This window comes from Lacerta agilis, chromosome 10, assembly GCF_009819535.1.
Source record: "Lacerta agilis isolate rLacAgi1 chromosome 10, rLacAgi1.pri, whole genome shotgun sequence".
NCBI classification, from domain to species: Eukaryota; Metazoa; Chordata; class Lepidosauria; order Squamata; family Lacertidae; genus Lacerta; species Lacerta agilis.
In genome coordinates this window covers 51,958,943-52,103,121 of record NC_046321.1, presented here as the reverse complement: position 1 = coordinate 52,103,121, position 144,179 = coordinate 51,958,943, and the positions used below count along the sequence as shown (strand labels likewise).

The window sequence follows — 144,179 nt, the reverse complement described above, 5'->3', positions numbered from 1 at the left end:
GCACATTACATTTTTGCCATACTGGGATGTGTTTAAGGACAGACAGAATCATTCACAGGAATCACAAATGTGTCATATGAACAGACACTTGGACCCATTATCTTCTAGCGTTCAGTCAGGGAATGTACATTTCTACCGACAATCATGCTAAGATGAGCTCGGGTGCCTACAGACTTTGGCAAAAGCCACTGTCCAGATGGGAATTTTAACACCCCAGGGAACTATAAGCAAATACTGACAATGTGCTTTGTAAGGCAATTACTTCTTAGATGCTCTACTACACCTAGACCCCATTGACAAATAAATCCAAACCTTTATTTGTTTGTTTGGGGCATAGTGTGGGGAGGTGGAAGAGTGAATGAAAGAATGATAAAAGGAATTTTGAGCCGAACAAATATTTGTATACTGTGCTCTTCCACAAACATGCTTGCAGTGAAGAGCAAATGACAACAGTAGCAGCTACAACAAATCACGTTTCTTTCAAAATAAGAAAAGCAATTACACAAAGTACATAAGAGCCAAACGGAAAGGATCACAAAACAATTCAAATAAAAATTGCAGAAGGAGAAATGCTTTGCTATAATGGTAACTAAAAGCAGAACTGTAACACATCAAAACACATTTATATAGGACCACACAGCTCAGAAAATACACTGTTTAATTCAATTACACAGATTCCCAACAGGTTCAAAACATGCTCCACATCCACACCACATTCCCAAACCTTTGACTTGCTGAGTAAAGATCATATACTATCCCTTATGGAAAAAAACCAACCTGAAATATTTGTGTTATTATCTGATCTTTTTCTACTCATAGGATCATAAGAAGCCACTTTAGACTGACTCAGACCATTAGACTATTGGTCTATCTAGATCCATATTCTCTTCACTGACTGGCAACATCTCTCCAGCGTTTCAGATCAAGTGTCTCTCTCAGTCCCACCTGGAGCGCCAAAAGTAATTCAGTAATGGCAAAGAGTGCTTAGAAATATCTCTCTGCCACATACCTCTGTACCTTACAGTCTAAAGCATTTATACCATAAATCTCCTCATGTGTTGCCCCACAGAAGTCACCTCAGTTTGCTCAGCAGCTGACACCAGCTCTTTGGATCGCCATAACACACAAATAATTCCAAACTGTTCAAAGTACCAAGAACAAACTTAGTTGGTCTCTAAGGTGCTACTGGAAGGATTTTTTTTATTTTTTTATTTTGTTTTGACCATGGCAGACCAACACGGCTACCTACCTGTTACAAGTGTGCAGTTTGCCTTGCTTACCACCAGGTGGCAAAGCCTATATATATGCAGATGAGCAAAAGGGGAAAGGGGTTTGCTGAACAAAAAAGCATTTCTTTTGTTGCTTGCCAAAAGATGGCAAAGGCCACAGAGGCTTTTGGAGCCCCCAGAGGCTGAAGAACGTTTGGATGCAACATTAATGTGCCTTCCTTGTTGCTTGCTGCTGCTGTATGTTGGCAGCGTTACGTGTTGAGCAGTCATCTATGGATTTGGTCTTCCTGTCTTCAAGTTACATCAAGGTGTTGCTCCATTATGTGTCAAGGCTTGCACATTGTTAAGAGTAACAAATGCAAATGTTGTCTGTTTGCCAGCACTGAGTCTTCAGGAGCACGGAGTCTCCGAGGACTTGGCAAACTTTCCACCATGCACAGGATGAGCGAGGAAATAATTTCTCACGAGAAAGTCCTCATGTTTCATCTTTGTAGCACTGATTGGTACAAAGGAAGGTTATGAAAACATAAGAAAATAGGGTCAGAAAACAGAGCCTGCTTTCAGGGAGAGGCTTTTATATTCATCAAACAAGATACATTTCAGAGCTCTGTGCAGAATTATTATAACTTCTATTGTATAAACATACATGGCTCTTAACAGAATATCCTAAGTGAAACAGACAGGCTTACAATCTGCAGTTAAGGGTAACTTATAGGATCCTGCACACCATTTGGCCACTCAACTCTGTTTTAGGGTGGCCCCATGCCCTACTTTAGAGAGGTTAGTCCTCTCTTTGAAGGCACCTTGTGTTTGAACGGCTCTCTGGTCTAAGTCCAGTTTAATGATTTAAAACTACCAGAAGTTGCCCACCAACTGTTAGCACCAGGAAAGCAAACTAAAGCTACCGTATATACACATTAGTGGCTTAAAATGCAGTGGGGTCATGCCCCCTCACCCCAGCATTTGAAGTCACTTCTGCATGTTTCGGTACACACCAGAGATGGCAGAGATGTCTTCACCCCCCCCCCAATCCACCAAACCTGTTTGATTTCCCTGCACCTGCAATCCCCCTAAAACCGAGTATGCACTTTCCTTTGCGCATGTGCAATGGCTGTCTCAAATGTACACAACACACCTCAGCTTAACTACAAAGTGAACATGTCTTACGTTTTCAAATACGATGGAAACTACTTGGAAGGAAAATGCACCAAACAGCAGTATTTCTCAAGGAACTGCAGGACAAATGTGGATTGTGGCTAATGTCATGTGTATATGTTTATGTATATATGTACTAAATTTGTCCCTATACATATGAATTCACAGGTGCACATTTTATGCAAAATCAATGTCCTCTTTTTTGGGGTGCTACATTTATCTCCTCCCCCTCCCTCCACACCAGTGCAGGATTGTAGTCAATATGTGCAAATAGAGGAGGAAGATATATAGGGGACATTTTCATGTTCTGTCAAGGACAAATGGACAAGTTCTATGAAAGGCAGGGATCATCATAATGATGGATTGCTTACAATAATCTTGCAACCTATGTAAAATGTCTGCAACCTAAGCGGTGTCCCTGTGGCTTGATAATAGAATTTCAGTTTATATACAGAGCCTACAAGCAGCAGGCTGAGTCAAAACAAGCCACAAAACATTGCTTTCCATGTGCCACGGAAAGCAATGTTTGAACAATCCACTGCTCTTGGACTGAGCAAAATGTGTTCACAACCATGCTTCACTTATTGAAAAAGCATACAGAGCCAATTAAATGGTGAAAACAATGTCAGGCTGTGTACACACGGAAGTTTGAAGTGGGTTTGATGCATCCCAGACATGCATTTTGTGTGCGTCATCCACGCGATGTTATTCTCATCCAAGTAGCAGCCTCGCCATTTCATTTGGAGTTTCCTGAGCCATAGACGATGCGGTAAAGAAACCGTCCCAGCATAAAATCACATGTCGCTTAACTGTGGGTGTAACTAGATGATGTGTGATGGTGCACATGTGTGGTGATGACATTTTACTGAGTGCCACAAGAAAACCCCATGTGCATTTTCTTGGGAGTAAAAATACAATAAAATATATGGCCTTTTGGACTAGGACTTGGGAGACCAAGGTTCAAATCCCCACTTGGCTGCAAAGCACATTGGGTGACCTTGAACTAGTCACTGCCTCTCCACCTGATCTACATCACAGGGTTGTTGTGATCATTAAATGAGGAACGGGAGAACTATGTGTGCCACCTTGAGCTCCTTGGAGAGAAAAAAGTTGAATATAAATGCAATAAATAAAGTAAATAAAACCAAATAACTAACTAACCATTTGCCGCCCTTGCATGACACATCCAACCAGCTGCCTGGTGTGGCTGCTTCACTCTGTCTAATGGTAGGGCTGGACCTGGGAGTGGTTGTGATCTCTCAGGTCCTTCCTCCTCTTTCCTCCTACTTTCTTAGAGATACTCCCTTCTGCTTTATTTCCACCCTCATTCTTACTATACTTTATGCAACTATGTGCACTCAGTAGACTGGCCCCAACAAAGAAAATGACACAATAGTTACCGATTTGCAAAAAGATGCCCTCGTGGTAACACAACTTTTCCAGAACATTAAATGGGGGGTGCATATTGCAAGGCACCCAGTTCATATGGTGGGACATTGCTTTCATATGATTCACTAATCTAGTGATATAGCTCCATGTGTAGCAGTTGAGAGCAGTTGAGAGCCAGTGTGGTGTAGTGGTTAAGAGCGGTAGACTCGTAATCTGGGGAACCGGGTTCGTTTCTCCACTCCTCCACATGCAGCTGCTGGGTGACCTTGGGCTAGTCACACTTCTTTGAAGTCTCTCAGCCCCACTCACCTCACAGAGTGTTTGTTGTGGGGGAGGAAGGGAAAGGAGAATGTTAGCCACTTTGAGACTCCTTCGGGTAGTGAAAAGCGGGATATCAAATCCAAACTCTTCTTCTTCTTCTTCTTCTTCTTCTTCTTCTTCTTCTTCTTCTTCTTCTTCTTCATCATCTTTTTATGGCAGTCACAATACGTGCATCTACACAAGAGTGTAGTCTCGCCTTCTGTTTTCCACACATACCACACCATTTATACTCCACTGGAGGTCCCATGGCATCCATTGGCTTGTCTGCTGCCAAATACCAGGACCAAAGAAAGAAAATGTGTAGAATTCCTGCTATCACCTTTACACCTTTCTTTCACCCTCTTTTCATTTAGAAAGGAGCCACAAACCAATTCACAAGATACGGAAATGCCACCTTTTTATCAACGCCCCCCTGGGGACTGTATCCTTCTATGAATGGAAAAAGGGAAGAGAAGGTGCACAGCCCCTCAAAGGCTTTTGGAACTGGTCCCACATGACAACCACGAGGAAAATCTGCAATAATCTAAACAAGGAACCACATGGAACTATTTAGGAAAGAAAATACACAGTGTAGTTGGTGAGCTACATAAAGGTACGGGAACCTCGAAAACTTCCGCAGGCACTCAGAAAAAAACTAATCTTTGTGGAAAGGATAATGCAAAAATATTTTTCTTGGCGAGGTAACACGTTTATTGTGTTTCAGAAGACTTAAGGGACTGCACTGTGGGGACTGCCACCTGGCGGCCAATGTACTGTCACAGCAAGATCTTCGCTATGACAAATCATACAAGCATATTAATAGGAATGATGCTTTATCGGCGCGAAATCCATCTCTAGTAGATTTGTAAGTGGTTTTCTGTCCCCACATCTCCCCATTTTACATAAAAATGGAAATGGCCTTATTCTTTTAATGGTCAAGGCCCTCTATTAAAGTTCAGTATGCTAGTAGAATTAGAATAATAGAATAACAGTATAATAGAATTGTGGGATTAGAAATGACCCCAAAAACCATCTAGTCCAACCCCTTGGTATGCAGGAATTACTGCTAAATAATCCCAGACAGATGGCCCTTCAACCTCTTCTTAGAAAATATCCAATCAATGAGAGTCCACCCCCTTCGAGGTTCCACTGTAAGAAAGATCTTCCTAATGGTTAATCAGAATCTTCTTTCTTGTTATAGAGCCAGTGTGGTGTAGTGGTTAGGAGCGGTACACTCATAATCTGGTGAACAGGGTTCGCGTCCCTGCTCCTCCACATGCATCTGCTGCGTGACATTGGGCTAGTCACACTTCTTTGAAGTCTCTCAGCCTCACTCACCTCACAGAGTGTTTGTTGTGGGGGAGGAAGGGAAAAGAGAATGTTAGCCGCTTTGAGACTCCTTCAGGTAGTGATAAAGCGGGATATCAAATCCAAACTCTTCTTCTTGTTGTTATTTGAATCCATTGGATTCAAATAACCCTCTGGAGCAGCAGAAAACAAGCTTGCTCCATCTTCCATGGACAACCCTTCAGATATTTGAAGATGACTATCACATCACTTCTTAGTCTTCTCTTCTCCAAGCTAAACATACCTAACTCCCTTAACCATTCTTCATAAGGCTTGGTTTCCAGACCCTTGGTCACCCTCCTGGGCACACATCGTGTCACGTGAAAATAGTCCCTATTCCTTAAGATTGAATCCTGACAAGGCTTAGTAAAGTGGATGGGACTGGTCTTGAAATATTCAATTCCAAATTGCAGCCTGAAACGCTGATTCTACTTCAATTAAGTGGGACTTTCTCTTCCTCCTCTTCCTTCTTCTGGGGAACCCCCCCCCCCCCACTTTTTGGTTACAGCAGGCAACTTCATTATCCAGTGCTGCTTAGCAGTTGCAGCTAAAGTTACTTTGCTGTAAACTCTCCCAATCCCCACTTGATCTGGCAAGATAATGTCATGGTGTTACACCTCTGCTGAGGATTTGGGTTATAGGATGGAGTGAGAGGGCACATTGTAAAGAGTTTTTTGGCAGATCCATTCCAAGTAAAGTTCCACACTGATTGCTTGATTTTCAGAATATATAAACTTCACAGAATATATGAGTGGTGTTCAGATATATAAAATATAAAACAGTATATATATATATATATATATATATATATATATATATTAAAAAAACCAATAACTTCAAAAAACAGCAAGAATTTAAAAAGCCAAAGATAAGATAGACTAACTTGAGGAGGCTTGGGAGCAAAGGAAGGCTTCCAAACCAACAATGAAACCCCTAACAATGTTGGAGCTTGTTTCATGTCTAAGGAAAGAGAATTCTAGAGAATTGGTTTCACAATGCTGAAAGCACATGACTGAGATATAGTTTGCAACCTTGTGCAACCCATGTGGGGGAAGAGAGAAAGAACTGCTCTACAGCAGTGCTGCTGATTTCCTGCACTAGAACTTGAGTCAGGTAAAAAGAAAAAAAAAACCCCACACACAAAAACCACCTGTTCAAGCCATTCAGGTGTCTTTTGCATAGGGGCCGAATACTGTTCTGATCATTTTACAAAGCGCAGTCAGCAAGTTACATGGTCAAGCTGTAATGAATCTTAAAGACAAGCTTACTATCCTGGGAGCAGACTTCTCAGACTCTATTAACAAGGAAGCATTTGGACCTCTTCCACTGCTGGCTGATTTGTTTCGAAACTTAAGTCTTCAGGGACAAGAAAAGGAACCTTGTCAATTTAAAGGTTGCCCATGGAAGCAGGGGAGAATGGCAGAGACTCTGAGGCTCATAAGAATTGCTTTGCAGTGAGAATAACTCTCCCTGCGCAGTAACAAGGGAAGCATTAATGAAGAATGACAATTGCATCTCTTTGACTACAGAGTATTTCAAGGCATGGGGCTTTGCAAAACTATCTGCTCAGATTATATCTTCAAAAAATATCATTGGCTTGGGTGGTTTTTTTGTTTTTGTTTTTTAGTTTTTTGAGCTACCCAATGACCCAAGGTCTAGCTTGCTACCGTGTTTCCCTGAAAACAAGACAATGTCTTATATTTTTTCCCCTCAAGAAAACACACTATGGCTTATTTTCAGGGGATGTCTTATTTTAACCGCTCTGCGTTGGTACGCTGCATAGCCATACCTATCCAGGCTGTCTTAAGGGAGGCGCCACATCACTATATCTTATTTTCGGGGTATGGCTTATTTTATGGGTATGTCTTATTTTCACGGTATAGAACTCAATTAAGTGGTACCTCGGGTTACAGACTCTTCAGGTTACAGACTCCGCTAACCCAGAAATAGTACCTCGGGTTAAGGACTTTGCTTCAGGGTGAGAACAGAAATCGTGCTCCAGCAGCGCGGCGGCAACGGGAGTCCCCATTAGCTAAAATAGTACCTCAGGTTAAGAACAGTTTCAGGTTAAGAACGGACCTCCAGAACGAATTAAGTTCTTAACCCGAGGTACTACTGTATGCAGTTTTAATCTAAATAACTTGTGGCCTGCCATGTAAAAATGTGCATGTAAGAATTCATTTCTTTTATTGCAGGAATACTAGGCTGTGTACACCCACTATATAAAGCACAGGCTAATCACATTTACCCCCTCAAAGAATTCTTTATAGTGAAGTTTGTTAAGGATTGCTACGAATTGCGGCTCTGTGAGGTGTGAACTACAGTGCCCAGAATTCTTTGAGGGAAAGAAAGTGCTTCAAATGTGCTTTAAAGATATAGTGTGTGTGCAGCCTAACTGTACCAATGTTTTTTTTAAAAAAATTGGTTCAGGGTTGAGCCACAGACGGCAGCCTGAAGTGAGCCAGAAATTAGCAGTTGAGCCGTGGAGTCAGAACAGAGAAACTCACTGGAGCCAGGAAGACCATGTTGCTCAGGCAAACTCCCAGCCCAAACAGGAAGCCCTTTACAAAATTTCCTGTCCAGGAGGGCTCAATGACCAGCTTGGATGGGGGGGGGGTGCCAGTCCAGAACTTGAAAGGACTTCCCTTATGAAAGTTGTTCCAAGTCACTGTTCTGATATATTGGTGGGGGTGGGAGGGGCAACCATGAACATAGCCAAAGGTTCCTAGATTTAGACCTGGCAGCTCCTGGCAATATATAAAGCAAGAGTGAATACTCAAGATCACTTAATGGTTAAGGCATACCTGAATGGTGTTAAGTGAGTGTGAGCATGCACCCTAGTTTAAGAATATAGCATAGCACTTTGTTATATTTGACCAATAAATAGGTCCACTTAATCTAGCTGCTTCAGCCTGAATCTCAGCAACTAGCAGGCACTAGGGAACCACCAGAGACAGGGAAAAAACAAAGGAAGAGGCAAGCCTCAACCTTAAAAGTAACACTGTATTATATAAAAAAAATCCCACTTTTTATAGTAAGGTACTAATACCAGATTAAGACGAGCCCCCCCCCCCCCGTTTTTATTTTGGTATGGTTCTGCCTCTGTCTTTCTCCTTCCTTGAGAAACTGGCCTATGATCCACTGGTGGGTTCTCCTCCTGTCTATCACTATCCTTGAGAACTAACAAAGCTTCCCGAACCCTGCTAATCTATGGTCCAGTTATTTATGCATTGCAACCAACTACTCATGAAAAGAAAGCAACTTGCAGGAATGTGTGTGGTTCCAGCAGCCAACTGTGGACCAAGATAGATATGATTACTCAAAAAAACAACAACATTGGCAATGGGTCCTTATTCCCCCTACTCGGACCTTCCAGATTAGAAGATGTGGCTTAACTCCCCCAAAGTGGCTTCACTCCCCCAAAGACTCATCAGTTTTAGAAGACTCTCTCCCTATGGCCCTTGCATTATAACCAGAAACTTTAATACTCTAGGTAGCTTAACAGTGGAAGCAGAGTCAACCATACTACAGTACAAGGCTGGTCTCAGAAGATCTTTGCACCCTTGCTGAAGCAACAGCTCCCATTGTTATAGGTGAGAAACCTTCAACTGGTGATCTGTCCAAGGTCCTGATCAGTGCTGTACCTCTGCAAAACAGCCTGGGCCTTGTGATCAAGACTTCACTTTGCCCAAGTTTACCTTTGCATTGCCTACGGAAACCTGACTTTGATGAAAGTGACTCTTCTACATTAGCTGCTATGCCTCTTGGCTCAGAGGGATGCAACTATAGCCTGCTTTCCTGGGAGCTCAGAGTCTATTTGGGGCAGGACATGGCAATGCCCTTCTATGGGACAACTAAGCTATTAGACAAGAGGCTCAAATAAGGTAATCCAATCCCACACCACTTGTTTTCTATTTTATTTTCTGACACTCAATATTCTGTGGCTACTAAGCATGCTTAGTCCTCATTCAGATGGTTTTTTGGGGGAGTGCCCCCCTTATCTCCCCCCTACTTTCACAAATCTTGGGGTTCCCCCAAAGCATGCTGATACTTTCCTTTTATTTCTCAGTGGCCCTGTTCTAGATCCATGTCTATCAGCACCCACAACTTGAGTTTGCTACTAGAAGTAGTAGTTGTTCACTGAATAACTATAGTCAAGAAAATTATGCTCCTGCATAGATCTGTGCTTTGAATGCATCACACATGATTCAGCATCCAGCATAAATTTATCAGGTGACAATTGTCCCAACATGGAAATAACCTGCTATATTTCTGTATATCAGGCTGGCTGCTGCTAAATACATGGGAGCAAGACCAATAAAGAGAGAGAGAGAGAGATAGCAACCCTACTTAATAATCTTAGTCAAGAGAAAGACTTAAGAGGTAAAGCAAACTGAGCACTAGAAGACAGTTCTCAGATTATGGTTTAAAAATCCATAAACCCCACTTGTCAGCCCCCTACCCATTTCTGCAAGGTCATGAACCCCTATAGCCTCCTAAGAAGGTGGGCGCCACAAAAAATAAATGGTTGGCCTCCTTCTGGCCTTGTCATAATTTGAGCACTACCAGTACAGTGCAGAGCCAGGTATTCAACCTTTGGAAGTAGGAGTAAGTATAAGAGATAGGGGAAGGTTGAACAGATGGATTGATGGTAAAATGAAAAGCAGATAAGAACATTTAGGAATGGGCAAAGACCATGTTCAGATCTGGTTAGGAGAGTCAGAAATTTATATTGGCACCATCTTGCACTTGTGAGTCAATTGATGCATGACTCAACGGTTCTGTCCTGGTCATTGGATGAACATTTTTATTGGAATGGAAATCTAGCTGTAATGATGCTTTCAGGCTGTGTGGCTCAGTGATGAGACTCTTTTCTTTCCATCTTGAGGCATCATGAAAGTCAGACATGGACTGGAAAAATATTGTTCATTCGATATTCCAGAGCTAATTCACTTACCACAAGTGCCATGTTTGTGTAAACGCATATTTACAATTACATTCTTCAGCTGCTTGAGTTTACTACACGGCAGGTAATTTCAATACAAAAACTGATGTTGAGACAATGCGCTTCTCAAAGACAAAATCTGCTGTATACATTTGCTCATTTACTTCGAGCAATGAAGACTAAGTGTCATACAAAAGTTAATAACAAGAGCTCGTATATCCTTAAAAAAAGGATACAATGTGACCAAAGAAAGTAAATCCAAGCTTTTTCAAAAAGCCTTGGTAGGTCAGAAACACCCAAATAAATAATGCCAGGAGATATGCCATTATAAAATTGTCTATGTCATCCCACCATTGACATAAGCTGCATTATAATTTATATTAAGGCTAGACAGTGATTCATGCTGTTCCGCTTGGCCCAGCATGCGACAAAATGGTCCCTGAGATAATTAACAATTAGAATTAAAGTGCTTTAAATTTCACATCGCCATCAAACATTGCATTGTCTGTAATCCCATCTGCAGCTGTGATGTTGGCTCCTCTGCTCATCCATTGTAACAGTAAGTGATATTTATATGCCAGTTACTTCTGAAGTTTCTCATGCTTCATACTTCCTTCTTCTGTGAGCTTAAACAGTAACTTATTGTTTTTGTTTTTGGCTTACACATTGCTCATACTCCATTATTTTTAAATAATAAAAAGCATTATAACTACTCTTAGGCTGCCCTGAGTCATTCTCTCTGAACCATTTACTTCTCCAGGAATGCTTCATCTTCTGAACTTTTATTTACATCAGATTTAGTTTGAGTGACAGTCTGATCTTCACCTTCCATGATACAAGGGAGGCTCATTCAAATAAATAGTGTCCTGTTAATGGTGTACCTCCCCAAATGGAATCCGGTGGATGTTAATAAATGAATGAACAAATGAACAATAGGAATGAGTCAGTGATTCTGAGATCAGTGAGCAGGAAGAAACATGTGAAAAGAACACAAGACAGTCCCTGCTTGGATCAGGCCAAAGAGTTAAATAAAAAGCAAGGAGCAATTTCTTTGCCCGCAATGATGAAACCAGAGAATAAAGCCCCCATCCTCAAACGGAAGAGGACCATCTGACTAATCAAGGACCAAATTAGGAAAGCTGCAGCTATGGAAGTAACAGGAAACAACTACAGTGGTACCTCTGGTTACGTACTTAATTTGTTCTGGAGGTCCGTTCTTAACCTGAAGCACCACTTTAGCTAATGGGACCTCCCACTGCCGCTGCACCACCAGAGCATGATTTCTGTTCTTATCCTGAAGCGTTATTTCTGGGTTAGTGAAGTATGTAACCTGAAGCGTATGTAACCTGAAGCGTATGTAACCCTAGGTACCACTGTAATTACAGTAGCTGGAACGGACATGGAGGAACCTAGTAATTAAAGGGACAGCGGCTGGGAGAAACACAAAGGTAGATTTTGGCTGTGGGTTCAAGCATTGTTGGATCTTTTTTTTGGGAGGGGTATGGGTTGTATAGTGTAGAACTCCCATTTAATTTTGCTTCCAGTTGATTGCAGAAAAACAGTGCCCTGGCAATGCTAATGAACCTGGTGTGGAAGTTATCTTAAAAAGAAGAAACTTTCAATATGAGTCAGATTATTCTCTTTATGTAACTTGATTACTTTTGAGACAGACCATTTAATATATGGTGGGCACATCCACACCATGCATTTAAAGCTCAAAGAACTGTGGTAACTGTAGTTTCTCAAGGATGCTGGGAGGTGTAGTTCTAGGGGGGGGGAATAAACAACAGTTTCCAGGATGTTTTAAGGGAAGCCATGGTGTGGATGTGACCACTGACTTCGAATGGAGTCCTTGAAATTTGCTGTTCTAAATGCATTGTGAATTCATTTCTTGCTTCTAGGTACCCTTGTATTGCTCTCCCAGGAAGTCAAGTTTGACACAGCTGAAGACCTAGAAAGAGACACAGGTAAGGCTCCAATCCGAGGCATATATACATGGAAGTAAGTCCCATTGAACACAGATGAATTTACTTCTTTGTAAACACGCTTTGTAAACACTTCTTTGAGGCTCCAGTACTTTGGCCACCTCATGAGAAGAGAAGACTCCCTAGAAAAGACCCTGATGTTGGGAAAGATGGAGGGCACAAGGAGAAGGGGACGACAGAGGATGAGATGGTTGGACAGTGTTCTCGAAGCTACTAACATGAGTTTGGCCAAACTGCGAGAGGCAGTGAAGGATTAGCGTGCCTGGCGTGCTCTGGTCCATGGGGTCACGAAGAGTCGGACACGACTGAACGACTGAACAACAACAACAAACACGCACGGGATGGCACTGTCACTAAAGATTTACTGTAGTTTTCAGAGAAACTCTCCAATTCAGTGTTTTTCCATATTCCATGCAATCCTTCAATAAATACAGAACAATGCATCATGATTCTTAGGCCCATAGTTCAGCAACACACCTGGTTGCTAAATTATAGGTTCCATTTTTGCTCCCTGTCCTCTCTCGAAAGGCTTTATAGAATGGGTTATTCAAACATTACAGCTGCCTACCCCTAGGAAATTAGCATCCATAATAAAGGCACATTAAAAAAAAAACTGTCCTCTCTTGCTGATGAATAGAGGATGAAGTTACTGTTGCCCTTTTTTTCTCCCTGCCTGGCAGGACAATAGAATGAGGCATATTCGCTGGCAGGGTAGTGACAGACACTGGCAGTCCAAAAGGCTGAAGCACCAGGAACTTGGCGGACAGTCAGTGGCGAGCTTTGTGTGTTGCAGTTTATATTTTAAAACCTGAGATTAACTGTTTCCTGCCATGTTATTTTCCAGGTTTCGAGTTTCAGCGGCTGGGGGAAGGAGGGTTTCTTGTCAGCGAGATGATCTGTAGATTACAAAGCAAGACAAATGGACACGTTGCAAATGAGAGGCAGAAAGTGGCAGGTTGAGGTTTGGAGGTAAACAGTGGGCCTCTCTCGGTTAAATGATTTCCAGGAGATGCCAACATTATACCTGCCCTCTCCTGAAAGGTGCTAGCTGTGACGAATTTTCGCCTTCCCTCTGCAAACAGGTGTGGCCCAGGCAAGAGAAGCACAAGTTCCTCTAAAATGCCTTGCCTGACCTCTTCATCCATGAGATGAAGGGGGTATTGTGGAGGATGTGGTGTCTGTTCAGTTCCCATGCCCACTCGGCCCATCGTCACTTAGCAGATACCATCTACAAAAGCTCCATTGTGGTGCTGTGTTTTGGTTCCATAGTTACCACAAAAAAGGACAAATGACATTCCCTGGGACCCCCAACTTTCTTGGCAGTGATATCTTGAGGGGCTTTAAACAGGCCAATTTCTCTCTCTTTGTTGACGCCATGTGTTATAATTTGGCAGCAAGCATAAAATTATTCCCCATGACCAAACGTATTCCATTACACAACAAAGGAATTCTGGGGTGGTTCAGCCATACTTCCTTGCTGACCATTAATAGGTCACTGTGTTTTCTGTATAGAAATGTGAGCACCGTCCTGGGGTGATAACATTATTCACACGGTAATTTATCTGAGGATAAAAAGAAGAAGCAAGAACCTTTGATCTTGTCAAATCACAGCCAAGGCCACCTCTGATTTCACTCCTGCGGTGTAAACAGAACAAAACAGAGGCTAAAGTGGATCCAATGGGTTGTTATGCCAGAGTAACTGTTTGTGTGCATAGGTTTAAGACAACAAGGGGCCCTTTCCTCATACCGAGTTAGACAATTGTATTATCTACAGTAGCAGCAGCGCTTCAGGATTTCAGACAGGGGTCTCTCCCACATCAACCTGGAGATACAGTGGTACCTCAGATTACATACGCTTCAGGTTACATATGCTTCAGGTTAAGAACTCTGCTAACCCAGAAATAATGCTTCAGGTTAAGAACTTTGCTTCAGGATAAGAACAGAAATTGTGCTCTGGCGGTGCAGTGACAGCAGGAGGCCCCATTTGCTAAAGTGGTGCTTTAGGTTAAGAACAGTTTCAGGTTAAGAACGGACCTCCGGAATGAATTACGTTCTTAACCCAAGGTACCACTGTATTCGGGACATAATCTGGAACCATTTGCATGCAAAGCAGACTGAGATAATACATTTACCCAAGGACCTCTGAATAAAGAGTACAATGGCACTTGCAGGAGTTATTGCAGGAATGGAGAAACTTTGGTGGCCCTCCAGATGTTGCCAGACTACAACTTGCAACATTCCATGGTGGCTGTGAAGGTTGAGAGTTGGAGCTCAGTGAAGACCGGGAAGAGGATTTGTCAAAAGGCAAAGAGGTAACGGCTAAGTGAGCAGGGAGAGTCTGTAGCAGTAAGTCCAGAATCAGAGGCAGAAGCTGAAGCAAGCGAATGGGATGAGGGAGGGCAAGACGCAAAGATGAGTTCAGCTGCTGCAGTGTCGTGGGTGTCTCTGCCGCCTACCTTTCTCCCAGAACTAGGAGAGGGCTGAAATGGGTGGAGCAATGACAGGCTGCATGCAGGTGTAGTCTCCGATTGCTTGGAAAAAGCCCTGGAGAGAAGGACATTTAGATGGTTGTGGGGAAGTGGGGTCTTTCAGTCTTGGCAACTGATTTCATGGGGTAAGACCTACTGGGGATAAGCTGCCATGCTCATTAGGCCTGATGCTCAGCCAAGTCTGTGAAGATTGTGTTTTTGTTAATTGTGAGCTCCCAACTTTGGACGATGTAATTTGCTGTGGCTGGTTATCTCTGTGACAGGATCGGGCACCTGACTGCACTTAACTCCATGTCTGTCTTTCCCTCAGGATTCTCCACAGGCCACATCCCCTCTTGCCAGACCACACCTCTCACTAGTCCTGCTTCACTCCCTCCTTGAGTGTTTTTGCCTGGCTGGATAATGCCTTTTCCTTGCCTGGATGAAAGACAGAGAGGAGTACATGAATGTAAGCCTACAAAGGCAAATGTCACTTTAATTGCTCAATACGCTTTTGCCTCTGACCCTTGTGCCACATGGCACCACTACCATGTGTTTCTTGAGATGAAAAACGGCAAAATAATAGATTACTTTGAAACATCTGCAAAATAAATAGAACCGAATCTCGTTTTCTCATATCTTCCCTTCTGCAGACTGTATTGTACCTTCCCCACCTGGCTTCCTGTTCTGGATTTCCCCACATGTGGAGATTGTGACTCTTTCAAGGGTGCCCAGAAAATGAAGATTCTGCTTCACATACAACAACATCTATTAGCGCCCAGTAGAGATGGAAACAAGGGTAAATAGCCCTTCCACTTTATTTCCCTGGGCCCAATCCAGGAAGGAATAAAGCCTGCATGAAGACTCATGCCCACTGATAGTTTTGCATGAAAGGAAAAAATAATACTTTTCAAACCGAGGCCCATAATTATTATTTATTTCATCAGCAATTTGCTTTATCACAGTGCCCAGCATTTGTCACCATGGAAACAGGCTCCTTACTTTCAAATGAAAGTAAAAGTCAGGCAAGACCTGAAGTCAATATCAATAACAGAAATTAAAACTAAAAGCCTGGTGAGGCAGCAATCTGGCCCAACTTTACCTTTCTTTAATCACGGGCAGATGCTAAGAGGATGCAACTAGGCAAAGTTGGCTGAGTGAAGGGAAACTCCAGGATGGGTGGCAGTAAAGCTAAACAGAGGCCTTTCTTTTCTGTCCGCTGGTTTGCCATCTTTGAACAAGGCAGCTAAGGGATGGGGAAAGGGGTCCAGAGAGGGAGGCTTCGCAAAATCGAATGCCAAGTTACTCAAGCCAGTAATATTAAATTGAATCACTTCCATTGCTGCCGCCTATACACAGAAGGAACTTTCAAATCCAGGCCTCATTGGTGCAAATTGGTTGAGTGACTAGGGTTAAACTTGCCATGATGGAGCACCCAATGTATGTTAAATATATGTGCCTCCACCTATCGCTTATAAAGTGTGGGTGTGTGAGCAGGGGGTGGGGGCAGTCTTGAAAAGGAGCATGTGGAAATGGGGCATGAGAGTACTACATACTGTCAGTATTTAGCAGGAGTGATTCAAGCATATGCCAGAAATTTAGGATTAAAGAGCTCTAAGTGCAAAAACTTCACTTTAAAAACAACAATGCAGCCTTTCTGCAGTTAGGAAAGTGACAGTGACATGCTATGTAGCTGGAGTTAGTCATTCCATAGATTCTTCTTCTGGAAATTTAACTTCAGCCATTCAAACTTCATGACCCAAGCAAGGAAAAGGCTCAATTTGTTGGGGAAAGTTCATTGAGCCATATCCAGTATTATCCATACTCAGAGTAGACCCATTGAATCAATGGACTTAAGTAACATAAACCAATTTATTTCAGTAAGTCTTCCCTGAGTAGTGCATAGTTGGCTATCACCCATTATTTTAAAATTTAAAATAGGTGTACTCTGTTTCAGCCTATTTTCCAAAGGGTCTCCTTAGGAAGCAGACACCCAAACTGTCAGACACCAAGGATGCAAACCATTTATTAAGATGCTGTTATTTGCACCTTGCTTATTTGCAGGCTTGCTTTTAAAGTGCACTGCTGACAATAAATATCACAATGTTGAGCAATTATTCTTTACCAGTTAGTGACCTCTGAAAAACTCATTTGTCTTTGAGCTTTAGATGGAATATTATGATCTGAGATGCTCCTGTACAAATGAATAATTTACTATGAAAGTAAACCTAAGTGTGATCTGTTAGCTGCTGTGCTTTCTGATTCTCACTGTTTTAGCTTTGGGGATTTTTTTTTAGCTATCTCAGAAGCAAGTCTGTTGAAGGATGAGATCAATAAACTAATCTAAATCAGCACTTCTTAACTCTGAAGCAAGAGCTGTTCGGCAGTGGAGCAGACTCCCACGAGAGGTGGGGAATTCTCCTTCCTTGGAGGCTTTAAAGCACAGGCTGGATGGCTGTCATGTATGACTGATCTAGTTGAGATTCCTTCATTGCAGGGTGTTGGACTAGATAAGCTCTGTGGTCGCTTCCAGATTTTCAATTCTATGAGTCTATGATTCACCACCTCCAAGTGGATCTCTTTAAAATTACTGGGAGTGTTGGTGGACCAGTTAATAAACCTTTTAAGTGTCTCATCATCAATGCAACAGCAGCAGCAGCAGCAGCAGCAGCACCACCACCACCACCACCAGAAGAAGAAGAAGAGTTTGGATTTGATATCCCGCTTTTCACTACCCGAAGGAGTCTCAAAGCGGCTAACATTCTCCTTTCCCTTCCTCCCCCACAACAAACACTCTGTCAGGTGAGTGGGGCTGAGAGACTTCAGAGAAGTGTGACTAGCCCAAGGTCACCCACCAGCTGCATGTGGAGGAGTGGAGACACGAACCCGGTTCCCCAGATAACGAGTCTACCGCTCTTAACCACTACACCACACTGGCTCTCACCACCAATATTATAATTAGTAGTAGTAGTAGTAGTAGTATAGTATTGTGTGGGTGCCAGACTCCTCTGAATTCCTGGATCCAGTAAGTGTTAGAATTTAATCAAGACGTATGCTGTTAAACTGGGTGTCAGTCACTTAATCCCTGGACTCTGCAAGAATTAAGCCTTCAAATTTCCAGAAATAGCCAGACTATGCTCCCAGTGAAATATAAGGAGGGAAAAGGAAGGTGCTCTGTGGGTGACAGCAAATAGGTGGGGCCCCTCCTTCAGCTTGCAGATATTGAGGAGGAATAAAGCCAGAGCTGATAGTTAGGAGTTACGTAAGCCAGAAGCTGGAAGAAAAGCTGCAGGCTGAAAAGGCAGAGCAATTGTTGATTTGTGTTTGAATCCAAGGCTGGGCTACAAGAGAAATAATACCCCTTTGCGGGTGTTAATGCTGTGAACCCTTCCATCGCATGCTCAGATTGTTTATATGTGTAAATAAACCATATATCATAAAGACACCACAATCTCTGCTGTGCCTCATTCCCAAATGGAAACACAAATCCTACGTGAGCACCTGGAACCCCCTGTAATCTCACACTACTTTGAGATTGGGGTGGTGTGTTACAGTATTAGAATCACAAGCCCCAGGTCAAGCCACTGGAAAGCACTCCTTTCAATTGTATAGTTTAAGGAAATATTAGTAACAGCACCATGCTATGAAAATCGCAGACACCAGGCCAGGTTATCTTTAGCCAGTTTACTAAATCAATTCCTGGTCAAAATGGTCTCCTGTTCTGATCTTGACAAGGAACTCATGCATCACATCAAGGCAAGGCAAGCTTCAAGTAAACAACTTGCTGGAAAATGAACTTTTATCCAAAGACTTTTCAGAGAATGATTTGAAAATAGCAACAGTCTTAGTACACAAAATTATTTAACGCATGGGTAAATCTCAGGGGGGAAAAACAGTGTATGCATTTGTGACAACTACCACCAGTGTCCATTTTCTACAAATCCACAGTTGTGATTTATGCACGTTTACATATATCTAAGTTTCTCTGTGTCGCCAATTCACACTTTGCTTACAGAAAGGCAAAACACATTTGCCTCCAAAAAGAGAAAATAGCGTGAGGAACAGCCTGCCTGTTCCATCTTTCTGGCTCAGACTGTATAAACACCTGACCATTTGGACTATTGAAAGAAAGCACAGCACAGCAAACCTGTCAGGACCAAATAAACATTTCATGCAGTGTGGGGATTCTTGTCAGCAAATCGGCATTTGAATTCTTACCCTCTTCCTTCCTCCAGAAGAAAAGTTTCTATACTGCTTTGTTCCAGACTAGATGACCCTTGGTGTTCCTTCCAATTCTACAACCCTATGATTCTATGGTATCTATTGACTATTAGAACTACAGGCAGAAGCTTCTGAGGCTGACCTTAACCAATACTGTCACCCAAGTCCTGAAACCCTGTTTCAGACAATCGGGGTAGTGTCTGAGGTGGCTCCTGAAGACCCACAGAAATGTCTGCATTCATACATGCTGCTAATCAACACATATTGTTCATCATTTGGAGGACATTGTGTCTGCTTCAATGTGTTTGGCTTTTTTTTAATGCCTTGAGAATTATGATTCTCCATAGAATCACAGAGTTGGAAGGGACCCAGAGGATCATCTAGTCTAATGCCCTGCAATGCAGGAATACGTAGCTGGATCGAACCTGCAACCATGGCATTATCAGCACAACACTCTAACCAACTGAGCTATCCAGCTGCAACAATGGTGCAAATTTTTATTAAATGCCAGCTTCATCTGACAACAGGGAATCTCAGAAAAAGTGGAACACAGGAATCTAGAGCCCCATCTAAGATTGTCCAGGAAGACTGAGCCTCCATAGGACCATCAGGTAGAAGAAGAAGAAGAAGAAGAAGAAGAAGAAGACCCCCCCAACCCTAGAAATTAATAAATTGTAGGATTTTGTTTATTTGGGATATGAATTAAGAAGTACAAGCTGCAGAGGAATTCCTGAACCAGCCAGTGCAAAACAACCTACAGCCATTAAGGAACAATACAGAGCCATTGAGAGTCATTGGCAATGCAAGAGAACTATCCTGCCCCTGGCCCCAAGGTATGAACAGAGACTGGCGATTTGGAAGGTTGCCAGGGTAACTGGGTGTGAGGTGACAAGAAAAGAGCATTTTTAGCAGGGTGTTCCGTGAAGAAAAAGGGAGAAGAAAGACTGGAATCCATCTTGGGCAGGTTGGCTGAAGACTGGCTGGGAGAGATGCCTTGGACCTCAGGGCTGCACTGTTGTGGGGGACAAGACCTTCTTGAAATGACCATGCAGACCGAAGGTGTAAGTAGGTGAATAAACCATATATCTTAAAGCTACAGCAGTCTCTGCCATGTCTCAATTCTCCAGAGGAACACAGACTCTTTACTGTACAGCCTCAGCCTGGAAGATACCCTGTACATTAACATAAGCTGCCTTTTAAATATACACCTCAGCCTCATCCTTCCTACCTCTTTGTACCCCTTCTGAAAGATCTGAATTAGAAACACCTCTTCATTTCAGTTAAACTAACGATCCCTTGCAGGCACCTGCGCCTCCAGTTTAAAGATGTGTGACAAGAAAATGTGGAAAAGATTCATACTTTTATTGAAGACTCTGGAGTTTCTTATGTGGCGATTCTTGAAAATCAGAGAGAAATAAGCACGCTTCACAGGACAACAAAGCTCAGCCTTAGAAGGATTTGCCTCAAAGAAATTTCTCTTTGAGCAAAAGAAAATTCTGATTAAATACTTATGAGTTCACATGCCAGCGAGGTAAGCAAGAAGCCAAACACTCAGGTGGCCTATTTTCTGAAGAAAAGCGGGAGAAATCTTTCCTGGAAGAGACTTTCTAGTCATCTATTGGAGCTGAAGTACAAAGAGCTCTTGGGGATTTAATGACTACATTTTTTAAAAAAAAGTCTTTGTAAGTTTTGCTGGTTTTATTCCCCCCCCTCTTTGATAACGTCTCTCTTATTTTACTTTCCTGACTTTTGATTTGATTCCTGGCACATTGTGACATTGAAGAGAGACAACAACAGGCTCTGCTTAACAGAACCTTAGTAAGTCGTTTCATCAAATCATTTTTGTGGACCGGCCCATCGTTTTGTCTGCTTTCTTTGTCGTTTTGCCATATTTAGGATTCCCAAACAGGGAACATATAATTTGCAAAATGGCAATTAATCTAGCCTTTGTTCAAAATGTGACTGGAGGCAGAAGTTAATAGGAGGGGTCTCTTTGCAATCACCCCCTCTAGTGCCACACTTCGTGGCTTCGTGCCAATCAGCTGGCAGCAAAATGAGGCCACCCACAGTCAAGATAGTGATTTTTTTTCCCTATAAAGGGGAGCTCCCCAGATATGCAGAAATGTATTCTGATGAGTGGATGTATAAGGTAGGATGCAAGGAGCGAGTAGGATTCTGGTAACTGGGTGGACTCCTCCTGCCTCACTGCCCATCAAATGTGATAGGCCTACATGTAAACTACATGTAACTCCCCGTTTTCAGTTACAGGTGGGTAGCCGTGTTGGTCTGCCATAGTCAAAACAAAATAAAAATTTCTTTCCAGTAGCACCTTAGAGACCAACTAAGTTTGTTCTTGGTATGAGCTTTCGTGTGCATGCACACTTCTTCAGGTATCTGAAGAAGTGTGCACGCACACGAAAGCTCATACCAAGAACAAACTTAGTTGGTCCCCGTTTTCAGGCATTCGGCACATGCACAACCACTGATGTGTGCAGTGTTTTCAGCCCCAGAAGGGGCAGAACAGGGTGGAATGGGGCAGGTTTACATGCACCCCGCCGACATGTGCAGTGCATCCAAATGCAAGCCCTGTACAAATGGGAGTTGCCTGTACAGTTATGTGGAGTTACATATCTGCTATAAACTACAGAAATTCATTTTCCTTCACAGATGGAAGTTAGGCTGTGCCAGCAGGACCTCAAACATACATTGGATCTGTCAAAATACGTAGATTGTAGATTTGCATTTTTGTATGAAATGTTCCTTTAAAAAAAAGCATGCCATACATTTAAAGCACTCTCATACCACTTTGATAGTCATGGTTTCCCCCCAAAGAAACCATCTCGGGAACTGTAGTTTGTTAAAGGTCCTGTGAATTATAGCTCTGCGAGGGGGTTTCCTAACAGCTCTCTCAGTACCTTTAACAAACTAAAGTTTCTGTGGTTTTTAAAGCGGTAGAAGAGTGCTTTAAATGTAGGGTGTGGATGGAACCAAAGTATCTCTGAAATCCAGGAAATGGGATTTGAGGAGAGAGGAGAGGAAAGAGAATCTAATTTTACATGTCAGGATTTATTTATTTTATAACCAATAAGTCAATGTTCTATGCAAGAAGCAGTCCAATACGAGCAACATTCAGTTGGGCCAGAACCGCCAAATTGTGAGTATATATATCTGTTTAAAAATAAATATTTCCTAAGGCAATTAGCCTTAGGAAAAATGTTCCCATTGGAGACAATGGAGTCCTTATTTTCAAGGTTAATTGCAGACTGGGTGAGATTTTTGAGGGATTTGTGGCTGGGGGGTGGAAGGGTTAAACATCCCAGTGTGTTGCAGTCTGAATAAAAATTCCCTTATGTGATTGCTAACCATGCAATTAAGGTCCAGTTTAGCTCTAAGAAATGGACTCTGCTTGCTCTCTCTCTCTCTCTCTCTCTCTGTCTCTTTCCTCCTTCTCTTTTACAGCAGAATGGTCAACTGGTTGGAGAACGAAATTCAAGTCAAGGGCTGTCCATGCTTCCAACTATTCTGAATCCATACGGGGAGACCAAGAGCTGAGAGGCCAAGCACCTCGAACAAGCAATTAATTCCCCAGAAAGGAGGAACAAACCGTAACTCAAAGCAGTGCTTTCCGACCTGGGAGTTCTGCCTCTTCACCTCAGATATATGGAGGGAGGTAATATAACCACATTTTATAGAAATTTGTGGCCTTATAAATTAGAACGCTTTGCATTTCCATTAGCACTACAGGACAATAGAACCTTCTCCAGCGCTGTGGCTACACACCGGTAACTTTCCCCCATAGGCCAAACTGTCTACGTACTATATTAACCAATATGTCTCAAGCTCAATAAGAGTGATTTCTCTGCGCAGTAAATGACCATACTAGTACATTAACAGTGGATTTATGCTGAAAGCTAAGATATTCCTCTCCCTCTGACATAGGTTTTAGCTTAATTATCTCATTACTTTTTGTGGTCCAGCATAGCAGCTATTGACCTCAACGATAAATCCAGTCAAATCAGCAAGGTTTTAAATCTACGAGGCAGAATGATGGCATTAACTTGCCCCAAGTTTGGATCTCTTCACCATTCAAGGTGGAACCACAAGTGTGTTCGGGAATATGCTGGCACGCACAAGCACTTGGAAGTTTGGATGGGGACAGGGGCATGCATTCAAGCCCCACACCCAACACCCACCCACCCCCCATCCTCAGTGTTGAGTTAGGGGGCTTCTACATGTGTCTTCTTGAACTTGAGTAGGACACCTCATGCGACTGGGGATCCAACTCCGATTGCACAGAAGGTTCTGCAAATGTTGCACAGCCAAGCAAACATGAGCAGAAGCCCCTTGAAGACCTACCTCACTCAGTATGGGGGTGGCCAGGGACTAAGCATGTGGGACAATGCATAGGGTGTGTGTGTGTTACATATTCAGTGGACTGTGTTTGCCTGAGCTTGAGTCTGGACTAAGGATTCTGAGCTCCTGTGTTCTGATTTGATACCTGATATCCAATCACAGAACATTTCAGGATTTGGGCTTCTGCCATTGGCCCTTAAACTCTGAGTCATGATCTGCAGCTTGGAAGTTTAGACGGCCAATCACGTTGGGAGTGGGAGTGGCCCAGACCACCTTCAAAAATGTACATAAGCAGATGCTTTGCCCCTGTTGTCCAGTTCTGTTAGTTCAATAAAGGTTCTTGGTGTTATCACTGTGTCTTGCCTCGTGGGAACCCACCTACACTTCAGGGGGCAATAGGGGGGTGTTGGGCTTGTGGGCACACTCCTGTTCCCATCCACGGACACACATGCAGGCAAATACCTGAATATGTTCCTCCCATACAGTCACCCAGTGACATGGCAGCCTCCATTTATATGGATCAAGCAAATTGGCATTTGGTCCTTTGCAATAATCCAAACAGATACTGAAAACACCTATAAAATGCTTTCTGTACAACTTGAGGCCAGGCCTGCGCTGCCTGTTGATTCCAATGAAGCTAAATGTAAGGCTGTGCAACGGTGAATAAACTCCCTCAAGTGTTAAAGCTTTATCATTCTGGCCGAGAATTCCAAAGGGTGATTTATTCTCCACGCAGAGATTTTATTTTATTTTATTTATTAAACTTGGCTGGGGGCCAAATCCTTTGGCAATTTAAATGTAAACTTAGGCTGGAATATATTGCCTTACGCCGAACATTTGTAACCTCTATTGATCGGCTCAAGTGGAAGTGCAGAATTAAAGGTCTTTATTATTGATGTGGGAAAGATTACTTCTCTGCCGTTCTCAGCCTGAAGATATCCATCACTTCCCCAAGAGCACCTATCTATAACTCTTCCTTTCCTGTGGCTAGGAAACATATACTTATTTATAGTGTTTTCCTATAATTTAATTATGCTCCAGATACAGCCAATCCTTTTTAAAATTCCAGGCAAGGGACTATCTCAGCTTCGCTTTGCCATGGCACAGTGGGCTAGCTGCTATTCATTTCTGGAATGACAGGGAACCTGCAGGGCTTGGAGGCTCTGGGCTATGTTCTGAAGACCTCTGCCAACACATGCCTTGAGTTTAGCTTAGCCCCCAGTGCTGTAGTTTGCTTAGATTAATGGGTATGGAAGGAATCATAGTGTATTTCAGATTTATTGTTTATGCTTTCCAGTTACTGTATAAGGTAGAGATAGATCTCCAGATGTTGCTAGAATCCAACTCCCACTAGTCCTAGCCAGCAGGCCCAATGGTCAGAGATGACAGGAGTTGTTATCCAACAGCATGTGGATGATACCATGTTGGCTATCTCTGATGTAGGGTCTGGGATGGAGAAAACATACCACAGAGGTGGGTTGTTATGCATGTAAAATAAATTTTGATGATATACAAAGTAGCAGAGTAGGTTACAGCTAGGAAGCTAAATAACTCTTCTGGGTGATTAATAGCTTCTTTGTGAAGACTATATTATGTCTAGACTCTTTGTTTACTTTCATCAGTGCTTTTTTCTGGGGGGACGCAGAGGTATGCATACCCCTAAACATTTTGTGAGTCTACGTTTGGCCTCATTGAGGGGCAGTATTTCAATATTAGGAAAATGAGAGTATCCCTAAACATTTTTTAAGAAAAAAAGCACTGACTTTCATAAACATATAACTGAGAAGAATGTATTTACAATCACGTTTGTTCAAATTGGATCACATGTTTCTCACTTGAATTGTAGACTGAAGTCTTCTTACTCAGACTTATAAACCAAGTTGAGAATTGCACTGGAGTCTTACCTTATTCAGGCCTTACAGTTTCTTATGAACGGTTTTTACTTTCACCTCAGCTGTATTCTCTCTGTTCCTTACAGAGAGCTCCTGCGCAGGTTTCTCCCTATTAAAGTTTAGGGATTTTCCTCTGTCTGTTTCACTTCAGACAGATCGCACTGACAAACAGTAGTATCCTGGGAAACCTCTCTCAGCAGCCATTCTCCCTCATACATAGAGAGAAATACTGTAGAAAGACAGTTACAAAACGGCAGTTACTGGAATAACAGTCACAACAGAATGGAATGCCTCTCTCACGTGACTCACACTCAGCCAATCACATGACAGCTGCTGCCTGAGGGGAAAAGAACCACCCATGTTAAAAAGTACACAGTAATTGAACATAAATAAACATTCCCATTTCAGGAAATCAAATCATTATCCTTAGCATGGGATTAGGGCAACTTGACTGGTTCCCCACAGAAGACAGAGGGGACTTCCCTGCCTCCTTCCTAAAGCCTAGTAAGCTCTGGACTATGGGGAGGAGCTGTGAGGGCTCTGATAAGGTCCTACAGTAGAGTTCTCCTTCCCCACTCCCAAAGTATAGTTAGCACTTGCCTAATTTTGGGAAGGAGGAAGGAGGGATGCAGGACCCTGCCAGAGCTCCTCATGACGCCTTCCCAAAGCAGGCGTCTCTCTCTTACCCAACTTTGGGAAGGCAGCATGAGGGTGGGTGGAAAACATCCAGTTTTGGCCTTGCACAGGGTGCCATATTATCAAGGTCTGCCCCTGACATTGGGATGGTTTCAGCGTCACTTCATTCCCTCGACTGTTTTGTCTCGCTCTGCAATGCAAAGTCAGGACTAAACATGGGGTGGGGGGAAATGTAGCAACTGGCAGCCTTTTAAAATTAGGAGGGATCACCTGGACATGACGTCATTTCCACATGCTATGCCTAAAATTATCCATATGTAAGAAATGGGTATATGTTCTACAGCAGGAGTAGGGAAAGTAAGACCTTCTAGCTGCTGTTTGCCTCCAACACACATCAGGACCAGCCAGTATTGCGAATGTTGGGAAGTTGGGACGTGTCATCCAGGTACCTCTGGAGGACCTTGTGCCCCTCCCTTTGAATCACAGAAACACAGAGTTGGAAGGGACCCTGAGGATCATTCTAGTCCAACACTCTGCAATGAAGGAATATGCAGCTGTCCCTCATGGGGATCAAACCTGCAGCCTTGGTGTTATCAGCACCACACTCTAACCAACTGAGCTGTCCAGCTTGAGCTCTAGCTTTCATCTAATAAAATAATTTATCAGTAATACATTAATCACATACTACATAACCTCTTTACTTTTTCTCAAACTCTAGAGGGGTCACCAATATTTTAGGGGACCCATAAGCATAAGCTTAATTTCAGAGTGGGCAGGGGAGGGACCCTGTGGGTTCCAAGGAAGGTCTTTATGGGCACATGGGCACCCATGGGTGCCATGCTGATGCCCCTCTGTGCCTAGACCAACTTGACAAAATCCAAGATCTCTGGTTTGCCGAGTTATCTCTTGGGTAGGTCTGAAGTCTGAGTGCCCCACACTGCAAAAGCTACAAAGAGCACTGCAATTGTCGAAGGAGGTTGGCGCATTTGAAGAAGAACAGCATTCCTCGTAATACAGAAATAATTTCACCCAGGAAATCCATCCGGCTTCCTGGCTTCTCCTCCCGCTCGGAGCAGAGGTCAAGGCACAGGTGCCATTAGGCTGGCATTGATGTGAAATCTGCAGCATAAAAAAAATGTGCTTCCAAAGTTATATGGCTGTTCTAAAGAACAGCTGGAGGAGAAGAGCTGGATTTAGACACACATGTTTCAAGATCTCTGGGTTTCGCATTAATTGTTTCCCTGTGATATCCAAAACCTGATCTCCCTATTTCATAGGGAAGTAATCAACAGATTTCAAACACTGGATAGGGTTTGTTCTTTCTCTTTCTTCCCCTACCCTTTATGCTGTAATCCTACCAACCTTTGTAGCTAAACAATTTATGAGGCAGAACGACATTTCCATCCCTGAATCCCAGCCCCCTCAGTCATTGCATCTCTGTCATGTTTTATCTCAGCAAATAGCCCTTGAATCTGTATCTTGATGCAGCTTTACTTACAATTATCATTATTTTGCTTACTTCTGTTAAGGCCCTATTCTTTCCCCCGCTTGCAGAACTGCAATTCTCAGAATGGTTTAATAGTTAATGCCTCCTCACAGGGAACTCTGGGAAGTGTAATTGTGTGAGGGGATTGGGAGTCTCTTAACCAGGGGTCAGCAACCTTTTATCAGCCATGGGCCGGTCCACCATCCCTCAGACCATGTGGGGGGCCGGACTATAATTTTTTTGGGGGGGGGGATGAACGAATTCCTATGCCCCACAAATAACCCAGAGATGCATTTTAAATAAAACCAGACATTCTACTCATGTAAAAACACGCTGATTCCCGGACTGTCCATGGGCTGGATTGAGAAGGTGATTGGGCCACATCTGGCCCACAGGCCTTAGGTTGCCTACCCCTGCTCTTAACAATGCTCAGCACCGTTAACAAACTACAACTCCCAGAATTATTTTGGGTAAGCCATGGTTTAAAATGGTATCAGGAACTATGTGAAACTATCTAATAGCTTAATCCTAACCATGTCTACAGAGGACGAGATGGTTGGACAGTGTTCTCGAAGCTACCAACATGAGTCTGACCAAACTGCGGGAAGCAGTGGAAGACAGGAGTGCCTGGAGTGCTCTGGTCCACGGGGTCACGAAGAGTCGGACATGACTAAACGACTAAACAACAACAAACCATGTCTACACAGAAGTAAGTTGATGATGATTTCATTTCAACTGATTTCAATTTGACTTACTCCCAGGTTAAGTGGGATTGAGACTGCAGGTTTCAGGTATATTCACAACATATATTGAACAACAACAACAACAACATTCTGCCCATCTGACTGGGCAACTTTCAGCATATTAGAACATCAAACACAATAAAACATTAAAAAAAACTTCCCTATACAGGACTCCCTTCAGATGTCTTCTAAAAGTCAGATAGTTGAAAGCACTATGTTGTAATCAGTGAGATAGCTCAGTTCATAGAGTATGAGTCTCTTAATTTCGGGGTCACGGGTTCAAGTTCCTCGCTGGGGAAAAGATTCCTGCATTGCAAGTGGTTGGACTAGATGATGCTTGTAGCCCCTTCCCACTCTGCAATTCTATGATTCTACTCATGACTTAAGTCCCACTGATGTCAATGGGAACCAAATGCAACTAATTTAGGCTGGATCCATGTGGTAGTTTTTGGATTTTTAAAACGGGAGTGGGTAAGAAGAAGAGGAACAAATTACTGAACAGGCCTCCCAGTCAAAAAAGCATTATCTTTGCCTTGTTGTTGTTTAGTCATTTAGTCATGACCCCATGGACCAGAGCACGCCAGGCACTCCTGTCTTCCACTGCTTCCCACAGTTTGGTCAGACTCATGTTGGTAGCTTTGAGAACACTGTCCAATCATCTCGTCCTCTGTTGTCCCCTTCTTCTTGTGCCCTCCATCTTTCCCAGCATCAGGGTCTTTTCCAGGTAGTCTTCTCTTCTCATGAGGCGGCCAAAGTATTGGAGCCTCAGCTTCAGGATCTGTCCCTCCAGTGAACACTCAGGGCTGATTTCCTTAAGAATGGATAGGTTTGATCTTCTTGCAGTCCATGGGACTCTCAAGAATCTCCTCCAGCACCATAATTCAAAAGCATCAATTCTTCACCGATCAGCCTTCTTTATGGTCCAGCTCTCACTTCCATGCACCACTACTGGGAAAACCATAGCTTTAACTATAAGGACCTTTGTTGGCAAGGTGATGTCTCTGCTTTTTAAGATGCTGTCTAGGTTTGTCATTGCTTTCCTCCGAAGAAGCAGGCATCTTTTGTGACTGCTGTCACCATCTGCAGTGATCATGGAGCCCAAGAAAGTAAAATCTCTCACTGCCTCCATTTCTTCCCCTTCTATTTGCCAGGAGGTGATGGGACCAGTGGCCATGATCTTAGTTTTTTTTTATGTTGAGCTTCAGACCATATTTTTCACTCTCCTCTTTCACCCTCATTAAAAGGTTATTTAATTCCTCCTCACTTTCTGCCATCAAGGTTGTGTCATCAGCATATCTGAGGTTGTTGATACTTCTTCCGGCAATCTTAATCCTTATTCTTAATGCCTTATTCTGTGCATTTTCCCCGTTCTGGGATAATTTTGCAGATGGCCAGTAGATGGCATCATCTGCATTCATATTATGAAGAGTTTAGTGATGTTTCTGTTTTTCAAAGCCAAACTTGCAATGGCAAATTTAAGTTAGCCGTTGGGAAAGTGTTCAGAGTTGGAAAAACGAAGAGCACTGAAAAATAATAATAATGTGGTTTTCTCAATATTTTCTCATATTCATCACTTAATTTTTCCTAAACTTCCACAGCTTATGGAAGACAGAGAACAGATGGGCACAATCCACAGGTGCTTGCCACAATAGCTTTCTACTGAAAACTGTGGAAAGCATTCAAAATAATGGAGAAAGCCTGTATGCACTTATGGCAGGTTCTTCCCCTCAAACCTTACCCAATGCATAAACAGTGTGCGGTGGTGGCCCATCTCTGCTCTTTTGAGCCACATGACTTCGATCACATGATTTAGAATGCACAGATAAGTCGGGCATGGCTAAAGCCCTATTTGGGCATTCCAGAACAGCATTCCCCAACTTGTGGATTGCAAACGCTGAGCAAGCGGGTGACAAGCTTCATAAGTGAACCCCAAATAATTATTGCTTGTAGTGCAATGCTGTGTTGATACTTGTAACCCAAACATCAGAGAGGCAACAGTCGTACGTTCCCATAAAGAAAATGGCGAATAACTTTCTAAGTGCTATTCCGCCAATTCCAGTCTGTTAAGGAAATTTGGATCTGTCAAGTAATGGTTGTGAAAGAGGCAAACTTTCAGTTACAATACACAAAACTCACAGCTACTGAAGATCTGAGGTCCCAAATCCATCTGACATTAAATTGATGGGTCACCCAAAAAATAAAGTTGGATTAGTGGGTCAACATACCCAAAAGGGTGGCAACCACTGTTCTAAATCATTACAATCGTGTGATTACACAACTGTAATCACAATTGTCTGGAGAAGGGGAGCGGAGCTCTGCTCTCACCAGCTCATCCTCTGCCCCATAGCAGTCAACTCCTAGGGGCCAAGGTCCTTTCAGCCCCCCCCTAAAATATTTAAGCCCCCTCCCGGTTGATGGGCATTGCCATTCAAATGGTGCACGTGTGCTGTGTCATGTGATTATGTGGGGTGGGGCATACCTGGCCTCTCAATATTTTATTCAATCTGCCCCCTCGTCCCCGCCCTGTCACCCTTTGTATTGAAAGAAGGTCTGAAGAAGGGAAATCAAGAGCCATTAATTCCAACTGACTTGTTTTCAATAAACTTTTGTTGAATTGTGCTCATAATGTATGTGTGTTACTATTGCTATAAAACGTGATATCTCATTATTACTCCACTCATGCACACATAGTGTGTGTTCATAGAATCATAGAATCATTGGAAGAGACCACAAGGGCCATCCAGTCCAACCCCCTGCCAAGCAGGAAACACCATCAAAGCATTCCTGACAGATGGCTGTCAAGCCTCTGCTTAAAGACCTCCAAAGAAGGAGACTGCACCATACTCCTTGGTAGCAAATTCCACAGCCGAACAGCTCTCAGGAAGTTCTTCCTAATGTTTAGGTGGAATCTTCTTTCTTGTGGTTTGAATCCATTGCTCCGTGTCCGCTTCTCTGGAGCAGCAGAAAACAACCTTTCACCCTCCTCTATATGACATCCTTTTATATATTTGAACATGGCTATCATATCACCCCTTAACCTTCTCTTCTCCAGGCTAAACATACCCAGCTCCCTAAGCTGTTCCTCATAAGGCATTGTTTCCAGGCCTTTGACCATTTTGGTTGCCCACTTCTGGACATGTTCCAGCTTGTCAGTATCCTTCTTGAACTGTGGTGCCCAGAACTGGACACAGTATTCCAGGTGAGGTCTGACCAGAGCAGAATATAGTGGTACTATTACTTCCCTTGATCTAGACGCTATACTCCTATTGATGCAGCCCAGAATTGTTCATGTGTGTTCATGTTTCTATCTATATCTATCTATCTATCTATCTATCTATCTATCTATCTATCTATCATCTCTATATCTATCTATCATCTCTATATCTATCTATCTATCTATCTATCTATCTATCTATCTAATCTATCTATCTATCTATATCTATATCTATATCTATATCTATCTAATCATCTATCTATCTATATCTATCTATTGTTAAATGATAGCACTTCTTTTTCTCTTGGATATCTGTCATAATTAGCTCCTAAAAATACTGCAGCTGAATGTGCTATATTCTGCACCTTTATCTACCTTTCTGTCACCACTAGCGAAGAGCTTGGTAATTATAAAAAATTATATCCTCTTACACTTCCTCTTTCATAAAGGAATCTATTTACCTCAACTTGCAAAGTCAATTAATAAAACCCCTTAGATAAGATTCCTCTGCACTTGAACAGATACAATTGAAGAATATATCACTGAAAGGTAAAAGAGCGAAAACTGTGTTATAATTACAATTAAATAAGAAGATGTATCCTCCATAATATGATGGGGGGGAAAGATAACTCTCTTTAATGAAACAACCTACGTGCCAGAAATAAGTTTGGTCCTGATCCAACTAAAGTTAGCAGAAAAAAAATCTGTGGGACTTATATTAGTCACCACTAATATGTGTGCTCACAATATAATTCCATTGACTTCAATGGGATTTTCTCCCAAGCAAAGTGTCTATAGGAATCTAACTTTGATTAGAGCATTTTAATATTTTTAATACATCTGCAAATGTTGGAGTCCCCTGAGCATACTGATACCACCACCACCCCGTCTTGTATGTTGGTAGTATCGTTTTAGATACATAAAGATTGGCACTCAACCCTGATCATCACTAACAGAGGGAATAATTCCATTGATGCATTTCAGGCTGTCATTACACAACTATGAAGGAATAATATTTTTTTTAAAGGCGGGTGGAATGGACATCAATGGTTTCCCCACTCCTGCGTAAAATTTGCATTAGTGACTTTAAAGGAGCCAAGGTAAATGCTACATCAACATTTATTACATTGCACCAGAGCAGGATTGCTAACTTGGCCCCATGGCCGTTATTAACTAACTACCGGTAACTAACAAATTAATATAAATTTATTATTTATACCCCACCCATCTGGCTGGGTTTCCCCAGCCACTGAGGGCAGCTCCCAACAGAATATTAAAAACACGCTAAAACATCAAACGTTAAAAACTTCTCTAAATAGGGCTGCCTTCAGATGTCTTCTGAAAGTTTTATTGCCTTGACATCTGATGGGAGGGCGTTCCACAGGGCAGGCGCCACTACTGAGAAGGCTGTCTAGTTCCCTGTAACCTCACTTCTCGCAGGGAGGGAACTTCCAGAAGGCCCTTGGAGCTGGACCTCAGATTCTGGGCTGAACGATGGGGGTGGAGACGCGCCTTCAGGTATACTGGGCCGAGGCCATTTAGGGCTTTAAAGGTCAGAACCAACACTTTGAATTCATAGAATCATAGAATCATAGAGTTGGAAGAGACCACAAGGGCCATCCAGTCCAACCCCCTGCCAAGCAGGAAACACCATCAAAGCATTCCTGACAGATGGCTGTCAATTGTGCCCGGAAACATACTGGGAGCCAATGTAGGTCTTTCAGGACCGGTGTTATGTGGTCTTGGTGGCCGTTCCCAGTCACCAGTCTAGGTGCTGCATTCTGGATAAGTTGTAGTTTCTGGGTCACCTTCAAAGGTAGCCCCATGTAGACTGCATTGCAGTAGTGGAAAAACATCGTGGAAGGGAAAATACAAGTATAGGAAGGATTCTGCACTCTCTTCTACCCATGCTGCATCTTAAATTCCTGCCTCCACACTCGCTTTAGGGGAAATGACTCACCTTGTATCCCATGGGATGTGCTATTTTAACATCTGGTCTCTGCTTTCAGTGTACAGGTTTATCTTCTGTCCCCTCCTACACCAAGTTAATTGATCTTCATCTGACTGATTGCACACTGACCCAAGGGCAGTCATTGTAGAGGTAGCATAACCATTTTTGAGAAGGAAGGAGAAGGCAAAAGGCAATGGGACAAGGAAACTGTACACATAGATCATAGATCATAGAATTGTAGAGTTGGAAGAGGCCCCAAGGTCTAGTCCAACCACCTGAAATCTCAACTAAAGCATCCATGACAGATGGCCATCTAAGCTCTGCTTAAAAACTTCCAATGAAGGAGAATGGTAGATAGAAAACAGATAGAATGAGTAAAAATCAAAATTATACCTAAGGTTTCCCCCCATGGAAAATCCAAATTGATGTTTACTCCAATTCAGCTTTAAATTGTGGGTTTTTGTGGGCAAAATCCTCCCAAAACGCTCATACATGGAGACTTAAAGTGCGGACCTCTGCTTGGAAAGTGAGGGGCAAAAGGTGAGTGTGGATAAGCCCTAAATTCTGCTCGTTTTCAATGGAGTTTACTCCCTAGTTGGTGCGTTCAAGAGTACAGTTCTAGATACAGCAGCCTTAAGCTAGCTCAGTCAAAGAATCTGCTTGATGATTGTCACATCATTCAGGTTTCTGCTCAGAGCGATGTCTTTTAAGTTTGTATTCACCACCATGAAAGATAAAGGACAAATATTTGAGCAGCAAACAAAATGTTTGAACGATTAACGGATGCCAAGAGAGATTTAGGGTGAGGAACAGGGCGAATTCACGCAGCTGCTTATGTACCCAATAAAACAGTCTGGCAGTAACAGAGTAGACTCCCAAAAATGCTGGTGTTTTGCAAATGGTGAAGAGGCGTTTCTCACATTCAAAGCTTTTGAAATAGTCAGTGGCACAGAGCTCCTTGCTGCCATTTGCCTTGAATGAATATAGAGTAAGCTCCCCTAAGAGAAATGGGACAGGATGATATTGTGTCACTCGCAGGAGGAATTGTATGGGGAGGGCAAAACATGGCTACGGAAGTTTTAAACCACTAGCTGTCAATGCTAGGGCAAAGCTTGATAGCGCCACTGTATGGAGTTTTCGATGGATTGGCCTTCCCTTCCCACAGTTAAACTTTTGTTTGCAAGCAGATATTTTAAGAAAATAAGTATTCAGGCAAAGGTTTCTATTAAAACGGCTTTTATTGTGTAGGTTGTAGCCTTGGCTGTAGAACATGCAGAATTAAAAAAAATGTGTGTCAGTTATTATACTCTGTAAGCATACAATAGCTATGTAAATATCTTGGATCAGCAATGTATTTGCATTTGGGAACTTTTTTTGGGTACACAGTTTATGCAATCGATTTCAAAGTGATTTTCCTTAGGTAAAGACAAAATAAGATCTTGCTTTCATTATCACCAAAGGTGTGTCTCAATACTGCAAAAATATATATCTAATAGTACACTCTCGCTTATGTACATAGTAAAAATGTAAAACTATAGCCAGACCAGTGTTTGTTTTAAATGCAAGAAGAGAGAAATAGATACTAGGTTTGCAATTTATGTGCCAAAAATAAGGGACTCCCCCTCACCCCACCTCAAAAGTTCTGCCTAATTTTTATAGACCTGTTAAAACAACTCTGAATAAGTTATTTAGTATTACTGGAAATTCATTGGCAATTTCTCACTGGCTTCAGCAGTGACTTGCATCCTGAGTAAAAGTTGACACCCTACTATATTTTCTCTGCTGCTGCCAACTTAACAAGGTTTTTGTGGCAAACAAGCACAGTCTGGGCCTTCATGAGCAAAATGCATATAAATATGTAGAAGCTTTAGCATCCTTGCAACCAGATGCAAGTTGGCTTGGGCATCACAGGACAGTCATCTACATGTAGCAGTTGCACTGAGTTCAGTGGGGTTACTCCTGAGTAGGTGGGTACAGGATGGGAGCCCTAGTATCCAACCACCAACAGTACAATCCTGACCATGTCTACTCAGAAGTTAAGTCCTATTGAATTCAATGGGGCTTCCTTCCAGGAAAACAAGAGTTGAGATTGCCGCCTCAGTCTTTTCCAGGTGATGAGCAAAATATGATTACCCCCATGAAATGGCACTGTACCTGTTGGAGGAACAGCACCTTTCCTAGTGCACTACTCATTGATTTTAGGTTAAAAGGACAAAGCGAATTCCACTATTTAAATAACAGTGGGAACGTGTTCGAGGTTGTGTAAAAATGAAAATTAAATGTAAGGCTTTTTTAAAAAAGCTATTAAAATAGTGTTTCCTGTCAGAAAACTTTAACGTCCCCTCACTGCAATAAACTCGCTTGTCTGAGAAAGAACTGCATTTTCCCCACAACAGAATATTCCTGGTTGAGTGCTGGGGAAATGTGATTTCCTTCAAGCAGGAATCATTGCCTTTTGGAAAGATGCACAGATCCGTCCATAGTGTGATAAAATGGACACCACAAAGGCCACATTGGCTGAGCAATGATAGCCGACATGGTGCCTTCATGACATAGGAGCCAATTCCTAGGAGCTATGGGGTCTTCAGCCCCCCCCCACCCCGTTGATGGGGATTGCCATTAAAATAATGTGTGTGCACCGTCTCATGTGACTGATTATGCAGGGTGGGGCTTACCTGTGCCCCCCAATATTTTATTCAAGTTGGCCTCCCTGCTTCATGGTGTTGCTGGGCTTCAACTCCCAGCATCCCTGGCCATTGGCCATACTGGCTGGGGCTGATGGGAGATGGAATCCGACAACATCTGGAGGGCACTGGGTTGACTATCTGTGCACTAGAGTCCAGTCTTCATGGCACCTGGAAGATCAGTGAAATCAGCTGCATAGCCTGGGCTGCCCTGACTTCGGCTGCCATGGCAATATATATGTAGACACCCTGTGAAAATGATGGGGGAACCATTTTCAGAAGATAAACCTGAGACTGGACTCCAGTAAGCCCTAGAGACGAAAGCCTGCCTGTATATTGCAAGCTGGACAGTGCTGGTGGACTACAGGTGTAGTTCTGCACAGGAGCAAAGCAACCTGAATCAAATGACACACTGGGCTGGGGGATAAACGGAGGCAGGGACTGGTGTCTGCAGCAAGAGTTGGCCTTAGCAGGGCTGGCCAGGAGGCGAGATTGGGACTCCACTTTCATCAGTGGAATGTCTCGATCCCAATGAACGTAATGGACCCCACTCCTAAGTAACATGTTTAGGATTGAACTGCTTTTTTTTAATGTTGAAGCATTCATATTGTGCCAAGAACTATGGAAGGTATTATCACTAATAATGCTTGGCTGCCATCTGGAAGTTCCTATAGACTTTATGCAAGGTCAGGGGCGTAGGGATCCTCTTTGCCAGCTGGGGCAGCAAAGCAGGGGCACCCCCCTGGGGGAGGGGCGTCGCTCCCTAGCGCATGCGCGCCGTGACGTCATGGCGCACGTGCGCAGCATGTACAGTCCACCCAAGATGGCGGGCGCGAGCGGCAAGCACTCCTTCCGTGTGGTAGCACGGCAAGTTTTAAGGCTGTAGCGCGTGAACAGCAGCACAGATGCTGTGCTGCTGTTCATGCGCTGCAGCCTTAAAAGTTGCCGCGCACTGGCGGCCCCGATCACAGGGGCGGGGCACCGCCCCGAGTGTCATCCCCCAGGGCGGTACCCAGGGCAGCCCACACCCCGCCCCTTGCTCCGCCCCTGTGCAAGGTTGCAAACAAGCAACCTCCACTGGGAATGACCCCCAGCAAAAGGAAGCTCAGGCCTTAGAATTCCTCAGTTTGGATACTTATGGAAGTTTATCCACCTCACAGCTATTTTTTTTTAAAGCAGCAGCAACAAACAGTTTTCTTGCAAGGCTGAATAAGGTACCTTCTCACCACAGTTAACGTTTACGGCGAGGGCAAAATCTCCAAGCTGGTCATAGCACGACATCATGTTGCAGAGGCTTTATTTCTGATTTATTTATTTTTTGTCACTGACAATTTCACACAAATTACCTCCACGAAGACTTCCTGATTGATGTGTACAGCTCAGCTTGGGGGGGGGGAAGGGGGCGGGAATCACAATGTACTGTAGTGCATAATGCTAAAGCCACTCTTGCGGTGGATTAGTGTGAAGTAAGCAAAGCGTGAATGTACCAGCAACATGCTGACCTTGGCTGACAAGGGGATTTTAAAGAGAGCCCCTTGTACAAACAAACCGAACCAAAACACCCTTGCAAACCCAGTTCGTAGTTGTCATGACTGCAGGAGCTGGACACACCTCGCCCCTCTGCTGTAATGTTGGCGTATCCCCTTGGAACCTTTTCTTGCACATGTTACTTTGACATGCAGTTAATAGTAGCTTGGGCGATAAATTATCCTCCGGCCCAGGCAGCGCCGCAGAGCGTTTGCTGGTTTTACATGGGGACCCCGGTTCCAGAAAATAAATCCACAATGCATTTCTGGCTTGGATTCTGACCTAGGCTATTGACATCGGCCGGAACCACACCTTGATGATGAAGCATGTGTGGTGCATTCCTGCGAAGCTGTACATTCGATCCTGGGCAGATCCAGAGTGTCCCATGCAAGAGCCACCAATATGGAGTTCATGCCACTGGGTTAGACGAATGATTCCATATTCAAAGGCACTAAGGTGGCTCCTTGTGTACTCCTTTTAGTGACATGCGATAAAGATCGGCAATGAATTTTTCAGGAGGAACCACAAAAACAAATCAAAGGTGAAGCAATAGCTGTAGCATCTTGTGGGCAGGGACAGTGGCCTGGGTTGAAGGCGTTATCCTAAAGGCATTTGGTTTCTCTCTGTGTGTCTCTCTCTTCACCACATATATATATATTAGTTATTTACTTAGATCTATCTGTGTGTAGCAGTTAGATATGGCCCACTACAGTAAAGCACTACAGTCGACAGACAATACATCTGAAAAAGAACATTCTTTTAAAATCTGCCAGTTTGTCACGTCCATTATGCTGCAATAGCTTTTAGATCCTTTTTTATTTTTTTGTCGCTCACAGTAAAATCAAGAGCAGCGTTGTAGCGCTGGAAAGCAATGTTTCGGCTCTTTATTTTATAGCGTTGTGAACTGAACTTGCAACAAATGAACGGAAAGGGTAAGCAGAACATGAGTCAGTTCGTCAAAGGGTCAGCAAAACAATAGGCAGCTAGGAATGGGAGAGCAGCAATTTTTATATTTGGCCTTTTTTTTTATAAAAAAAATGCAGATCAGCCTACCTCCTGAAAAAAGAAGGGAAGATATAATTCCAGGAGAGATTAAGTAGGGAGGAAATTTGGGCAAGTGATTCTTTGCTGCACTCAGGTTGGTTGCTTCATTAGATGACGTGTGCCAGTTGCTTTGTTCATCGTTGATATAGCCTTGGGACTGGAACAAAAAAGAAAGAAAGAAAAGAAAATGGAGGGGAGGGAAGAAGACCCTCTCTTCAGGCTCCTCGAAACGTCAGTTATGCTTCTTTCCGTACTGTTGCTCTGATAGAGCTGAACATTTTGCCAATAGCCTCATAGAGCGGGTCGCAGAAGGTGTGGATGCAGATAGAATAGACTCGGCCGAGGCACTGGATCTCAATCAAGTAGCTCCTGATGCAGGGCACCACTGCCCAGATGTGGAGGAAGGACAGAATGGCAAAGTAGATGCCCCAGATGAGAGCCAAGGGGATGCCGAAGAGGGCAGACAGTAAGCGATAAAACCAGTATTTTGTCACAGTGAAGGTGGTGAAGCTTGCCTTCCAGACCCCATCGAAACTATGGGTTCCCTCAGGTTCGGCAATCACGTCTTCGAAGTCAATCTGCAGACAAAAGGTGACATAAGTTCAGAAGGAAAATCGAAAAGCGACAACCAAGCCTGCACCTATTCAAGCCATCAAATCTGACAAATAAACCCTACAAGGCGCTTCTTTCACTTTGAAGGTAACAGCCGTGCAACTTGATATCCAGAGTAACCTATATCAACACAACGCTTGTGTTTTAAAAGAGGCACAGGAGATGGAGTTGAGGTGCCGGCACTAGGAAAAAGACTGGGACGGCCACGGTAGCCTTTACAATGGTTTACGTCTTGCCTATATGCAAGCAGAGGTGTGGGGGGGAATGCAGGGGGGAATTTGCTTTTTCAGCTGCTGAGCTTTGAGTCACAAATTAGCCATAATCTGAGCAATTTCTGACATTTGTACCAAACACTAGGGAAAATGAAGCACTGCCCCCAATCAAGCTCAAACTTTGTTCCTCCAAGTCCATCTGCTTTCTTACTTGCATCCAGTCTAGAGGGTGGCTCTGACTGTCTGCTTCCTCCGCCTTAATTTGTTTTGCCCCAAGCAAGCATGGGGATGGGGACAAAGTTAGAATTAGCTTGGTCCACCTGTTGTTGGCTCTGGCTCCATCTACGGTTGGCCATCCTGCTTTCCACCAATGGATATCGGCCACCACTGCATCTTGGCTAGGCTTTCTGTTTTGGCTTAAAGTGAGCATTTGTTGCCGTTTGATGACCAGCATTTTTATTGCATTGCAGGGGTATGGAATCTTTTCTTTCAGCCGCGGGGTTGCATTTCCCCATGGGCTGCTTCCCAGGGGGCACATGCCAGTGAAGGGTGGAGCCGGAAGCAAAAGGTAGTCACAGCAATGGATGTGACCACTTTGTGTCAAAACCAGAGGGGCTTATGCACACATCTCTCACATCCACCATCCAGGAAAGTAAAAGGTACTGTATCATCATCACCCAAGGACACAGTCCAGCCAGGCCAAAGCCCTCAAGGAGGGCACAGAAGAGAGGCAGTGAGGGGCATGACCTAAAGAAAGGAGAGAATCCCAAGACTCAGAATGAGTAGCTTAGAAGACCACATCTGGTCCCTGGACCTGAGATTCCTCACCCCTGCTGTACTGGATTCAATACAAACAGCTTGTGACATGTCATGTAAATGTAAGCATTCTAAGTATATGTGCATTTGATAGTTCCAGTGCTTTTTTTCCTTAAAAAGAATGTTTAGGGGTACTCTCATTTTCCTACTCATATTGAAATACTGCCCCTCCATGAGGCCAAACTTAGATTCACAAAATGTTTAGGGGTATGCGTACCCCTGCATCCCCCCCAAAAAGCACTGGATAGTTAATTTCATTTATTGTAGTACTAAGCCGTGTGTACACTATGCTGTTGAAGCACATTACAAGCACATTCTTTCCCTCAAAGAATTTGGGCACTGTAGTATGTTAAGAGTTGCTGGAAACTGTAACTCTGTGAGGGGTAAACTTCAGTTCCCAGAATTCTTTGAGGGAAACTGTGTGCTTTGCATGTCCTTTAAAGGTGTGGTGTGTACATAGCCCCAGTGTATTCTGTCATGAAATAGCTTTTGTTCTGGTCTTTTCAAACTTCAGGGTCCAGCTTACTTGCAAGTTACATGTAGTTTGGCCATTAGGAAGAACTACCCTTCCTGTCTATTTGAGGGGTTATTGAGTCCTTTTTTCTAACCAATGAAAGAAAGAAAGAAAGGTATCTAAAGGAGTATATATTTCAGAAATGCCAAAATATCCACAGAGTCTGTCATAACATTTCTTTCTGCGAGAAAATTCACAGAAACATCTTGAAACAAAATAGATCATCCACATATCGCACGAACGCATCTTTTGATATAATCCACAGCACAGGATATTTATTGCCGCCAAAATAACCAAATAGGGGAAGTACGTCAAGAAAAAGAAAACACAGGGGCTCAGATCCACTGAACTGTGCATGGATTCAGAGAACACATGCAGGCTTTTTCTTCCTCCTTTCCATTGAGGCTCCAACACACACGCCTGCCAAAAAAAAGAGTAATGACCCCCTGCTATGCAGGAATCTTTCACCCAACATGGGGCTTGAACCCACAACCCTGAGATTAAGAGTCTCATCATGCTCTACCAGCTGAGCTAAAGGCATTTTCACAGCAGCTGAGGTTAGAAAGCAGGGCTTTCAGACCTCAGAGTTCCAGAAAGCTTCTGCTGGGGATCTTCCCATTTCCCCCAAACAGCCCCGAAAGGAGCTGAATAGCAATTCTGTTGCAAATACAGCTTACATGTCCTAGACAATTATTTACCTCCTTTATCAGTTAACTTTCAACACACATGGCAATCTAGAATAAACCTTGATATCCCACCTGTTATTTCGAAACAACATTCTATCGCTAACATAATGGTAATTATTTCTTCTGTGCATTACAGACTTCAAGACATTTGATGAATAGGCTTGGTGGGAATGGAACCTGATTTCTCCCCAATAAGCAGATTCAACAATAAAGACTGAAAAGACTGCATAAACTTGGTTGATGTCCACAGTGTGCAGTCTTGAAGATGTGAACCATACACGTGTAACTGGAAGACTAGTTTAGAACTGCAACTATCACGTGTAAAAAGGTAAAGGTAAAGGACCCCCAACAGTTAAGTCCAGTCACAGATGACTCTGGGGTTGTGGTGCTCATCTCGCTTTACAGCCTGAGGGAGCCGGCGTTTGTCCGCAGACAGTTTTTCCAGGTCATGTGGCCAGCATGACTAAGCCGCTTCTGGAGAAACCAGAGCAGCGCACGGAAACGCCGTTTCCCTTCCCGCCGGAGCGGTACCTATTTATCTACTTGCACTTTTTGGCGTGCTTTTGAACTGCTAGGTTGGCAGGAGCTGGGACCGAGCAACGGGAGCTCACCCCGTCGTGGGGATTCGAACCGCCGACCTTCTGATCGGCAAGCCCAAGAGGCTCAGTGGTTTAGACCACAGCGCCACCCACAACTCCTAACGTGTGGCAGTGACAAATGTAGTAGATGGATGTATCACTAGGTTAGGCTGCTTCTGAAATATTGTGTGTGTGCATGTGTGAGAGATTGTGTGCGAATGTGTGTGTGTGGGGGGGAGAAAGAGCTAGTGCCAGTGGCAAGCTTTAAAAAACCCCAAAAAATCAGTTTGTACACTGCACAATTTTGTTGTTGTTCAGTCGTTCAGTCGTGTCCGACTCTTCGTGACCCCATGGACCAGAGCACGCCAGGCACGCCTATCCTTCACTGCCTCTCGCAGTTTGGCCAAACTCATGTTAGTAGCTTCGAGAACACTGTCCAACCATCTCATCCTCTGTCGTCCCCTTCTCCTTGTGCCCTCCATCTTTCCCAACATCAGGGTCTTTTCCAGGGAGTCTTCTCTTCTCATGAGGTGGCCAAAGTACTGGAGCCTCAACTGCACAATAAATATGTGCAATAAATTTAGTTACTGTGGTGATTTATTTTAAGGGTTGAGGACCTATGAAAGGGTATTGTAGGCTAAGACTCATTCTAGGTTCATGTGTTGACCTCAGTAAAAATGTTGATTGTTATTACTAGGCGCTGGGATGAGGTCCTGCAAAAAGCCTCCTCTAATGTCAACTGAAGGCTCTTGGGGATGCTTTCAAAGCATTTTATGCTATCGTAATGACATCTTAACTCATCTAGAGGGACAAAGCCGATACAGTTAAGTCAAGTCCCCCCTCTCACCCCAATATTGTACATCATGATATCATTCCATGATGGCCGTGCTGAAGAAAGCTTGATGGACCTGTCATCAAATCCTTAATGCATATGGTAGGTCACTGTTTCTGGCGTCATTTTAGATAAGTGGTGTCAAACTGCAGGCAGTGATCTAGTTCAGTTCTCTCTACCATCCAAAGCAGAACAGAGCATTTCAATCAAAACAGCTGGATGGGGCAAAGACATGAGAGTGGTAAAAAGAAGATTTAGTGTATTGTATTGTGTTCCCAGGCACAGAAATATTAAATACTTAGTTTCTTTATATACCTTGTTGTTCACACACACACACACACACCATTTTTAAGATTATGTCTGTTAATTGCCTTGGGGCATATATGTGGAAGGCAATTCATTAATCATCATCATAATCATCATCATGTCTGAGTCCTATTCCTAATCTAGTTCTTTAACCACCACTCCAGAGAAATGGCATATGCTTTTGGATGGTTGTTTAAGGGTTCCATTTCCAATAGATTTTCCAAGCAGCTATTAAAAACTGATTTAAGTTGCATGCCAGTCATGCTCAGAGGTAGGCAGACACCTGTTTCTTAATAGTACATGTACACAGGGGAATTTGTTGATTCTGCAGCTTCCGGGAAATGTTGCGGAATGAGCACAACTCATTTGAAATGCTATTTTGCATGTGTCTCTTCCATCCCATTTCTGTATTAGTCTGTGATTTTTTTTTTGTAAAGTCTGCATAAAAATCTACATTCATATCAATGTATGCATTACTAAACATGTTTTATTCTAAAATAAACGTATGAATGCATTTTGGTGATTTTTCAAGCTGAGAATTGTGCCGCAAAATTTCACGAAGTGTGAAATTCGAATGTGTTCCAATTTGTGCATTCATCCACAGGGTGCAAATCAAGTTAGTTAGCTTGGAAATGTGGAGGAAATGAATCTCTCTCTCTTTCTAAATTGACCAAGGTAAAAAAACAAAAAACGAAACTCCATAAAAACCTTTTGCTGGGGTCAAGGTTTTTAAACGGTATGATAATCTCTTCTTCATCCACAACCCGTTTCCTGATCTCAATACTGCTTGGCTTCCTACCATTCAATTTGGTAATGTCACTTGTACAACATCTTTTGTTCACGTTTGCTATAAGAAATATTAAAGCTTAGTTTTGCATATGGTTCCGTTGCTCAAATGACACTGTGTGTGTGTGTGTGTGTGTGTGTGTGTGTGTGTGTGTGTTTTAAATGAATAAATATGCAGCACAATCCTAAATTTGTTTTATTGGAAGCAAAATCCTCTAATCTTAATAGAACTTTCTCCCGTAGAAGTGTGTTTACGACTGTAGCCAAAATAAAGGCCTCTGAATCTTGGGGGGGGGGGGAGATCCACCAGAAAGCTGCAGAAGTTTAAGGAAAGTTTGCATTTTTGTTTAAGACCTGCATTATAAAGTCAAAAGGGAAGGTATGTTGAAGAAAGGAATCTTTCGATGCTGGAAATTCTTGCGCAGGTGCACTTAGTCATGCTCTCTTGAATTCAGTTGTAGTCTTCACGGTGTTGGGATTTAGAAACCTGCATAAATTTAATTAAGTAACAAACCTTACTGGGGTTTCTGAAGTAAAATCCCAAAGGATAAAGGGTGCTCCCTGCTTCTCAACCACACTGCTATTGCTCTTAGCGGTTAGGTCCTAGATCAGGCACAGGCAAACTCGGCCCTCCAGATGTTTTGATACTACAACTCCCATCATCCCTGACCACTGGTCCTGTTAGCTAGGGATGATGGGAGTTGTAGTCCCAAAACATCTGGAGGGCTGAGTTTGCCTATGCCTGTCCTAGATATTACTACCAAGCTTGCTATGCAAGTTAACTTCTGCTGCAATTCCCCTTTCTAAGTAAGTAGAGGAGCCTTAGCCTTGTTGGAAGTGGGATGGAGAAAAGATAAAAAGCCTCCCTGGGTTCTGGGTGGGTGGAGGAAATTAATCCTTCTTAAAGCTCCAATCCTATATACCCACCTACCTGGGATTAAGCCCCTCTGCTCCGAATGGGCCTTACTCCTGAGTAGATGTGTACAGGAGTGCACTGTTAAATGTTTGCAAAAAGTTATCTTCCACCATGCCATCATGATTAATCTTAGTTTCAGAGGAAGTAGTGCTGATTAAAATTATATTAAGAATCCCTGTTTCCCTGAGGTCTCTGATTATCAGTGAATTAATTCATACCGTTTGTAGGTGGATGCCTTCATCTCTAAATTTACAACAGAGATGGGGAACATGCAACTCTCCAGAGGTAGATGGATTCTAACTCCCATCAGCCCCAGAAAGCATGGTGAATGGTCAAGGGTGATTGGTGTTGCAGTCCAGGGAAAATTCAGTGCTAAAAGTTCCCCACCCATGGCTTCCATTATAATCACCACCATTCTCTGAATGACTCTCTGTGTGTTTTAAATACTTCATTGTTAAAAAAGACCATCAGAGGATGCTGCTGCTTCTGGAAATAATAAAAATCTGCCATGTTCAAGGGCAAATAATGCATCCTCACATGCTTAATGACCCAAACTGCACAGCTGAAAACAGATAAGATTATTACAATAGGGAAAGATTTTATCACACTCGTGTTCCCATAGTGCTCAGTTTCCTTTTTGAAACAATTCACTTGGAGCAAATATGCATTGCTCATAAAATGACCACAGCTATGAGTCATGGAAGTCTTGTTGCAGGGAACAGGCAGGCAGGGGAGACAGATCAAAATTGGAACGTTACCAGAGAATGGATTCACTTTCCTTAAAAGGGGAGAAGTGGGATGGTGGCCTTTTTCTCTCTCTTAGGCTCTGTGGTTATATTATAATTACAAAGCCATTAAGGATCATTTGGAGAACCTTGTAAGTTAGCCTGAACTGAGATGAAACAAAGAGCCTTACCACGAGGTGCCAAAAGCTACAGAGATTGTGGAGCAAGTACTGGAACTAGCCTGGGGTTTTTTTTCTGAACAGAGATTTCCCCTTTCCTTTGGAACATACACGTAACCAGCAGACATCCGGATGTTCAACTTATCAAAGGAACGCTGCAGTTGGAGAACCACAACAGGTCAACACACACATATCTGCGAAAGGTATCAATTGCAGGAGAAGAATGTGGGATTGATTTTGGACCGAAGCATCTGCAGTGGAAAAAGCAGCCAGAGATCCAGGGGATCTGTGTGGTCTCGCAACCACACAATCCAGGTATTTTAGCAAGGCTAATGCTAGCTGCAGCTGATGGGAGTTGTGATCCCGACTTTTCAATCAATCGTTTCATTTGTATGCCACCTTTCCAAAGTTATTTAAAAAAACAACAACAAAGTTTACAAAACAAATTATCAATCAATTTAATCAGTTACATTTCCCCCCTTTCCCCCCACCCCTCCCTCACCCCCCAAGACTTCCCTCAGCTCCCCTCTCCGATTTGTTTATACGTATTATTTTCTGCATGTTATGAATTTGTACATAACATTACTTCACCTATCATATATTCTACCAATAAAATTGTGAATGTTTATTCAAAACCTGCCAAGGAGTCCAAGTCATTTTGTTGTCCGCCTTTCCAAAGTTAAAGCCATGCTCGAGTCGGCTTACAACATAAAAAAATTACATCCCGGCAAACGTAAAAGTAGTCAGAATAACGAATAAACAAAATATCAAGAAGCACACAACCGTATCGAACAAAACCCTCCAGAGAACACCACAATCTAGGATTCTTGTCCAACAGTCTCAGCTTTTCTAGCTGGAGTCGTTCAGGGCCCCAATCCCTCAGGCCAGGTGGAAAAGGGCCTGCAAGGCAGGGAGCAGGTCTTCCAGGACTCACAGCCAAGATGGCAGGCATTTGTTTGGCACGTCTGACTTGGCTAGACGCTACGATAAATGCAGAGTATGCAGCTTCATCAGGTTTGGTTTTCTTTTATTAAAAGAATAGTTAAGTGCAGCCTCTGCTTTTTATTTGGGCTGCAGTGCAGTTTAACTCTTACCTCCCCAGCTGCAATCCCAATGAAAATGGTGCTAATGGATGCACTGGGGTCAATTTTTGTTGGGATCACACTTGAGGAGGGAAGGGTTAAATCTACCTTTCCCTGCATCCCGGAGTCTCATGCTTAGTATTAAATGTGGGGCCAGGAACCTGATGAAGCTGCACACTGCACATTTAAAGTAGCGTGTAGTTAAATATTTAATCCCGCATGCTGGTTTCCCCCAACATAGGTGCAGCCATGTGGCTGGGATTGATGGGAGATGTAGTCAAAAAACTCTGGAGTGAACTAGGCTGGGGGAGACTGGCCTACTCAAAGAGCACTTTCCCTTATGGTCATTTGCAAATAAAGATCTTCTTTCACTTGAAGTGTAATTTGTTGTTGTTGTTGTTGTTCAGTCGTTCAGTCGTGTCCGACTCTTCGTGACCCCATGGACCAGAGCACGCCAGGCACGCCTATCCTTCACTGCCTCTCGCAGTTTGGCCAAACTCATGTTAGTAGCTTCGAGAACACTGTCCAACCATCTCATCCTCTGTCGTCCCCTTCTCCTTGTGCCCTCCATCTTTCCCAACATCAGGGTCTTTTCTAGGGAGTCTTCTCTTCTCATGAGGTGGCCAAAGTACTGGAGCCTCAACTTCAGGATCTGTCCTTCTAGTGAGCACTCAGGGCTGATTTCTTTGAGAATGGATAGGTTTGATCTTTTTGCAGTCCATGGGACTCTCAAGAGTCTCCTCCAGCACCATAATTCAAAAGCATCAATTCTACGGCGATCAGCCTTCTTTATGGTCCAGCTCTCACTTCCGTACATTACTACTGGGAAAACCATAGCTTTAACTATACGGACCTTTGTCGGCAAGGTAGTGTAATATCTGACTTAAAAGATTGTGCAGCCAAATTGCATTTTGTCAGAGGTTGCCTACGTACCATACATTTAAAGCTCTCCAAATAATCCTGGGGACTGTAGTTTGTTAAGGGTGAGGGGAATTGTAGATCTACAGTTCCCAGGATTCTTTGGCGTGTGCATGTGCTTGAAATGCATGCTGCATAAATGGACATTTATAACTTCAGCTCCGTTGCTGTCCTTTGTAAATCCTAGCGTATGAATTTGACAGGCGCAGGCCGACCAAAGAATGCAGCACTTTCACCTTTAGCTGTGATGGAATCTTTCCTCCTTCCTATTTTGAGAAGCTGAACTTTATCAGCCAGCACTTTGCTGAAAACTAAGCAAGCGCGCTAGATATAAACAAAGCTTTGGGCCATATTTATCCTTCGTGTAATTCATCCGAAACCCATGAACCCTACATCCTAGAAGATATTAGTCTCTCAAGTGAGGTCTAGAGTTTAAAGCCATTAACAGAAATGTACTGGAAGGTAGAGGGGACTGCAGTGCATTGAAGGTCCTGAGAATTTTGAGGTTATCAAGTTTATTTCTGTTTCAGTGGCATCTGACAAAAAAATGCAATCATGTGTTCTTGTTTTAGCCATGCACAAATAAATTCCAAATGCAAAATTCTCTCGTGCATTGTTTCTGTACCCATTTTCATTCACAGAAAATCCATAAACTAGAAAGGCACATGCTCAGTCAATGTAACATGGTATGTACAGCGAAATCCTTCGAGAGGTGCTTGCGTTTGGGATCACACCTGCTATCCTGACTTTCAGGTGTGCAAAAAGACTCTACTTCTTATGTGGGAGGTGACCTTGCTTTTTGATTGGTCCCGGATCACACGTGCAGAGCTGATGCCTCTGCGTGTGCTCCTAGGTTTATCTCCATAAAACTTTCCTTTAGGCATGTTCCCTTCCATGCCTTGATAGGATGTGTGGAAAGGGAGCAGATTGCACCCACTGCCTCAATGGACACGCATAGACCCTCACTGTCTCTTTCCATTATGCGGGAAAATTCCTCCTCTCCCATTTTTTTTTGCTCAATCAGTGCATGGAAAAGAATATGAGAAGAGGGCCAAGGTCTTTTGAAAACATTAATTTATTTATCTACAGCAAGCCTGCAACTTACACACATTGACCTCGTGTGCATTCAGCTTTATGTACTTGGCAAAAAAAAAAAAAAAAAATTAAAAATTTAAAAGGGGACAGAAGCCTGGTTTTTTTGGGGGGGGAGGACTGGTAATCCTACCTGCCACTGCACCCAGTATGTTTTGACTATACAGTGGTACCTCGCAAGACGAATGCCTCGCACAACGAAAAACTCGCTAGACGAAAGGCATTCGCTAACGAAAGGGTGACTCGCAAGACGAATTTTTCTATGGTCATGCTTCGCAAGACGAAAATTTCAATGCATTCCTATGGGAATTAAATTCCTATGCATTCCTATGGTTGTGCTTCGCAAGACGAATTTTTCGCAATACAAAACAACTCGTGGAACGAATTAATTTCGTCTTGCGAGGCACCACTGTACTCTATTTTGGCTTTAGGCATGGTCCCCAGAACGTAACCCCTGTGTAGGTTGAAGGCTTGCTGCGTTTATTTAGTTATTTATTGTATTTATAGCCCACCTTTCTTCTCCAAGTGTACGTGGTTCTCCCTCTCCTCGTTTAATCCACACAAGAACCCCTGCAAGCTACGCTGGGCTGAGAGGCAGTGCCTGGCCCAAGGTCACCCAGTGAGATTCATGGCTGAGTGGGGATTTGAACACGGGTCTCCCAGGTCCTAGTCCGACACTCTAACCACTACGCCACACTGGCTCTACATGCAAGTGAGGAGAAGGGGGAAGGAAACTAGTGCATGACTATATATGCCGTGTTGAGTGAACAGGACTAGATAGGATGCTCTCAATCTAGTTTGCCTACGTGTGTTGAAAATTCTATGATGAGCAAACTGGAATCAGCAGGAGTAGCTGCAACTTCCCCGAGCCAATCAGGGATGCCTATTCTTCTGACCTTCCCAGGAGCCTCCACTCTGAGCACAACTGTCTGACAATCTTTGTCCATTCCCCCTTGCATACTCAGAGCAGAAGCATGCATACAGGAAGTGGAACGGTGGTCTTGCTTTTACCAATACTGGTGGCAGGTGCTTTCATGCTGGAATACAAGAAACAGCCCAGGCATTAAATGTTGCTTTACAGACTCCGATACTGAAGCTGGATCTGGATGTTATGCTGTAGTGGGAAAACCAGATGCGTGAGCGGCTTGCACACCAACCTACTTCCTGGGTTTCTGGCATAATGTCTAAAGGGGTATGTGGCATATATCCCCCCTGGACAGAAATATGGGTACCATATGCTGCGAGAGATGCATGTCAACAAGCCATTTTTGGAGACTGCCCTGGGTGGGCCATTGGCCTTGCCCAATAAATTGCTGTTTTGACTTTTATGCACATGGTTTACACATAGCTATAGCAAGCAAACATTTTCCTACGGGGTTATGACTCATGGCCGTGGGCAGTGAAGTGAAAACCAGTACATAAGGGTTCAATTATGCTGAAAAAACTGAGACATAAACAAAATTGGTCCTTGCTCCTAATCAGCATCGCCACTGGTCCATTCCTTGAGGAATAGTTCTTAACGTCCAAGATAGATAAAATTCTCACTTTCCTAACAGGGTGCCAAAGTAAAACAAGCGGTCCACAGATATTACCGAGCTGGACTCTGCATCAATCAACAAGTCAGCAGAGCTTAGGTAATTTTAGGAATCCTTAGATTTATGAAAGCTAAAAAGAGAAAGAGAAATATATTGTAATACGACCAGTGAACTGAAGTTCCAAATCTATGTCAGGACATTAGTAAATCACCTGATTTTTTAAATATATGTGAGAACCTTGAAAATAGACATGCACACATGCAATGCCCTAAGCACTTTTCGGGTGGAAACTGTGTGTACAGTGAATGCACACAGTGATGGGAAGGGAGCTCATAATGGTAAGCTGCGCCCCAACTTATGCATATTAACTACACCAGATGTAGGGAACATCAGGCTTGAGGGGGGAGAGTGCCATTGCAATCCTCCAAGTTTTCCTGTCCAGCTGTTGAAACTCTTTCCAGACCACGTCCTCTCCCTAAGCCACAACCCCTATTGCCTTACAGCATCTGCATCACCCAGGCATAGCTGTCAAGTTTCGGATTTGAAAATAAGGGATCAGCAGTCTCACCTATCCCGGGGACAGTCACATGTCAGTGGTGGGCGGAGCCAGAAGCAAAAGTGGGCGGAGCAGCAATGTAAACTCCAAGCGGCCTCGGGCTCGGAGCAGAGCAAAGAGGAGGGCAGCCAGCAAAGAGGAGGGCAGCCATGTGCTCCACGCGATGGAGCCCCATCGTCTTCTTGTCTGATCCCATCAAAACAGGACAGGAAGCAGCAGCTGCTCAAAGGCAGCCAGGCTCCACCCGCCAGCTAACCCTATTGGCCAGCTGAGGGGCTCGGCGGCAACAGATAGGGGCTGATGCAGGGGGAGGAATACACCCCCCCTGTAAGCACGGGAAACGGCTCCCACTTGCTTTGAGGGCTGAGGCTTTTCTCTCCAAGTAGGCGAGGTCTTCCCACCCAGTCCCTGGCCAGCAGGGGAGGAGCTGCTTCCATTAAAAACAGGATATTTAAGGGAAATAAAAAATAAGGGAGAGCAGCGGGAAACTGCTTGAAATAAGGGAGAATCCCGGGGGAAACGGGATACTTGACAGCACTGCACCCAGGAGATCGCAGCTGCAGTGATAAGAAAAGAAGAGTTGCTACATTGCCTAGAGAGGTTACTTCCTGGTTTGCATGGAGAAGCCGTTTTCAACAGAACCCAGCGATGGAAGCATGCAACTGTATTAAGGCAGCACCGGATGTTGAAATTTTGTGCCCCCTAACACTTTTGCACCCGGGGCAACTGCTCCCGTGGCCCCTTCCCACACTACGCAGCTGATTATCAACAATGGAAGGTCACACCCAACAACCATAATTCCAACATGGCAATAGCAATCATCATAAGCCAATGCTAAACTGTAAGGGCTAAAGTCCTATTTTTGTTGTTGTTCAATCGTTCAGTTGTGTCCGACTCTTTGTGACCTCATGGACCAGAGCACGCCAGGCACGCCTATCCTTCACTGCCTCCCACAGTTTGGCCAAACTCATGTTAGTAGCTTCAAAAGTCCTATTGGACATGGTTAATTGAAATAATTGCTGTTATACAGACAGAAATTGTTGTTTCACCTTAGGTATCCACTTTGCTTTCAGACATTTTAAGTCATCGCAGATAAACACAAATTCCAAATCTGCCTGGATGTGCAAATAATGCCACGCTCTCAGATGCCAACATACCTATCAGATGGATGGGAGGATCTCCAGACCAAGAATCTGGAATATGTTTAATCCTGATGCGAGTTGAATTCCACACTGCTGAAACAGCTGCTTAAGTGGATGGCTCAAATAATTAGCTGCACTTGAGAAACAGCCTGATGTTTTTGATCATCAGTATCCATGTGTGAAGTCTGGTGTGGGCCTTGGAGCCTGATGCTAACCCAGACCCTCCAAGTGTCCCTATTTTCCAGGGACATCCCTGATTTAGAGAAGCCATCCCAGTTTCTGATTTGATCTAGGAATGTCCCGCTTTTCCTTAGGCTGTCGCTACTTTCATTGGAGAAATGTTGGAGAGTATAGAGTTATCTGATCCCTGAGCCGTCTCAAGGCAATCCTGTATAGGGCAAAGTTTAATGTTTTATTATGTTTTTATATATGTTGGGATCTGCCCAGAGTAGTAAAATTATCATTACGGAATGGGACGTCCCTATTTTCATCAGAGAAATGTTGGAGGGTGTGCTAACCTAACTTCCTTCTAAGTACAACACAGGGTTGCAGCCTAAGTTTATGAAAACAAACACAACCCGAAACACGCAGAAACAAAGTTAAGCGCCAAGTTGTAGGCAACCGTGAGTAGGAGTTGCCGGAGGGAACGCAAACAAGGGCCTCTTTCACTTTGCCCCATCGTTTTTGGAGTCCAGCATAATCTAGAGCTGGCTGTGATTAGGGATACGAAGAGGCAACAGGCGTCCAAGACTACATTTAATGTTTCAGAGAAAGGCCATGTGTGGGAGTAGGGAGAGGCTGTGCTTGGGGAAGGAACAAAAAAGCACTGGAAAAGCAGAGAAACTATGGCATAAATCCTAATGTATATAAACGGTGCGCATAAACTCTGCAGGCGTTAGCAGATTCTTTGTACATGTAAGGATGTGTAGCCACTGTTCCCAGAGTCTTGGAGTAGCAAAGGATTTTGCAGTACCTCCCTCTCCCCTAGATACACACCCTTTATGCACCGTGCTGTGATTTTATTGTACAATACTTTAAAAAAAAAAAAAAGATTCTCCTTCCTCAGGTGTTGGGTCAAATCATGCCTGTTTTAAATTTCTGCTTTGAAAATGCAAATTTCAAGCCTTTTCACTTACACTGGGGGTTATGAAGCATTATCAAAGGGCAGAATGGGAGAATAAGCGAACATTCATTCTGCTGATTTCTAAAGGAACTTGCATGGCTTCTGGGAACTATATATTATGATTTTGTAAGGAACATAAAAAGGCAAAGGAAACTATGGATGTAATCCTGTCCACAGTTACTTGGGAGTAAGTTCATTGAACTCAATAGGGCTGCTTACTTATGAGTAGGCTAGGTGTGGGTAGGATTGCAATTTGCATTAGGTTGTAAGAAAAAAATCCACCCCTGCCCCCCAAAATCTCTGGTCGGGCATCCATTCCACACATCCATTCTTAGGAACAACCAAAATGCCGCAAAATGGGGAGCTCAGTTGGACAGAGCATGGTGCTGATAACGCCAAGTTTGCAGGTTTGATCCCCATATGGGACAGCTGCACATTCCTGTATTGTAGGGGGTTGGACTAGATGATCCTCAGGGTCCTCTCCAACTCTACGATTCTATGATTCTATGAATCATTTTAAGTTCTGCAGAAGTTCCAGAGATATCAAAAAATTGTCCACTATTTTGTAACATTTTGGTTGGTCCTAATAATGGAATTATCCAACAGTGGATATTGGAATGAGTTGGGGTTTTTTTTTGTTTCTTTTTAAAGAAAAATTTCAGGTCTGGCTTAGTCTTCACAAACAGCCTAACGAGATGGTAAAACTATAGTCTGTACTACTTCAGACTGCAGTGTATATGTGTACATGTTTCAGGAGTTCTTTCTCTATACAGTATATGCGAAACAGCATGTCAGGGAGAAGGTTATTCAAAGACTCTTCCCAGCTGCTATTTACTTTGGTATGGGCAGAATTTTCAAATACACGCATATGGGAGAGCATCAGATCCATACCATACACTTAACCGTGAAGTGCATACTGGACACAATACCCAGATGATTTGTGCACCCCCTACCCATTAAAATAACATGGTGAAATAAACGTAACCGAAATACAGTGGTACCTCGGTTTAAGAACAGTCCGGTTTAAGAATGATTTGGTTTACAAACTCCACAAAACCAGAAACAGTGTCTTGGTTTGAGAACTTTACCTCAGTCTAAGAATGGAATCCAAACGGGGGAAGGGCACCGGCGGCGGGAGGCCTCGTTAGGGAAAGCGCGCCTCGGTTTAAAAACGGTTTTGGTTTAAGAACGGACTTCCGGAACGGATTAAGTCCGTAAACCGAGGTACCACTGTAGTGAACTAAAGCTTCGTTGCAACCTACAGAGAGGATGCAAATCAAGCACATTTGCATGTTTACCTTATTCTACCTAACTTATTTTGCTTCTATGAGACACGGGAAGGAGCAAGGGGAAATGAAGCCAAACTTCCTAAAAACCCAGGCAATGTCCCCAAATTCAAAGCTGTCAGGGCAGGAGATAGCACCCTGGCACCCTTGGGCAGCTGCCAGGGCCCCAGGGCCATGCCAGAGTCCACTGCCAATGGGCCATTCTTACAGCCTGGCACTCTGTAGAGGACCAGGTAGCTAGATCTAGCCATCCTTCTACTTCCTCCTAGCAGGTGGATAGAGCCAGCTGCCCAAAACTGCCAGTGCAGCCAGGTAAGCCTACTAAGGCCCACTGACACAGGAAGGGGTCTCACCTGAGGATACAGCCACCCTCTGGCCCTGACAGTGGTTACCAAGCTAAAGGAAGCATGATCCTTTCAGAAATTTGTTTGGCTTCCTATTACTTGCACATATCTCACCTCTGCCTTGAAGCTTAATCGTCTTCAGCTTTGTAGCCTCAGGTGCAATAGACTTTTATGTAGCACCTTGCAATGTACATCGCGGGAGCACACCCCCTGCTTTTTATGAGTTACGAGGCATTTTTTTTAAAATACAAAAAAATTACTGAAGCCATTTGATGAACTGCTTACAGAGCAGATTCCTTGTCCCCGGCCTAATCATTTGTCTTCTGTGGTTGGCTTTGCTTTTATGGTGCTGTGTAGGTGTCAGCACAGAGCGAGCGACAAGAAATGCAAAAGTCCTGAACAAATAGCTAAAATGCTCAGAAATGGGGGGTGAGTGGGGTAGCAGGATTCAAAGTTTAAAAATTATGGCAATTGAGCCTGGTTGCACTTTTGTATTTTGTGTTAATAGATATAGAAAAAATGACTAATCCTAATTTCCATACTATCAGTCACTAGAACTGCCATTTCACCTGAAGGTCACAACACTGAAAGCTGGAAACGCCCACGTTTTTAGCCACTCTGTATGGATGACCACAGGGTCAGGATCAACACCAGGCATCCTCAAACAGCTGCTGGCCCTGGGATACCTGGGCTGGCCCTGGAAGCCACCTGCCATTTTAAATTTCCTACACTGCACTGCAGAACCAGATGCTACATTGCTCTGGGGCATTGTGGGAAATTTAAAATGGCAGCCAAGGGCCCGGTGATTTAAAAGGGTTCCCACATTCCCAAAGCCCCCTCAAATCTGGAGCCAGCCCTGCACTGAGAGGATGATTGATCTATTTCTAGGATCTTGAATATACACCTTCAGGGTGACCTTATTATTACTTCAAGGGTTCTCCTCAGGCTTCCACTGAGATAAATACCCCAGAAACACATAGCAAAAAGTGGGTTGTCAAACCTTAATTATTGATACACGTTAGTGCTGTGCCCAGAATTAACAGTTCCTATGGGATACCATGAGCCATACTGAGACAGGCCTGAGTAAAGAAGCTGTGGTTTGAAGCAAGAGATCAGCTGTCTACATTCCCTTTAAACGTTATTTGACAGTCAGTCTGGCCAGGCTGCTCCCTTAAGAAATAATAATGTTTGTGATGTGTATATTATTTTCATCCTTTCTGTTGGTATGCTGAGACATGAGTGATTCTCACATCTGCCACACCTGGGGGGGGGGGGAATCGCACCAAGTTAGGCCTACCCAGAACTCCACATTCCAGGAAACCAGGGCAGTAGCCACAGGAAGGCCTGTGTGGACCTGCTCCCCTCAGATATTCCAAGTTCTTGATAGTTCATCTTATCTCTTTCTCACACACCAAGTCTCTAGCACTTTTACTTTGTGGTGAGATATAAGGGGAAATGTAAAGACAGTAACTACGGTTGTTGTTCAGTCGTGTCCGACTCTTCGTGACCCCATGGACCAGAGCATGCCAGACACGCCTATCCTTCACTGCCTCTCGCAGTTTGGCCAAACTCATGTTAGTAGCTTCGAGAACACTGTCCAACCATCTCATCCTCTGTCGTCCCCTTCTCCTTGTGCCCTCCATCTTTCCCAACATCAGGCTCTTTTCTAGGGAGTCTTCTCTTCTCATGAGGTGGCCAAAGTACTGGAGCCTCAACTTCAGGATCTGTCCTTCTAGTGATCACTCAGGGCTGATTTCCTTCAGAATGGATAGGTTTGATCTTCTTGCAGTCCATGGGACTCTCAAGAGTCTCCTCCAGCACCATAATTCAAAAGCATCAATTCTTCGGCGATCAGCCTTCTTTATGGTCCAGCTCTCACTTCCGTACATACTACTGGGAAAACCATAGCTTTAACTATACGGACCTTTGTCGGCAAGGTGATGTCTTTGCTTTTTAAGATGCTATCTAGGTTTGTCATTGCTTTTCTCCCAAGAAGCAGGCGTAGTGGCTCACAAAGAAAGAATTGTTGCTTCCATGTCTTAGTGTTCTGCACAGTTAATCTGACAGGATAAATGACATGTACTAGGTCCTTGTTTCCAAATGTTACAATAAGATTTTTTAAATTATTTTATTAGTATTTAATACAATTAACTCGTTTTATACATTTAAGGCTATCCGTAGGGATACTCTTCTGGTTGCAATTATATCATCCCTTGGCTCCCCATCCTCACCTCAGTAGCCTACCATATTTCTAGCTAGAGGCATGAAGGGAACCTATGTCAAATAAACAGGGCTACAAACTCAGGATTAGCTTTGTGCACTGGTAAACAGAACTTGATTTATTCATTTCTAGGCCAAGTACCATAAAGGTTTGGAAATATGGCCACCCTGTAACTTCCAGGGAACACTGGTCAACACAAACAGATTATGTGGTAAAACTGTTCCTAGGCATCATATTTGTTGAAATGGACTCTAGTCCACACACGTTTATGGCACAATAGCTTTCTTAATCTTGAAGGTGCCACAAGTCTCTTGGTTGTTACTTCAAGAGTGTTTCATTTCAGAGTAGAGGTAGATGCTCATACATCTGAATGAGTGAGTCTTCCCACAAACATACTTGAAGAAGTAAATTAGATTTGTGGAAGAAGGGTTTGAAAATAAGAATCTTGAGTTGGGGAAAATATCTTTTGTTTCTGAGAGGGTCCACTGTCTGAAGTTGTTCCCAATGTTCTCATTTTCCTTTGGGACGCAGGATATAACTGACATCTTTGATCTCTCCTTTGAGAGACGCTTGCAAACATTTCCTTAAAGATATGTGCTTTTTCCTCATCAGTGATTGGCCTCCTATTCCCAGTAGGATCCATTTTTTTTTCTCATTCTGTAATGTTGTTGAGAGCTATCTAGATTCCATTCAGCCTTGCACATATCACTAATCCTCAGAAGGTTTTGTTGCTTTGGGAACCTCAGCTGATGCTGAAGAATGAGTTAGAAAATATGTTATTCTCCTCACTCCTCAAACACTCCCCTTCTCAGGCTTATTTTCTCTTCCTAAAAGAGAAAGATTATATTATTTATTCAATCTGTTTTCTTGTGCTTTGTTTTGCATGATTCTTTAACTTTTGCAGGCCAAAGTAGCCTAATAATGAGAAACCTAAGATATCAAGAGTCTATGCAAGTTCGCTCAGAAGTAAGTCAATGGACTTCTGCCACTGAGCTGTGGCCCTTTCAACACTTTAGATTGAATGATGGGGTTTAGAAAACTTGGAAGGTCCGGTTCTGCAAGCAAACATTCTGTTGCTAATCAGCCTATAGAAAGGAGCGACTTCTTCCCTCTACGCCAGGCACAGGCAAACTTGGCCCTCCAGATGTTCTGGGACTACAACTCCCATCATCCTTGACCACTGGTCCAGTTAGCTAGGGATGATGGGAGTTGTAGTCCCAAAACATCTGGAGGGCTGAGTTTGCCTATGCCTGCTCTACGCCAACAGAATAAACTATTTTTCTCCACAATACCTCCACTGAGCAGGTGGAACCTTACAGATATCTATCTGGGACAGAAAGCCTTTCTGGGCCCTAGCTTCCATAATTTGTGATCCTTGGCCAAAACAGTTGGGGCTGATGGGAGTGGAGAATTAACCAACACCTGGGATGGGCACAAGTCCAAGATGCAAAGGTTTCTTCTCCCACTCAAGAGGCTTCATGATGTAGCACTGCAGCATCAGATTGCTTACAATGAGTGAGTTGCAGAAATATGTTTTTCCAGAAGTTCAGCAAAACTTGGACTACAAACCATCCTTGGCCATCACATCTGCAGCATGATCTGCCTCTGCCAGGAATGGATTACATCCATGATTTCCCCTGACCTAGATGGGCCCCGATAGTAATTTCCATTGACCCAGATACATTGGACTAGTATAAATGTGATATTTACAAAATTAACAAGAGATCCAGAAGGGCATTTGCTCCAATTCACTTAATGATTTCTCCTTTTGGCATTTTTAGATTGGAAAAGGGATCTCTCCCCCCACTCCTTTTATCTCCATTTGCATGAGGCAGATTGTCTCTGTGCTCCCATCTCTGTGAATAAAGCAATGCTTTTGCAAAAACGATTCCATGGAAAGTCAGGTCCATATAACAGAATAAGCACACAAGTGAGGCTTGCAACGAAATGTTGAAAAGTGTAATTCTCCTGTTCAGGGTTCTAGCCATGCAGCTATACCCTTTCCAGGAGACTCCATTCCATTTGCCCACCCTCCCAGTTTTCTGTTCCGCACCTAAACATCCAACCAGCATTCCATGACCCCTGAATATAATCAGTCATCACTGAATTTGTTTTGGGTTTTTTTTTTTGTCCCCTCGTTTTTGCAACGAGTTTTAAAATTATTTCTTTAAATCTTGGAGTGGGTGTGGTGCCATTTTGGCTACATAAGTGCTAATACTCACCCCTAAAGCTGAGAAATGGAATACATGATTTACCCCCTTGTTCATTAACATTGGACCCTTCAGGGTAAGCCATCGTCTGAAACAAACTACAGGTTACCATGAATGAGCAGCGGGTTGGCCCACTGTTGCTCAAATTATTCTCATCCCTATTCCTCCCTTTTGTGCAGCTGGAAAGCAACAGACCACAGTGCTGGCTTAGCATTATGGAGAAATCAGTGTTCATGGCAGATGCCCATGGCTTCTTTGGGAGACATAGCGTTAACCCAGAGCTGTGATTTGTTTATTCCTGTCTTAGCAAAGTAGTGTGATTTGAGCACCATGAAAACGAAGCAGCGAATCTGCACCCCAGTTAAGCCCTCTCATCTTCCCCGAGGCTGCGACATGTTAAAAATCAATCTCAGACGATATATTCTGTAAGTTTTAATCAGTTCATTGATGAACAGCACAATGTGCTTACTCAGAAGAAAGTTCCACTGGGTTCACTCCCAGGTAAATCTGCCTGCACTTGTATATGAATAAGCAATTGTTCACAGGGTTTTTGTTTTGTTTTTCGACTATGCCCTTGTGTGCTGTAATAGGGCACCATCTTAGAACTGGCATTCCCTTCTATGTGAGTGAGAAAGGGGAATTGTGTTTCTAAGGGGATGTTTGCCACCTGTAGGTTTTTTTTTTTTGCAAGTGTTAGTATTTATTTTTTTTAAATGCTGTCAGATTAAATAAATAATCAAAACATGACAAAATATTGCGGGTTTATTATTCTCTTTCTTCAGCATCCAGTGGCAAATTACGGTCTTGCTTTTTAAAAAAACCAAAAAGCTCCTAGCCCCGCCTTCTGAAGCCAAGCCCTTGTGGGCAGCTTGATACTTAATGAGAAAAATATACTAATACATTTTTTCCCTATTTAGTCAGGCAACCTGAAGAAGTTATGTTTTGGGACCAAGTAATACTCTAGCTATGCTATGAAAGCAAAGGAGCCAACTCCTAGGGGACAAACCCTTTCGAACTCCCCCCAATAAAATATTTGAGGGGGTTAGCCCCCCCCAAAAAAATTGATGAGCACTGCCATTCAGATGGTGTTTGTGCGCCCTCAATATTTTACTCAAGTTGGCACCCCTGCATGGGAGCAAAATGCACTGCTTATGTTAATAGGAGGACACAGTGACAGTAGTTTTAATACAAAATAAAATAAAAAATTCCTTCCAGTAGCACCTTAGAGACCAACTAAGTTTGTTCTTGGTATGAGCTTCCATGTGCATGCACATATGCATTATCCTTCATGTCTAGAAATCAATGCAAACATTGATCAAAAGTGCAGTCCTAAGCAGGTTTACCCAGAAGCAAGTCTCAGCAAGTCCAATGGGACTGAGTCTCTAGTATGTGTGTTTAGGATCACAGTCCAAGAGTGCAATCCAATATGTGCGTATTCAGAAGTAAGGGCCAATTTTTATCTAATGGGGTTCATTCCCAGGCAAGTGTCAACAGGATCGCAGCCTTTCTCCTTCAGAGACCTAAACAAACGGCTTTCGGGCAAGAGCTGCTGCTGCTTCTGTTGTTTTTCACTTGTAAAGGTACTGTGCAATCTATGACATGTTCACATTCACATTACTGCAAGGCTATGGAAGGGCAGCTGAGTTTAAAAAGCAGGGAGTTGTCAGAAGGCACATAACCCCTCCATGAAAAAGGGTGGAGCTTGTACCCAGCTCTTCCATAACTATGTTTATCAAGCCTACCACACTGGAAAAATCCAGTAAATAGCCTCAAATGAAAGCTCCGTTAGAAAGTAAATAGGAAGAAACTTCCATTTCTGAAACAGGATATGCTTCCTTCATGAGCTTTTCTGAACATGCTGTTAATTTATTAAAAGTTTGCAAAGGTACTGTGTGGAGTTCTCAAACATTCTAGCGGACAGAGAACTAAAGTATTTTGCTAAAAAGCGATCACAAATGTGATCTGTTTCCTTAGAAAGCCCCCAGCACCATCTGCGTTTGGGGGGCTGGTTTTCTAAACCAAAACCAGTCCTCCTTCAAGCATCCCATACCAACCAGTCTCATTCTCTCTCCCTCCCCCCCCCCCACCCTCCAGCAGCCCAGTATGTTTTCTGATCTGATTCGGGTGGGTTCCCCTTTTTTTGTGGGTTTGAGAAAAGTTCTGGACTTCCTACCTTGACCACATCGTCGTTGAGATGCTTGGGGTCTCGGTCGACCAGGTCAATCTCTTTGGTGTGAACGTCATGGAACTCCTTCTCGTGCATTTCATCTGCCATGACCTTGTTGTTGGGCTTGTAGATGTTGCCTTGCTCCCTGATGGTGATGGGCGCTGTGTAAAAAAAGTCCTGGAAAAGGAGGGGTGTGGGAAAGCGGTCAGCGAATCCGCTGCAACTACTAAGTGAACGGCGCGGTCCTGGGAAGGGGATGCACGCCAAAAAAATCCCACTCGCTCATCAGACATTCAGAGAGCGGCTGTCTATGCTGCACTGGTCAGGGAGAGCGCGCGAAGCCTGGAGAAACTTCATCCGGCGAATGCCCCAGAGGCTGGCTTTTTAAATGGACATAAAGTACCTTACACCACACCCCTCGGTACCAGGCAGAGCCGCGACTCCCGCTCGCGCCGCCAGGGGTCCTCTCCTGGCGCGCGCAAGATAGAACAGGGCAGGTTTGCAGCCGGGGAGGGCGCAGCCACCGCGCCCCTGTTCACGCGTTTGGAGAATTCACAGCTTGGAATCCCCAAGTTTCTTCTTGCAGGGAGCTCAGCTCTCCCTTAATAAAGCAAGGGGGGGACCCCGACGCTCCCTGCCCCCAACAAATCAGCTGGGACACTTGGCACCTTGCCTGCCTCGCGTTTCACGCGCACAGGAGTACCTCGCGCCCTTGCGCTGGCTGCCAACCGGCGCGCCACCGGAGGCCCGCTCATAAGAAAGAGCGCGCAAGATCGTAGCCGCACCCAGCATCTTCAGTGGCAAATGTGGGCACCTCAGTAAGCACCCAAAGGCACCCCCTTCTTCGCCAATTTTCTGAACGCCCCCAGCAAAAGGAGGAGGGGAGGCAAAGGCGAGACGAGACGGGGATGTATATGTGACAGAGGACAACTCCCCGCCCCGTTGACTAAATAACCCCAATATATTGGCATGGAAGAGCGCTCCTTGCCTTGGGAGGAAGGTTGGATGGGGAAAAAGCATCCCCTGCAACGAGGCCACTACGATTTAACACCCCTCGTACTCCGGATCCGTTAATCCAGAACAAATACCTCATTCTTGGGTCCATTCAGTCGTAAACCCTCACATGCGTTAGGATTCATTCCTGAATGGACGGGGGAGGGGGATGCAAGCCGGTTAATGGCAGAACTAATCCGCGATAAGTGTTAGTACGGGGCTCTAAAAGTCCCTCTAATCGTGCCTCCCTGGAATGCCACCTATTCAAAGAGTCGCTTGCTTGACAGCCGTCCATCACTCCGCTTCCTCCTTTAAAAAAAAAATAAGTTTTTTTTTTAAAGGACCTCTCTAAAGTTAAGGCGAAAGAGTGCTGTCCCAGCCTGACCCACAACAACCACCCATAGATTTCTCGAAACCCATTCAAATCTGAAAGCTTTTGGTGCAGGTCGGTTGGGTTGTGCCGTTGCCCGAAGACGAGCCGCTTTCGTTTTCAGAAAATCCAAACTCCACGCCACTCTCCAGACTAGCAAACTGCAGCTCCAAGAAGAAATGCCTTTTGCACACTCGTTACAAGCTTAGCTTTGGAGAGGCTCTCCGGTAGATCCCCTCTCCTGCCTTGTAAGAATTAACCGAGACCGGGATGGGGTGGCGGGGAGTGAGAGAGAAACCCCAGTCCTTTCTTTGCACTGGGCAGTGACAGAGAACATATTTGCAAAACACAACCCCCCCTCAGGAAAAAACCAACAACTTACTCTGGAGTTGTCCCTAAGCCTGGGTGGGCGCCACTACAGCCTTGGAAATGCTGCGGGGGGAAGCAGTTTAAGCAGGAAGGCTCTCTCAGGGAGCGCAGGGCGCACGGAGGGAGGGGGGGGGGAGAGAAAAAACAAGTGCCCGTCTAGGAGATCAGATTACCAACACAACACAGACAAATAACCCCCGATTGCCCTGAAAACAGGCTTTGCAGTTCCAGCTCTGGAAAGGGCTCCACCGTGGAGAGCAGGAGATAAGGGACGAGCCAAGAGCACTCAAGAGATGGCTGGCGCAAGCAGGTACTTTGTGCCAGGAACGCAAAGCAGCTTCGCGAAAAGCATGAAACATTGCAAAAGCATGCCCTACCTCGGAGTCTACGTATTTGCTCCCAGACATGCTGTCCTGGGCTTGCTCGAGGCTTTGCAGAGGGCGTTACTGACCGATAATTTAAAAGATCCGACGAAGGAAGATCCGGAATTGTTAGAGGGAGGGGGGGGAACTACCGCGCACGCACACACACCACAACCGCTCCCCCCACAAACAACGCACACACAAACAGAAGACTGCCGAGTGGGCGGTATCTCTAAGTTAGAGTCCTGGCTGGGCGCCAGGGGTTTGTTCTCCCCGCTGCAGCTCTAGACTTGGAGGACAGGGCTGGTAGATTTCGGCACATCCCCAAGGCTCGAGGAGCAGCGCGGAGTTGGAAAGGGTAAAATCCACACAAACAGGACGCGCGCGCTCTGCGCTCTGCTGCTAATTTTCCTCCTTTTTGAAAAGCCTCAGGCGATGCTTGTTTCCTTGCCAGTTGCAGCGACCTTGTAAAAGTACACACATGTGCACGCTTATTCCCTGAGTTATCCGAGGGCAAGCGGTTAGTGTCTGGTTAAAGAAAAAATGGTCTCCGTGTTGACTTTGCGCGTCCGGGTTTTTGTTTTTTTTAATTTTTGTTTGGAGAAAGAAGAAGGGCCATTCCCGCTTCCTTCCAATCGCCAGCCTCCCCATGTCTTGCGTGGTTTCCCCATGAACACCAGAAGCCTGATTCAGTCAGGGTTTATGAGAGATCACGAGGATCCTTGGTGCTCCTGCCATGGAAATAAAGAATAATGCATGTGGATTCATGGGGCTTTCTTCTGCATCCACCCGAAGTAACAGTTTCAAAAGCCCTTTTCTTCCAACGCAGCAGTTTTTGCCTCCGAAGCTTGGAGTCATGTGTAGGTGGGTCACAAAAGGAAAAAAAAGTATGCCAATAAACAGCCTCCAGATTATGTGTGCCATATTATTATTATTATTATTATTATTATTATTATTATTATTATTATTATTATTATTACTGATGCTGATGCAAACATACCAGCAGCGCCAGGATAATAATAATAAAAAGTCTTACTAGGATGGATTGTATTAGTCAGTAATTATAATAAAACCAGGAACAAGACTTGGCCTTTTACAATGTCCTGTCCCTTGTACGGTACATTGTACATTCTAGGAACCTTGATGGAGATAAACCACACACACACACACACACCCTGCAAGCTATTTTCCTTGTGTTGGAATCATGGAATTCAGGGTGGGGCTGCTGGCTGTGTCCTGGAGAAAGAGAGTGGAAAAGGTAGCCTGAAGAAGAATGCTTGCTGCTGCAAAACTTGCTATTTTATATTTCCATCTTGTTGGTTCAGTGTTCCATACTTTAAAGACCGCTCCCTTTCCTGTGTCCCATTGAGATCTTTTAGACTCATTGCAGATCATTTAGTGTCGAGAATGAACAGAGTGGGAGGATACAGATGTAGATACAGACACAAAGGGCCATTATCATCTGGTAACTTACCATGGTGTACATCTCATTTGGCATACTGGTTGTTTCAGCCCCAGCAGCAGATGTCAAAACCGCCCTTTGGTGACCTTCCTACCCTATGGTAGCGTAGTCACCTCTCTCATCCTTCCAAGTGCAAAGGAATTAATTTTTGCCACCCATAAAATGCAAATGTATAGTAATAGAGGGGGATGTGGGTGGTGCTGTGGTGTAAACCACTGAGCCTTGGGCTTGCCGATTGGAAGGTTGGCAGTTCGAATCCCCATGGTGGGGTGAGCTCCCATTGTTTGGTCCCAGCTCCTGCCCACCTAGCAGTTCGGAAGCACGTCAAAGTGCAAGTAGATAAATAGGTACCGCTCCGGCGGGAAGGTAAAAGGCGTTTCCGTGTGCTGCTCTGGTTTCGCCAGAAGCGGCTTAGTCATGCTGGCCACATGACCTGGAAAATTTGTCTGTGGACAAACGTCGGCTCCCTTGGCAGTAAAGCAAGATGAGCGCTGCAACCCCAGAGTTGTTCGCAACTGGACTTAACTGTCGGGGGTCCTCTACCTTTACCTTTTTACAGTAATAGAAATAGCCATTTCTACCCCACCCTTAAAACTTTCCCAAATGAAACTTACCACACAAAATATTGTTGCCTGTGTGTTGTTTGGCTGAGTTCAGATTTTATATTTTGCAACAGGATTGTGGGCCAGAGATCAAATGGCTCTACTGGACTGCTGTTGGCAGTTTCATTTATCTTTCAGGACAGTCCATATCTCTTGTTTCATCACTGCCTGGTGCTGAGTGATGAAACAGCCAAGCCACAGCCACATCTTCCACTCTTGTTCATGCCAGCCAGGGCAGAAGACAAGAGGTAGAGGCAAACTGCTGCATCAATCTGGAGAAGGCACATGAATCAGGCCCCAATCAAGCCGGATGCCACCAAGTGACAGCAGTGGGGCTGGCTCAGCATTCAGTGGATCCCAGACATGTTCAGAACCTCTCCTCCCATGGAATGCCCTATTTTGGAGCTTCCTGTGAGCTAACGCTAGCAGGGATCTTCCTGCCTGCCTGTTGGTCAGGTGGAACGAGATGGCCCACACTCGTGGAGGACACAAGCATCACTTTGTGGTTGGAGCTGAGCAGAGAGACACTCCCCTCAATTCAATACCCACCAAGCCCTGTTGCAAAGTGTGTTGCAACCTAGATTGTGAATTCTTGATGTCTTTATACTTGTACCATGTTTTTTTTTTTTGGGGGGGAGATACATTTTCGATAGGCAGTTAAGGAGTGCCTTAAATAAATAAAAATGCAACAAAGCACTAACACACAAAGCAAAATTGAACATAGCAAAGTATAGGAGGCTGTGTGCCCTGCTTTACAGAGGACTGTTTTCTATCTGACAGTGTCTTCTATTGGAAGGGCTGTCTGGTCTGCGCCCTGTTCAAATATAAAGAACCACATGCAGGAAGAGCAAGTTGTTCATCAACAGTTAGCTGCTGAAGAGCAGGCAGGGCAGACACACAAGACCACAGTATTCCCTACCCTGGTGAGATGTACCGAATTTCTATGTAAATGATGGCAACTATGCATATCAATTAGCACATGCAAATCTTAGGCAGATCTCATTTTTTTTGGTGACGTGGCTCTTCTTTTTTTGGAATGCTTATGTGGTCAGCTTAGGCAAAGTCTATTTAAAAAGCAGCATAAAATCTCAGCAGAGATGAACCCCCCCCCCATAAATGGGCCTGGAAGGACAAAATTGGCTTCACATCACATGGCAGCAAAATGAAGGTGCCAAGCAAGCCTCCATCCATGGGGGGAGCAGTCCATGGATGTTTTAGTTGAGATTCCAGCATTGCAGAATGACCCTCCAGGTGCCTCCCAACTCTGCAATTCTATTATTCTATGGTTCTAAGAACCTTTTCCCTTGTAGGCTCCTTTTACAACTCAGAAGGTGGGGGCACTCAAAGGAGGGCATCTGTTCAAGATTTCACTGTACAAGCAGGCACATCCTGAGAACAGGATACAGCACCAGTTGGGCCTCTGGGCTGACCGAGCAAGGCTCTTTGTACGCTTTCATATTTTAAGGTTGGATTTTGCCTGGAAATTAGAGAACAGTGGTGTGAAAAATAGTAAGACAGTAGCTCTGCTCTGAAAATATTTATGGTTCCTAAAATGCACTTGATAATCTGGAATGTGTGTGCAAACCCCGTTGAATTGTTTTTATATGAACTGCTTAGACATTTCCATTTTATTAAGCAATTTAATAAATAAATTATACAGAACTGGACACAGGCATAGAACTGCAATTGGGAAGCCTAATCCCAGGCATGTTTACTTCAAACCAAATCCAACTGTGTTAAATGAGACTTACTGACAGGTAGATGCATGTGGTGGTGCAGCCCTAGCCCTAGGAGAAGAACTGAAAGTTTTTACTTTTAATGGGGGGAAAATCCATGTCTTCTGGTAGTAGCACTTTTGTCTTTTACAACACCAAATAAATTTTAGTCTACTATTTTGTGCTTATATATATTAATCATGCAACATCAGTGTAACAGAGTTAGTTCAAAGTAAGTCCAATTTGCATGGGTCAAGGCATGCATATAAAACTATTTATAGAAGCTGCATTAAATGCATGGAAAATAACCTTTGTTATTAGGGTTTCAAGTAACATGGCTGAGAGTCAATAAGCTTGGGAACAGCAAAGATTTGAGAACAGAATTTTTAAATGCACCTATTTCTTCCGCAAGAGAACATGTTTATCATGTCAATTATTAAACAGTGTTGCTGCTAAACAACAAAGGCAGAAAAGCTTGAATGTTCAACATACCGTTTTAATAAAAATACTTTTAAAATACAGAGTCTTTGTTCAGAATCTTTGGCATAGCTTAGAACATAGCATTCAGGTCTCGAAGTGGAATCCTACAGAGTATTTGGTGTATCATATCAGAATTTCAGCGATTTTCATTTCAGTTCAAAATCTAGACAACAAACCCCACTCATTTAAAATGTCATTGGCCTCCCTCTAGAGATTCTCAGGCACCCAAAATTATTTCATGCTATTATTTCCATGCACAGAAACTGCACAAGTTGGGAATGTAGGCCATATATCTACAACCATACACACCCCTCTTTGGAAAGAAATCTGGGGAGATCAAGAGAGTACCCACTTCCATGTGGAATGCTCTACTACTGTCTCAGGAACAACAGGATTCTGTTTCAGGTTCTTGTGGAGAAGGCAGTTCAGTGGCTCCTGCCTTCAAGAAACCTTTGTGGACTTGTATGCATGGCACAGCCCTACAGAGCGACGAGCAGGTGATTGGCTGAAGCACCCTGCTTCTTTAAAATAAAAGCTTGGCAAGAATATGGAGACCGTAAAAATAAAGCTTCAAGGCAATTCATTACAATACCATTTACATAAAAACACAATATGTACAGCAAAAGAGTTTCATTAAATAAAACCATCAGGATTTTCTACCCAAGTTAACACCTTGTTTCAAACAGTTAATTCTGGAGTAACCTTCCTTCCTTCCTTTTGATTCTTGGGAGTTTGCATAGCAGGCAAGTACTTAATTCCCTTTCGCAACAGCATTGTGTAAATCTGCATGCACAATTCTGTGGACCCCGAACTGTGTCCACATCTGCAGAAGAACCTCCTAAAACCCCAAGAGTTACACTATGATCAAGAAAATGCCACATGAATGTAACCCACCACCCCGAGGCAATAAGAGGACAATCTTCAGCAAAGCCCTTTGGGGGTGGTGTGATTTGTTACCCCGGTTGAGAACCCCATATCCCACGTATGCAAAATATAGAGCTACTGTATCAGCTTCTCAGTTCACTGGGTTGAAAGGGAGCAGTTGCCTGCATTCCTCCATGGGCATCTTGGAACATGGCTGAGCACCATGTTGTCAGGGGTTCCTGGGCCTGAACTGGGATTCTCATTTGAATCTGAGACTAAGGAACTCCTAAGGAATAGGTCTTCATAGATCCAATGGTTTTCTTTAAGCATGGAAGAGAGGAGGGAAGTGCAGCACTGGCCCCTTCATTTGGCAATGCTTATGAGTTGCTATAAACATTAGCTGAGGCCCTTGCCTGACCAATATGGATTCCCTGCCTGCTGCTTTTGAGACTCCAACTCCAACTATGGCCCAAGTCCCTATATCCCATTAATGACCATGGGGACCTAGACAGACTCAATCTGGCCTTGAGCTTTGCACTTAGTGCACTGGAAGTCATTTGATCTAAGAGACTACATGTATTGGAGGTTTAAGGATGCTGGTAGCTTTATGCCAAGTAGACTCGATCGATTCCAGAACATGTTTGCAGAACCTGTGGTTCTCCAGACAGTGCTGGACTCCATCAGTCCCAACTAGGATGACCAATGGTCAGAGATGATGGGAGCTGTAGACTAGTGCAGCAACAGCTGGAGGGCCAGATGTTCCTTACCTTTGTTTTATAGGGTGCTAGCTGTTGCTGAAAGAGAAGACTTAAATTAGGATTCAGATGAAGATTTTTTTTTTCCCCAGGAGTAACAAACAATATTCTGGATGCATTTATAATTCTGAGAGTGAGCTGTATAGTTTAACATGCATGAAATAGGCCAGGTATTAGCTGTCAAAGAAATTGGGTAATACAATAGATACTGCTTTAGTTGATCTGGGGTGCATAGTGACTTCTTTTAGTTAGGATTCATTGTAGTAATAAATGTCTAGGCAGGCATATGTGATGTAGTCATGTATATCCCCATGACACATCTGTAGGAACCAGACAATGATAGTACCATTAAAATAAAGTGATGTCAAATACAGCCTGTTATTTTTCGTTTAGAAAATGGGATCATTTTTTCTTAACAATTTTTCCCCATTCCCAAAGCAAGCTTTGTTTCCAGGAAAGTGCAACCCGATGGAAGAAGAGGTAAAAAAAAAAAAAGGCAGCCATTTAAACAGTAGTAATTTGGAATGAATTATTCAGCAAGGAGGTTTAATATTGTTTAAGACTAGAGTAGCGTTAGTTCCCAGACGTTCACTCTTGGACAAGGCGTATGTCGACCGATGCAAAACACCTTCCCATGCTGTGATATAACGGTGCAATGAAAACATCTGTCACGCTCTTCCATACAGCTTGCACAGAGGGCAAAGCCATAAGGCAGGACTTTGTGAAAGGAACCACAATCCTAGAAAAGAGAAGACAAAGAGAAAGTTTAAATGAATGACACTTTCTGAAAACACCAGCCGTTAAGTCCTGCTATTCTCATGGTTTGTTAAATTAAAAAAAAAATAGAATTATTGTTGTTATGCAAAAAATTGACCCAACACCTTTGCTCGGGGTATGGTTTGACAAATCCTGGGCATGGCTGAATTCTAGCACTCCAACGTAAAGCTGGATTTACAGAGAAATGCACAAAAAGACAAATGCCTGCAACATCTTCATAGCCCCCAAATATCTGCTTTGCAGTCCCTTGCTACCGAACTTTACTCAGAAGTAACGCATAGGCAACACATAGGCAAATACTCATGCAGGACATGTTATGTGCTTCTTGAAATTTCTTCCTTGAATTAAGTTTGCGGCCAAAAGGAAAGGAGAAAGATCCATTCAAAGCAACAGAGGAATGTGGAGAGGCAACCTTCCTTTTAACAAGCCTGCAAACAGCTCACTCAACTGGTGGTTGGTACTGGCACAGATTCAGATTGTTCTTTCATACCTAACAGATATAGTAACTATGGCCACCAATGTAACTAAACCTGCCAGAGGGGAAAGGTTCAAGGAATGCTAAAACAGTAACAGTAGCACTTATTTTTTTTTTTAAAGCATGCTATTGTATCCCAATTATTTTGATTCCTTTAAAAACAAAACCAAACCGTAATTCTGTTCCCAGTGTAACAAGGCTTGTCTGTGGATGGGGAGAGGTGCAAAATTTAGACCACAGAGGGGTAAAACATCCTGCCCTCCAACGTGGGTCTGCAACTCAACTGCTTCTCTAGTCACAGAGAGCTCTGGGTGCTGAAGGAATGTGAGGTCAAGCTCTTGTGCAAATTTTTGGCATGCTAACACTGCAACAACTCCTCTCTATTGGCACTTCAGCAATGCTTCCTAACGGAGGGTTTCCAAAACGCTTCTCCACACAGGAGAATGTTGTTCCTCCCAACGTACATCGTTCTGAGGCAGGTTAATAACAGGGTCTCGCTTTTCCAGGCCGAAGAAACAAAATATTGTGGCTGGAATTAACTGCCTCTTATGGAACTGGCCAAGGCCAGGGTATCTAACAATCTCCCCCACAGTGGAGTTGCTTTGGCTCTTTCCCAAAGGGCACTGGGAGTGTTCGAGAGGAATTCACTACCCTGCCCTCAAAACAAGCAAGAATTACACGCTCCCAAACCAAAGGGATTCCACAGGAAAAAAGAACAATGGCCCAACATTTCCACCCACCTGACTCCACCTTTAGGATTTTTTATTTTTTTACAAGCACAGCTGAAATGAGAGTACATTCTTCAAGGGCGTCATAGGGGGATACCAGGAAGACATTAAGTGACATTGTTATGAAAAAAATAATAAACTGGTCTAAGTCTTTTCTCTTTTAGCTTTCCAGATGTTTGAAGTGTATATCAAATGCACCAAAGAACCCCAATCAAATGTATTCCAATTTGCCTGTGCACCCAAGTTGTCTTCAGAAGCTTTCGTCCAGCTGTTCCCACCATCTGGTGGCAACCACAGACAGAGCCTTCTTGGTAGTGGCACGTCCACCTGAGGAATTTCCTCCTTAGGGAGGCCTTGCGGGCACCAACCTCATTTTGGCACCAGGCAAGGATTCTCCCAGGGCGCTTCAAGCTTGTTGCTATTTGGGAGCAGGAGTCAATCGCATACCAGCAGATTCAGGTAGCACGGGTTGCACAATGGTAGTTGATTGGCAGGCCTTGTGCAACACATCTGCTTCCCCAGAAGATCAGACTTTTTGCAATAAGGAAAGTGATGGGAACACACCCTGGAAAGTGTGGGGTAACCTCCCCTCAAGCAAATCAGTAAATAGCCAACATTCTCTAATCTCCCTGCATACAAATCAGGATGATAGATCCATACACAAGCCGTCTGAAAGGTTTTTCAATGTATTTTAAGGTGTTTAACAATAAAATGAAATAATGCTTGTTTAATTTTTGTACTTTGTAATAAAAGCCATATTTGATCCTGGCAAGCAATTTGGGCCTATTACCAATCACTACATTGAAACAAACATATTTAAAAAATAAATTGCTCTCAGCCAATATTATCCTTCTGTAGGGAGGAGGGAAATTGCCTCCTGGCTTCACCCTGCACCAATCCACACACACCTCTAGCTCCACATATTAGACCAGTGTTTTTCAACCACTGTTCCGCGGCACACTAGTGTGCCGCGAGATGTTGCCTGGTGTGCCGTGGGAAAAATTCCAGCCAGAATATCAGCGTTGTGTTCAGCCAAACAGGCCCTGGTTGCACACTGAATAAAGTATTTTATAATTTTTCATATTTCTGTTTACTTACTATTTCATAATAAAGTAATTATAAAATACTTTCTTTCTGTTTATTTGATTCCTATTCAAGAGAATTACTTTATATATAGTCAATATAGGCACAGAGTTATTTTTTTTAACATTTTCTAATGGTGGTGTGCCTCGTGATTTTTTTCATGAAACAAGTGTGCCTTTGCCCAAAAAAGGTTGAAAAACACTGTATTAGACAAAGGTTGAGCCTTGTGTCTTCGGGGCTTCTGATCCTGCAGAGAAATACAAGTACGACCTGCACTCCTCCTTCAGAGCACCATCCAATGTGGAGTGGTTGGCAGAAAGAGCAATTGCATGGCCCCAGCCTCTTACCCACATGTCAGCCCATGCGGAGTTTTCAGGGATCGAAAGAGAAGCAGAAAGCCACTCACCCCAAAACACCAAATTTCCTCCAATTTATTGAATGATCCCCCCTATTGGATAAACCCAAATTCACAGGGGGAAAGTGTAATCATTGGTGGTGTTTTGAGGGTAATGTCATACGGACGACACAAATTAAATGGGAAGACAAATAGAGGGAAGCACACAGTAAACTCTGGTGTGGACAAGTCCCGGGTTTCAAGTCCCCACTCAGCCGCCAAGTTCCCTGGGCGACCTTGAGCCAGTCACTGCCTGCCTCTCAGTCTAATCTACCTCACTGGGTTGTTGTTAGGATAAAATGGGAAGGGGGAGTTTCAAGCATGCAAGTTGGGTTAAAGGTAAAGGTAAAGGGACCCCTGACCATCAGGTCCAGTCGTGTCCGACTCTGGGGTTGCGGCGCTCATCTCGCTCTATAGGCCAAGGGAGCCAGCGTTTGTCCACAGACAGCTTCCGGGTCATGTGGCCAGCATGACAAAGCCGCTTCTGGCGAACCAGAGCAGCACACAGAAACACCGTTTACCTTCCCGCTGGAGTGGTCCCTATTTATCTACTTGCACTTTGATGTGCTTTCGAACTGCTAGGTGGGCAGGAGCTGGGACAGAGCAACGGGAGCTCACCCCGTGGCAGGGATTCGAACCGCCGACCTTCTGATCAGCAAGCCCTAGACTCTGTGGTTTAACCCACAGCGCCACCTGGGTCCGATGCAAGTTGGGTTAAACACTGCCATTTGACCAAGGCTGTGTTGACCCATTCATCCAAGTGATTACCAAACTTCTCCAACATAGTCAATATAGTTGGGTACCCAGTTATGGCTGGGTGGGTGGGAGGTGACCTTCTGAAATGAAGATGAGTAAGATAGGCGCTTTTAAAATATTTTGTTTCAATTGCCTCTTCGGTAGCACCAAAGTGACTGAGCATCAGCAATGGCATGGCGTCTCTCTCAAGGGTATACGTTTTCATTTAGCAAATACTTGGCACATGCAACAGATGCCCTTTCATACGATTTTGCTCAATGCTTTCATTCCTGATAGTTGTTAACCCTGACCCAAAGCCTCTTTCTTACAAAATACGGATGATATGTGCCTCCGAATTTTTTCTGTCAAATGTTGATTACTATGAACAAGAGCATCGATATGAATTTATGACACACACACCCCGCAGTTGTAATATCACACTCTTGATTCCTTTCTCAGTGTGGAGAGACACATAAAACAGTGATCGATTTCAAAGAGGGTTACAACTAGAAAATGCAGTCCCAGTTATGTGCAGCGGGGGATGTACTTCAGTGGTAGAGCACACACATTACTTGCAGAAGTCTCCAATGTTCATTTCCAGCTTCTCCAGTTAAAGCAGGCTGGGGAATCCTTTCCTACAACGGGCTGTTGAGCCATGGGAAAAGTCAACTCATTGTGGGTGGAGCCAGAGCCAAAAGTGGGTGGAGCCAGCAGCATTGCAGCATTGTCTGCCTCTCTCTTTTTCTTTCCCATCTACCCCTCAATCTATCTCTGTGCCACCCCATCTCTTTGAGCTGTGCAAAATTATGGCAAGTGCTGCCAGTGAGCCACAGGTTCCCCGTTGCAGTGTGAAAGGATCAGGTGGAACATGATGGGAAAGAGGCCTGCCTGAGAATCCTGGACAGCAGCTGCCAGTCAGAGTAGATGACAGAGGGCTCAATGGGCCGAGGAACTAGGTCACCATGGGAAAGGCCACAGTTCAGCCAGGATGCTCTCAGTTTTCTTTAGCTATTGTGGTGCTTTTGCAGGTACCAGACATGCTGAGTTAGCTCACCTAGCTAGCACCCTGCAATCGATGCTGCAAGCTAAAACCTTTAAATCCCTAAATGGCCTCAGTCCAGTATACCTGAAGGAGCATCTCCACCCCCATCATTCAGCCCAGACACTGAGATCCAGCGCAGAGGGCCTTCTGGAGGTTCCCTCACTGTGAGAAGCCAAGTTATAGGGAACCAGGCAGAGGGCCTTCTCAGTAGTGGCACCCGCCCTGTAGAACACCCTCCCACTAGATGTCAAAGAGAACAACAACTACCAGACTTTCAGAAGACACCTGAAGGCAGTTTAGGGTAGCTTTTAATGTTTGATGGACTACTGTATTTTAATATTTTGTTGGAAACCGCCCAGAGTGGCTGGGGAAACCCAGCCAGATGGGCAGGGTATAAATAAATTATTATTATTATTATTATTAAAAAAACAAAGTCATGGGATCAAGACGGGTAGCACAGCACAAATCTTGAGACAGCAGCTCAAAAATCTGGAATGACAAATACCTAGCACAGAGGCGGTAGGGAACCTCAGATGCAGGAATCTGACAAAAGCCCCTCAGGTCTCTCCACATGACACTCAGAACTGAGCATTTTTTGCCTGGCCGGAATGTGTCCTGGAACTCTGATAATGCTTCTTCATATGAAGTACTGTACTTCCTGTTTCACCTCCTGGTTTTTCCTGGCACTTCAGTTATTGATGAGACTGGCACAGATACACACCTAAGCTCCTTTGTGCCCATGGCAAGGAGATGTATCAGCATTCCACCCTGCCCGCCACCCAGAGCAGTGGAGGAGCAGCCCAGGAAGCGTGCGGACAGGTGGGCAGGCTCCTAGCCACTCCAAGCCAGAATGGAGAGGCTGATGCTCTTAATGTGCATATTACTGCCTCACATATGCATATCCATTTGCAGGATTGGGGCTCACATGCATAACAAGCACTGTAGCATCCCAACCTGTCGGGCCTCCGTCAGAATCAACCTTACCTGACGGCTCCAGGCAAGTTATCTCTTTGCCTCAGAAAGCCCATCTGTAAAATGGGAAGAACAGCGACCTTCTTAAGAGAGGAACTGTGATGCAAGTATTAGGCATGTGTGGTAGGATGCAGAATTCCACTGACATCCCATGATGTGCAAGGACACAGGGCTGGTTCACATGTGCCTGCTTGCCACTGCAGTTGAAACAATCTGTATGTGCGAATGGCCCTCAAATATAGAACATGTCACCTGCTGTCACATCAAAAGCAGTGCTTTTTAGTGGGTCAAGTCTGCACATTTGTGCCGTCGGGTGCAGAAATAAAACAATGTGAATGGATGGGCCTGGCCTTACTTCTGAGCAAGCTCAACTCCAATTGTGGTGCAAAGGAAAGGAGGACTTTAAAAATGCAATCTTTTGCACACATTTAAGTAAGTTCCCATTGGATTCAGAAGCTGTCAGAATGCTACCCAAAACTAAAGTAAAATAATTGACAGTGGCCCTAAAATTACCAGCTGAAGAGGTGGCGAGGGCAGGACTCCTAGGAGAAGCATGAAGGATGGTTCCTCTTAATTCCCAAAATCCACCGTGTTATTTCTATATGGCATATAGGGGATAATGTTAAAACATCAGCAAGACAGAAGAAGCCGAGTTCTTACCAGATGTGCAGACAGCTGAGCACAGCAAAGAGGATCCCTGCCACAAAGGCCAAGGGGATAGCAAGGAAGAGCGTCAGGATCTTATAGATCAGGTATTTGCTGAGCTCGAAGAGTGCGTGGCTGCAGATCCAGACTTTGTCGAAGGAGTGCGTGGACTCCGGCTCCGCAATCACATCCGCAAATCCCAGCTGGAACGAGAGACACAACAAGCAAGCAGCGACATAAGCCTCTGTTTTGAAACGCAACAAGGACAGTTATGCAAAGGGGAGGGGGGAGAGAGACGAGTGGGCAACCAACACAAAGCTAAACTGCTGCTTTTGTTACAGTTCTGAAAGAATCCTGCTGAATCAAACAAACACACGCTTTTGACTCAAATGTACTGAAATGGATCTAGAGTTGTTTGGTTTTTTTAATGCACCGCAGAGAACGTGGAAATGCAATTCCGATCCGTTTTAAGTCGGTCGGCACAAGTACCAACCAATAAATAATAATAATAATAATAATAATAGGACCACCACAAGACATGCTACCCCTCCAACTTCCGGAAAGAGAAAATAAAAGTATGGTGACTTTGTAACTCTTTGGCTGGGTTGAAATCACCTTAAATGGAATCAACAGTCAATGGCCCAGGGAGGGAGCTCCGATCGCTGCAATGCAAAGCAGCGACAGGAACAGGTGGAGGAGCGACAAGGTAACGTGTGGATGCGGAAAGCAAACCCGAGTCAGGCGGGCTCGCTCACCTTTAGATGCGTGTTAATCCCGCGCGGGTCCCTGTCCGGGGTTTTCTCCAGGCTCTTTTCCGCGTCCGACAGAGCGGGGCTGCTGCTTCGGTTGAAGCCGTATTCATCCATGAAGATCTTGGTGTCCGCTTTCTCTTTCTCCAGCCCCATCGTCGCCGCTGGGGCAGCCTGGGTCCCGAAGGTCTTCCTGGGCTGCGGCTGGGGAGCTCCCCCCTCCTCCCCACCTCTCCACGTCCCCCTCTTTCCCCCACCCTTGGGTGCTCGTGGATCGCGCCGCTGGGTGGAGTGGGCAAAGCCCGAGACCACGCCCCGGAGAAGCCCACGGCAAGCTGCGCCGCCGCCGCCGCCGCCGCTCCCGTAAGCCACCAGCGAGGCTGGAATGGGCTGGGCAAAAAAAGAGAAAAAAGCAGCGCTTAGCGGCAAACACTGGGAAGCGGCCGATGGTGCCCGCCTGGCTCCCGCGCATGCTCAGTCCCGACACTCTCCTCTGAGGCAACATTTGGGAGAAGCCCGCATAGCTGTCAAGTTTCAGATTTGAAAATAAGGAATCAGCACCCACACTTGTCCCGGGGACAGTCTACGGTTCTCAGGGACAGTCCACCCCTAGGCCACAAATTAATTTACACCAGGCTACACACCATCATCTTTCCCCACCCCACATTCACATGTGGGATTTGACTGGAGTAACACATGACTGGAAAGATTTGCAGTTCCACAAACATAGGTGTGCACTGCCTCGATAGAAAAATAAGTGAACAAAAGAAGGCTCACTAGGGGGGCATTACTAAAAAAAATGTCAAGTTTGTAACCAGAGGTTCAACTGAATAGAATCTGAATCACATGCACCACAAGGCCTATGCAGCCTCAACTTAAAGTGGCTCCCAGCCTGGCTTTTTACAGGCCCCAGCTGACTGCACAAGCTGGCCTTTGGAAAGGCCATACAAACAGATACCTTTAGCTTCTGCACCCCTCCTTTGCACACCTGTCAACACAACCACATAGGCATTTCCCACAACAGCTCGGCAGCACAAATCCCTTCTGCAGGCAGGCACCCGTGCGCAAGAAATGCGCTCCGCTCCCCACAGCGGACCCATGCTCCCTCGCCCTCTCGAATTTCCCCTCTGCAAGCTGCATCTGTGGATAGAACATGGCACCTAAATATTTCCATTCTGCACAACGCGCAGCATTTGCACGACCCCCTCCTGACAGCACCACAAATGGAGGGATAATTCCCACACACAGCTTGATGGGCACATGTGCAACCCCCCCACCCCACCCCCAATATATATATATATGTCAGATCTGCATCAGAGGGAATGGCACAAGCCTCTTTGTCAATTTGAGCATAGTTGTGCTCCGTGGGTGACAACGTACGGGAACAGAAAGAGATGGGCTTGGCTGGGCAGGTTTGCGATAACTCAGGCCAATATGTAGTTCCTTTTCTAGTCTATAGCCCCACAAGATTAGAATTCTGGAATACTAGGCTAATAACAATAACAATAATAATCTGCAAAAGGGTATTCCCTTGTGCATGCTCATAACTCAAAACATTTACTGGCTGAAGGAACATGTCTACAGCCATGGTACTTTTACTGGCTGAAGGAATATGTCTGCAGCCATGGTACTTTTCTCCATTTGGACACAACCCACCATGACTATGGAAAAGAAAACCTTACACCCACTCTCTAATTGTGGTGACATGAGACCAAAGGTGCAGATAATCAGCTACAAATTCAGTCTTAAAAACATTGGATCAAGCAGCAGCTGTACCACACCTGGTAAGTGCACAAACAAAACACCCAAAACTCTTGTGTTGGGAAGAAGGGGTCGGCTGCAGTGGTTTTACAGAATTTTTTAAATCTATGCTTCTCTGTGGCAAGATCTTATGATCCTGAAAGGCAGCACCAAAATCATTTAAACAAACAAAAAACTTCCATGGCACCAGATGCATGACATGTTATTCTTCATTGGCTCGTGGGAAAAGAAACTGAAAAATGGAGTCGGAGGAGTGTAAATGCTTCTTATCACATATATATTAGTAAATGCTATAAGGAAAACACTCTGAATGTGCTCAGAGGCACTCTTATTATTTCTTAGGTTCGAGGCTGAGCTGCGGCACTGAAAACAGCTCAGCAGTTTACCTTTGGCAGACTCCAGCTCAAATGAAGCCCTGCACCTACCAGTGGCGTAGCTAGCCGCTCAGGTGCCCGGTGCGGTACACGCATCCTCCTGCCACAGGCGGAGCGAGCCAAGGCAGGGTGCGCTGCGTGGAGCCTCTCCGCAACCTCCCCCTCAGCTGTAGGGCAGCTGAGGCGGTGGGCAGACACAAGCCCTTTCGCTGCTTGAAAAAGCAGTGCGGAGCTTGCAGGCTGTCCGCCCGCTGCCTCCCCCTCAGGAGGGACGCGTGGCTCAGGCATGCTCCAGGCCCCGCCTCACCTAGCTAACAGTGGCGTAGGAAGGGGGTGGTGGTGGTTGAGGGAGTTATTTTTTCAAAAAAAAAATAGCTGTGAGTCCATTCTTTATTTATTTATTTATTTATTTAAAAAACACACATTTTTGCCATTTTGTCACACCCCCCCCTCAGTGATGACACCTGGGGCGGACCGCACCCACCGCACCCTCCCCCTTCCTACGCACCTACTTGAAAGTGAGTGGTAACAAATCTTTGTATGAATTTACTTTTAAGAAGTAAATGTGCTTAGAAGCGCATTGCTCTTCTGCCTTGATGGCCTCAGTTCGTGCAGCTGCTTAATTTTTTTTCTTGACGTGCCTGAAACAGATGGAAGTTAAGAAGGTGATGCAGATGGAAATAAAAGCAGGCTCGTGAAGATGAAGATTGCCGGTTTCGATTGCCCTTTCAAATCTTTCCTTAAAACTTCCATCTTCAGCAGCAATGTTTTCCCTTAACCTCACCTCAGCTTACCCTCCGCTGCTTCATCTACATGACTTTTGTATCGATTCTGGCTTCGCACCTCTCTCTTCCTTATCTTCCTTCTGAGAATTGTTGGCCTTCTGAGATAGGACTGTTTTTCACTTATCTGGCTCTGTGTTCATAAAAAAATAACTAAAGTCTGCTAGTTACAGGTAGGTAGCCGTGTTGGTCTGCCGTAGTCGAAACAAAATAAAAAATAAAAAAAATCCTTCCAGTAAAACCTTAGAGACAAACTAAGTTTGTTACTGGTATGAGCTTTTGTGTGCATGCACACTTCTTCAGGTACTGCATGGGTAGGCAAACTAAGGCCCGGGGGCCGGATCCAGCCCAATCGCTTTCTGAATCCAGCCCACGGACGGTCTGGGAATCAGCGTGTTTTTACATGAGTAGAATGTGTCCTTTTATTTAAAATCCATCTCTGGGTTATTTTTGGGGCAAGTAAAATACCTGTTCAGTCACTAAAAAGGAGTTTGCTTCTCTGTATGAGCTCATACAGAAACATACTGCAAGCATCAGTAGCAGTATTCCATAATTATAACAACTTCTGATCTCACCTATGATCTTCTCTGGAGCATCAGGAATAACCAAACCTAAAGGCAAAATTCTGAATTTACTTCTCAATGCAATTTGCTTTGGAAATTTGAGGGGCTGCTGCTGCTTCATGCTGCTTGCTTGCTTGCTGGGGTGAAGACCAATTAAAACCAGTAGTGGTATGTTGGCACTTGATCTCAACTTCTTTAATTTACCAGTGGGGCAAGTTAAGGGACAAAAAACACAGGAATTCACAACCTTCAATTCCCCTCGCTTGACCTGTTTGTCGTATTTTTGAATTCCTCACCGGTGAAAAATGGGCAAGTCAGAGCCAGTCAGGTGCCAAACAATGCAAAGCAACCACATTGAAAAATGGTCAAGTTCGTTTATCCTTTGATCCGTAAGCAGAGGATGTTCCTGTTTAATCTGCAAGCCACAGGCTGTTGTTGTATTTTATATACAAAAAGCAGCTATCTTCCCTGAACATAAAAAGGATTCTACATACTGCTCAGCTGGTTGAAAGGTTTAGGATTACATTTGTTTTTATTAGGAAGGCTCTCTCCAAGAGAAGGCTGGTTATAAGCCAGTTCCACAGCCATCTGCTAGGTTTGCATTTCTCCAAACTTTAAAAATACTTGCTTACTTCTTTCTGAAGGAAGGTGCAATACATATACTTTAGGTCAGGTGTAGTGGACATGGTGCCATTCAGATGTTGCTGGACTACAACTCATATTATTCCTGACCACGGAGCAAGCTTGTTTTCTCCTGCTCCAGAGGATAGGACTAAAACCAATGGATTCAAGTTACAAGAAAGCAAATTCCAACTAAACACCGGGGTGAACTTTCTGGCAGTAAGAATGGGCTCCCTAGGGAGGTTGTGGGCTTTCTTTCACCGGAGGTTTTAAAGCAGCTTGGATAGCCATCCATCACGGACGCTTTATTTGAGATTCCTGAGTTGCAGGGGATTGTACTAATTGACTCTTGGAGTCCCTTCCAACTCTGCAATTCTATGACTGGCCATGTTGGTTGGGGTTGATGGGACCCAACAACATCTTAGCATATTGGTTACCCCTGGTTTATATAGAATGTACATTTTTACATCAATTGACAGCTTCACCAGAAACCTAAACCCAAGGAATTGGTTAGTTAATGTTAATCAATGTGTAAAATAATCGCCCCACCACATCCTATTGTCTCACAACTCCTTTCCAACTGTTGAAGAAGGTGAGTGAAACAGTGCTGCAGAAAGCTGCAGCTTTTGCAATCAACAGATAAAGGCAAGGAGATGTTTTCCAATTCTGGACCTAGATTACTGGATTTACTCCAGTCCATTTCAGTGGAGATTCAGCACAGAAAACCTCAATCTCTTAGTTAGATAATCCTCACAACAAAATTGATCATCCCTATGGAGATTATACACACACCCACACACACCCACACACCCATAGACTATGGGAAAGCCATACTTTGAGTTTGCTCAACCACACGGTCAATAAAAAAAATGTTTGCATAAGTAAGCATATTCTGCTATAAGCATATTCAAGTTTGTGGCCTAAGCCCTAGCCTAGAACCATCACCCAATAGCTGTGATCCTTACAGAAATGTGGACAGAAATAGGGTGAGTAAACACACTATACCTTCAAAGCATGTTTGAAGCACATTCATTCCCTCAAAGAATTCTGGGCACTGTTAAGGGTTGCTGGGAATTTTAACTCTGTGAGGGGCAAACTACAGTGCCCAGAATTCTTGGAGGGAATGAATTGTGTTTTGATCAAGCTTTAAAGGTATGGCATGTACACAGCCAAGATCTCATGATGTCAAAGGAACAAGGGGGTTCCTTGGGGGAGGTTGTGAGGACACTTGAGTTAGCCCTGGCCCCCTGCTGCCTGTGCATTTAGTGTGTGTCAGAAGGGGATCTGAACTTATACTGCTATACCCGTGTAGTGCTCTTCCATACCTGACAAGCCAAGGTCCCCCCCTCTTGTACAGGAGCTATATATGCATATTTCAGAATGCATGTAAAGCCACTTCTGGCACATGTTGAACATGCACATAGTGGGGTGTGTGTTTGTGTGCGCTAATTGTGTGGTGCTGTGTATGTGTCTGCTGGTTACTTGATTGATTAATGAAATTACTGTGTACTTTAATCCCTTCAAGCTCCCTGCTGGAATCTGAAAGAGAACCAGCAGAGCAATGTGAAAGCAATGCTGTGACTATTAATCCAATACTTGTTAATTGCATTTCTTTTTCTGTATTGCCCAGGATGGTGGTAAGAGTCGGAATGACAAGGTGCCGTTTAACATAAATCTTTTTAAAAACTGCATAGAATTGACCAACACAATGGTGAAAGAGGGTGGATAGCATTTATTTACCTCCACAGGCAATTTATTGGGTGTGGTAAGACGAGATGAGACAGGCATCACAAAACAAAACAGCGCTACTGAGATAAAGTGATTTCAAAATCTATAGTTGCCTCTAAACATTCCCAACATTCAGGGTGGTCATGCTGGGCATGTGGATTTTACATACGGTATTAGAGAGAGGGTTGTAAGCTACACAGATTCCAGACATTTTCCTGTCTCTTGCCTCTGACTCACCATGCCATTAACAATGGATGTATCAGTTTGACTTTCTGCTTCAGGTGCAAAAACTACCTAAGGGTTGATCCACATTTCACAGTAGCAAGAATATTTGCCGCTTCTTTTACACAACTGTTCCCTGCAGGGCAAAGAGGAATGAGATGTGTATCTCAAAACATGCAGCAAACTCATCCCAGAGGCTGGCAGTCAGTTGCAGGGAATATGGTTACGAATGCAGCCACACATCTTCTGTACATCTCTTGGAGAATTTTTTTTAATGAATATTTTTATTGAACAAATTTAACAAAACAAATTATCAATCAATAAAACCCATTACACCCCCCCTTTATTCCCTCCCATTCCTCCCTCTCCCACCCTCCATAGACTTCCCTCAGCTCCCCTCTCTGGTTTGTTTATACATATTATTCTCTGCATGTTGTGAATTTGTACAAATCATTGCTTTATCTTATCATATGTTCTACTAATAAGTTTGTGGATGTTTATTCAAAACCTGCCAAGGAGTCCAGGTCCTTCTGTTGTCTTTTTAAATAGTTTGTAAAAAGTTCCCATTCTTCCTTGGAGTCACGGTTGTCCTTCTCACGTAACTTATATGTTAACTTCGCCATCTCTGCATAGCTCCTCAGTTTTTCTTGCCATTGTTCTTTCGTTGGGATTTTCTCATTCTTCCATCCTTGTGCTAACAAGACTCTTGCTGTCTCTTGGAGAATTTCTTGAGCAATCAATTTATAGTTTTTAATAACGATAGTAATGTAAATTAGCCCTAAACCTGGCAAAGTTGGCTCATGTCAGTGCTTCAAAATGGACATATTCTATACCGGCAAAACTCCCATTTCTTCTTCTTCTTCTTCTTTTATGTGTTCAGATTATTGTAACGTGGGGTTAGTAATTTCAGTAAGTGATTTCAGCTCTGACATAGCAGGCAGGAGACAGCTTCTTCATGTAACGCTCTTTATTCAGGCAAACTAGACTGGGGAACTGAGGAGAGGGAGATACATTTATAGGGACAGTAGAGGATACATTTTGGAGGAAACAATCTCAAGCAATCACAAAGCTGCCTTTTGGAGGGAACCAATAAGACTGAGGATCCAAATGCAGCAACTTGAATGAACCAATAGTAGCTGTTCCTTCTGGAACAGGAAGGCAGCTACTTTTCCCTAATGTGAATACAGACAATAGTAATACAGATATGATAACCCTTGAATCAATACACAATACAGATGACAACTTAGAACAGTACCATGTCCCCAGTTCAATTTTTGCCTCAGCTGTGAACATGCTATTACCGGATGTTGATTTTGGAATGTCACTGGCTCAGCCTCCAGGCAGCAATATGAAAATAATACAGCTAACCTACCTCACAGGGCATTATGGAGATAATGTGTCTGATGCACTGTAGAGATTCCAGAACACTACACATGCACATTCTCCACCCGCCACTCTCTCTCACACACATCATTACTAGTATTTCCCAAGTATAAAATGCAGAAAAATCTGGAAAACCAAATGTGCCTGTTGCAAATACGTAACACAGGGGAGGCATGCATGGCTTACATATATATATATTAAATTAAGAGAACGATATTATTTAGAAGACAGTGTTTGTATGTGCCATAGCTTCTCAAGCCAAAACAAATCTAAAATTGAAAATTTGCCGCTTGACTTCCTGAATTAAAGTCAGTGCTTTTCCCCCTTAAAAAAATGTTTAGGGGTACTCTCATTTTCCTACTCATATTGAAATACTGCCCCTCCAAAATGTTTAGGGGTATGCGTCCCCCTGCGTCCCCCCAGAAAAAAGCACTGGTGCTAGTAACCCTCTAGGAGGGTAGTGTTGTGACTCTGGTGACAGCTTTCGGGCACTGCTTTTAGCTTCAATTATAAATTCCTAGCAGCAGCCTGCCGCATGACTTTCCCTCCATAAACCATTTTTATTGAAGTTCTTGCTCATGCATCCTCTGTGTGGCCTCCTCTTCACGATACATCTCAGTTAGCAATGGACTTAACTCATTAAATTGGGATTAGGAAGGTTTGATGTTAAATGTCAGCAAAGGGTCTTCAGGTCTGCCTGAGCAGATGGAGAACCAGGGTAATAAGCCAACGGGTAGGGCTCAGGAATTTTCAAGTTGTTTGTTTTCAAAGTACATTCCTGGAACAAAATCAGATTTCCAGAATGCTCTCATTCTGCAAACAAGGGTTGTAATTTTTCTTTCTTTTATTTTCTGTTGAAAACAGAGTTTTGTCTTCCAAACTGTGGAAATGTAGAAACAATTAAATATAAATGTAAATGTAATAATATATTATTTATGATATAAACAGAAATACAATACATCTCACCATAGTTGAGAAACCTATGACCAGGTGAGCTGCATGCTTGGTCATTCTGCTCTCCAGGTGCTTATCATTATCTAATTTTATTAGAGTTTATAAAGAGAGATATAAAACATAATACTATATATCTATATCTATATCCCCAATATTAATCTAAATAAAATAAAAACAGAGGGAAAAAGGAAAAGGTAGGGAGGAGAAAGGAAAAGAAGAGAAAATGAGAGAAAATGATAAGAAAGAGATAGAAAACAAAAGAGAGAATAGAAAAAGATAAAACACATAAGTTAAAGACATTCTGATTCTTTATCTGTCCGCTATATATAAACAATAGTCACTTAATCCACCCCAACAAAACCACTTTATATAAACATTGTCTTCAGTCCCCAAATCCATATCTCATTGTTTCATTTTCTTTTTCACGCAAAAGTGCTTATTGCTAATGGGCAACTTTGAGGCCTCTTCTGCTCTCCTCTCTTTACCTTCAAACCATACTTGGACCAATGCAGCCTTTCAAATAGAGGAAGTCCTTCAAAGAGACCATAAATAATACTGTAAAGTGGGACAAATAATCACAGAGCTAATAAAGACATTTACCAGAGATTTTATCTACTGGCTTGATGGAGCATTGGTTCAATTATTTATTCATTTCTTATTGAATTTATAAATCACCTCCACAAAAAAGCAACTAGGCAATTTTCACATTAAAATTAAGGGTGAGGCAGATCCATACATGCAAATTCAGTGCTTGTAAACCCAAAGCCTTATCTAGTAAGGGCAGTAAGATACTCCACTTCATGATCTCTCCTTGTATCAGTTTGCAACCTAGCAAGTGGAATCCATGTTGAAACAGGATGCATAGATGTCCCGTCCCATATGTACCAAAGTCTGCTGCAAGGGTGTGTGTGTGTGAAATTGTCTGCATCCATACATGGCTTCAGTAATTCACATGCAGCCCTGAATAAATTGATAAGCATCTGTTGGGAGGTGAGAAGATGATAGACCAAACTAGTCATGGCATGCAGGTTACAACTCTAGATGCTCTTACCTAGGAATAAACTTTATTGAACTCAGTGATACTTACAAGAAGTGATAAGTAAGTGATACTTACAAGAAGGCTTGTTTAGGATTGCACATAGCAAAAGCAACATCAGGACACTGCAGTATTGAATAGAGGACTAGTAGGAAAGTTCTTTCTCCTCCAGCTGTCTTTTTGCACACTCAAAAGTTGTCCCTGAGCTGTTTTCCCTCCCCCAGTAAGAGGTGTCTGCATTGTGTTCCCCAAGGGCATTTTGCCCTTTCTGGAGACTGGATCTTGTGAGTATGTGTGGGGTGACTGTATGTATCTGGGCTAGTTTTGTATATCCACAGATTTCAGAAACAAGACATAGCTTGTCTTTCCAGTAACATTTATGTAAACTTTGACAACAAAATACTTGCTAGAGGCAACCCTCTTTTGAAGAAAGGTGCCATAGAAACTCCACCCAACCTGCAGATAGTAGCCGTGGTTTCTGTACATAAAGCGGCATGTTTCTTGGATGCAGTGCCTTTTCTTTCTTTCAAGGGGTACTCAAGGGTACGCAGTACCGGCACCTCTTTATGTTGTTGTTAAAAAGTGTGCCGCTTACTGTAACAACTTCATGGTGAGTACTGGCACCTATTTTTCTGGGGGGGGGGGAGCACTGCTTGGACGCATTGAGTTTTGTTAACACAATAGAGGGCATGATGAACAAGATACAGGAGAAAAGACAGCAGCAGCTGAAACTATTAGTCTCGGTGGCCATATGATAATGTAAGAGAGCCTGCTAGATCACGCCAAAGACTTATCTAGTCCAGCATCCTTTCTTCATAGTGGCCAAACAGATGCCTATGGGAAGCCTGTAAGCTGCACACGAACGCAACAGCACTCTTCCCACCAGCAATTCCCATCAACTGGTAGTTTTGCACCCCTGGGTTCAGAGACATTATGCCACTGGATACCAGTTGTTGGGAAACAGCAGAAAAATGTGTTGAATTAATGGCCTGCGTGTAGGCTTCCTAGAGGAATCCAGCTAGTATCTTACAGCTTATGCATATCTTCTTAAAAGTAAGCCCCTGGGATTTATTTCCCAGTAAGCAAAGACGGCAGCCTTGCACAATAATACATTTTAAACTAGATAGGTCCTCAGATTTATTATTGTTCAGCTGGGTGTAGCCCATCAGGCATGTGTTTGAACCCGGCTTCCAGGTGCTTGACTGACCTTGTTTGTTTGTTTGTTTAGAAGTTCTAGGTGGGCAGCCAAAAAGAAAGAAAGAAAAAAAGAGGTTTATCAGAGTCTTCACTGACATAGCCAGTATATCTAGCACACTTGTAAAACATTTAAATTGGATGTCATCTGAGAGTCAGATAATACCCATGCCAGGAAAAATTCTTGCATTCAGAAAGCATTTGGGGTGATAGCATAGCATAAGTAGGTTTTTCACTAACACAGAGCACACAGCCAGCCCAGTTCATGTGCTTGTTGTGGAAAGCACATATTAACCCTACTTAGTTGTTTGCCCACTCATGGTAAAGGCGCAAGATCTCTGCCAGTAAATATACTGGCAAGGCTAGTTCATCCCTGCTCCCCCACTTTTATTTGCCCAATCCATTTGCAGGGATTAACAGAACTAGTTTCTCTGCTTCACTTCCACTTTTCTCAGTGACTGGGCTGGCGACTCTTTTCATCACCACCTTGGTGCTGCTGTAGGCAAATCTTCATATAAGCACCCACCCGAAGATGACTGTTCTAGCTTTCTTCCAATCCTAACCTCTCTGTGTTCCTAGCACATAGGTTCAAATCTAGCTGTGAGCCTTGAACTACTCCCCAGTCTTTGAAGTTTCTTGGCCGGACTGTGCAGTAAGCCTGATTACAGCCCCTCCCATGTTTCCGAGTCTTTACAAAAATGCTCCTCATTGCCTGTCTCTCCTTTGAGAGCTCTGAATGTTCACTTGTATCCATCAGTAATATGAATAATTTGCTTCCTGTGCAGAAAAAAAAACACCCCAGACAATGGAGAGAAGGCAGAATTAAGCCATGGCTTCCTGCAGGCTCATTGTCTTTTGGATCCTGTAATTCAGGTGCAAGCTGTGTGTGCTCATTTATTTGTTGAGCACCTATGGGGAATGGAATGAAAATCTATCTCTGTCAACTTCTTATCAAAGAATGCTTGTCATAACAATCATTTGCTTGGCCTTTGGAATCCCTGCACATCTTGGCCAAGCTATTTCAGGCTGGGTGAAGCCCAGAAAAGGCAAAACATATCCAGCACACTGCAGTCTTGTTTGTTCCCATTCTAAACTTTATGGACCCAGCCTGTGCTGGAGTAAATCTGAGCAGGCTTGTTAACTTTGGTTGAGCTACAGTGATTTATATCAGTTGAGAATTTACAGGCTTTAAAAATAGATGGAGGGAGACAGTGCGACGTGATGAATTCAGTATTAATTTGTAAATGTTTGCACATCATTCAAATCGTGCCTCACTGGGGTATATGAAAAAAATGCCAGCAAGATGCCTACATCACAGGTTATTCAACACAATTATAGCAAGTCTCTTAAAGGCCTGACTAAGACCTTACCTAAAAAGTATAACTCTTTGATTGTCGGTGGCTTGACAATCATAAAGCACAAGCTGATGTCAATAGGTCACCTTGCCATGGAGCGATACCCTAGGTCTCTGCCCAAGTTGCTTGGCAACTGGCTTCAGTCCCCTGTGCATCACAAAGCTTATGAGCTGGTATTATGCAAATGCATATCACATCAAGGTTAGTTTAACTGGGATGCTGAACAGGTCTTGTAAATGTGGAGGAAGAAGTCGCTGACAAGTGAAGGCATGTTGCATTGCTCCATTGCAGAATTTGGTAGACATACAATCATTAATTTTATTTATTGATTGTAGTAATACCCCACTGTGTCTCCTGTTAGCCTTAGGTGCCTAAAAACCCTCCAACATAAATATAATAAAGCAATAATTAAAATTACAACCAATCAATATCAACTTTTAAAAACACAGCCACGAAAACAATAAACTCTGTTGAGATCTACAGTTAACCACCAAATGCCTGGCACAATAAAAATATCTTTAAGCGATGCTGAAACATCAGCAGTGTTTGAGTGAACTAAGGTCAGGTGGGAGGGAGTTCCATAGGAAGATGCTTTCTTGTACCATTGCCTCACAGGCCTTGCTCATTGGTGACACTAGGAGCACCCACAAACCTCAAAAGGAAAGGTGGGGAGATATTGGGTAGAGTACTTGGGTCCCAGATTGTGTAGGGTCTTGTACCTTGAATTAGGCATTGTGGCTAACAGGAAGTCAGTGCACAGTACTAAACACATTAATATAACATTTTCTTGCTGCCTTGTGTAACTGCAAAGTGCAATGCAAATATCTACATTTCCCCTCAAACAGTAGGTTGTTTTTGGACTGATTCATCTCTCCTTTCCCACCCACAAGACATATCAATCTGTCCTTCCTAAAAACCACGAGTCAATAATATTTAGATACCCAAACCAATTTCAGGACAACTTGTTACTGACCTAGAGAATAGCTAGTGATTAAGGAACATATTGGGATGTATGAAAGTCACCAATACAAAGGTAAAAAGTAAAGGACCCCTGACAGTTAAGTCCAGTCGCAGATGACTCTGAGGTTGTGGTGCTCATCTCACTTTACTGGCCAAGGGAGCTGACGTTTGTCCGCAGACAGTTTTTCTGAGTCATGTGGCCAGCATGACTAAGCCGCCGCTCCTGGTGAACCAGAGTACCGCACGGAAACACCGTTTACCTTCACACAGGAGTGGTACCTATTTATCTACTTGCACTTTGACGTGCTTTCGAACTGCAAGGTGGGCAGGAGCAGGGACCAAGCAACGGGAGCTCACCCTTTGTGGGGATTCGAACCGCCGACCTTCCAATCGGCAAGCCCAAGGCTCAGTGGCTTAGACCACAGTACCACCTGCGTCCCCTAATACAAAGGTACACAGTTTTGAAATTGGAATTTTAGTATGGCACCTTGTTGGGCTTTTTAGCCCTGAGATATAGCCAGTGCTATTCTTCTAGAAAAAGAAGTGCCAGAACTCACATGAAGGGGGGAAAAAAGCCCTGGGTGTAGCATAGGTAATATACTTTCTTGCAAGGCTTTCAGAAAACACAACTGGGTTGGACGTTCTAAATATAAGAATCCTCTGAAGCAAGCCAGAACACCCTGTAAACATACATTCTTGTTTATTCAGCCAGTTTTGTTAGTTTTACATTCTGCTAACAATAGAAAATCTTGACAAATCCACTCATCAGAGGATGGTTTCAGCAGCTGTCAGGTCATAATTGGTCTTTGTGTTTCAGCTAATCAGAAACTCAGTTTAAGAAACCCATCTAAACTAATAGACCAACCCTAAAGGTGCAACTACAAAGACAGTCTTCCTGATCAGATATGTTATTTCAATGAAGCTGCTCGCCACAAACACAATGGCACTGGTGCACCATTCATTTATGGTTCCCCATTGAGTTGTCTGTGCAGAAAGCTGGAAAGCTCCTTTGCTAACTCTACTGTACTCAGATATATTCATACGGGGTGAGATGGTAGGTACATGGATGGAGACCAGGGTGGGAAAGAGTTCAAAATCAACAGGGATCAAAACACAAAGCATTTTACATCATTTGAAATTAAAACTTCTGGTTCTTAGAATACCTATTATGCTGACCCTTCTTTGTAATCGTAAGAACTGGTGCCAGAATTCGCTTTCCCTCCATAATCCCTGTGGACCCCATCCCCCCCTTTGAGACATGTCTTTTAGATGGTAGGCTTGAGAGTAGCGACTGTTGTATTTTTTTATTAGTCTGTAAGTCCTTCTGGGAGCCCCAGAAGGACTTTTTCATTTGAAAAGCAGGGTAAAAATGTTTTTAAACATCACCATCATCTTATTTCAATTCCTGTTCTTTTGATGATGAATTCTTTGCTAGTGAGTTGGCTTTTGAAATTCTTTATACCCTTTGAAACATCAAGCTCTTCTCTGTCCCCTGGCAGATATCTGGTGCTGGTCTCTGCTTAAGTGAAAGAAGCAGAGTTGCTTCATGCTGGGGCATCTGTAATACCTTTGGTACAGATATGTGTGTCTTGGAAAGTACACTGCACAACACGTTGATAGGAAAGAAATGCTAACTCCTTCCATACTCTGGACGGCACAAACAAGTCTTGAGAAAATTGCTGTTGTCTCTCTCTTTTTTTTAAATCAGCCCCTATAGGAATAAAATGCAAATCTTTCCTTAACCACACGTTGTGCTGCTAAAGGCATATTCACTAAGAACAAGTTTGTTCAGTGTGCAGTAGTGCTGCTTGATAACAGTTCTCAGTGCTTTGCGTAGCAAAATTAACCACTATGCTATAGCTTTGGATCCCAGTGAAATTGGCAGAATTCTCAAAGAGCTCTTTGGACTGAAAAGTGTGCTAATGCTGTTAGCTCTTTTTAAAGGTTTCCCACAGCTCAAAATATATTTATAGAGGCTGTAGATGGTAGAAGATCAACTGTCACGGACATTTGCCCCTATCCCTGTTGCAAAATAAAATAAAATTATTAATAGGCAGTACAGCATGGCAGTTAGAATTCCCTTGCTCGGGATCTGTTACAAAGGAGAAAGAGCCCTCTGTGTGTTTACATTTGCGTAAAAGGCATTTGTGTGTGATGGGAGAAGATATATGTCCTTATATTCTGCTTGATTAGAACATAGGAAGCCATCCAGAGAGACATGGGACTGAGCAAGATGTGTAGACCAGTTCCAGCCTATCTACTTATTCTAAAGGGTGGGCCCATTATACTTAGTTATTATTGTCTTGGGGTCTCAGTATTTAACATTTTACATCTGTAAGGTTAACAGAAAACAACAAACATATTAAAAAAACACATCTGTCTGTCTGTCTGTCTACCTACCTACACACACAGAGAGAACAAGCTGCAGAATTCCTTAGAATTTTTTTGTCCATCAAATGTTTGTTTGGCCCACTTCTTGAACGGAGTGCTTACCTCTGAATGTTGGCCTGCAAAAAGCCACAATGTGATAAAATGGGTTGGTTGCCCCATATCATCTGTGTGGGCCTCCCTTCTCCTTGATTTACATCAGACTGATTTAGTTCTATAATTTACAGACCACCCTTCATCAAGTCAGAGTGATGCCACTGCAGTTTCAAAACAACGCATAAAATACATAACAATAACTAAAACAATTAACTGAGCATCTTTAGCTGTTGGGCTGCTTTATGCTGTGTACAAGTTATATATTTATTTGAGTACCATACTAACAAAACATTTCAAGTGATTTTCAATGAAACCCATTGGTACAATTATACATTTATATTTTATACAATTAAAAGCTACCATTGCCTGAATTTTATTCAACTCACGTGGAATAAAAGTATCTTAAATAAAATAACAGACATGACAATCACGTTGACACATGATTCCAAAGGCAGCCACCTTATACAAACTTCCATATAACCAGCTGCATTTTTCACAATTCTATTTCCTGGGGGTAGGACGCTGATTCATAAATCACAGTGGGAGGCTTATGCCCATCAACAGTTTTTGTTTTTTTGTTTTTTTGGTAGTGGTAAGTTCTGCTATGGCAGATCATCCACCTCTCCAAATTTCCCCAACAGTGAAATGCTCCATTTTCATATTCTTGAACATGGCTATACAGTGGTACCTCGGGTTACAGACACTTCAGGTTACAGACGCTTCAGGTTACAGACTCCACTAACCCAGAAATAGTACCTCGGGTTAAGAACTTTGCTTCAGGATGAGAACTTATCAAACCTTTATTAGGCATTTACATATAAAATCGCAAGATCAAGAATCACGTACAAAAACTTTAAAATATATATACTCAAAGAAACAACATTTAAACTCATAGGCTGATTGTATGTGTGTGTTAATAAAATCTAGAATTTCCTCCTGTTAAAGTGCTCCTTGAAGCACTGCTGCCAAAAACTCGGCTACCCCCGCAGTCACCCCTTGGTCAATGTCAGAGAGACAGAATCCAACACTTCCACCATGCTGCGGATGAGAACAGAAATTGCGTGGCAGTGGCAGCGGGAGGCCCCATTAGCTAAAGTGGTACCTCAGGTTAAGAACAGTTTCAGGGTAAGAACAGACCTCCAGAACAAATTAAGTTCTTAACCCGAGGTACCACTGTACAGCAGGGGTTGGGGAGCCCTTTTTTCAGACCAAAGACCTCATTCCCTTCTGTACAACCCCTTGGGGCCAGATTCCTGTGGTTAATGGGTTCAGAGGCAAAAGTGGGCTATGTTATGAAAGTGAGTATTACCTTTGTACAGTATACTAGTTTCTACACAAACTCATCCACCCTCCCATCTTCCATCCAGGAAAGCAAAAAAAGCATTATCAGAGTTTAAGGACACATTCCAGCCAGGCAAAAATACTTGAGTAAAGTGCAAAGCAGGGCTCATGGGGAGATTGCCCTGGGGAAAGTAGGTGTGATTTGGGGAGTGTCCCAAGCAGCAGACAGACAAGGCTTGGAGACCCCAGGCCTGAGGTTCTCTACACACAGAGGACTGAGTTAAACATAGAGAACTGAGTTAAACTTGAGGAACATTGCAAAGCAACATCTTGCCAAGGCATAGCTGGCAAATCACAAGCTGCTGGTTAATACACTGGTGCTTTATGATGTCATTGCCACCATGGAAACGACATTGTCCACACATGAGTATTCACTAGGGGCCTGCAGAAAAGCACAGAAAGCTGAGAGAGGAGACAACATCTTGAGTCTGTCAAGGTCATCGGAACAGCTCCAGCAATCAGAACAGCAAAATGTATAGCCACGGAAAGGAAAAGGGAAGCCGACAGACAGAGCCTCATCCCTCTGGAAGCAAATGTCTAGAAAAGCTAATTTCAATGGATGAGTGTGCAAAACACATTATTGATAGTGCATTAACGAAGATACAGAAGCAGCTATTGGACAAAAGCAAGCAAAGTGGAGCTCCTAAGCCAAGTATTTCTTCATTTGGCTTCAATCGCCCCGATACTACCGGCAGTTTTGAGAGGGGAACGGGAACAGGAAACATAGGCTCCAAGTTCCCGAACCTTAGCCCTTCGAGACGAGGGGGGAGGCAGGAACCTCAACACCAACCTCAACACCAAGAACCTAGAAAGGAAGATCTTACAAGTATCCTCTCGTCAACCATCCAGAAGGTGATGCGTGAAGCTGTTTCCAATGCAGAAGACAATTCCAGCAACACAAACAGGGGCCACCGGCAGGCCCCTCCTCCAGAAAGCAGGCCCCAGAGGATAAAGGCCATTGCAAAACAAAATGCGAATCCATGGGAGATGTATGGCAACATGGACCCTATGGAGATGCTGGATATTGACCAATTGGTGAAGTCTATGACCAAGTTGTGTCTCTTAGAGACTGGGGGCAATGGCTCCAACTTAGCCAGTGGCGACACATCACATAAGCAATACAGTGGTTCATCTCAACATTTAGGAGTGCCAAGGAGAGCTTCCCTAGTAAGAGCTAATATGAGGCAAATGGGCCCAAATGGGGTGATCGTGACTAACCAGAATGGTGAAAGCGATTCACTGAACAAAGAGCTCCAGGCTGTCCTCCAGTGGATGGTGGCTTCTCACTTCAACGTGCCCAACCTGACATTCTTAAATGACAGAGAAGGAGAGCTGGCTGATCTTCCACGGCTGGCTCAGAAGGCCACTAAGAAGGGCTACAGCGTGGGAGATATCCTTCAGAGAGTAATGAGGTACCTCGAAAGAGCGCAGATGGAGGAAGCGATGGGGAAAAGGCCTCAGTGTGGATTGATCCGCTGGCTTCTTGCCAACTTATAAGAGCCACCTCTTCCCTCTCATATTAATTCGTCCCAGCAACAGGCACCCACAATCATACTTTGCGAATGCACCCGATATGTATGTACCACCACAGCACGACTGCAAGCAATGACGCACCAAATTCATGTGATCATTCTACATGATAGCTGGGCAAGATCGTCAATAAAAGACATTTTATTAAAGTGAGAATTTGGGAGAGAGAGTCCATTTTGTTGTCAGTTTAACTGAGGCTTACAAAAATGTAGAGACCCTGGTAGTCAATGTCTGTGCAGTTGTGCATGATTTTGTTAGAAGGGTTCATGGTCTCTATTGCAGGGCTGAAGAGGGGTAACCTGGGGTGTGGGGCAAAACATCACCCTGGGGTCCTCCTCATGCCCCCCTGGCTGCCATTAGGTAACATGGAACATTGGCACAATAACTATACAGTTTAGTACACAGTATTTGATTATTATAAATTTATTAATAACCACAAATGCCAATTCACTATATAGACAAATGGTTTGTCTATCTAGTGACCTGGCACTCGTGGTTGTTAATTCCTTTTATCTACTTTATCTAACCAACTTTACTGAAATGCAAAAAGGAATATTGTACAACCTTAGGAAATTACAAATAACCATATTATTTATAAACGGTATGCTCACTAAAATGAAGAGCAGAAATGATCGAACATTCTCACAATTCAAACAAAATGTTGCTTTAATACAGCATTTAAAGAATCATCTGATACTTAAACAGTTGGCCAACTTGAATGGCTCCTTCCTTGCTTTCATTTTCCATGAGCCTATTGAAAATGTCAAAAGAGATTTGCCTAGCAAGCTCACTTTTGGCCGAGAGCATAATAAGGTGGTTAAGTCTTTCTTTCCCTGTAGTAGAACTTAGGTTATGTCTTATCACTTCAGTGGGAAAACACTGGCCTGTTGGTTGGATATTCAGCTGGTGGCTGAATATCACTCATGCCCTGGCTCACCCAATCTTACCTTTGGTAATTACTGGCTGGGGGGGGGGGAGAGATCATGGGGGGGCACTGCTTGAAGGAGCCTAAGAGCATGTGCTGCTCTTCTCCTGGCCTTTCTCTTATTTATTACGTTTATACACCACCATTTTCTTCCAAGAAGCTCAATGTGGTTTACATGGTTCTCCCCCTCCCCATTTCATCCTCACAACAACCCTGTGAGGCAGGTTAGGCTAAGAGATGGTCACCCAGTGAGCTTCATGGCTGGGTGAGGAGGATTCAAACCCTGGCTGCCTAGGTCATAGTCCAACACACACTAACCATTATGTCACACTTTGCCTTGGAGCTCCAACCATCTGGCAGGCACACAGGCAGCAAAAGCCAAGTTGCACTTGCCATTTCTTCTCGGCTCCTGGATGGAGGACAATGGGGGAAGTTCTCCTTTTTGTGTCGACTCTGTCTCAAAGATGCAGCGTGAGATCAGGGATAAGACCCCGTGTCTTGGGGCTGGGCCATGCCCATGTAAGAGAGAGAAAAAAGTTCTGATCACATTTGACTCTGGCTCCACCCATCATTAGTTCCATCCTGGCTTGGAATTTTCCTGGGATTTAGCAGACCCACACAGAAAAAAAAGCTGCCCAGCAAATTCTTGACCAGTTTCAGTTTAATAAAGGTACACTCACTCATCTAATACAACCAACATGAGGATGCAACTGAGCATTCTTGGGGTAATGTCATTTGCCAAAATAGATTTTCCAGAACTTTCATGTAAATTGGTTCAAGGTGCTTTTTTATGTGCCACAGTTTTGAGTCTTTTTTCATTTTAAGAAGAAAGCCCAAGCTGCTTGACACAATACTCCATTAGCCAGACGCTCATCTAAGTATGATACGCTAACTGAGCATAGGTCACAATGCTTCCTTCATCTGCATCAGATGACTGTTAAGGGCCCCTAGCCTTCTGGGACCCTGAGGCACTCCAGTTGTCTCTCTCTCTGCACCCATGACTTACTGCCATGTCATGTACTGCTGTGTAATGAGCAAGGAAGCAAGGTGGACATGTTTCCACAGGACTAGTGCAGTGCCTCTAGCAATCCACAAAGGCCAATGAGGTGACTAGTTTATGTTGGTCGTCCTCTGCTAGCCATACCTGTATACTATATGGACTAGGCCTGCCCCATCAGTGATGTTGAGGAGCACGACTTATAAGCCACATACAGAGTTTTGCTAGATGTGCATGTCAATGGAAGGTTCTGAGTGCTCTTAGTTCAGCATTCTAGAATGTTGGAACCAATAACACCCAGAACCTTCAATTGGCATGCAGATCAAGCAAACTCTGCATGCAAGGATTTAATCTATGTTCTTAGTAGAGGTTGTGAAGAATTTGGGGGCATCCCTCATTGGACTCTGAGGTAGAGTGGAAGAAGGAAATGGACATGTAGGGAATTAGAAGGAAGAGGCATATATAGAAACACCAGAGTTTTCTCACTGGATTTCTCAGCTTTTAATAAATTTGCATGATTTCTCGTTCTGTTTCACAACAATGAGGTCTCAGTCTAGTGTGCACTTACAAGTAAATTTAATGCAGAGGTTCCATGAGATTTGCATGACAGGAAACCCACCAGATGTTGCACTATGAAGATAATTGAATACTGTCACAGCTTGAGATCCTCTACTAATGTCAGAAGTATGATTCTATCATTTATTCAGAGCACATTCGTACATATCAGATAATTTAAGTTTGAATCATGGATAACTTAGTGTGTGTGTGTGTGTGTGTGTTTGTGTGTCCAATTCTGGCCACTACAATTTAAGAAGGATATTGACAAGCCAGAATGTATGCAGAGGAGGGTGATGAGGATGACCAAAGGTCTGGAAACCAAGATTTATGAGGAACAGTTGAGGGAATTGGGTATGTTTAGCCTGGTAAAGACCGAGATGAGATAGGATAGCCATCTTCAAATATCTAAAGGGCTTTCACATGGAAGATGGAACATGCTTGTTTTCTCCTGATTCAGAGGCTAGGACCCAAACCAATGGATTCAAGTTGCAAGAAAGGAGATTCCCACTAAACATCAAGAAGAACTTTCTGACAGTAAGAGCTGTTCAACAGTGGAACAGACTCTCACAAGAGGTGGTGGACTCTCCTTCCCTGGAGGCTTTTAAGCAGAGGCTGGACGGCCACCTGCCATGTATGATCTAGTTGAGATTCCCACATTGCAGGGGACTGGTGTTGTCAGCCCCCTCAATATTCCTTAGCAGGGGGTTCAACAACCCCAATATTGAGGGGGAAGAGGAGGCCAAACCGCCGAGCACAGTGCAGCATCAAAGGCAGGCTGCTGTTGAAAACAGCAAGTTTCCAAAACTGAATAGGAAGTACTTCCCTTTCTGTGCCCTGCCACTTTGGCCACTACTGCACCTAATGAGAAGCCACACAGGAACTGTGGCTTCAATGTGGACAGTTCCTAGAACCCTCCTGGATACCATAGTAGATTCTGGATCACCCCTTCAATTCTTGTGGAGAGCAGGATGAGAGGTTCCCCTGCCACTTTGGACAAAATCAGCACCAGCAGCTAAAGGTTCCTAACGGCCCTGGTTCAGCTTAATCCAGTCTTTTGCCTCTATTTGCTTTGTGTATCCAGCTTCTGCTTCTGCCTTATCTACTCTTGCTAATCATCATCATCCCTGTGGCTGAAAATCCTTCAGTTACTTAGTGGCAAGAGAAATGTACTCTCCACGTCCTCAGAGGGAGCCTCCAATTTACGAATATTTCCTGTGTTCCTGAGTTCTGTAATAGTTTCCATGGCTTAACTCTGGGAAGCCACGGAAAAAGCTAACAATGGACGTCACATACTGAATAATGCCCTTAGAACCATGCCCACAGACTTCCTTTGATAAGCGTATGAGGTATTTGAAGCAACAGTGTGGTAAATAAATTCTTCTGACCCTTTCTCCATTAGTACGTTAATGTTTCAGATTTGGCAGAACAGGAAGCTTTTTTCTCCCTCAGTGTGGTGATTCCGGTACATGTACTAGGAACATAACATTTGAAATACAGCCTCATTAAATCAAAAGTGTTATATCTTCTTTTATATTCCTGCTGGGTAATTAAGTATTATGTCACCATTTGGCTACTTTTTTATTTTTTCCATAAAACAAGAAATGGCAAATGAAGATGGATTACAGTTTTCACCATTATTCAGATTAATAATGTTTTTACTCAAATCCCATCTGGTGTCATTTTGAAAAATTCAGTATTCATTTTTAGGATTCCGTGCCTGCTGAGAATGCTCAGTTATGAGTGGGGAAGAGCTAAACTCAGTTGTAGAGCATCTGCTTGGCATGCAGAAGGTTCAGTCTCTGGCATCTCCAGGTAGGGATAAGAATGCCACTAGTCGGAAACCCTGGAGAGCCACAGCCAATTGGTGTAGACAGTGCTGTACAGGCAACAACTGATTGATGCGTGACTACACACATGCACATCGTAGTGACCCGGATGTGGCTGGAAAAGGGGGCGGAATGGGAGGCGGAATGGAGCGGAATGGGGTGGGGTGAGCTTATGCATACACCACCAATGCATAATGGGATCAGGAATCTAAGCCCCATACAAATTGGTTGTTGCCTGTATACCAGTAGTCTGATTTGGTATAACACAGATTTCTATGTTTATAATGGGCTGGGTTTTTTTGGGTGGTGGTGGTCCCCCTTAGGGTTCCCCCTTTTTTCTTAACTGCAAACATTATGGTTCAGCCTGCTACCTTCTTCTTATAGATTGAAATGATGGTACTCTTTGGGCAACCAGAGTTTCCTATTGATAATTTAGGACAAGAACGTTTCTGTTGTTGAATATTAACTCTGTCCTGTGGCTTGAATGTTACGGCCACGCTCTATAATTCTGTAGTTTTCTGTTTTCTATATATTCAATTTGCTTATTAAACATCTTTAAATAAGCAAAAAACTCAGTTAATATGTTAAGTTCAGGACAGAACGTCCTTGATACTCACATTCAGGCAAGACTTGCTTTATGGTAAACAATAGGCTTCAAAACACCAATTGTTTATTGGATTATGGTGCAAATGACACATCTCCAGCAACATCTGCATATTCCTTATGGCTGTCATAGTAATCAACATTCTCCACTTTTCAGAAGCGTTCAAAAACAGGAAATTTTCTCTTTGGTAGCCTTTGCGTCCTTCCAAGGAAATAAATAGCCCCCTCCTCTATTGTTATTAGTATTGTTCAGGTAATAGCTATAGAAAGAGCAATCCTTTCCAAGCACAAATATAGACCGTTGCCCCAGAAGACATTCTTTGAACTTATCTGGGGCATTCTGAACTTTAAAGTAGGTTATGAAATGTATGAAGAGTTCAGGCTCCTGCATGGTCTCAGATCAGCATACCCATCTTTGCTGTGCGTATTCTAAGTTTAAAAACAGCAAAGCCCTTAAGAAACATTCTAGAAGAAGACAAATTCTGTGACCTGTATTGACAATGCAAACTCAACAATTTTGCACAGTCCCCCAGATTCTGAACAATCTTCAGCTATGCATGCAGAAGGACAGGGAGTTGTGTTGGGCATTGAGGCCCTGCATTCAGCCACAGGATTTAAGTAGCACCGCTCATGCACTTTCAATAATACCGTCACAGCCACAAAAGTTTAAAACGTGCCTACTTTTTTTTTAAATGGGCAGGCATTAAACTATGGTGAATACAGAGGTATTCAATGGGTTTCTTCTTAACTCTGAAATCCAATTTAGTGAAGGTCTGCCAAAGCACAAGTTTGAACATTGGGTAGCCATTTAATGGCTGGAGGAGCTTGGGGTGGCCTTATTTATATATTCATACTTTCATGTTTTGAAATGCATGTGTGGCAGAGAGCATTTTGCAGTTGCACTGTTCACATATACCCAGTGCTGCAATCTGCCTCAACACAGAAGGATAGGTTGTGATACACTTGCAAAGAAATGAATCAGCAAGCTATGCCAAGGAACAACAACAATCTTATCAAGAGCTTCCTGGCTTCAAATGATGTTTGCTCACACTTTCACTGCCTGGGTCCAGCTTGTCCTCAATAAATCAGAGGCAAAACTCCTAATGGCTTAAGTGGTAGATGGTCAAATCCTTGGCATTCAATACATTCTCTTGGAAATGCCTTCCTGCCCGAACACATACAGGCATGTTTTATTACGTGTGGGGGAAACAGCTACAAGCATGAGTCAGTGTTAGCATTAAGTGCACTAGATAGCTAATAGCTTGCTTGGTATGAAACCTGCCAATCTTCAGTTTCTAGTGCAGGAGAGGAAACCAGTGGAAATTGTTTAGGTGCTTTTATATGGTTATAACCCCCCCCCCACAGTAACTTCATTTATACTTGAATGTATGAATTGAAATGCTCAAGCAAGGAATATTGCAAAATCCCTTTTTTGTGTGTGTAATAATGGAATAAATAAAACATAATGCATAGGTTCAGAGTACAGTGAATTGTTTTACCGTACTGCAATTCAGTTCTAGAATTGTTGGCATAGTCTAATGTGTGTTCTGTAAGGACTTGTATATTTGCACCCAGCTATTACAGGGGTCCTGGGATGTGGGTGGCACTGTGGGTTAAACCACAGAGCGTAGGGCTTGCTGATCAGAAGGTCGGTGGTTCGAATCCCCGCGACGGGGTGAGCTCCCATTGCTTGGTCCCAGCTCCTGCCCACCTAGCAGTTTGAAAGCACGTCAAAGTAGATAAATAGGTACCGTTCTGATGGGAAGGTAAACGGCGTTTCTGTGTGCTGCTCTGGTTCGCCAGAAGTGGCTTTGTCATGCTGGCCACATGACCCGGAAGCTGTACGCCGGCTCCCTCAGCCATTAACAAAAGATGAGTGCCGCAACCCCAGAGTCAGACACGACTGGACCTAATGGTCAGGGGTCCCTTTACCTTTACCTTACTACAGGGGTCACCAACCTTTTTGGACCAAGGGCAACCGTTTGAATTTTGGGAGAGCAGTGAGGGCAATGACCTCACATTATCCATGCACACGTGCTTCATAACACTGAAAGCCGCACTAAGGAGATGTCAACATTATTGCATAATCTGACCATCATAAAGATCATTTCAGCCTTCAGCCTAGTTTCTGGAGAGACAATAGGGGCACCTAAGGATATAGGCCACTCCTTAATTTAGATGAATAAGCACAGCATCCCCAGTGCACTCCTTTTTGAGCGAAAAGCAATCGCCTAAGATCTCATACCAACTTACCTGGCACTAACTATAGTTTTGCAATAAGCTAGCCTGAGCAGTTTAACTCACAACCTGTGAGCTGATTAGGTAATGGATGGAGAGATAATTACTTGCACAATAAACAGAACCCCTGGAGGCAGAGAGCAGCTGTGTATAAAAGAACATAAGCCCTGTTGGATCAGACCAAACGCCTATATAGTCCAAAAACCTATATAGACCCTGCTTTTCCTTTGCAATAAAAGTGCCCAGGGTTAAGCATACTTTCGTTCCTTAAAGTGCTTAATGTAACATGTAGTTGGCACTAAAGCAACTGTATAAATGTTCAGCTGATGGAAGAACAGGGCATATTTGCAGTGCTGAGCATTTCACTCTGCAAGTTTTTGACCTAAACCTGAAGAAACATTCATACTTCAAGCTAAAGGCAGCCTTAATATAAAAGCTTGAGTAAATCAGTAGGGCAGGGATGAGAACTGGAAGCTAAAGGTCCTAAACTCATAAAACATGTACATACCTTTCCTCTCCAAACCATAAACAGATTGTATGTATTCTGTACTTCTATGTTGGGTGGATGGACATAAAGGAAGCTTTTTGAATGTTACATTGCGGAAAGGACATAAAGTGAACAAAAACTGGCTTACAGTGTGGACCCTTCAGTATTTGCATTAACAAGTTCTAGCATGATAAAGGCTTTATAGATCTAGTTCTTCTGTTCCCTATATTGTGCCAAACATATTCTGCTGCTTTTTCTTTTGCTCCATTCTCTCTTTCTCAGTACGAGTCAAGAGGAAGTATGGATAAGCCCTCACTGAAACATCAGGGAACCGAGCAAGCAAGAGAATAGCAAGGAGACGATGCATGTGGCTGAAACTTTAGAAGACTATCCCACATCTTTACAGAAATAATGTAGAAGTGAGGCAAGCTTGAAATCAGGGTGAATAGGCAGGCAGTTCTGCAGAACGCAAAATAAAGATTCCTCGCTCAACCCTGCCCAATTGGTGTGGTTGTTGCTAGCACAGTAACTATCTAATCACACATGTAGGTATTCCCAGTGGTGGAGCTTCAAGCTCTGATGGGGGCAGGGGGCAGAGAGCAGACGGGGATGTGGCTGGCATGTGTCCCGGGGGCGTGGCACATCATCTGCAGGGGCATGGCATGTGTGCTGGGGGCATGGCGCCCAGCGTGGGGGGGCAGCCACAATAGCAACCCATCGGAATTGTGCCGCTGGGGGCAGTTTGCTCCCCCCGCACCTCTGATCCTCTGCCAGTGGGTATTCCCAAATTTCTAAATGGAGATTCCAATGCATGGTCTTCATACATACAGGCCTGTCCCCCCCCCCACTTCTTCTCACAAAGTAAATTGAGTACTAGGCTGGGGAAGTTTGAAGGTAGACAGCAGAACATTGCAACTACATGTACTGTATATGCATGTAACATAGCATGTCATTGCCTTTGAGATTGGATGAGTTGAAACATTTGACAAAATAAAATAAATACCATGCATGACAAAACTTAATCACCAACAAGCAGTAAGTGTGATCTGTACTCTGCATTTTTGGAAGTCAGAGTCTTGACAAGGCAGGCGTGACTGATCTTCTTCACCATGTGTCAGGGATTGCCCGGCTCCTCGCGAGGAGAGGGAGAGGGAAGGTCCTACTCGAGAGGAGAGGCTCGCGAGGAGCCGGGCAATCCCTGACACCATGCATTTATAAAATATAGATATGTTATTTACTATGTGTTTCGGTGTCAGGTTATCCTAGCGTGGCATTATTATAAGCAATATATGACATGTTTGGTATACATAGCACAGCCCCTATGTAAGCAGGTTGCTGACAGAGCCAGTAAAGTTGCCATGTTTTAACCTGGTAAATGATAGACACCGCAGCCATTCACAGTAGAGGGAAATGAATTCAAGGAAATTCAAGGCTTTGTTGCAACCACAACACCATCATGGGTGTCTAGTCATTCGCATATTTTGTAAAATACTGATTTGGAAACCAGGTCTTCAAAGCTTAATGTTAATTATCATCACCCTACATCAGGGACGGCCAGCTCCTACTACAAAGGAATTTCAGAAATAGACTGGAAAGAGAAGTTGCTGAATTGCAACTAATTACCAAACTTAAAACCATGGAGAGACCTGGTCTGAACAAAGACATTGGATTCTTATCTCATTATACATGACAAAGCTATCTTTAGCCATCTCACCCCTTGCTTTTTCCAATTGCAGCCGTTAACAGTCGTCAACAGGTTTTCCACACCCATCAGCCAATCACCCATTCCCACCACCCTTCTGAGTAATACCCCTCCTCACTCTCTCACTATATATAAGGGTCTGGTGACTTCTGTTTCAGTGTATCTGAAGAAGTGTGCATGCACACGAAAGCTCATACCAAGAACAAACTTAGTTGGTCTCTAAGGTGCTGCTGGAAGGATGATGATGATGATGATGATTATTATTATTATTACTATGGCAGACCAACACAGCTACCTACCTGTAAACAGCTCCTAAGAGACTGCAATCTACTCTGATAATAAAAAACTGGCAGTGATCTACCCCTTGGGGGTGGGGTTCAGGGCAAAGTTGCTGAGCTTTTTTTAGGGAGGGAAGTCCCCTTTTTTGAGGGGGGGTTCAGGACTAAATAATTTTTTTGGGGGTAGGAACTCCGTCTTCTGTTCTAGAGAATGTGCAACAATGGAGGACAGAGCAGGGGGGCAGGGCCAGATTCTATTTTACCACTGCTAAGGAAAGGGAGCCAGTGATTGACCACGATCTACCAAAACTTCCCGGGGATCTACCAGTAGATCGTGATTGACCTGTTGGACATCCCTGCCCTACATGATATTTATTTGTCTCCTCCATTGCAACATCTTTCAAAGTGAGTTGTTTTCATACTTTTTTACATCACCATGAAAGCTTCTAATGAAACCGAAACTCCCCACTTGAAGATGCAAGTTGAATTGATGGAAGCTGCTGGGTATTAGAGGTTGCATGGAGAGCCCCTTATTCATAAGAAGTTCTTTACCGCAGAGTCACACCAATTTTAGATCTTCAGGCATGACCCAGGCATGGACCTTTAGATGCTTGCACTCATGAGGAATGGAGGGTGGCCCAATCTCTCCCTCTGACTCCACCAGAGGCTGTTCTGCTGGCAATTGTATTGGATCCCACCCTGAAGGCTCCTAAAGAGATTCCTCTGGAGGTTTCTTGCAGAATCTCTGAGCCTTTGGGGCTAGCGCCAGGAGACCCTGCCTGCTCCCTCATGTCTTTGATCAGTGGCGGGTCTGGTTTGTCACCCAAGGAATTGAAAACATGCTTTGCATCAGGACTGGGCGTAACACATGATAACAAACATGTACATCTTTCATAAGCTGCAGCCTCTTTGGTAAATATTGGATCTGTCAAATCTAGTCATTTTGGCAATCAATCTTCCCCCTCCCCCCCACCCCAAATAAAAGAACAAAAAGAAAGTATAACCTGGTAGCTGAAGCAGGCAGCTTAGAGATGCAGGTGGTAAGAAAAGCCATGCAAGAAGTAGGGCTATTTAATTCTGCAGATAAGGTGCTTCTGTAGCAAGCCAAGGAGGCTGGAGTGGTTCAGAGTGATTGGAATACATCCTCTGAGCCCCAGGCAAACATAACACACTTGCAGCAGGGGACATGTAAAATTCCTGCTGAACAACTAGCACAGTGTCTTGGTTGTAGACCCTATATATAATGGACTTACCACATGGAAGATACATATTGAAACCTAAAAGTAGAGCCACAGAATCAAAAAGGAATTGAGCATGTGACATCATATGTTGATCTCCTGAAATGCATAAATCCATCATAATTAAAGGAAGCTTCCTTATGCCCCTGGAATGTGTGACTTGGAGTCCTTTCAAACACATTTGTTTGGGAAGATTCCCTCCCTCCGCTCCCTTTCTGGGTACAAAATTTGCTTGGCTCTCTCATAATCCCTCCTGGCACAGTAGTGTCTTTTATTTAATTTTCTAGCAAAATGCCTGTTATTATGACTGATGGGGTGGGTTGTTGGTGGAGAGAGATCCTATGTATTAACAGAGGAGTACCTAGTGAACATTAGTAGGTGATCTTCTTACCCTCTCAGCATGGAAAGGATCAAATCAAAAGGAAAGAGAGAAATGACTCGTGCTATCTGTGCCATTAGTTGAAAATGAAAAAAATGGAACATGTTTATATCTGAAGTACAAAGGCTTATCTGGTTCTCCTTCCTTACATCAAAACCAGCATTAATTATTACAAACAAAAGCTTAATTTATTTTGACTTCTCCCAGTCCCAAGTAAATGGTTATGTCAAAGCCTTTGTTTTTATTGATTCTTCTGTGCTGCCCGTGGCTGAAAACTAAGCTACACATTCAGAAAGATCATATGGTGCAGATCACCTGTAGTGCGTAATTTCAGAATGCAGGGTGGAAGATTGCCTGTTTGAATACAGTACTCTTACCATATCTGATGAATGCATTGTAAGCTTTATGGAAATATGCTCTCACTCTCATAAGTAATCGAATAATCAAAAACTATTGCCTCGAATATTGCTGTGAAATGGTAGCTGTGCAAGAATATGGTGCAATTGCTTTTTCATAAAGCAGTAAGTGTGATCTTGCATGCAATATTAAGACTGCAAACCTAAGCACGCCTACTAGAAAGCAAATCTCAATGAACCGAGGGGACCTCAATTCAGAGTACATTTAGGGTTAGGCCGTGAGGTATTTTTGAATATTTGTTACACACGTGTAAAACTTCACTTGGCAAGAATACACGTCAAATGAAATGTCTATCAACAAATTTCATGCGCACAAAATTACTGGTTCAAAGGTGCTTTCGGCGTCCTGTTTGGAAATGCTCTAATATAATGAGAACCTGACTCAATTTGACTTTGAGTGCCTTTGAACAGGGGCATAGCAAGGTAAATTGGTACCCGGGGGCAGATTTTTTTTGCCACCCCCCCAGAGGCATAGGAAGGTCAGGTGGTACCCGGTGCAGAAAATTTCTTGTCTCACCCTCCATTGATCTCCCCCTGCAAAAATGGTTTTACGTTATTTCATATTTTCTTACAAAGGAATAATAACAAGTAATAATAATAATAAACTTTTATTTATATCCCGCCCTCCCTGGCCGAAGTTGGGCTCAGGGTGGCTAACATCAGATACATAACATTGGTATAATTAAATTACCTCCTAAAAACACCTCAAAATCAAATTAAAGTCTAATTAGATGGCTTTCCACAGGGTTAGGGTTGGGAACAGTAAGTGCTCCACTGAACTGAAATTTCAGCCTTCACGACATAGGAAAACAGCCAAGTAAACAGTTATTTTGGTGGAGGAGGGTCAAGATATTAACCGATATGCATGAAATTTCATATATAGCTATATAATCCCTAGTATAGTAAGATAAGAACTTTGGAGCAGGCATTAAAAAAAAGTTTTTTTAATGAACCGCCCTAGTAGGGCAGTAATTGTTCCTTGATAATTTGTCACCCCCTCCATTATGGAAAATGGGGCGGCCCACCCCCTATGCCCCCCTTGCTACATCCCTGCCTTTGAAAGCTATCTACCAGGAAAAGGTTTAACAGCCGTGGCTTTCCAACCACTGTGTTAGGGGCTCATCCCTGACACACTGCAGCTTTGGGATAGGCAAAGAGAAGCCCCCCCCCAAACATCCCTTTCCTAGGACCCCTCTAGCCATGCTTTTCTATTGCACTGCTATGATTATTTGTACCCATGTAAATATCAGGACGTGGCCTATCAGTTTGAAAGCACGTCAAAGTGCAAGTAGATAAATAGGTACCACTCCGGCGGGAAGGTAAATGGCGTTTCCGTGTGCTGCTCTGGCTTCGCAAGAAGTGGCTTTGTCATGCTGGCCACATGACCCAGAAGCTGTCTGCGGACAAACACCAGCTCCCTTGGCCTATAGAGCGAGATGAGCACCGCAACCCCAGAGTTGTCCGCAACTGGACTTAACTTTCAAGGGGTCCTTGACCTTTACCTTTTTTAGCTATCAGGGCAGTCAGATGTGATCTCGCTTTCATTACTCTTTGTGCCTGAAAAAAGTTTCAGGGTTGGTCATACTGTTGCATTTCCAGTCAGTGTTTGTATAGCCCAGTGATGGCGAACCCGTGGCACGCGTGCCACAGCTGGCACGCAGAGCTCTCTCTGCCGGCACGCCAGGGGCGGGGAAATGGTGGGGGGCGCCGCTGCGCGGCGCTGCGCTGCACCGTGCCGCGCCTGTGGCCCGCCTGCGCCCGTCCACTTCTCCAGCTGGCCTGTGGCCCGCCCTCCGGAGGCTGAGGGCGCTGCTGCTGTGCTCATGCGTCGTGCCTCGTTTCTGCCAGCGCAGGCGCAGCAGCAGACAGCAGCAGTTTCCCTCCTTGGCGCCTGTCACAGTGGTGTTTGGCTGCTGCTGCTGCTGCTGCGGATTCGCTGCGGACGAGGTAACGGCAGCGACGAGGTTTCCCAGCAGCGGTGCTTGAAGCGAGGAGGAGGAGGAGGAGGAGTAGTCTCGCCCACGGGAGCGCTTGGCATCCCCAGCCTCACCTGCTGTGCCCCGGGACACACTGTGCCCGGCGGCTGCTGCGCTCCTCTCTCCAGAAGCCCCCGACCGGCCCCGCAAGAGCGTTTCCTTGGCTTCTCTCCTGGGAAGAAGCTGCCTGCCCACTTGTCGCTTTTGCCTGCCGCTTTCTAAACTCTCCTTCCACCCCACCCCCTCACCGTAGCGGCTTTTGCACGGGGATCAGGAGGGAGGCTAGCCGGCAAGGGCTCCTGCAAGAAGCGTGCAGGGCGCTCCCTTTCACAGCCAAAACCCGGGGATTCCTTGATTCCTTGCTGACAGCCTGAGGGGAGACAAGGATTAAGGTTTTCTCCGGGGGGGGGGGGAGCAGGAGCAATCGACAGAATAAATGCCTTTAATGCAATGGCCATACATTTCTTTTTCTCTCCCCAAACGCCCTATTTTGGTCTTGTTTGGGTATGGAGCTGCTGCTGAGAGCTTTGCACAAAGAATGGCGCAAACGGAGACCCCCATAAAGGAGAATCGTGTTGAGAATCGTGTTGTTCCTTAAAAAACAGTGATTGTGCTGGGATCCTCTACAGAACATCTATATGTCTGTTTTAATGGCTGAGGAGGGGTTGTTCGGTAGAGAGAAGGGTGGCTGCAGATCAAGGAAAAGGGATTTCCAGCCACTGTTTGGGCTCAGGCCCCATTTCAAAATAAAAGCAAAGGAAGCCCATGCAGGCAAGCCCCCCCCCCAATGTATTGTGTGGGTCTCCCTTTCCCCTGACTTGTGCGATTAATCTTAGGCACTACTGTCGAGATCTTGTTCTCTTCTTTAATGGCAAGGGGGAAGGAAGCAAGTGTTAAAAACAACAGTAACAGGGAAAGCCAATACAGCTCTACTCAAAAGTAAGCCCCATTAACATCAGTGGGACTTGCTCCCAGGTAAGGATTGCAGCCTAAAGAACCTAGGGTGCTTTTAAAAAAGTGTGTTTTAATATACTGTCATTAACATGGCATTTTATTTTTAAGCTTCAAGTGATTTTTTTCCTTTGAAAACTCTTCTGACTTTTGCATCTAAAACAGAAGTTACATACACCCAAGGCTGTATTCAGAGCTTAGTCATCCGAAAGCAGAGAATTTGATTCTAAAAGAATAGTGTGGCTTGAGAGCATTAACCCCCCCCCCCCAAAAAAAACCACCACCACCTTGAAGGATTGTATTTGCTATTTTCAATACTATTCTTGGAGTGAATGATTCCCTGACTCCCAGTGGCTCTGAGGGGTTGGGAAACCTGGTATATACCAGCCCCACACGTCAGCCTTCAGGTGTTGTTCTGGCATATAATCATTATTACAAGTTGAGTATCCCTTTGTCTAAAATACATGCACATGTAGAGTTTATGTTTTTTTAAATAAAAAACTGTAACATTGAAAACTTTGTTATTGTGTTTTACTTTTAAGATTGCAGATGTCTGGACAACTGTAGGAGTTTTTTCTAACTAAAAACCTCGATATTCAGGTTTAATTGCAGTGTTGGCACTTTGAAATAAAAAAGTTGGTTTTCCGCTGCAGTTTGGGCACTCGGGCTCAAAAAGGTTCGCCATCACTGGTATAGCCTATCTGCCTGAAACCACACAACAATTTCACATCACAAATGTTCCGGGATTTTTGTTGTTTTGCCCTGCTTTTGTTACACTGTAGCCCCTCTGGACAGCAATAACCTGGTAGCTTTGGGAAAGCAACACTAACAAACAACAAAACAGAATAATTCCAACACAAATGCACCTTTATTGTGTCAAGAGCCTGTTGTGGAATACACCTGCAATAAAACACCAGTCTGAAGGGATCCCTAGGAAGTTCCAGAAGGAGTAAACACACCCCTCTGAAACTTGGAGCTGAAAGTTCATTCAGACAAGAGTCTTTAAACCCTGATGCCTCTCACACCCATTCCAGATACCTCCTCTCTTTATTGGCACCTCTTGTGAAATACTGTGAACTTCACTTCTGCTGTTGGCTTCCTATGTTCACAAAACTTTGCACAGTAACCTCTGCAAATGCAGTCGGTATTCTGTTTACTCAGTACTCTCTGGCCCATTGCAGATTAGCCGACTGTGATTATCCCAGGTTAATAGTTCATAGTTTTACATATAACTTTTCTAGATGGGAAGCCGAGCCCTGTTACAGGCATTTTTTGTTGACTCCATATTTGTTTCTGTGTATTGCTATAGCACAAAAAAGGAACACACCCAGAACTTTGAAAGTATTTGACCCATTTCATGTCAGCACAAGCTCAGTTTTTATTTCTGGGATTTCCTTTAATAAGAATATCGTGTGCTAAATCAATAGATCATTTTCCCTCCAGGAATAATAGCCTTATTCTTCTTCTTCTGTACAGAGCCCAGAATGTTGCTTGTAAATCGGCACTAATTTGGAGTTTGGGAGGACCAGAATGGTTTAAAGTTAATGAAATGAATTTGATAATCTCTTCCTGCAACTGATCCAAATGTAAATAGATAATGTGTGCCTTGTGTGGAATCCAGAGGAATCCCTCCTGTAACAGCAAGTATGACTCACTCTAAATTGAAAGCTTAGCAAGTAAATATCCCCATTTAAAAAGCTTTTAAAAAACAATAATAATAAAAAATCCATGGACATGTTTGCTTTCGGCCCTGCTGCTCAGCTTCCCAGCCAAGGGAAGTGGAATCAACAAATCCTGCTTTTCCTGCAACACAGAGAAATGTTCTGAAGCAAAAAGTCAGCATCACTGGGTGTTCAGCATAAAGATTCACAGAACAGTGAACTCTTTTGTGTAATAATCAACATTAGCATTGTTCATCTATGGCCTGAAAGCATTCCTTTTTCTTTCTTTACGCAAGTTTTCATCACAAACAGCTTTATTTGTTCAACTTGGAAAAAATCATAGACTTACTTAAGGAAGTTGATGGAAGGAAAGTTTTCAGCTGCCTCCTTTCCTTTCCAGCTATATAAAGTTTCGATAATAAGAATTAGCCGTAGTATTCCACCTTTTAAATTTATGACTTCAAACCTCAGATAAGTGAATGGAAGGATGTACATGATAGGAAATTTCTCATTCCTTCCTTGCCGCCACCCCAAGCCTCTCTGGGTGGTAATGAGGCCCTTCTGAATATGTGGGAAGAGAGACACAAGGGTCTGCTGGGGATGGAATCATCCCTAATTGGGTGGAGTACCTCCTGAAGCTGGAATCCTTCCTCCCCAGCAATGCACTGACTCCATCTCAGGATGGCCTCCGGAACCTCAAGGGAGACTTGGGTCATGAGTGGCTACAAGAGTGGGTGAGAATGAAGGAATGACTGACTCCAGCTACAAAAGCTGAGGCTGCTGAACAGACTTGGGCTGGCATGTTGTTTGGGAGCGGTTGTTGCTATGTTTTTTTTTTTTTTTTGTATCTTTTTAAATAAAGATACAAAAAAGCCACAGCAACAACCCCTCCCAAACAACATGCCAGCCCACAAGATCTTAATCTTGTGACTGAATTGGAAATTGCTGAGTTTGGTCGTATACTTTGTAATGTCTTATTTATTATTCACAACTACTTTTGCTATCTGGCAGCAATGCTTTATTTCTTTCCATGTCGTAAGCCGCCTTGAGCGTGGCTTGGACTGCGGAAAGGCAGCAGACAAATAAAATTAGATATATATGCATGAGAACAAGATGGATGGGTGGGTGCTAAATGCTTCTTCTCATACCAACCTTTGCATCTATTATATATAGTCCAAGGATTGTTGGGATGAACAATGCTATGGGAAAGAGTTGTAGCCAAATAAGGAATAAGTACTTCAGCATGCATAATTAAAACTTGCCTGGCTTTGAACTTGAAGCAAAGCCCAGTTTTCCAACAGGCAGATGCTATCTTGAACCTCTGTAAAGCTCATTACTGTTAAAAATAGGATACCCAGCCACAACTCTCAGGCTTCGAAAGAATTCACAAAATTCAAGTCCATGAAATGATAATGATTACTAATGCTCTTCTAGATGCAACTCATCAAGAGAAATTCATAAGAGAAGTGGGGAGGAGGTGGGAACATTTGAGTCAATGCAGTGCTTGGAATGAATCCGCTATATTTAATTGAGTTAACTGAGTTAACTCTCACTATATATAAGGGTCTGGTGACTTCTATTTCAGTGTATCTGAAGAAGTGTGCATGCAAACGAAAGCTCATACAAGAACAAACTTAGTTGGTCTCTAAGGTGCTACTGGAAGGGTTTTTTTATTTTTTATTTTGTTTTGACTATGGCAGACCAACACGGCTACCTACCTGTAACTGAGTTAACTGAATTAGTTCAAGCATCTCTGAACTATACCAGAAAGTAGTTCCCATAATTGCCAGTGAATGGAACACGAATGAAGTTCATTTTTGGGTAGAACTTTGAACTTCTAGTTCATCTTCAAATTCACTCTTACATCCATTTGTTTTTACTCTTTACTCCTTGTGCTGTTAAGCTTAGATTGTTGGGAAACACAATGTAAACAATAACACTGCACTGCGTGTGTTTTATTTTTATGTTTTCTGAGTCTGCACATGTATATTTTATATTTCAGTACGGTAGCTTGAAACTTTATGAATGCTGAGGTGGGAAATGCCAAGGATCATGTGGATGAACTGTGAACTGAACTGTGAGCTGATTGTGAACTGCAGCAGTTCGTTTTGCAAAGGGATGAACATCAAAAAGGAATCAGTTCCTTTTTGGACATGATGAACTAAAACTATACCTATTTCTTTTCTTCTTCTTTTTAATGAACCTTCTAAGCTCTGAGTCAATTGAATTTTCCTGAACTTCAAACCATTTCAGAACCAGATCACTATAAGGAAGCAGGAAATAAAGGTGGACTCTCAACTTACACGAGAGTGACATTCTGGAGATAGCACGTAAAGCCAAAATTGTATATATATCTTTTTCCCCAAACACCTGCCCCTGTTCTGCCTCCTTTTTTTTGCCAAGAGTGTAAACCTGAATGCATGCAAGTTAAATGTTCTCCAAACTCCCTAGTGCGTTGTTATCTGAGATGGATTGTGACAGATCCTAGAGATGTGTGTGCAGAAGAAAACCCAAGAGTTTCTGCTGGATTCACAACTACCCATTGCTAGCTTCACCCACTTTGAATAACTAGGAGCAGCATTCGGAAACCAAAATGGGCCAAGGATATCCAATCCGTGCTCCAAGAAAAGCCAAAGTCTGTTCACTGTACAAACTATGCAACAAATTATGTAAATTATAATTCTGTTTCTTAGAGTAGTTCAGAGTAGCTCAGAGAAATAGCTCAGGAGTAGCTCAGAGTAACTAGAATGGACACTTACCCCTTTCCCTGGGTGGGCGGCTGCTGTGGTTCCTCGCGCTCAGTCACAATCCCAGGTCATTAAAAGAAAACAGAGCGCACATGGCTGGGTGGCCATTGAGGGAATTCCCCTTGGCCTCCTGGGCAGCTGGCTTGAGTTCCTGGCAGCTGCTGCAGTTCAAATTGGCCAATGAGTGGCCTCCTGTGTGGGGTGTGCCTCAGAGCCAGTGTGGTGTAGTGGTTAAGAGCGGTAGTCCTGTAATCTGGTGAACCGGGTTCGCGTCTCCTCTCCTCCACATGCAGCTGCTGAGTGACCTTGGGCTAGTCACACTTCTTTGAAGTCTCTCAGCCTCACTCACCTCACAGAGTGTTTTGTTGTGGGGAAGGAAAGGAAAGGAGAATGTTTGCTGCTTTGAGACTCCTTAGGGTAGCGATAAAGCGGGATATCAAATCCAAACTCCTCCTCCTCCTCCTCCTCCTCCTCCTCCTCCTCCTCCCCCTCCTCCTCTTCTTCTTCTTCTTCTTCTTCTTCTTCTTCTTCTTCTTCTTCTTCTTCACTGTCTAGGAGGACATTGGCTGCACACATGCCCTGGCAGCCAGTGCGGCACAAAACCAGCGGCACCTTCCTACCTCAGCGCAGTCATAACAGCTTTTTCTATTTGTCTAGTTAGAGAGAGAAGCCAGTTTACACTCTATGGCTGCCATGTGGGGACTACTTTAAGGTCAACTCCACAACATACACGTAAAGCACGTTAAAATCAGATGGTTTCCCCAAAGAATCCTCAGAACTGTAATTTGTTAAGGGTGCTGAGAACTGTTGCTCTATTAGGGGCAAGCTGCTGTTCCCAGGATTCTTGTAGGGGGTTTCTTTAATTGAACGGTGTGGATATGCCACATATGCCCCAGTTACAGTGTAAGGAATAATTTATCTATGCCGATTCCTTACAGATTGTGACCTCCTCTGTCCAGCTAGTTTCTTTTAGAAGGCTACAGAAGAGGGGATCGTTTGGCTAAAGTGAGGGGAAGTCAGGGGTGGAGCTACCTTTTTCACAATAACATGAGCACTGCATTTTGGAATGGCCACATCTATGTGGTAATGTACTCTGTTAGCAGATCACCATACACTAAAGCTGCAGTGTGATTTAAAATAACTTCAATCTCACAGCTATAGGCTATAAACTGGTCTTGGAATTTGATGATGCACATTCTACCATCCATACATGCACTCTCTGATAAAAATGCATCTTTTGCTATTAGCATTTCTTAGCTGAAACAAACACCATTTTAAAATTTCTTCCTATTTAAGCAATGCTGTAGTTACTCAAGTAATCTTAAAACGTCAAGCTAGATTATATTTTGTCCAGAACCGTTCAGGTAGCAGGCAGCGCAGACAAATAACTTGGCTTGAGATGCCCATTGCAAAGTTACCTTGACCTTGAAAAGCAGATAGGGCTGGTTTAAAAGTGTTCAATTCTTATCTAAAATCAGGCTATTTTTACAAGCCCTTCTTACAAATTGAATAAACCAATCTTTGCTCTGATGCTGGAGATAAACATATTTTAATGAGAGGACACAGAAACCATTGCACATCCAAATTTAACCTATTTTCAACTGCCATCACATTTACAGTTGAAGGACTATTATAACACACATGAACTATTTATTTCTGTGCCTTGACAGAGTGGAGGAAAGGTACAGTAAGTGTGGATAATCATGGCATACTGTTACTCTCTGCCTTGTTAAGCAAAAATGGAATCAATAGTGGTTTGCTTTCAAAACAGAAGTAATTTAAAAGGTTAGTGGGTGTTTCATTGAAAACATCAGATGGGTACACAGTCATTGCAACTATCTGTAGCTAACTTTCCATGATATATCCAAACTCTTTCCCTCTTGGAGGGCTGGTGGGGGAACCTGAAAGTTGTTTCCAGAAAGCTGGAACTTGACACAAACTGTTAAATATGTGGGATATTTAATTTTGGAATATCAGTGCAATGCAATGGATTCATTATAAGATGTAACTATATTCATTGACTTACATTTATAAGAGAGGTTTCATAGCTGCTCTTGAAGCAGAGGGACCCCCCCCCCCGAAATAATATTGAGGTTACATAGCACTTTCCCCCTTGCTTTCTTCAGCAATCCATTTCTTAGCTCCCAGAGACTTCCACACCCTCTTGTTTTTCCTGTTCATTGGCAGTGCCCTCGTCTCTGCTTAACATAAACTGAAGCCTTCCAGATGGTGACCCAAGCAGTGGCGAAGTGAGAACAAGAAGCATAACAGGAAGTGCCTCAAAGAAGCAGTACTTCCTACTGTGATGCTCTGGTTCAGAGTGCCAATCTCCCTCAAAGCAGCATGTCTGGGAGTTCTCCTTAAGCCAGTTTGCTGCTTTTGACTGGAAATACTTGGGGTGGGTGGATGGGTGATAACTTTAATGGGATCATGCAGAAATGAAAGCTCAGAAGTTGAAAAGTGATGCATGCAGCCCGCCTCTGACATTTTGGAATATTTATTTCGTTAAGCTTCATCTTTGGGAGGGAGCCTATGTTCTAAGTTTGTTTTGGGGATGAGTGAGATGTCCTCTGCAATCCAGAGGCCGGCCTGTATTTAACTTTTATCTCAGATATATTTTTAGCAGTTGTGTCACTTGCAATAAAAATGTTCTCCGGGTTCTCAACAGCAGGAGAATGATTTGGACTTCCCAAAGGAAACCAGTGCAAAATAATCAGCTATAGTCTCAGTACCAGCATTTAATGGATGAATGTTTATATCATAAAAATATGTTGCTTTGAAAAAGCCATCTGTGCACATTAATACCAATAAATGGGATGCATGTTCTTCAGAGGAGCCTGTTCTACTGGGTTCAAAGCCGGAAATTTGGCAGAGGTTTTGGCTCCATATTGTTAGACAACAATGCAGCTTCCTGTTGACCAGCGAATAGAAAGGAGGGCCAGGCAAAAGGATGTATCTGCATCCCATTTCATGACAAACCTGGATTTAATGCTTTTTCTTTTTCTTTTTTAAAGCCTGCTTGCCATTATATCTGACTATATCCATGTGAAGCATGTGAATTTTAATTTGTTTAGTATTTGAACTTCTTGTATGTGTTAAGGTATTGTAAACCCCGCCCCCCCCCCCCGATTTTATGATTTTTATCTTTTTGTAAATCACTTTGAGGTTATTGGTTTAACAATCAAACAGTATGTAATTATTTTGAGCTAAATTAAAATAAATAAGGAAACAGACAGCCACATAGTTTGCAACAATTGGAATGCATTAGTCTGTCTGATATAAGTGGGATTTAGTGTGCAGATGCAACTCAACACAGGAATATCAATCCCTATGCATAAAATTCCATGGAATTTGTTTTTTTTTTTATAAGAATTTATTGGTTTTACAACAAACAACATACAAATATAACACCCACATTAACCCACCCCCGACTAGAAGTGAACAAATACACAAATACCAATAATTCTTCTTCTTATGCTGTAAAAAAAAAAAAATCTTGGTCGAATCTTGGTACAGACTTCCCCTGCCTTTTCACCTTCGGTTCCAATCCCAAATATTACTTTAATAACATCTTATACCATCATAATCTTAAAAAATCCAAATATCTAAAAATTAAAATTCAAAAGCTTCTTTTTAACAAATCCTGTTTCGTAATAAACAATATTTTCCCATTCTTAACTTAACATAAATCAAAACATGTTATAACTTCATATTAATTCCACACAAGATTCTAGTTCTTATCCCCTTATTTTCAATATGCATCATAACAAATATCTTCATTCACTATAACTGCTGTTAATAACAAAAATTTAAAATACCTCTTTTCTTTCTCTAAAAGCTTAAAGTCTTGACACACCGGTTTCAGGTTACCATAATACATTCTTTGCCTTTATACCTTAATATCGTTCACCCTATCCCCCTTCTGTCCATTTTCTTTGGTCGTCTTGCTCCAGAGCTGCTCCTCGAAGTATCCTTTTTCTTTACATAACCACAGATCCAGACTAAATCCAAAATTCCATGGAATTTGTTCCCTGTGAAGTCTTATTTAAATCTCCATTATAATTTTTATCATAAAGTGAGAAGACCTTGCTTTTGAGTCAGGGCATTTGAAAGGTGCAGTGTACATCTCCAGGGGGGGACAACCTGGTAACTGTTACCTATGATGTATATTTACATGATAGAGGTTTATAAGCAGAAGGGCATAGATGCAATATAACCTAATCATATATAACCATAAAATTGCAGAAGCTGCCTGCCAAGGGGTCTTTACTCCTTGTTCCCCAATGGTAGGTTATTAAATGCCTGGCTGTTTGGGTAACAGATGCAGCAAGAATATGGAGCTGTTCATCTATAATGACAAGGTTATAACCCTCTTGGCAAGAGAGGCGGGTGGAGCTGGATGTGGAAGAGAAGCTGTTTGCTAAACTCATCTTCCTGTACAGCTCTCCAGAACCAGGGAGTCCAAGGAAGACTAAAATCAAGGGGTGGATGAGTCACCACCCATGCATTATTTTGAAAGGGTATTGATAGGGGGAAGCATGGAGGTCCTTGGGGAAGTGCTTGCAAATTCAGTGGTGCACAGGGGACAATCTCACTCATTTAAACATTATGACATTGGTCTGATCCAGGAAGGATTTTCTTACATTTCTTTCTGAATGTGAATAAGTATGTTTCAAAGACTTGTCCTGAAATGTGGACACATCAGGTTGTTGGTTTCTTTCTTTCTTTTGAAAAGGTCCACTCTGTTTGGCTTGATTCAATAAATGGAAATAGGAATCTATTTCTGGGTTGCTTTTGGAAAATAATGTGGCCACTGGGGACTTTAAAAATATCAAGTCCAGTCTTTCCAAGGAGGCATCCTCTCAAATATTTGTCCTGTTTTTTTGGCCACTTCTGCATTTTACCAGAGCATATCCAGAGGAGCCCAGATTTCAGGATTGACCCATAACTTGATATATATTTTCCACATTTTATGTTGCTTCTAGGCGTTACCAATGGGATCGTTCATGTCAGTAAAAATCATGAAGTAGAAAACAGCTCTTATGAAATCATTGAAACAGAACAAACGAGGAGTCCTAGGAGATGAAGAAATATTTTCTATTTAAAGGCAGGCGTCAATAGGCATAATGATTAGCTTTTGAAAAAACTGACTGCAGATTTTCCTACGCTTCATTAATTAATGAGGAACCAAGCTGAATCACCATTTTGTAGATGGGAGATATTCAGCCACAGGAACAGAAGATTAAGCACATTTCAGAGAAGTCCTCTCCATTTTTAATTTCTCTTGTGCATTACTCAAACTTTGCAATACTCTTCCACAAAGTCGTCAGAGGAGTCTAGTTTCAAAATCTGTCTGTTTGTTGGCATCCAATTTGGCTTTTGTCCGTCTTTCCACAGCAGTCATAGCCAGGAAAACTGTTTTCAATGAAGCACATGAAGGGGGGAAAGTCTGCTGGGAACTTAGCCATAGCACCTGACTCTACTAAGCTGTTGAGGCAATCATTATGCCTATTACTCGTTCTACCAGGGCTTCTGAGGCATAGAGCTCGTCCACACTTCCACCTGTTCCATGCCTTAGAAAGCATGGGTCCGAGTGGTTTTTGGCTTGACCCACGCTTTCTAGAAAACCCAGAGAAAACCTAATCATCACAGCCACAGCCCAGCTTGTTGCACAGTGCTTTTTCCTTCAGTACTTTCCCCGGCTGTAGTAATAAGATACTTTTAACTTACCCTTATGAAGTCACCTGAAAAGTCCAGGGAAGGATATGAGCTGGAGACTCCACATGGCAGTTCCTGACTCTAGTGTTAGATTAGGGGACAGACACTGGTCTTTGAAATTTCAGCAGTGCCCTGTGCAAGGCCAAAATCTGGCTTCCCCTGCCTCTCACCTTCTGTTCTGCTCCATTCAATACATCGTAGTTGCAGCACCGTTCAGCGCCCCCTAGGCTCGGTGCCCAGTGCAGTGGAACCGGTCGTGCTGCCCTAAATCTGCCTCTGTAGATTACTATCCATTTTGGATTTGTGAGGGTGATTATACTCCCGGTCCTTCTCTCCCCAACTTATAAGAATAGGAAATCTCAGCCCCTTCACAGGGCTGCAAATTTCAGAGTGTCTTGGGAAGAGGGGTTGACTGTTAAACCACTATGGGAATTGGAGGTGAGTCGGGTCTCCTAACAACTCCCAGCACCCTTCACAAACTACAGCTCCCATGATTCTCTGGTGGTACTGATTTAAACGTAAAGTGCAGTTGGGGTCAAACTCAGTAGGAGACAGTGCTTTGTTGTAATCAAAGTGCCCTGAGACCTGTGGATACAGGGCAGTATACAATTTTAACAACAACAACAAGTGATTTTATATGTGAGTAGGATATACCCTGTTCTATTGCCACTAGAACAGATTAGTACCCCAATCCGCAGATCTTTACAGCTAGCAGCAGGCTGCATGGAACTACACATACAAATATCTGCAGAATATCCCTGCAGAGCAGATGGTTTGCACTGCCTCAAGTCAGGGCGTAAGGTAGTGAAGGTTGGGAAGATCAGCCCAAAATGTGTGTTTTTTTGGGGGGGGGATGGACGGACTACATTAAGCTTAAAAAATAAATGCTGCCCTTGCATTTCATAACCATAAGTTGAAAGCTAGAGACTAAATACACATACTTGCCCCGTCAGGGATATGTTGTGTGTGAGTGTGCATGCACACTCCCGACACACACAGGAAGTATCCTGCTATGATCATGCACATAAAGGGCGGTGGCATTTCTGGTGACACCTGAAATTGTGCAATTCCATGGCCAATGGTGTGAGTGAAATTTCGTGTTATGTGGAAGCACATCAATCAAAAAGCCACAGTTCCATAACACAACAGGTAATGCAGTAATGCATAAACATTGTAAACCGGACAGCCCAGAAGTTCACTATTTTTTGTCAGAGTAGCTGACAGACTGTGTGGTTGCCACCGGAAAATGGCACCTCTGTTTTCTTCACCTCCCTGCAACGCTTATGGCGCAGGAGTCATTGACCCTTTCCGGGCTTATGGGTGCATTTGAAAATGTGAGAAAGTGGTGTTATGCATAGTGAATGCCTGGAGGTGTCAGAGACCAGGCTGAGGAGTACTGCCCTGGTGAGGAATGGTGGGAGCCTCCCCTTCCCCCTGCTCCTGACCAGGATCCTGAAGCTGCCCAGGAGCAGTGGAGCAGTATAGATTTGGAACAGTGGTTTGCAGAGGGGCATAGTTCTGAAGATAGAAGTTGGGACGGACTGGGGGGGGGGTGAACAGCAAAGTGAAGAATTGGAAGAGAAAGAGCTAACAGTGTCCAGCCTATCTGTCCAAGGTCACATAGAGCAGATAAGGTGGCTACACAAAAAGCACAGTAGTTGCGAGATCAGGTTGCAAAGCGCGGAAGTGACTAGGGGGGAAGTGGGTGGAAACCTTAATTGGGAACACCTTCATTCTGAGAATGGCTGCTTTGTTCTTTTGCTGTGGTCATTAAAGACTCTTTCAATGGTAAGTGACTCTTTTTGCTTTGTCCTGCTTATCTATGCAGAGTTCATTGAGCCTGACAGGAGGCTATGGCTAGTTGCAAAGGACAAGCAACTTGCCCAAGAACAGGAATGCAAGGCATAGCTGGAGTTTGAACCCCCAAACACAAACCCATTCCTCTGATCCCAGTGTTTTCTGCTGGAAGCTGCAAACTCATTTCAAAGAACTTTAGGCAGACTTAGTTGTGTCATTTCGCCACATTTCTCCATCCCTCCCAGGAGCAGTCATTGATGTATAATTGGGATTAGCAGACACATGATGCAAGGTCATCATACCACGGGCCTTTCTGTCTAAACTTTACTGGGAGAGAGCAGGGAGAGTGGAGCTCTGCAGATCTGCCACCATCAGCTGCAGGCCTGTGTTGAATATCACCCAGAGTTCCATCTTCATCTTGTGACTGAGCCAGCTGGATTCAAAGAACGCTGCAAATGTTTTCTTTTACAAGTGCAGGCTTCTTCATGCTTTATATTTCTATGGAAAGTACAGCTGTGCTTTCTTCACCTGCGATTAAAAGATAATGAAGCTTTAAGATGTAACTAGGGGAAAATATTTTCTAAAGCCTGTGCAATTGCCCAAAAATGCACCTTTTGTTACAGTGCTTTATTCCAGACAAGATGCGTACATTCATGTGGTGAGCCCCTAAACTGCTGCATGGCTGGTATGATTCAGAGTTCATAGTTGAGGAGATGAGGTAGGAACACTGTGTATTCACTTGGACACTCCCTGGGAAGCATCAGGGAGTGTAAAAATTTCCTTCCTCCCAGGAAGATTTAGGATTAATGAGCTTTTTACTGCTCTTTGTATTTTATGAAGAGAGTCTCTCAAATAATGGCATTGAACATGAAAAGGCTCAAGTGCAGTAATGTGGTGCAAATTAATTCCACATTAAAGCAAAGGAAAAGGCTTGGAGCTTGAATGGAACAGCCTTATGAGCCAGCCCAAGCATCCTTAGGCTAAACAAATTGTGCAGGAGCATGTCCCGTTCTTTTCAATCGGTTTACATTGGCTTTTTACTGAGTGGGAGGGACTAGGTAGGGGTATTTTTCAAGGGCTCAACCTGATAAGAAGGATGCAACACTTTGGCTTGCTTCAGTCCTTTGTCACCCATATTTACACTTAATGAGATTTGTAGCTGGTAAGGTTCGTATACTAAGGAGCCACACAATTCAACAGCAACATGGTTCCTTTCTCTGTTTTGTTGTTGTTCAGTTGTTCAGTCGTGTCCGATTCTTCGTGACCCCATGGACCAGAGCACGCCAGGCACACCTATCTTTCACTGCCTCCCGCAGTTTGGCCAATCTCATGCTAGTCGCTTCGAGAACACTGTCCAACCATCTCATCCTCTGTTTTCCCCTTCTCCTTGTGCCCTCCATCTTTCCCAACACCAGGGTCTTTTCTAGGGAGTCTTCTCTTCCCATGAGGTGGCCAAAGTACTGGAGCCTCAACTTCAGGATCTGTCCTTCCAGTGAGCACTCAGGGCTGATTTCTTTAAGGATGGATAAGTTTGATCTTTTTGCAGTCCATGGGACTCTCAAAGAGTCTCCTCCAGCACCATAATTCAAAAGCATCAATTCTTCAGTGATCAGTCTTATTTATGGTTCTCTCTCTATGGATGATGCCAAAGTAGCATGGGAGTGGACCACGGGGAAATGTCTAGCATGTTGCAAGGGCATGGGTGGTATGCTTTCAAACTGCTAGGTTGGCAGAAGCTGGGACAGAGCGACGGGAGTTCACCCCTTCACATGGATTCGAACCGCCAATCTTCCGATTGGCAAGCCCAAGAGGCTTAGTGGTTTAGACCACAGCTCCACCTGCTCCCTTGGTCATATAATAGAGCCTTCCCTAACATGGTTCCCTCAGATGCTAGTCTCATCAGCTCCAACCAGCATGGCCTGGAATGACAGGAGTTGTGCTCCAAAACATCTGCGGAGCACAAGGTAAGCAGTTGCTGCTCTAATAGACCTATTAGAGGTTCAGTTCTGGCAAAATTTCTGAGGTTGCAGATGCATGGACACTTAGTACCTGAGAATGAACCCTAGTGGTGCTCACTACTGAATAAACATGCATTTAGCTTGGGCAAGGATAAACAAGATGGTGGTTTCCAGATGATGTTGTATGGCCAATAGTTAATAATGATAGAAGCTATTATATGGAGGCCATTTTGTGAGCTATCCATGAGTTAAGGTGTTACAAAAGAATCACACAGAGAGACACATGATGTGGACTTTCTTTTTCAGCTTTTTCAGAACACATTTTAACAGCCCATGATTAAAATTTGGGAGAGGCAGAAAAAAAGTTTATTGGCCAGCTATGTTGTCCATCCTTGGTTTTGCAAGGTTTCATTTTTAGATATTCCGTGCTATATATTCCACACTGCACATCGCGTTAATGTACAGTGTTATTTTTTAAAGCAACTGTTATCAAAGATTTCACAGAAAAGGCAGATTTTAAAAAAGGGGGTGTGTGGGTGTGGGTGGAGGAATGGAATGGAATGGAAGACAGTGGCAACAGACCTGGAATACTTCCTTTCAGTTCCTGGATTCTTTAACAGTAAGTGGTTTGGGGAGGACAGCCATGGATAGCTGCATTAATTTTGTTTGCCTGAATGATTAACAGTAATGAAATAGTCCACCCCTGAGAGCGCTCATTGGCTAATATGTCAGTTATATGCACTCCTGGCAGGGTCCGGGTGTCTCTGACTCAAGGAAGCCACTGTGGCTTGGAGTGGAGCCCTCTCGTCCTGTGCTGACAGGCTTCTGCATTCACAGAGCCTATACCACAGAGGATGTCCCGGAGCATTCTATATTATATATATATATTGTGTGTTCTCTTTCTCTGTTTCTGATAAAAATGGGCACATTGCTTTCTCACAAGTACTGTAGATTTATTTCCCCCTCCGCATCTGAAATCAAAACCAAAACTCCTCGTCCTTGATCACTCTTCAGGTCATAAACTGGAGGAACGTTGGGCATCTGTCATCATCTGCCCTACAAAATGTTTCAAGAAAGATCTGAGTACTGAATGCCTCAGAATGACATCACACATGCAAGAATTGGCTTCCCTTCCTAAAGCATCACATACTGCCAACACAGATTCTGAAAAGGAGGGAAGCTGCTTTTGATACGACATGGATATTATGACGACGTGCTGGGGTTTGTGCGTGTGTCTGTGCATGTTTTGTGTGTATGTGTCCTGAAGAGAAGGTTAGAAATATAAGCCATCGGTTTAAATGAATGCAAATGGAAGATTGAGTTTACTGTACCAGCTCCGAGTGACTCAAGGATTCCACCATAGCTCGCTGCCAGTTTAAGGCATAATTAACTGAAAGCTCTCTTTGTGTTGAATTTTCTCTGAGCTCCGCAGCAGACGCAAACAGTTTGCTCGGAATTTATAGGTGACACAGTGAGGGGTGGTGGGCGGGCAGATTGAATATCTTTTTAAAAAAAGAGGAAGAAGAGACCATCTTCATCATATTCGCATGGATTCATTCGTGAGTTGTATTGGTGGACTGTGCTTAGCCCTCTGTTCTACTGAGATCAGAATGCAGGCGGTACACAGATGGTGTAGTTCAGAATTTCCCCCCCACTTTCCTCTCAGAAATTAGGCAGGGTGGGGGGGAAACAAAAACCTAATAAAGGCGCAGTTTCATCATTATTTTCTATGCTTCATGAAATGAAAGTCATCGTTTAACTTGGGAAGCTAAGTCAAACCTAGGAACAGGATGCTCTCTTGCCGCCACCACCACTTGGGAGAAGCATTGGCTCATCTTCCTCTCCAAGCTGGGCAGCGGCGGCACGGGTGGGAGAAATTGGGACATTCTGGGATCAAATCAGAAGCCGGGGTTGGCTTTCATAATTCCAGGACTGTCCCTGGAAAACTGTGACACTCGGAGGGTATGTGGGTAAAAGGCCTTGGGATCAGATGGGATCTTTGAAGACTCAACAGGAAGCCGGCCTACATGCCTGTTGTGGTTGCTCTTATTGATCCCATAATAAAGCCCAGCCTAACCACTGTGGATGAAAAAAACAAAACAAAAAACTGGACATTCCAGCTTTCAGTATGTTTCTTATGCCAGTCTGATCCTTGTCTCAGAAAATAATTTATTTTGCAGTTGTTTTGAAGTTTGCATGTATGTTTCTCCATCTTCAATGTCCTTCTTTGCTTCTTGCTTCTCTAGACTTACAGGCAACCTTGGGCGCATTTCATTAAAAAGTCTTGCTGGATCAGGCCAGTAGTGGTTTATCTAAACCAGCACTGTGTCTCTAACTGTTACCAGCCCACTGTTTGTGAGAGGCTTTGAGGCAGGGCCTCATGCAAGAAAACTTAAGCACTGCTCAGTTCATGGGTTCTTCAGTGAGACATTCTGTTCTTGCTTAGCATCTCCACAAATAAGCCAAAGAACAACTAAGCAAGAGTTCTGCCAACCAATAAAATGGCCGGAGTTTGCCAAAAATACAAAGCTCAGTAAAACGAGGCACAACAATATTATAGCACAAAGTAAAATTAACCATCGCGCACTAGCAGGCTCCCTCTGCATGCCCCCTTTTTTGGACTGGGAGTGCATTTTCTTGCTTTGCAAGTGCCCATTGGCTCAGAAGCCCAAGAACAGGGTGTTGGTTCCTTAGCTCCGAGGGCTTTTTGCTTGTAGCAACTCATCGGTTCAGTTGCATTAAATACAATCCCCGAAATGAGGCGATAGCTCTGGGATTATATGAAAAGGAGTGGTGTTTATAAGGAAGCTGACTCAGAGGAAACAGGATTTGAATGCATGGACGTTGCATGGGGTTTCCAACAGGGCAGAAAAATAAAACCCTGCCTTGTGTGTTTAGCAGCAGTCCAGTTTGCAGGAATTAGAAAGTGAACCTTTTTACACGGCATGCAGATAAATATTACTACCTGCTAACTATTGTAGATTGAACTTGTTTGAGAGCCAATCCAAAAGGAGTAAACCCTGTATTCTGGCAAAGCTACAACTTCCATCGAGGAAAGTTCCTAGCTGGTTTAATGGGCTTTTATTTTATTTATCATCTAGCTTGGAGTGAAATCTACCTAGTATTTAATTTTATTGTTGATTGTGGTTTTATGCTGTTGGTTTTACTGCATTAGCTGTTCTTTGCAATATGTCGGCTACTCTAGATTCAGCTGTTATAGGAAATAATAAAGCAAGTGAACAAACCAATACATTGTTTTCACAAAGGGAAGAGTGCGTTTAGTTCAATAATAATGTAATATATATTTTCATGGCAATTATTTTGTATAGCTTGCTCAGTGTAAAAAACAACACACACACACACACACACACACACATCCCAGAAGAGCTAGAGAAAGCAAGAACTCAGGGACCCTAAGAGCTAGACACCTGAATAATGCAAGTTTGTTTGTCAGTACAGCATTTTCTTGTATTGTAAGCATTTTATTTAGGAACCTTTTACAGTTATGTGAACCTGGTGGATATAAAGTCCTTCATCTCGAAATGAAACAATTTCTCTTATGTTCTCCTAGTCTCAAACAACTTCTGGATCTAAGGTTGGAATTTGTGCTAACCAGAGTACAAATTGGCACTCTGAATTCTGTCTTTCCCTAAGTCTCCATAATATTTTCAGAACACTTCCTTCCCTAAAATTTTCCTCCATCGTGTAACAGAAGCTGTATCATGTGAGCCAGTTTAATAAGCCATTTGCTTCTCCATCATCGTCCTGGATCAATCACAGAGCTTGTTTTCTCAACATGCCTTCCAGATATTCCCACTTCACCTGAGGAAGATTATTAAAGCCTTCCCAAGGTGCCTCACACCACAATCTCTCACGCCCACATAAACCACACATGGAGAGAAATAAACACTCCCAGGGGAAAACAAAGCACAACATATTCCAGAAGCGGCTTCGGAGATTTAGCAAGGCAAGAACTGCTCCCAGATGCTCCATATCAGCAACTCACAAATCCTCTTCAGACTGGACACATGAGGGAAAATCCTGATCAGGGTTCTCTAGGACTGCCATAGGTCCAGGTTTTCCTGGACACATATGAGAATCAGACTGCAAAATGGTGTCCGGGCTGATTTCTGCTGAATTGGTAGAATGTCCAGGGAAACCTGGACGTAAGGCAAGTAGGGCAATTTTTTTAATTATAAAAAAGCTTTAAAAATCCCCCAAAAGTCCACCAACTTTTTTTTTTTAAAAAAAACAAAGCTCAACAACTTCGCCAGAACTTTGTCCGAATTTTCACTTCTGGGAATATGGCAACCCTAGGGCTCTCAGTTGTTTGGGCAAGTGTCCTTACAAACCACCTCCAAACCTTCATATTAAGCTTTTAAAGGTTGGGGATAGCATTTAAAGTTTGGGTGCACATTACAATTCTTATTTATTAGACTTGTTAGATGCTCATTATCCTCCATGGTCATAGTCTTCTCAGGCTTCCCCATACTTGCTATGTAGCCTACATAGCAAAGAATTGACACCTTTAAGGTGTTTCCACATGCCAGTTTTGGCTCTTAGTCTTTGGCATTTTATATGTGATGACTGTTTCAAAATACCCATCAGCTTATATCTGGAAGAAGCATGTTTGTTTGTGAAATCAATTTCTCAACACCAGGACGCCTTACCAACTCTGTGGAAATTTCAATATGCCTTGCGATTTACATACAATCCAGGGATCTTAATAAAAGAAAGATCAGATGGCAAGAAACGATAACAAATCCTGGCCTGTAATGTTGTGCACATGCTTTCTCTCTGAGAAAATAATGCCATTGCAGCAGAGATTTAGTCATGGGTCATGTATGTATCATAAGAGATCTTCTTTGAAGGCCCTTGTGACCAGGGGAAGCTAATTTTGGGTGTCATGATAGGGTGGCAAATGGTTAGTTATTTCATTTTCATTTTTAGCGGAGTTATACTCCCAGGGAAATATGCTTGTGGGATTTTCTGCCTCAAGTGCCAAAACAACTTGGCCAACTTTTGGCACGATGGACCATTATTGGTGGTGGGAAGACAATATTCCTTGTTGAACCTCAGGCAGCAAAAGGTCTTGAGCCATCTTAATCCATTTGGATAGATTGTACAGAGACACACACCCTCTTGCAGTATGTGAATTTGCTCAGGTTGTTTGTGTTTGGCACATGCTCGACTCCTAAAGTCTCCATTTAGTAAGCCAAATGTTTATTAAATGCGTCTTCGGAATTATTCATGGAACTCTGGCATTTAGCAAAACAAACGACAATTTTTTTAAAGCCAAGAAACAGGTCCACAATGGCAGTTATGTTTAAATAACTAGATGTTCTTCCAAGCGGGGTCAGTGCCTCTCTCACAAAATGGAAACTGAAAATAAATAAGAGACCAGGCAGAGCTCTGAAAAAGATCCAAAACCTAAAAATAATGTCGAGAAATGCTTTTGCAGTAGGAGGGATAAAAAAGTTTCAAATGTTTCCCCGTAGGGAGTAGGTGCATTTCATATTACAAAGCTATTGGAGTGGAATTGGACATCACTTGATTATGGGATCAAGAGCTATGTGTAAGCAAGCTGAAGTGTGGCCTAAAAAATAATTTGGACTGTAACAACATGAATAATGTTTTCCTTTCTACAGTGCAGACATGTTGGGGCAGTATAGTTCAAGGTGTTGCATAGGGTGTGCATGTTTGACTATTAGGTTGGCCACATGTCCTACTTTACAGGGAATAGTTCTCTATCTGTAAAGCTGCCAGAGGAATGTCCTCTATTTGAAGGGCTATCTGGGTCAAGTACAGTTCAAGTACAGTTTTGGACTACTGCAATGTGCTCTACATGGGGCTACCTTTGATGGTGACCCGGAAACTATGGTATGACTAATCTAGAATGTGGTAGCAGGAATGGCTGCTGAGACCATATAAGACTGGTCTTGAAAGACCTACATTGGCTCCCAGTATGTTTCCAAGCACAATTCAAAGTGTTGGTGCTGACCTTTAAAGCCCTAAATGGCCTTGGCCCAGTATACCTGAAGGAGCATCTCCACCTCCATTGTTAAGCCCGGACACTGAGGTCCAGCTCTGAGAACGTTCTGGTGGTTCCCTCACTGCAAGAAGTGAGGTTACAGGGAGCCAGACAGAGGGCCTTCTCTTTAGTGGCACCAAATGGATTAAGTGTTTTATTGTGTTTTTAATATTCTGTTGGGAGCCGCCCAGAGTGGCTGGGGAAACCCAGCCAGATGGGTGGGGTATAAACAAACAAACAAACAAACAAACAAACAACAAACAAACAAACAGTTAGAGAACACTAAGAAGGGAGGAGATAAAGAACTTTAAAGTTACGTTACCCATTGACAGCAGCTGGACAGCAGCAATCAGAGTAAGTGTCGCGGTCACTCTCTCAGACTTGAGCAGCACCCCCGGACGTTTAACGGTCTATTGGTAACTGCCCCAACGACATATGGTATAACCGCTGCCACCAGCCAGTATTCACTCTGGCAATGAATAACTCACTTCAGATTCAGATGTTGGTAAAATAAAACATAAGTTCCTTTATTGTTTGTACAAAGCGTAATGGTTTCAAATGACTTGGTAAAACGTTTAATATAACTGTATGGTTATTCAGATAAGTATATTTCAACTCTCTACCTAGTATTCCAATAACTATCCCTAATGCCTCCTGTTTATTATTCACTCTGCTCTAGCTCTGATCATTGGCTCTATCTCCCTCTCTCTATCCTTCCCTAACTCAACTCAACTGCATAACTTCCAACCTCTAACTGCCTTTTCTATCCTCTCTAACTGCCATCCTTCCACACTCTAATTGCCTGGAGAGCTCCCATTGGTCAAGCTCCTCCCTGCCAAGTTAACCCTTGGAGAACCTTTAGGGGTGAACGCCACAGTAAGCACACAGGTTTCTTGGTCAAAATTATTCTCCACTCTTGTCCCAGCATGGGACAGCATGGCATGAATTTTAGCTTACTTTTATAATTTTATTGTTTATCTTTTTCATAATGTTTTATGGTATTTTGTGTAAAGGCATGGACCTCACAAATTTAATAAACTTGGTTGGTTTCCACTCTTGTGAGATGTGTTTTCATGGCAATCACTCTGTTGATGTGATTGGGGCCTAAAGCTGCATTCAGACATTTCTTCCACAAATTTCCACATTTTGTACGGTTTTTCACGTTATACCACTTCTGGAGAATTAGCATAATCTAGTGGAAGTTTCCAAGTTAACTGGTTCCAAGGGGGGGGGGGATCTATTTGCAACTCCGTTATCCCAGGAGATTTGCGTTGTAATTTCATATGAAGAAATTTGGGGTCATATTCCAGCATACTTTTCTTTCCTGCCTTTTAAAATTTTAGTGCAATATGGCGGTGTATCCACCAAAAAGCCACAGTTCCACAATGCAACAGTCCATGCATTTTGAAAGGAATGTTTGAATCCGGAATAGAAGCGCTAGCATTATAACCAGGAAAACTAACACAATAATCACCATGTCTGAATGACCTTAAGTGAATGGATGCTGTGTGAGGGGAATTCCCGGCCAGGGGTCTAAATGAGGAGCATTAAGATTAGTGAGAAGGAGGAAGAAACTTAAGCTTTCAAGTCAAACTAATTGTATCTTCTCCCTTAAGGTGGTAGAAGTTATTGTATATGATAACCAGGAATAAAGCATAAGTAGAGATTCACAGGACATAGAGATGCCTCATTATATCCTAATTCAGCCTTGCCCAACCTGCTGGTCTCCAGATATTGTTGGACTCCAACTCCCATCAGTACAAGCCAATATGGCCAATGATCAGGGATGATGGGAGCTGTAGTCTAGCAATATCTGGAGGGCACCAGATTGGGGAAGGTTGGCCTAACTTTTTTATTATTACAAATGTAGGTTTTTTGATACTCGTTTTTCTTCTCCGTGAGACATGAGGATCAGCAACACATCTTCATGAACAGAGCGGAGCGAGACTCTGTGCTTAAACAGAACGCAGCATGGTGCCAGAAAAAACAAATCTCATTAGGTATATAGCGCAAACACATAATCCTCCATGCCTTTAAAAAAATCTGTGAAATCACAGTTCTTTGGTCCAGCTGCTAGTGAGTCCATGCCCACGTAAAACAAAATGCCATTCTAATTTGTAGTAATTGGCACCCTTGTTAGAATAGTCAGCAGCAACTACGCCAGAAAATTGGCACAGAAATTCCTTCAAGATGGCATAAGGAGATAGGCTTAGCTGCTCCCTGTTCTTCGAGGGACAAAGAAACTTGTTTTCCAGTGATGTCAATCTGGTACTTTTTGCCAGTGATAATTTAAGAATGCATGTCGGGTTAATGAACACAGCATGCAATCACATGGCAACATTTGTTAGGTAGGAAACTGAATTTCCACCAAAGGCCGCTGAATCATTCTACTTGCTTTAGCTTGGTGGAAAAGCAACAGAATTCAAATTGCCCAATGAAATAATTTTTGATGTTAGTTAACGTGACTCTATTTTTTTTAAGAATTTGAATGTTAAAAAAGAAGAGTCTGTCCTACTCTGAAAGTTTAGGGCAGATAACATGAGCGGGAGGGAATAGCTCAGTAGACGAGCATCTGTTTCGAATGCAGAACGTCTAAGGTTCAATTCCCAGCATCTCTAGGTAGGATTGAGAACATCTCATTTGAAACCTGGGATAGCCTTTGCTTGTCAGGGTGGACAATACTGAGCTAGACAGACCAATGGTAAAAGACCAATTCGGTAAAAGGCAGCTTCCTATGTTCCTAACAGTTGAAACAATGCAATTTAATTCATGGCGATACCCTGTGTTGCATGAATCTGATATAAACTGCCACAAAAGAGACTCCCTTTCCATTTCTCCTAGCATTTAGCATTTATGGTGATTAAGGAAGCCTAGAGCAACGCTGACATCTGGGTCCAATAAAATGAAGTGCTCGCAGCAAATAAACTTGCAAATAATAATAATAATAAAAAAATCTTGTACAACATGATGCAAAGTTTAATCCAAATAAGGCCAAGAGTAGCCGTTTATGAAACTTCTCCGACATGAAAAAAATGTAGCTGGATTGGTAAATGTGCAACAGCTGGCAAGCGTCTTATGCCAAGTCTTATTTTAGATTATTTGGGGGAAAGAATAGCTTGATAAAACTGTTGCTCCGATTCCCAAGGCACAACAGGGATTTTCCATTTTTCTTAGGCTGTTGCGTTCGTAAATTTCAGTGCAGGGCAGCATTCCAGAGGGTGAAGGAGACCTGCGGGTCTTGGTGGGTACAAGGAAAAGGAGCATTCACAGGCAAGCCTGAGAAAGCAAGTAGCTCCGCTCATCATTCTTAGGATAATTCGTGAACCTATTTGTGCTAGAATAGGTTCACGGGCCTTTATGATACTGCTTCAGAGCAAGGACTTTTGGGATCCCTGCCACAGTTAACTTGAAGCAGATAAAATGCTGGAAGATAAGCACAACAAACACCTCAGTGTTTGAGTTGACATTGCTTTGAGTTATAGGGTCTAGATGCAGATTACCAGTCTGGTAGTTTGCATTAACAATTAAGTAATAATTAAATCTCCTGGAAACCCCCCTCCCGATATCTAGAATCGTGTTTTAACACTTCAAAATACATTCAGAGGATGGTAAAATCCCCCTTCTTACTATTTCATTCCAGCTGTGTACCCAAGAGAAAATTTTAAACGTTTATAAGACCATAAGCAGTCCTGAGAATGCCCTTGACGGGTAACGTTAATGTAAATTTGTTTATATTCACGATGTAAAGTTTTCATATAATCAGTCATTCTATTTCATGGATTTTTTTAATGTTTAGAACCCTTTTTTTGCAGAGTTTTTTTTTTGTATGTTGGATTGAATCATGACCCTTTCGCCTCACACTTCAAATTCCTAGCAAGAGGTGGACTGTTGCACTCACCACTCAGTGACAAGGACACATGTCTAGAATGTGGAAGGAGTTCTTTATAGATATGCAGCAGCCAATGATCAATTCTGTCACATAATCATCATTACAAAAACTAGTGATTGATAATTGCTTTGTCGCTGGGCATTTAAACATGATAATGCTTTTTTATTCTATCAACTATTTGAAAGTGATGAATTAATTTTAATAATAATAATAATAATAATATATTTGCTAATCACTATTCACATATTCAGAAGGTTGGTGGTTCGAATCCCTGCTACGGGGTGAGTTCCCGTTGCTCGGTCCCAGCTCCTGCCCACCTAGCAGTTCGAAAGCACGTCAAAGTGCAAGTAGATAAATAGGGACCGCTCCGGCGGGAAGGTAAATGGTGTTTCCGTGCGCTGCTCTGGTTCACCAGAAGCGGCTTTGTCATGCTGGCCACATGACCCGGAAACTGTCTGAGGACAAACGCCGGCTCCATTGGCCTATAGAGCGAGATGAGCGCCGCAACCCCAGAGTCGGACACGATTGGACCTAATGTTCAGGGGTCCCTTTACCTTTACCTATTCGCATAGCATAATCTGCCATCACTCTCTTGATTTGGGACTCACCACAAGTATGCTTACTTGCACCCTGTATGCAACATAAATTGAAATTTTGTAGTATGTAAGGGGTTCCTTTTATTGTTGACGCCTTTTGGGCAGCATAAATGAGCAAATGGGATTCATTTTTTTAAATAATGCCTATTCAAATCTCACCCCCTTTTGTTTCTCCCCCCCCCTTTCTCCCATTTTGCAGAACAACATAGCTGTCAACCCTCCCTGCTGTTCCCCACTGCTATAATAAGGGATTTTCCCACAAAAATGGGAAACGCTGACAGCTATGCAGAACAACAAAACCTTTTTTGAACAGTAGAAATGACAAAATAGGATTCAGTGTGGAAAAACGTAGGCTGACACATCTGGAGGGAAAATAATAATTAAAAACACAGATCTTCAGTGAGTGAGAAAGGCGTACATTGACAGCCAAAGAGACGTAGGCCAAGCCCTGCCTCATCAGTTCCCAGAATTTTGACATCACAATATTCAATTGGATACAAATGCAAATTCTAGAGTGTTTTGGACAATTCCGCAGAGGTTAGCCAAGGACAACAACCAGAAACCAGAAGAGATTAAAGGCAAAATTGCTCTAGCAGCCAATGCGGCTATTCTCATGATCTTCATCCCTTCATAGCCTTCAATGACTTAGTGTCACCCAGTAGTAACAGCTGAATGTGGTACTAACATGTGGTATGACAGCAGTTTGTGGCACTTGATTTTGAATGGTGGTTTCACATATCTTAAGTCATCACTTGATGTTGCATTCATCAGATGATGAACATGCATTGTGAACTAACACTTAAGGTGGGAAATCCCCCCCCAGCACAACCTAAATCTGCCCTGCCCATTTTGCCCCTTGCCCTCCCTCAAGGGAAACACAACCCATGTCACTCTGAAAGAAGATATTGGAGCACTCCAAAGAAATTGCCCATGTATGTACACAAATCTACCTAAAAGGCAAAACCTGGAGACCTTCATTGATCCCTGCAATGCATCCCTAATTATTATTTTTGTTCTTATTATTATTATATAAGATTATTGTACAATCTTAGAAGGGTGTGTGACTGTGGCTGTTATAAGACCCCCTGCATTTCTGAATTTGCCACTACGCTGCTGCCCTCAAAGTGAAAATATCACAAGTAGTTTGGTCCTAATTCACTTACACAAGGGCACCCAAGTCTACTTTTGTTCATACTCAGCTGCTTCTGTGAATATCTCTAATACACCCCCCACACCTTTTTTTGTAGCATTTATCAAGTCCTTGCATATTTGGTTCCTGTGATGTTTGAAAGTTTTGGGGACATTTCCATGTCTTCCCCTCCATACCCACAAAGGTTGCAACATGAGAATAATTGTGTAACTGTTCAATTTACCACAATTACACATGTTTGGAAGCTACAAGAAAGCATAGAGAAGCCTGCAGGAACTGCACAATTTGTCCTTCCCCTATTTTAATCCTTGTAATACAGAGTCCTGATGTTTAAACCGTTGTAATTTCTTTGATGCAAAACAAGTAGAAACACTCCTTTGGAGACTGGCTACTGTTAGGAACTGGGGAAAGATGAAACACATTGTAGTTTCACTTAGCCCTCTCACAATGCAAATCTCTCCCCCCTGCCCCCCCCCCAGCCTGGGCAACCACCAGGGCATTAGGTCATGGAAACCGCTTGTGGTTCATCACCATTTTGCAGCTTGAAGAGGTTGGAAATAAGGGAATGGTCCCTAGAGGCCCTTGTTTGCAGGAAAATTCCTTCCTTGTTTCTCATCTATAGTTGGCTGTGGTCACCCCCAGTTGTTCACTATTTATGGATATATTTTTTACTCATTTATATGGAGCGCATTTAGAGAATTCCAAACTCTCAGTGAGACAAGCCCCATCTATCACAACAGGTCAAAAGTGATTTGGAACTGGACTTGTATCACATTTATTACATTAATATCCTTTCCCTGTCTCTGGGAAGAGAAAGAGTCTCCATTTTATGACTAGAGGGCTCTGCCCCCTGCTTGCTCCACTTGCCAACCTCCTGTTAGCTCTCCCTTGATTTGCTCTGCACTGATGGCTGGACTGGGAATGGATTTCGACGGAGTGGAGGTGCTGTTCAGGTTGGGACTTTAGTTATGCATATCCTGTTCAGGTTGGGACTTTAGTTATGCATATCCTGCTCTTGATGCCCCCACTTCTCCCATGGCAATACTGTATATACCGGTAAATAATGTGCAATCGTTACAGAACATACAGTCTGTGCTTTGTAAAAGGTGACATTTTGCAGATGCAGAAATAGAAACAAGAATGTACTGTGGTGATGGTCTAGTGCAAATACATATAGAATGTACCTGGTGGGTTGTAATTGCGGTGGCCATGTGTCCTACTTTACAGAGGATAGCTCTCTATTTGAATGAGCCCTGTATTTGAAGGGCCTTCCTGCCAAAGTCTGGTTTTTAGCTGAAGAACCATAAGAAGAGACCTTGGAGTTGACCATCAACAGTTGACACCAGGACAGGCCCTTCTTCTTCTTCTTCTTTGGTGATCACTCGTAGCTGTGGTGAGAAAGTGTGGTGTAGTGGTTAAGAGCGGTGGACTCGTAATCTGGTGAACTGGGTTCGCATCCCCGCTCCTCCACATGCAGCTGCTGGGTGACCTTGGGCCAGTCACACTTCTTTGAAGTCTCTCAGCCCCACTCACCTCACAGAGTGTTTGTTGTGGGGGAGGAAGGGAAAGGAGATTGTTAGCCGCTTTGAGACTCCTTCGGGTAGTGAAAAGCGGGATATCAAATCCAAACTCTTCTTCTTCTTCTTCTCTGTGTAAAATTGTCTTCCATGAACATGGTCTTAAAAGTGAGTCCATAAGTGATTGTGGAGGCCAATTCCGGATCCACACATCCTTCCACAGTGGGGACATAGGTTTCCAGGTGGGAGTTAATCACGGTGAGGGTTTGCCAAATGTGTCTTCCTCTTAGTTCATTTCTCCTTTTCTCCCTGAGTTCATGCTTCTTCAAAGTCCATGACACCTTTGGTAAAGGCTGTTCTCCAAGTGGAGCTCTCACAGGCCAGTGTTTCCCAGTTCTCAGTGCTTTTGTTACATGTTTTTAGATTTGCTTTGAAAGCGTCTTTAAACCATTTTTGTTGTCCACTGGTATTTCACTTTCCATTCTTGAGTTGGGAATAGAGTAGTTGCTTTGGAAGAGGTCACCTGGTCACAGTCTTCCCCACTATGGCGAGACATATCACATTGAAATTACAGTAAGTATTTCTAAATTTGCATGTATGCATAGAAATTGCCATATGCCATTTTTACTCAAATATGCCAACTGTCTTCCTTTTTTGGGGGGGGGGGGGGTAATGCATTTCCTCTTTTTTGCCACTGTGTGAGTGGTCAACTCATTGTAGTACAACAAATACTGAAATTTCTTTCACTGACAGGCATGTATCTAGACCACATAAAAGCCGAAAACTCAGTTTGTTTGGCCACATATGGTAAACCTCATGGTCACTTTTAAAACAAGAGTTCTTATTATGAGAATGTGCCACATGTGTCCACAAAACGCACCTGCACAGTGCAGCCCTGTACGTATTTACTCAGAAGCAAGGCCTGCCATGTTCAAGTTAGTGTGTACATCAGAGGTGGCGAACCTGGGGGACACATACAGCCCTCCAAGCCTCTGTATCTGGCCTCAGGACTCTCACCTTATGCCATCTCCCCAGACCATGCCTCTCACTGGTCCTACTCTGCATCTCCCTTTAGCATTTTTGCCCAACTGGAATGTGTCCTGATAATGTCTCTTGCTTGCCTCATTGGACGACAGAGGCGTACATGTGTGTGCAGCCTAGCTTACTGTGCAGAGGTAAAGCTTGCATTCATTGCTCCATCCACATTTGCCTCAGACCCTGCCCACCAATGGCATGTGCCATAAGGTTGCTGAGAAGGGAACGAGCCTCACAGTGAAAAAGTTTCTTCGCTTTTGGTGTACAGGATTTCAGCCTTAAGCTTGCTGTGCTCAGTGTGCAGCATTCTTACATTGCTGACTGACAGATTGTTTGGATACCAGGGCAACTTTCCGAGTACGTGCAAACACAATATATCTAGAGAAACAGTAAAAATTCAGTGTGCCAGTCCAACTGGAAATGATTCAGTGTTTTGATATGCACTTGGAGCTTTAATCTGTGTGGTTAATTTTCTGTGTTTGCAGCTGTGGAAAACCGTTTATTTGCACCCTTTGAGGGAATCAAGACTGTAATAAAATAACTTTAGAAAATGACTTTGACAGTCTTTACATTTCTTTCTTTCTTTCACTGGGGTATCCCCCCCCCCCAGTTGATCTATTAAATAGAATAAAGCAGCCATTAATGCATCAAGTCCAATCAACTATTATTTTTGTCCTTTTTCTGCTTTTCTTAAGATATAACTTTTCATTCCCTTGAGTCCAGCATCTTAAACCACCTAGCTAATTTGGAGCCAAACGACATTAACAATAGCATTCTGGCTTGTTTAAACTCAACACTGCTCCAGAGAAGAAAAAAGTAAGGGACGAATACAGTCACACAGATGTGTGTGTGAGGGACAGAAACCTTCCAGCAGTCTGTTAACCATAGAACTCTGATTTTACAGTGGTCTAAAATACTGGAAATTAGCTTGACTGTGAGAAAATTACTTGGGGCAGGAGGGAGAGGGTACTGAGAATTTAAAGGTGGGGAGTAAGGAAAGATAAGCTTCTTCCACCCATTGCTCTTAAAGGAACCCCTAACCCTAGTAAAGATAAAGGAACCCCTGACTGTTAGGTCCAGTTGTGGACGACTCTGGGGTTGTGGCGCTCATCTTGCTTTACTGGCTGAGGGAGCCAGCGTACAGCTTCCGGGTCATGGTGGCCAGCATGACTAAGCCGCTTCTGGCAAACCGGAGCAGCGTACGGAAAGGCCGTTTACCTTCCCGCCGGAATGGTACCTATTTATCTACTTGCACTTTGACGTGCTAGGTTGGCAGGAGCAGGGACCAAGCAACAGGAGCTCACCCCGTTGCGGGGATTCGAACCACCGACCTTCTGATTGGCAAGTCCTAGGCTCTGTGGTTTAAACCACAGCACCACCCACGTCCCTTTAAGATTGGGCAGATCAGAGTTTAAACAAATAGGGTATTTAATTATTACATTTCTACGCCATCAGGTGGTGTTCATAGTTCAAGGAGTTCTTCTTCCCTATTTCATCCTCACAATAACCCTTTGAGGTAGTTTAGACTGAGGGAGGGTGACTGTCCCAAGGTCACCCAGTGAGCTTCATGGCTAAGTGAGGATTCAAACCCTGGTCTCTTTGTCCAGCACTCTAACCATTACACCACACACTGTTTCAGGTTCTTGGCTGTGCAGAGGCTTCTAAGTGTGTTCAACTGAGCATGCTTTGAAATCTCCTTCAGACCTTCCCACTCACCACAGGAAGGCTGAGGGATGGAGTAGGCCCAGCTGGCAGGCAGGGAGACATTGTGGGCTGGTGCACACAGCCCACAAAACCCTACTCATGTTGCAGTTCTCTGTTCAGGAACAATGCCTGAAGATTGCTATAATGTAATTTAGAATTGTGCACCCCCCCATTCCATATGTAAAACCCCCTACCCACAAGTAGTTTAGAGGTTTCCCTTGGACAGGCATGCTAGCCTCTCTCATTACGGGCTTATCTTTGGCAGATGTTCAGAAGGGGGTGAGTCATTTGAGCATCTGATCCAAACCCAAGAGAACATGTGAGATCCATGCTGCACGGTATGCCCGTAGGGTGGCAAAGGCTTCTTGGTTTGAAAAAAATAAGACACAGTTTCTGTTCTTTGGTACACCACACCCCTGTGAACCGTAACATTGAGTCAAGGGATTTATTCAGCCTCCATTATAGGTTCACAAATGGAAAATCAAGCTTTTGGTCAAATAAAAGCTGAACAGGATTACACTGTAGTCTCCAAGTTAACCTCATTATAGAGTTCTTTCGTACCACTGGTTTCAATACAACTACTCCAGAGGAAATAGATTGAGGTCATGCTGCCATGAAGAATGAAGGCAGGTAGAAGTTGCAGCCATTTTTAAAAGTACAAAGCCTAGAGCTGTACTGAATTGATGACGGTGTCTCCGCCATTCACTTACCTCAAAATCAGCTACCTCAAAATGGGGGCTATCATAGCTTGGTCGGTAGAGCAGTGAGACTCTTAAACTCAGGGTCATGGGTTTGAGCCCCACATTGGGCAAAAGATTCCTGCATTGCAGGGAGTTGGGCTAAATGACCGTCATGGTCCTTTCCAACTCTAAGATTCTGATTCTATGATTCTATAAGATGCCCAGGACTACAGACTATCTTGCAGATACTCTGGGGATATTCAAAGAAGGCTTCTATATCATGTTGACAAGGGGAGCGGGTGGCGCTGTGGTCTAAACCACTGAGCCTCTTGGGCTTGCTGATCAGAAGGTCAGCGGTTTGAATCCGCATGACAGGGTGAGCTCCTGTTGCTCTGTCCCATCTTCTGCCACCCTAGCAGTTCGAAAGCACACCAGTGCAAGTAGATAAGTAGGTACCGCTGCAGCGGGAAAGTAAACGGTGTTTCTGTGCGCTCTGGCTTCTGTCACGGTGTTCTGTTGTGCCAGAAGCAGTTTAGTCATGATGGCCACATGACCCAGAAAGCTTTCTGCGGACAAACACTGACTCCTTGTCCTGAAGCAAGATGAGTGTCGCATCCCATAGTCGCCTTTGGCTGGACTTAACTGCCATGGGGTCCTTCAACTAGAGTTGGCAAGAAGGAGAGATTTGACTAAAAACATCATGAAATATGGGGCTTAAACCCCAACCTTGAGACTGAGAGTGTCATGCTCAGCTTGGGTTGACTGTGTATGAAATGGATATGCCAGTCCTGAAATCATATATTTCCCAGGTGAACAAAGTGAAGGATGAATAACTATCCTTTTTAATCAAAAGAACCAGAGAGTGATTCTAGCTGCTTGGTGGGTGTATTACAATACAACTTGAGAAGTCACTTGAGATGAGAATTTAGGGTTTTCCATAGCCCTCTGATAAGTGTTACAATGTTGTCTTGATTGAATTAGGAAGTGGAGGTAGATTAGACAGTAGTGGTTCCAAATGGGCTTAGGCCAATGTGTAGTGGGTGGGACACTCCATTTTCCATTTCAATAGCGTCAGCCTGGAGGAGCTGCAAATACATTTTGTTCTAGCTTGCTAGACCTTGCCAGCTAATGTTTCCAGACACAATGGAGGCTTTTGAGCCAAGGTTCTGATTGCAGGGACTCCCAAATGGAAGCGAGTTGGTACATGTTAGCAACAAATGTGTGTGTGTGTGTGGTATCTTCTGTGGGCCTTTAGGAATTTGGAAACAACTCTGCCAGATGCTGTGGGGCAACAGTGGCAATACCTCCAGCCATTCCTCTGGAGTCCTCCAGCCACGCCCGCTGTTGGAGGATTGGAGCTATGTATCCCTGTCACAAACCCCTTAATCAAGCCTGCCACCCTCAGGAGCACCAGAGGAAGCTATCTTGCTGCCAGTGTTAAAGCAAGATTCAGCTGCCAGTTGGATCATTTTCTGTTTGTGGAACTGGGGTGTGCCCTTTGCCTCAGGCAGCAAAATGTCTTGGACTGGCCCGGCTTGTGGGAGAGTTCACAACTCCAGCACTGTAGCAATACGAAATGTGTGCAATGCATTTGAGATCATGAAGTTGAACAGCCTTTGGAATATGACCTGCTCCCTATAGCAAGCTCCCTTCTAAACAGCTAGTGGGGAAAATAATATATCTGCCCTTTTAATGAAGTCAGTTTTGCTTGGAAAACTGGGACTTCATTCTATGGCACAGAAGAAAGGAGGAATGTATATTTCAGGCACCAGCAGCCACAAGTCCCATGTTTTATCAGTTATCCTCCTACGGCAGATATGGCTGCCATCTTTTCTTCTCCTCTGGACCTTCAGCTATGTCTTGCAGGCATTCTCCATGCTCTGAGTTTTGCCTCTCCTCTTTACTCACTCCACAGCTTGCATTCCCTTTCCGGGTGGCATTGCATTGCCATGGCAAATGTTGTTTGTTACAAGGTATTTTTAAAAAAAATAAGGCCGGGGAGTGGGGAGTGGGGGAATTCCCACATACCAGTGCCGTTTCGTGCTCGAAGGATCGGCAAGGAAAATATGCATCGATATAACCCATGGCTGCTTGAACTTGAGTGTCCTGCCCCTTGGAAAACAAAACGGGGAAACATCGTGCACTTTCTACTGGAGTTGCAAAGGCCAACACCTATTCGATGGTGCTGACTAATACAGATGTAATGGCTGGAATGTTTAGGGTGTTTCTTTAAGGTAAGTCAAAGTGCTGCCCTAACATTGACATTTTTCCACCCTTTCTCCTCCTCCTCCTCCTCCTCCTCCTCCTCCTCCTTCAAATTCCAGCTCTTCAGAGGGAGTTCCTTGAAGAGAAACACCACAGGCTTGGCAAGCAACTCTGTTTGTTACTAGGATGTTTCCAAGAGCCTGAACAGCTTAGGTGAAACCTGACAGCCAGGTTCTTCTCTCCCTCACATTCCATCAAGAGGAACCACCAGGCTGCGTGGGGAGTGCTAATGCCCCCCCCCCACGCCCGATTCTTCTTTTTTGGAAAAAAAAGAAAAGAAATCCAACATGGAAATTGACTTCATCCAATTAATGAGACAAGGAAGCTAGGTTTTCCCCCCCCACTTCGGAGGGGAGCATTTAAGTCGTGACTTTATCTTAATTTGTCAGGCATTGCCCAAGGGAACCGAAAAAAACAACAACAACAGCCCCCAACAACCCCTATGGTGGCTGAACGCCAGCAGAATCCCTGAGCACTGGAGCATTAACACCCTGATAAAAATGAATCCATTCTAATTGGTTTTACATCTGAAAAAATAATAAGGACCCAGCCTGCCAAGAAATGCAATGTACTCATGGAAAGGCCTGGAGCTTATACAATGGAAGCTGATTAGGATCTTGGGGCTCCATTTCTGCTCCTTTTTAGAGTGAAACAAAGGAAGGTGTTTGAATCCTCTGTCCTTTTATTTTATTTTTTAAAGGGGGGGGGCTGTGCTGCAGGAGTTGGGTTGGTCTTAAACCAGGCTTCCCACAGTCCCGCTGCCAAATGTACAATTTTTTTCCTGGCTGACGTTCAGGAAAGTACAGCTCCGTCCGTAGGATGGAAAGTTAAAAAGACTTTGCCTGGATACATTGAAGCATATACAAACACTGCCTGGCGTATGGCATTGATTCACTCTGCACAGACTGTCCCCGTGACGTATCCTAAGGGGAGAATATTGCAAAGCTTTTTATAATCTTTGCAGCTAAGATCTTTTGAGAGGCTAGCGAGTAGGGTAATCTAAACAGTCCTCAAGGAACTCTCATTCTGGGGAGTTAGCAGAAATGTCCAGTCGGTCTCGTAAGATACAAGAACAGCCATTAATCTGAGTCATGGTTAATCCCTGTGGCTATATTTAAAGCAGCAAATTAATTATATCTGAGTGATGATATAATTAAATGACAATCCTTAGCAATTGAGAACTTGCAGGTTTGCAGCTGGTTACACAGCTTGCTTCCAAGATAAAATATTTAATAAGAGAGGCTGCATGCATGCTACCTGTTATTTATGAATTCCTGCTCACTGATTATTGGATATGTTCCTGTGATGACATTTTGTTGCCCTTTTTTGGTTCAGTTTGCCCACCTCAAGCCTATGTGGAATAGGCTATGCATCTCTGTAACCAAACTTCATGTGGCGTTCACAAACATTTAGCTAGTGATGGAAAAGGGTTAGATATAGAGTACCGGTAGATTGTCAGTGAAGTTGCTGTGATGTGAAGAGGATAGTTGGTTTGGCTGGCCGGACAAATGTAGTGACTGTTTTGAAAGGAAGGTGGGACTAGGAGCTGAGGGTTTAGGGAGATAGAATGAATCTAATGGAAACAAGGGA

General features: G+C 43.5%; 3 protein-coding genes across 4 annotated transcripts; 1 reads left to right on the top strand and 2 right to left on the bottom strand.

The window, feature by feature from the left end:
- Positions 1-38,343: 38,343 nt before the first annotated feature.
- On the bottom strand, positions 38,344-63,667 carry CAV1 (caveolin 1). 2 transcript variants are annotated; one of them, XM_033161943.1, is made up of 3 exons: positions 63,517-63,667; positions 61,414-61,584; positions 38,344-39,147 (listed from the first exon to the last, which is right to left on the bottom strand). In XM_033161943.1, the coding sequence occupies exons 1-3, from the start codon at positions 63,544-63,546 to the stop codon at positions 38,806-38,808; spliced, it is 543 nt and encodes a 180-aa protein (XP_033017834.1). In that variant the 5' UTR covers positions 63,547-63,667; the 3' UTR covers positions 38,344-38,805. The 2 variants fall into 2 exon arrangements, with proteins under 2 accessions (XP_033017834.1, XP_033017835.1); XM_033161944.1 differs by lacking the exon at positions 63,517-63,667 and adding an exon at positions 63,153-63,276.
- Positions 63,668-69,468: 5,801 nt separating this feature from the next.
- CAV2 (caveolin 2) lies at positions 69,469-77,335 on the bottom strand. Its single transcript, XM_033162468.1, has 3 exons — positions 76,986-77,335; positions 76,246-76,433; positions 69,469-70,118 (listed from the first exon to the last, which is right to left on the bottom strand). Exons 1-3 carry the CDS (start codon positions 77,133-77,135, stop codon positions 69,968-69,970), a joined length of 489 nt encoding a protein of 162 aa, XP_033018359.1. The 5' UTR covers positions 77,136-77,335; the 3' UTR covers positions 69,469-69,967.
- A 16,769-nt stretch (positions 77,336-94,104) lies between these two features.
- On the top strand, positions 94,105-95,423 carry LOC117054463 (A-kinase anchor protein 4-like). Its single transcript, XM_033163327.1, has one exon. It carries the CDS (start codon positions 94,209-94,211, stop codon positions 95,232-95,234), a length of 1,026 nt encoding a protein of 341 aa, XP_033019218.1. The 5' UTR covers positions 94,105-94,208; the 3' UTR covers positions 95,235-95,423.
- The last annotated feature ends 48,756 nt before the right edge of the window (positions 95,424-144,179 follow it).

Coding starts and splice junctions, on each gene's coding strand:
- CAV1 (XM_033161943.1), bottom strand. CDS start 63,546: ATGTCTGGGAGCAAATACGTAGACTCCGAG. Junction 61,585..63,516: donor GCAAATACGTAGACTCCGAG/GTAGGGCATGCT, acceptor CTCCTTTTCCAG/GACTTTTTTTACACAGCGCC. Junction 39,148..61,413: donor TCAACGACGATGTGGTCAAG/GTAGGAAGTCCA, acceptor TTTTGTCTGCAG/ATTGACTTCGAAGACGTGAT.
- CAV2 (XM_033162468.1), bottom strand. CDS start 77,135: ATGGGGCTGGAGAAAGAGAAAGCGGACACCAAGATCTTCATGGATGAA. Junction 76,434..76,985: donor GGATTAACACGCATCTAAAG/GTGAGCGAGCCC, acceptor CTCTCGTTCCAG/CTGGGATTTGCGGATGTGAT. Junction 70,119..76,245: donor CTCAGCTGTCTGCACATCTG/GTAAGAACTCGG, acceptor TCTCTTTTCTAG/GATTGTGGTTCCTTTCACAA.
- LOC117054463 (XM_033163327.1), top strand. CDS start 94,209: ATGTATAGCCACGGAAAGGAAAAGGGAAGCCGACAGACAGAGCCTCAT.